The sequence below is a fragment of the Passer domesticus genome, chromosome 16 (assembly GCF_036417665.1).
Source record: "Passer domesticus isolate bPasDom1 chromosome 16, bPasDom1.hap1, whole genome shotgun sequence".
In the NCBI taxonomy this organism is placed as follows: Eukaryota; Metazoa; Chordata; class Aves; order Passeriformes; family Passeridae; genus Passer; species Passer domesticus.
The window spans coordinates 2267392-2391989 of NC_087489.1; the positions used below are offsets into that span (position 1 = coordinate 2267392).

General features: G+C 52.5%; 6 protein-coding genes and 2 long non-coding RNA genes across 11 annotated transcripts; 1 reads left to right on the forward strand and 7 right to left on the reverse strand.

Moving 5' to 3' along the window:
* Window positions 1–11705: 11705 nt before the first annotated feature.
* LOC135282176 (uncharacterized) lies at window positions 11706–13799 on the reverse strand. The gene is made up of 3 exons (XR_010348470.1): window positions 12846–13799; window positions 12280–12454; window positions 11706–11969 (listed from the first exon to the last, which is right to left on the reverse strand). It is a non-coding gene; the product is annotated as an uncharacterized LOC135282176 (long non-coding RNA).
* A 239-nt stretch (window positions 13800–14038) lies between these two features.
* LOC135282262 (EF-hand calcium-binding domain-containing protein 4B-like) lies at window positions 14039–16217 on the reverse strand. Its single transcript, XM_064391881.1, has 3 exons — window positions 16088–16217; window positions 15220–15523; window positions 14039–14801 (listed from the first exon to the last, which is right to left on the reverse strand). Exons 1-3 carry the CDS (start codon window positions 16187–16189, stop codon window positions 14557–14559), a joined length of 651 nt encoding a protein of 216 aa, XP_064247951.1. The 5' UTR covers window positions 16190–16217; the 3' UTR covers window positions 14039–14556.
* A 3616-nt stretch (window positions 16218–19833) lies between these two features.
* LOC135282049 (uncharacterized) lies at window positions 19834–23566 on the reverse strand. 2 transcript variants are annotated; one of them, XR_010348396.1, is made up of 5 exons: window positions 23158–23566; window positions 22193–22240; window positions 21815–22047; window positions 21207–21360; window positions 19834–19885 (listed from the first exon to the last, which is right to left on the reverse strand). It is a non-coding gene; the product is annotated as an uncharacterized LOC135282049 (long non-coding RNA). The 2 variants fall into 2 exon arrangements; XR_010348397.1 differs by lacking the exon at window positions 22193–22240 and having other exon boundaries at window positions 23158–23499.
* Window positions 23567–38069: 14503 nt separating this feature from the next.
* On the reverse strand, window positions 38070–42905 carry LOC135282129 (EF-hand calcium-binding domain-containing protein 4B-like). Of its 2 annotated transcripts, XM_064391643.1 has the most exons (6): window positions 42758–42905; window positions 41889–42192; window positions 41315–41469; window positions 39535–39675; window positions 38969–39143; window positions 38070–38658 (listed from the first exon to the last, which is right to left on the reverse strand). In XM_064391643.1, the coding sequence occupies exons 1-5, from the start codon at window positions 42857–42859 to the stop codon at window positions 39006–39008; spliced, it is 840 nt and encodes a 279-aa protein (XP_064247713.1). In that variant the 5' UTR covers window positions 42860–42905; the 3' UTR covers window positions 38070–38658; window positions 38969–39005. The 2 variants fall into 2 exon arrangements, with proteins under 2 accessions (XP_064247713.1, XP_064247712.1); XM_064391642.1 differs by lacking the exon at window positions 38070–38658 and having other exon boundaries at window positions 38871–39143.
* Window positions 42906–44100: 1195 nt separating this feature from the next.
* Window positions 44101–50282, reverse strand: LOC135282299 (rootletin-like). The gene is made up of 7 exons (XM_064391929.1): window positions 49818–50282; window positions 48853–48900; window positions 48475–48707; window positions 47867–48020; window positions 46355–46545; window positions 44838–45057; window positions 44101–44385 (listed from the first exon to the last, which is right to left on the reverse strand). Exons 1-7 carry the CDS (start codon window positions 50235–50237, stop codon window positions 44101–44103), a joined length of 1551 nt encoding a protein of 516 aa, XP_064247999.1. The 5' UTR covers window positions 50238–50282.
* Window positions 50283–70217: 19935 nt separating this feature from the next.
* Window positions 70218–78232, reverse strand: LOC135282300 (myosin-10-like). The gene is made up of 9 exons (XM_064391930.1): window positions 78221–78232; window positions 77777–77967; window positions 76260–76479; window positions 75523–75803; window positions 74177–74336; window positions 73318–73621; window positions 72744–72898; window positions 70964–71104; window positions 70218–70572 (listed from the first exon to the last, which is right to left on the reverse strand). The coding sequence occupies exons 1-9, from the start codon at window positions 78230–78232 to the stop codon at window positions 70435–70437; spliced, it is 1602 nt and encodes a 533-aa protein (XP_064248000.1). The 3' UTR covers window positions 70218–70434.
* A 306-nt stretch (window positions 78233–78538) lies between these two features.
* Window positions 78539–81542, reverse strand: LOC135282124 (uncharacterized). Of its 2 annotated transcripts, XM_064391632.1 has the most exons (4): window positions 81223–81542; window positions 80258–80305; window positions 79880–80112; window positions 78539–79425 (listed from the first exon to the last, which is right to left on the reverse strand). In XM_064391632.1, the coding sequence occupies exons 1-4, from the start codon at window positions 81235–81237 to the stop codon at window positions 79092–79094; spliced, it is 630 nt and encodes a 209-aa protein (XP_064247702.1). In that variant the 5' UTR covers window positions 81238–81542; the 3' UTR covers window positions 78539–79091. The 2 variants fall into 2 exon arrangements, 1 of the variants encoding a protein (XP_064247702.1); XR_010348442.1 differs by lacking the exon at window positions 80258–80305 and having other exon boundaries at window positions 81223–81522.
* A 13562-nt stretch (window positions 81543–95104) lies between these two features.
* On the forward strand, window positions 95105–119030 carry AHCY (adenosylhomocysteinase). The gene is made up of 10 exons (XM_064391303.1): window positions 95105–95261; window positions 96877–97067; window positions 99727–99802; window positions 101556–101708; window positions 106178–106290; window positions 108916–109123; window positions 109888–109975; window positions 110819–110936; window positions 115159–115353; window positions 118328–119030. The coding sequence occupies exons 1-10, from the start codon at window positions 95234–95236 to the stop codon at window positions 118457–118459; spliced, it is 1302 nt and encodes a 433-aa protein (XP_064247373.1). The 5' UTR covers window positions 95105–95233; the 3' UTR covers window positions 118460–119030.
* Window positions 119031–124598: the final 5568 nt, after the last annotated feature.

Consider the following 124598-nt stretch of genomic DNA (forward strand, 5'->3'; position numbering starts at 1 on the left):
CAGGGAGGTCCCCAGTGAACATCAAGGCAGACACGTGGGGAAGTGCAGAGGACAGGGATAGCTCTGGGAGGAGAAACTCTTCTGTGTCTCTGATGATGGTGCCAGCCCCCTGAAGGAGTGGCCATGACAAGTGCTGGAAGCAGCCATGTCCTGCTCTTTTCTGCTGTCACACACGCAGGACAGACTTGTTGCCCACAGGTTCACCAGACTTGAGCCATTGAGGAACAATGGAAGGCCATGCATTGTGGCCTCCAGCAAGAGCAACGCAGGATCGTCTAGCAGGAAAGCCTGAGCTCGTGAAGCGGGTCATGTCCTCAGCAGATAACAAAGTGCTTCCCTCCAGCCCTGAATGTCGGCCTCAAGTGCCTGCTTTTCTTCAGTGCCTGCTGCTGCTTCCTTTATTCCAAGCCAGTCCACGATTTGCTTTGGAAGTTCATGCATGTGTTTTGTAGGTGCCTGAATGAAGTAGGGGGATGGCAGCTGCAGAGCAGCCTTGTGTCCCTCTCATGATGGCATCAAAGCCACTGCCTTGGGACGCCTGCCTGTGGAAGGCAACTCTGCCCACGAGCACATCCATTGTAGTCAGTCAGAGGCAGAGGTTGTAGCTGTAGCTGCCCAGCATTGCTGTGAGGCTGGCAAGCCAAGAGGAAGTCCTTGTGACTGATCCTGCTGAAGCCTTCTGCTAAACCATGTGCAATGCTGCCCACAGTATCCCCCATTTTGGCATGGCGGCTGGTGCAGACGCCTCGCTGGGCAGGTGCCGGCGTTCAGGGTGCTGCTGTTCCTGTGTGCTCTGGTGCTGTTTCTGTGGCTTCCAGAGCCACTTTGGCAGCAGCGACTCAGCAGCCCTGCTCGAGGAGACATCGCTGCCCCTGCCACGGAGGCAGAAGCTCTGCGGGCCCAGAGCTCTCTGTCAGGAGGGCCTCATCCTCAGCACCATGGCCTGGGCAGCCGCAGGGGCCCAGGCTGCCTGCCAGCCCTGCTCTGCCCACTGCCCTGGCAGCACCCAGTGACTGTGCCCTGGCAGGGCCCCTTGCCCTCCTTGTGCCCAGCCAGTGCAGTCTGGGCACCTCGGCAGTGTCCCCACACTCCTGCTGAGGCCCAGCCTCCAGGGCTTCTGCCCCTGGCCTGGGAGATTCTCTGGGCAAGCACCAGAGCAGCCGGCTGTCAGAAACAAGGCAGCAGCCTGGGGGCTGCTTATGGCCTCTGACACCCAATTCCTCAGGGCTTCCCAAAAGCCCAGCCCCCCAGGGGCCTCCTGTCCCCTCGGAGTCTCCTGCCACCCACTCCCTCCCACAGGGCCCTCCTGCCTTCCCATCGCCTTGCCCCGTCAGGGCCTCTGCAGCACCTCATCCCTTCACAGCCTGCCACTGCCCCGTCATCCCCTCAGGGTCTGCCCCAGCCCAGCCAACCTGCCTGGCAGCAGCACAGCCCCGAGGCAGCTCCAGAGGAGCCGGATCGAGAGGCACCTCGGAGCCCTCAGCAATCCAGACAGCAGCACACGGGCAGGAGGACACAGGTGGTGTTGCCTGGCTGGGCAGGAGGGCTTGTGGCCATCTCCAGGCACCAGTCTGGCAGAAATCCCCACAGCTCCGTCCGCTGCCCAGCTGCCCTGTCCTCAGCAGAAAGGCATCAGCAGAACCACCAAAGGCCAAGGGGCTTCTGGCCATTTCCCTTCCCCACTGCACACCTGGCAGCTTGCTTGCCACAAGGACCCGTTTTCCCCTCTTCCCCCGTGCCCTGCAGACGCTAGTCACCAAAGAAAGCTCCTGGGAGTCTGGCTATTAGAACACATTCTATATTTAAATTTCTAAAGAAGAACAAAAAAGAAGGTATAAAACAATCTGAAAGAATACAAATATCCCCCCTGGCTCACATGGCCCCAGCAGACAGAGTGCCTCTCAAATCAGCTCTCCTTAGACCTCCAGCAGCACAGCCAGCTGTGGCCCCTGAGACAATGCCATTTCTTGCATGCCCTGCAGAATTATCTTGCAGCTTCTGCAAGATGAAGCCTGGAGCTCTCTCCACAGCCTGGAGGACAAAGGCTGTTTCGAGAGCCAGGCTTCTGGTGGAAGGGCTGATGTTCTCTGCCTTGTCTTCAAGGGCTGCGAGAGAGGGTAACAGAGCCACGGTCAGATCCCAGATCTGCGGTGACCCGAGGAGACCCCTGTGCCAGGGCCATGCCAGCCGGCTCTGGCCATGGCCAGGAGGGAACAGGGAGCAAGGGGATCGGTCCGAAGCTACCGGACACTATTGCCCAACATGGGCCTGAAATCAGAGCGTGTGCTCTGGCCACACCAGCCCTGCTCCGCACAGGGAGCAGAGCCCTCGGCACCGGGGCAGGGATTGCAGCTCCCCCCGGCAGCCGGGGCTGGCAGCCCTCTGCCCTCACTCACCCGGACAGATGTGCCGGAGCTGTGGCTTGTGGCCCCTGACGTGCCGCCCGGCCACCCCTGTGAACACAGAGCCTGTCACGGCGCCAGCGGCACAGCTGCCTGCCAGCGGCGCTGCCAGCCCTGTGGCCACACGCCCTGCTGGCCCCGCAGGGCTCGGGCCGGGCCCTTGCCGCATGCTGCCGCCCAAGGGCACGGCTGCCTGAGCGCGGCAGCAGCGCTGATGGCAGGCAGGGCTCCGCATTGTGCTGGAGCAGAATGGCACTGCTGGGGCAGCAGCCGGGGCTGGGGCCGAGCTGCAGCGGGGCGGGGAAGGGGAGCCCAGGCTCATGGCTCACTGATGAACCTGATGGCTGCCTGTCGCAGGGACTCCTGTGGGCTGGCCAGGTACTGCAGGGCATGGCGCAGGGTCTCGGCCGCTCGGCTCCTGTCCTCTGCCAGCTGGAGAGAGCGCCGGGAGGGTGCCGGTGGTGCAGACTCAGCCCCTGTGCCGGGCGCTCTCTGTGCCGCCAGCACTGGCCTCCCCTGCCCGCACAGCCCTGCGAGGCGGCCAGCAGCCGCTGGCGCCGGGCTCGGGAGGGGGCAGCGGGCCGGCTGCTGCCCGGGGAGCCGCGGTGCCACCCCACTCCACAGCCCAGCTGGGCCGGGGCTCCATCGGCACCCGGCTCGGTGCCACAGGAGCCTGGAGCAGAGCCCGCGCGGCTTAGGGACGGCAGCGGCGTGTGGGGCGCAGGCTGGGGCCCCTGGCTGCAGCCCTGGGCTGGGGCATAGCTGCCAGCCGCACACACTGAGCAGCGCGGTCAGGGGGCTTCTCCAGCCCGAGCCTGGGGCTTGCAGGCCGTCCTTACCAGGCCCTCACCGAACCTCCAGGTCTGATCCACCCACAGCATCTGTTGGAGATCCTTCCTGTGCAGGAATGTGGGTGAACAATGGAGCGTTTCCCGGTAGGCCTGGAGAGCAGCAGAGACCCAGAGATGGCACCACAGCCCAGGGCACAGGACCCGCACACGTCCCTGTACCAAGGCCAGGAGGAGGCTGCAGCCTGCGAGGCACCAGAGCAGGAGGCGGCTGAGCCCCCTGCCAGGGGCCAGCAGCAGCCGCTGAGTCCTCACCTCTGCCACACACTGGTTCTCATCATGGCAGTGGAAGGAGAGTGGGAGCAGGCTCTGGTGCACGTGTGACTTCAGGGCCTTTTTTTCCTCTTCTGGTAAAAAATGCAGAGTCTCTCAGAAGACATACATGGAGCACAGCTGCACCTGGCTATCAGCCTCTGTGACAGGAAGGAAGACCTCAGCATCGGCTGCTTCAGAGCCACCTAAGCACAGGCCTGAAAATGCACAGGACACAAAGTGTGTGGGCAGCAGCCGGTGGCCGTGGCAGGAGGCACAGAGCCTTACATTGTCAAAGAGTGGCAGGAGCGCCTCAGCCAGCTGCAGGGCAAGGGGGCTGGCTGTCAGGGCACCATTGCACAGGAACAAAGTGCTGAGGAGAACCATGGTCATCCTAAGCATGTCGCTGTCATTTTCCTGCAGGAGCTCCACGAGCCTTTCATGCAGACTCCACATTCTCATGGCCTGTGTGGAACACAAGTGTGGGAAACGCCACCCTGCTGCCACAGGGCCCAGAGGCCAGAGGCCTGTGCCAAAGCATTTGGGCAGCTGGAGCGGGAGGCGGGAGAGCTGGGAGCAGGTGCCCCAGCACCCAAAGGCCAGCCAAGTCCAAGAGACTGCCTTCCCCAGCCCCACGGCAGCAGCACGGCTTCAGCCGCTGCCCTCTTCTCACCGAGACACTGGTGCCGAGCACCACGAGGCCTCTGAGTGCCAAGCAACGCATCTCCCTGCACTCGCTCTGCAGGTTCTTGGACATGAGCTCCAGGACGCTGTCACGGCATTCACTCAAGGTGAGGCACTCCAGGGTCTGAAAGGCACAAGGCCGGTGACGGGGCAGCCGGCCGGCAGGAGCCCAGAGCCGCACAGGACCGGGCCCAGGCAGCAGCACCGGGCGCGGGCACCGTCCCAGGCAGCTGCGGCCACGAGAGTGCAGAGAGCCGGGAGGCAGCTCAGAGAGGCAGCGCTGGCCTTCAGGCTCACCTCCCCGAGGAACGCCATGGTGGCCAAATCCCGGGATGGCGTGTCTTTGCTGAGCAGCCCGAGCAGGTGGAACGCAATTGTGGAACACAAGGCTTCAGATGCGTGGTGTATTTCTCTGTCAGGAGGAAATAGGAAGTAAAACCCTGAGCCAGCAGAGACAAACCTCTCCAGACTCACAGAGGTCTGGCCTTTCTCCACCATCTGCAAAGGGGAGCTGGGCCCTCTGGGAGGTGGCTGCTCTTGGGCACGCTCCTCTCCCAGACTTTTGCAGTCTCCTTGGCCATCACTTGGTGGCAAGGCTTTCTGGTCCACAACCACGGGGACTGTGTGGGGCACCCCGGGCACAGGGCACAAAAGCCAGGGGCAGCTGGGGAGCAGCGGGTCTCAGCTGGCCAGCATACCCACAGCACAGGGGTGGGTGTCAGCACAGAGCAGTGTGTCCCAGCCACGCTTGTCTTCCATTGCCACCACCACATCCTCATAGTGCAGTTGGCAGAGCAGGGCCTTCAGGGTCTGCTCTGTAAAGCTGTGTGCAGAGCAAAGCCCAGGTGACGCTGGGAGCACTGGCTCCTGCCCTGGGCACATGGCAGGGACAGGAGGACTGGCATGGAGCACCTGTTGGGGTTGGTGGCAAAGCCGTGTTGCTGCTGGCATCCCTTCCAGAAGGTATCGACTGCCTCTGGCATATCCAACGTGCTGAAGAGCACTTGGAAAAGCAGATGCACAAAGAGGCAGGGGAAATACACAGTCACTACATGGGGGACACAGGGCATCTGGAGGATCTTCCACATCACCACAGTTGCCTGCAAAGGACAGAGCAGTCCGAGACAGTGCTCAGTGCCGAGGTGTCCCTGTGGCAGGGCCCGAGTGTGGGAGGGAGAGGCCAGCAGAGACTCAGGGGGAGCAGGAGGCCTGGTGGCCCTGAAGCTGCCCCTAGGGCAGGTTTCAGGCCAGCAGGGAGAGGCAGTGAGACACTGTGCTAGAGGGGGGATGGAGAAGTGAGCTTGTGATGTGGTCAGTTCATTTTTATTTGGAGTTGGTTTGTTCTGTTACCCCTATTTGTAATGATGGTTCAGTCTGGAATTCCCCTCCTTCCCCGGGTTTGCCCCTCCCCAGCATAAGAGTTCTATCAATCTATTGTCTCCTCCCCTGTTCCCCTGGAAACCCTCTGTAAATCCCTCCCTGATGAGTTCCTGTCTGTCACCCACTGGCCCCTCCCTTTGTTCCAGAAAATTCTTCCCTTGTCAGTGGGTGATTGGATCAGGAACAAGAGTCCCTCCTTCCTATCCTCCCTATTCGCTAGCTGGCATGTCTGTTATAAGTTTGCTCCCTCCTAAGTTTTCTCTTATTGGTTATTGTGTAATCGCCACCCGAGTGTTCCACCCCCTTTCTGAAACTCAAAATGGTTCCCAGTCCCCAGAGAGCCAGGAAAAATGGAGGAAGCCTCGTGCTGCCATGCACTGTCTGGGCTTCTTATTCCCATGATTCCACTCACCTTCCCAAAAATCCTCCCTTACCCCTCACCCACCCTTCCCTTCCCCCATGCTACCTGCCACTCCCTCAGCTCCGCCCCTCTGCCCCGCCCTAGGGGCACCTGCCGACGTGATGTCACCAGGCGTCCCCGCCCCTGTCCCCGCGGTACCCCTGCCCCCTGTTCCCACGGTGGGGGCACCCCCCTGCTCATCCCTATAGCTGTACCACTGATCCCAATGCTTCCAGTTCAAAAGATGAGGAGCAGGGAACCACACAGCCAGTACAGGCTCCCACTTTCTCATTCGCCCCTGTTGCGTATCAGCGTGCAGGGCAAGGGGGAGGAGCCCCAACTGCTACTTGGAAAGCTTTTGGTGGAGAAATGATAAAAGAGATCTGCAAAGCCCACAAAGAGCATGGCCCGCATAGCCCATACTTCCGTGGCCTTTTAAATGCAGAACTGAGTAAAACTGTAGTAGTGCCACATGATTTAAAACAGCTTTTTTCATGCCTCATGACTTCTACAGAATTCAAATTATGGGAAATGGCACGGAAACAACTACTGAAAGAAGCTCTCCCAGAATTGCATGCAGATCCAAACACAGCAAAGGATACCAGTGGTATGCCAATTACCATTGAGCATCTCTCTGGGGAGGGTCAATGGTCTTTGGCCCCAACCCAAGCTGCAGCAATTCCTCTTGAAGCCCTCAAGAGAGTATTAAAAAAAAACCAAAAACAGAAGGGTAAAGAAGGCTGAAAAAGCCTTCTTTACCCTTCCTCCTGAAGGCCCTCTCAAGCCATACAGTAAAATCAAACAGCCACCATCAGAGCCTTTTTTGAAATTTGTGGAAAGGTTAACTAGAGTTATCAAAATCCAAGTTAAGAAAGAGAATGCAAGAGAAGATATTTTAGAGGAAATGGCATTTATAAATGCAAATGAGCGGTGTTGAGCGGCAATTCTAAGCTTACCTTTAGAACCCCCCCATTACACTGAAGGATATGCTTCTAGTTTGTAACAGGAGAGTGCCTCTGATGAGTGTGGCTCAGGACACCAGACCAAAGCTGCTGCCAAGATCACCACAGGGAGTCGCCGTTGCCAGCCCAGCGCCCTTTCCTTCGGCACAGCGACACACTAGGCAGCAGCAAAGACCAGCAATGCTTCCATCTTTGATTGGTCTCATGTGAATTGTTTTTACTTAGTGACCAGTCATGGTTGGACTCTCTATCTGTCACGAGATTTTATTATTCATTCCACTCCTTTCCTAGCTTTCTGATGTATCCTTTCTCGCTATAGTTTAGTAGAGATTTAGTATAGAATTTTTAATGTAATATAATATCATAATATAATAAATCAGCCTTCTAAGAAATATGGAGTCAGATTCACCTCTTCCCTCATTCTGGGAGCCGTGAACACAACTACAGGGGTGGATGTTTAAAGGAAAGCTTCCCTCTAGCCACCATACCACCAATGCCACATGGAGCAAATTATTGCCTTCATCACACAGCACGCCAGTAATACACAAACTGCTCTGGCATCTTGGAGATAATTATGAATTGGCCTGAAGGTGAGAACTTTGGTCTACTGGAAAAAAAGGAGCAGGAACAGGTGTTGAGGAAGCTCCACCTTACAGCCAACTACCACAAGGAGAAACAAGCCACGCTCTTTCCACTGACAGTTCCTGTCGCATTGTAAGGATGAACTGAAAGTGCAAAGCAGCTGAATGGAGCCCCCCGTGACAGCTTGCAGAAGCTGCTGAAGGAGAAGGTGGATCGAGCCAACTTGCTGAACTCAAAGCCATCCAGTTGGCCCTGAACATTGCTGAGGGAGAGAAGTGGCCAGAACTCTCTCTCTACCCTGACTCATGGATGGTAGACAATGGTCTGTGGAGGCCTTTCCTGGCTGGAAAGGTGGAAAAAGGCCAAATGGCAGCATAAGGGAAAAGCAATTTGGGCTACAGACAAATGGCAAGACATTGCCACTCGGGAAGATAAGCTGCCTGTGCAAGCCTGTCATGTGGGTGCCCACATGCCCAAGAGTTGGGCTCATGAGGAGCACTGAAAGAACGAACAGGTGGATGAGGCTGCAGAAATCCAGGTGTTACAGATAGGTTTGGATTGGCAACACAAGGGACAGTTGCTCACAGCTCCATGGGCCCATGATGCCTCAGGCCATCAGGGCAGAGACACCTGCTATAGGTGGGCACGAGACCCAGGGGTGGATCTAAGCATGGACAGCATCTCCCAGGTTACCCAGGATTGTGAGACGTGAGCTGCCATCAAACAAGCTGAGCGGGTGAAGCCTCTGTGGTGTGGGGGGCCATGGGTCAAGCAGAAATATGGTGAGGCCTGGCAGATTGACTACATGACACTGCCTCAAACCCACCAAGGCAAGTGTTCCATGCTCCCCATGGTAGAAGCCACCACTGGATGGTTGGAGTCCTAGCCTGTGTCTCATGCCACTGCCCAGAACTGCATCCTGGGCATTGAAAAGCAGGTCCTTTGGAGGCATGGTGCCTGCGAGAGAATTGAGTCTAACTAATGGGCCTCATCTCAAGGACAGCCTTATAAACACCTGGGCTGGAGAACCTGGCATGGAGTGGGTATATCACATTCCCTACCATGCACCAGCTGCCAGGAAAGCAGGGTGGTGCAATGAACTCTTCAAAAAAACATTGAATGCAATGGGGGGATGGGACCCTGAAGCAGTGGGAGCTGCATTTAGCAAGGGCTACATGGTTAGTTAATAGCAGAGATTCCACCAACCAAGCTGATGCCCAGTGCAAACCCCTGTGCACAGCAGGTGGTGACAAGGTTCTGGTGGTGCACATGAGAGGTATGCTAGGAAAGATGGTTTGGATTAATTCTGCCTCAAGAAAAGACAAACCCATCCGTGGGGCTGTCTTTGCTCAGGGACCGGGTTGCACTTGGTGGTTGATGCAGAAAGATGGGTAAATGCAATGGATGTGTCCAGGGGACCATTATTTTGGGGTGAACTGGCCAAGACACTGTGCCTGCTTCCATATCTGCATGTATGTATGGATGTATATAATTAGGATAATATGTGGATGTATATAGTTTAAAAGTCAAAGTTTGATGTAACATGTTGGTATGGGAAAAAATTTAGGGTGGAAGATGTTGTGTGTTTGGGGTGGTTATTTTGGTGAATTTTCTGCCATTTGTTTCCTGAAAAGGGAGATGTGGCGAGGAGAGGGCAGCTGACGCCCATGGGGAATGAATTGCCCATGGGGCAATTGAGATGCAAAAGAACTGACCAATGACCCTCTCATTCCACTGGAAACTTCCAAGGAGGGAGGGCTGGGTTGGGCACTGGCTTGTTGAGGGAAGAACCAGCTGGCCATGCTAGGAGCAGGGCAGTTTGGGCAGTTTTTGGTGCTGGACACGGCACTGCTTCAGAATTCTCCTTACCACCCTTAGGTGAGCCCGTTGCTTGCAGCAGCTGCTGGCTGATGGAACTTTTCAACACTCGCCATGGCCAAGAAGACCCTCACCATCTGCGTGGGTGCTTCATGGGAAACGGGACCACCCCAGCTATTCGCTGTCTCTCTGCAGAGAGGGAGCCCCAGGTGCTGTTTGGCTGAGCCACAGCAGAGCTGCCATGGCCAGGATAGTGCAAGAGAGCAGTGAGAAGCTGGGAAAAGCAGCCCCCCAGCTCCTCTGTGTCCCCGAGGCTGCCGTTAACCCCTGGGGCGGCTCAGGGCTCGCAGCCGCGGGGCCAGCAGCACCCCCTGGAGCCAGGGCAGAGTCACTGCAGCCACTCTGCCTGGCCGGGAGCGCAGCGCGCTCGCTGCCGGCTGAGGCCATAACTACAGCAAAGGCAGAGCTGCTGAGCGGCTGGGAAGAGTCTGGGGCTGCTTTGGGGGTGCTGCTGGTTTCTCTCTCTTCTTCACACACACACATATGTATATATTCTAGTAAAGAACTGTTATTCCTCTTCCTATATCTTTGCCTGGAAGCCCTGTAATTTCAAGTTACACTAATTTGGAAGGAGGGGGCTATCTCTCCATTCCAGGAAGATTCCTAGCTTTCTTGGCATCTGTCTTTTAAACCAGAACAATCTGCTATCATTAATGGAAAAATTGACCTAGGAGGTAAAAGAACTCAAAGAATTTCAGCTTCAGCCCTTGCCTAGGAGTTGTTCCTGATCTTCACAAAACAGGGGCTTCTATGGTTTGAAGAATAGTCTTTGAATGATCTCTACAGACCAGCTTTTACCTCCCTCAGAGTGCTCCTTCCCACTGTATGTCACTCCAGTCTGGCACAGTTCCTGTGCAGGTGACATCCACTGCCACCAACAACAGGATCACTTTACCCACCACCAGTGAGAGGGAGCGTGGATCATTCCATTTTTTCCCACATAAGATATGGAGCTGAAATCCCTGTTGTAAATCCTGCCAATTCTTTCTGAATCTGTACGTAGAAGCAAAGACTCCTTGCACAGAATCTACCTTCTTGGAACCCTGGTGATCAGTGGCACAAAGTCTAGCGGTGGACCCTGGAAGGACAATGCTGAGTGCAGTCCTTTCTGACACCTTTGTTAGTAAACTGGGTGATGGGGCCAGGCTGTGCCCTCCCACAAACCAGGAGGAGAGGCTGATCTGCCAGAGAGGAGTGCTGCCATCCAGAGGGACAGTTCAACAAGGGTGGCAGTTCAATGACAAGTGCCGAGTCCTGTCCTTGGGAAGGAAGAACCACAGGCACCGGTATCTGCTGGGGGCCACCCAGTTGGAAAACTGAGGTTTGGCAGGGTTCTGCTGGGCACCAGGATGCCCATGGGCCAGCAGTGTGCTCCTGCAGCAGTGCAGAACAGCGTCCTGGGCTGCACTGGGAGCTGTGTCTCAGCTGGCAGAGGAAGGGGATCCTTTCCCTCTGCTCCACTGCAGAGAGGCCAGCCCTGGAGTGCTGGGCCCAGAGCTGGGCTGCCCAGTACAGGAGACAGGGACAGGCTGGACAGAGTCCAGCACAGGGCCGTGAAGGCAATGGAGGGACTGGAGCATCTGTGCCATGAGGAGAGGCTGAGAGAGCTGGCACTGGCCAGCCTGGAGCAGAGCAGGCTCAGGGCATCTCATCCCTGGGGATAAAAACCTGGGGAGAGGCTGCAGAGGAGACAGGGCCAGGGACAGCTCCAGGGGCCTTGGGCACAAAGTGACACACAGGAGGGGCCCTGCGAGCTCAGGAGTCACTTGTGCACTGGGAGGGTGGCCGAGCACTGGTGCAGGTGCCTGGGGAGGTGGGGGAGTCTCCATCCCTGGAGAGACTGAAAAGCCACCTGGACACATCCTGGGCAGCCGGCTCTGGGTGGCCCTGATGGAGCAGGGGCTGGGCAAGGTGACCTCCAGAGGTGCCTCCAGCCTCCCCCAGCCTGAGATTCTGTGACTCTGAGAAAAAACAGGCTGCAGTTTCCTAAGGGCAAATGAACAAGCTCCTCACATGGCAGGATTCTCCTGCCCTCACAAAAGTGGTGCATGGCACATGTGTCCCTTCTGCAGGTTCCTTCCTGGAGTGAGGATGCTCCTCAAGGTCACGCCTTGAGACTGAGAGAAAGGTTTGCCCATGGTCATGGGTTTGGGTGAGTAGCATCAATCTTTAAGAATTGGTTTTTGCTGACTTGACTGGAATTGCTTCAATGTTGTTTCAGATATAGTGCACTATACTGGAAGTTACAGGTCTCTGTACTGGCCAGTAAATAAGCCTGAAAAAGATCTTTTAGTTTAATTGTGATCAGAATCAACTCTTTATTTCTCTATCAATACATCCTTCATCCTACAGAACACAGTTGTATAAAGGTTCAATTACTATTACCTATACTATCCTATACTATACCACCTTTAAACATAAATTATTGACTACGTCTAAAACTGCATCCAGCTGGCTCCTCTCTGAGATGTTCAGGAAGCAAGGAGGTCCCTTCTGCACCTTGTGTCTCCTGCCTGCTCCCTGCACAGCTCTCCAGGTGGTGCTGTCGGTCTCGGGCCAGCTGTGACTGCAGCAGGGACACCTGAAAGAGGCACAAGGCCCGGCTCAGACAAGCCCACGCTGCCAGGAGCACCTGCAGCCCCACGGTACCGGCTCTTGGGGCACACACAGCCTCCAACTCCAGCCCTCAGCAACACTCTGCCCTTGGGCAAGGGGAAAGGAACAGGCTCCCAGACACAACAGAGCTCAGAAGATCAACAAGTCCAGTTCAAGGCTGGCAAACCCTTCCCACCTCCATCCACCCCTCAGCCATCACGGGTCTATTGGAGAGACTTCCAACAGCATTTAGAAACCCAGCTCTGATTTCCAAAGCACACATTTGGGCCACTGACCCTCTTCTCCACAGGCTGTGCATCAGCACGAGGGCTGCTACTCTCCTGAGCTACTGGAGGACTCTTCTGTTTCAAAAGTCGACCAATTTTGATGGGTAGACTTGTGCACAGGGAACATGAAGTAGTCTGGGAGGAAGAGTCTCCTAAAATCTGTGATTCTCCTGTCAGGTTCCACCTGCAATTTGGATGGGAGAGAGGGTCAGAGAAAACTCTCAGCAAACACGGAGCAAAATGACCTCTGGATATCAAGGCAAGGAGATCCCTACTCTGAGACCCTGAACTGCACCAGACAACCCTGGGGGCAAAAAGCTCTCACTGGGGGCTGTGCAAGAGAGGCCAGTGTGTGTGTGCAGGGACACGGGGCCAGGGAGGGAGGCAGTGGAGTGAAGGTGCCCTTGTGAAAGCCATGGGCTGCCACAAGAGAGAGAAGAAACAAAGGGGTGTGCCACAGCAGGGACAGGGAGAGGCAAGGGAACAAGCAGAGGTCTCCAAAGCGCTGCCTGGGCTAACGTGCCATGTTCCAGAGGAGCCTGAGGCTCTGCAGAGGCAGCGAAAGCCCAATTTACCTGCTCGCCACTTCTCCTGGGCACAGTGGATAATTCAGGCCTCTCTCTCTTCTCCTCCTCTGCTGATGTAACTGGCTCCTTAGGGTCCAGGCTGGTCCCTGAGCCACAAAACAGCTGCTCCTCTTGTGCTCCAAGAGCCTGCTGGGTATTCAGAGAGGAGATGATGCCCTTATTTTAAACACCAAAAAAGCTGTCCCTCAGAAATATCCATCTTGGGAAGTGTCCTCAGAGCACCAGCAGTGCAGCTGCTGTTCAGCCCTCTTGGGCTAAATTCAGCTCAGTTTACTCCATCACTCTGCTCATCTACTCTATTATTTCCCACACCCAATCCAAACCCCCATGCGTTTCCTCCCCTTGCACTGGCACAGGAGAAGCAGCTGCCCATGCCCAGCTTTTGGCCTGGAGCTGATTTGAACAGCAAGCTCCAGAGCTGGAGCAGCCATTCCAGGTGTAGCAGGAAACAATCAGGCCTACACTGACAGGGGTATAGAGTCCCACCTCTTGATGAGAAATATCTCTGGAATAATTCAGGCATGTTGCAGTGGACTGAAGATCAATGCCAGTGCCTGCCTGGATACAAGTCTTTCCCTTCAGGAATGCCAAGCGACTCTTCAGAGCCCCTTTGGCAATTTTACACTTGGTCAGTGCAGCACTCAGAGTGCTCCCTCTTCCTTCCTTCAAAGCAGCGGACCCATGCTCCAAATCTTCTTGCTTGGATACCTTTTCATTGTCCAATTGTTGTGTTATTTTCTCCAGATTTAGCATGTCAAGTTCATGTATTTCATTCTCCTTTTCCGGATGTCTCATGTGCTGCTGGTACAATTGCCGTTCATGCTCCCAAACAAGGAGAAAAAGGGTCACTCATTCCCTCTCTCAGTTTGCTTTTCATACCAGATCTGGACTCCTGCTGCAGGGGCAGGCACAGGCTGCCTCTCTCTCTCTCTCTCTCTCTCTCTCTCTCTCTCTGGCCGTCGGGATGCTGCAGACCTTTGCTGGGCCCCCTGGTGATGCTGCATCTTTCCCAGCTGGCTCAGCCCGTCCCAGCTTCCTTTCTGCCCTTCCCTGACCTCTTGCAGCTCCACTCCAGTGCTCCTTTGGGGAGGAGCTGCCAGAACTGCAGCCAGGATTTCAAGTCCACACTAAGCAGGATTCAGGCAGTGCCAGGAGGATGTGCTCTCCATCAGGGAGGAAGGAAAGAGCAAACAGACCCAGCCTTTCATTCCCTGGGGCTGGGCTGACAGGAGTGGTTTTCCACCTCTCCTGTGCAGAGTTTCCATGGCTCCATCCCCGAGAGCCCCACTGCCCTCTCTGGGAGCAGCAAGGGCCAGATCAGTCAGTCATTCTCTGCTGCCACTCAGGACGAGTTGTCCCCTTGCAGGCACACGTCCTGATGTGGGATCAGCACTTGGCTTTCCTCTCTTCTCTCCCCACTGGCTGCTCTCAGATGGCCAAGGCCAAACATCTCTCTATCAACAGCAAACATGGGACTCTCCCTTCTCTTTCCCGATATTTAGAAATCCAAACATGGGCTTGGACACCAGCAATTCCCCAAACCATGCAATGTCAACAGAGACAGTGAGGACATTGAGAACTAAAGCTTCTTAGGCACAGAAGCCCAGCATGGAGGAAAATCAGCAGCCTCAGCATTAACTGCCTTTGCCATGACTACAACATCTTTCCCTTCTTATTCAGAAGAATGCAATTATAAAAGTTAAAGGGGAAAAAGGTGCCCCTTAGAACTATTAACACAAGGTCCAAACATAGCCAGGAAATTGCCCATTGTAGCATCTGCCAATCTCACCAGCACATCCTTCCTTTCCTTCTCCAGGTTTTCCAATTTCTTCTTCAGAAATGCCACCTCCTGACGAAGAGTCACAGCCTCTTCCTGCCTTTCCGTGGCCTCTTTGTCCAGGAGAATTTGGCGAGAGATGTGCATGGCTTCTGCCTGCACCCACTCTGCAGCAGGGAAGGGGAGAGGAGAAGGGGACAAACAAAGCAAAGGCAAACTGATGTGCATCCTGCAGAGACAACAGCACTGTCTTCTCTACCTGCCTGTGTTTGCCAGGCTCTAAGCCCACAAAGGCTCCAAAGCTGACAGAAATGAAGGCAATGTCCCCCCAGAGAAAAAAGCAGGAATGAAAGAGACAAGGTTCACAGGGATAGGAAAGTGTGTTTGCTCTTGGCCTTGTGCAGAGTGAGCAACCCAAGAGAGACAAAGGAGAGGGGATGCCTGTCCAGTCCTGCTCCAGAGAGGCCAATAGCCTGGAGGCTCTGGCAGGGCCTGGAGATTGGGGCAATTGGGCTGAGCCATCAGCTACAGCTCCTCAGCTGGTGAGACAGTGTGGGACAGTGAGTGGGAGAGGAGAAGCTGTACCTTGCTCAGTTTTCTCCAACTCCTTCTGCAGCTCCATGTTGCAGGCTCTGAGGTTGTCTCTCTCAGTCTGTGTCTTCCTCAGCTCCAGCTCCAGAGCCTTACACTGTATGGCCAAGGCAAGAGCTTTGTCATCAGAGCTCTGGAGCTTCACACGCAGCTCAGACACCTCAGCCTCCAGCACATGCACAGAGTCCCTCAAGCAGCGTTCTCCTGCTCGAGACTCCTCCAGCTCCTTCAGCAGCTGCTTCTCTCGAGTTGCCTGGGAAGCCTCCATCTGCAGCACTGCGTCCTGCAGGGCCCGGATCTGGAAGATGGATGCACAGAGCCTCAGGGACAGGGCTGCTCCTGAGGCAGCAGAGTGGGCAAGAGGGGACGCAATGAGGGAGAATTGAGTTCAAGCAAACAAACAAAAGGCACAGAAGCAAGGATTCCAATGGAGAGCAATGGAGAGAAAACAGGGAAAGGGAGGCAATGGGCATCCTTGGGCTGCAGCTCTGAACTGGCTGTGCTGGCTGTGCTGGGAGTGCCCTGCCCAGCCTGCCACAGCCACGGCTGTGTCCCCACATTGCTCAGAGCCCTGCACAGGCACCAACTCTGTGTGGGACAACACTGCTAAGAGAGGGACAGAGAAGCTCCAGAGGAGTCTGCTGCTGCTTCTCCTGCCAGATCTCCTGATGGGACCCAGGAGAGGATGGGGGAAATCTTCTGCAGCAGACACCAGATCCAGCCTTGGCCACAGGGTGCAGCAGCAGCCCCGGGCAGAACAGGGCAGCTGTGGATGCTGCTGGGAGGGGAAACAGGTTGGGGCCTCCAAGGCAAAGGTGATGCTGTGTGTCCCTGGAAGAGAGGATGCCACTGCACAGCTTACCTGCGTGTTGAGCTCCCGCAGTTGTCCAGCGCGGTTTGAAGAGAGCTGGTTGGCCTTCTGAAGAGCAGATTGACACTGAGACACATGATTGTTCAGTGCCATCTTCTGTTTTTCCAGGGTTCTGAGACACAGGTTCTTTTCCTCCACAGTCAGAATCAGCCTAGAAGGGAAGCAAGCAACTCATTACTATATGATATCACATTTTATAAACTCTTAGGACTGGCACCACCTCAGGGAAAAACTGCTCTGTCTGATGAGGTTTGTCTAAACATCTTGGCTGTTTGTTTCCCCTGCAGTCCCAGCCCAGCATGTGCCTACTCTGCTTTTGTCCCTGAAAGAACAGGCAGTTCCTGCCTACATGCCCTACCTTCCTATTGAGATGGGAATGTGAATACAAACCTAACAAAGTCTTGCAATGAAGACATTAGGGGAGAGCAACAATTTTCTTCTGACTAACCAGGCTCCAAGGCAGGGAGCTTTGGTCAGCATGGAAGAGACATTTCCTTCCCCCATCTTACACATCCACGTAGGAGGAGCAGCACCCTACAGCCAGGGGATCGCTGGCAAGTTCCCTAAGATTTACCAGCACCCATCCTACTTTCAGCTGGAGAAAGAAAAGCCAAAGTGGCAACAGAGGCTTGGAGCACAACCTGATGGAAGATGCAGAAGGTTCAAGGCAAGCAGGAGCAGCCTGCCTTTCCTCTGTTTACTTCTTGGAAGAAGAATCCTGTGGCACTGAAGCCAGGCAAGACTTGATCAGCTGGAGGAGCCCCCCATACCTTGCTCCTGTTTCTTGCATTCTTTGCACAGTCAGAAATGCCTGGGACTGTGCAGGGTGGCAGGGACCCTGCTTGACTCCCTTCAGGCACCGGGGCACATTTGATGAGGAATGATGCAGCAGAGACATTCTTGTTTCTGGGCTGCCTCCGAGGGCAGTCTGGCCTAGATCAGCAATCAGGGCCTTAAGATGGTTCTGCCCAGAAACAGCATCAGATGCCAGGCTGATCCAGATCCCAAAGGCTTCAAGTTACAGGACCCAAGGTGGAGCTGATGGATGCATCCAACTCCTTCCAATGCAGCTCGGGCAGTGTCAACACACCCACCTATATAACACAATACCCCTAGAGGGAAAGGGCTACCGCAAAAGCCTTTGACTTCAGAAAAACTCTAACTGAACGCTTAGAAAAAAATAAAATGAAAGACAACATCCAGGCAATGGGACGTGTCTGCATGGAGAGTTCAGAATCTGCCACTTGGGAAATGCTGCCAGAGCCCCTGGCAGGTGTAAAGATGGCAAAGAGGGAATCCATTCACCACAATTCAGAGTCCCACAGGTTTTCATTTACCTGGCTTTTTCCCTCTCTAGGGCATTGACGGAAGCCTGCAATTCTGAATTCTGCTGTGCCACTTCTTCCCAATGGATCCATTCCCTCTCCAAGTCCTGCAGATGTGCTTGCAGCTGCTTCTTATGATGTTCTGCCTCCTCCAGCAGCTTCTGGACATGCTCAACCTCCGAGAGCTTCTGCCTGGACTCTTCCTGGGCCTCCCTCACATCTTGCTGGGCTCTCTGCACAGTCTTTTCCTGGCACTCTCGGGAGGCTGCCAGCTGAGATGTCAACTCTGCCACCTCCAGTCAAACAGAAGAAAGCAGTCAGAGGCCACGGCCACAGCTTGTCACTGTCAGCCACAGCACAGGCTGTGAGCAAAGGTAAAGGACAACTCTGCATTTCCCCCTGTCCTGAGAGCCCCAGATTCACAAAGGATATGGCCAACTTGTTCCAGTCTCTAAGTGGCCCACCACCAAGGGCACCGGAAAAAGCACCTGCCAAACCAAGGCTAGCAAGAAGAGGCCAGCAGGAATCCATGCTGATGGTTGCTTGCCAACAGGGCAAAGGACGAGCCCAGCTGTCCAGAGCAGCAGCTGACATTCAGCAGAGCACTGAGTGTCCTTCAGAGCAGCTGCCATGGAGCCCCCAGAGCACGAGACAGCCCCAGGGCTCCCCCCTGCAGCCGCTGCTCCGCCGTGGAAAAGCAAGAGGGCCACAGACCCCTCAGTGCATGTCTGCAGTGCCACTGCTCTTTCACTCACCTGCTTTTGTAGAGCCTCCCTCTGCTCAAGGAGAAGATTCATTTCCTCTTTGAGGCCCTGCTGCTCTTGCTCATGCCTCCTCTCTGCTGCCTGGACTTCTCTGCGAGCTTTCTGCAGCTCAGCTTGCAGCTCTGCCTCCACACGCTTCCTGCTCATCTCCAGCTGAGCTATCTGCTGCTGAGCAGCAAGCAGCCTGGATTCCAGGCTCTCCTTTGCTGACCTACAAGTTGCAAATACGGAGAGACATGAGTTGCTTGCTCCAGACACCCACAGCTGGATATTCCAGGATGACATGGTTCAAGATGCCCACACCTGAGTATGGAAAATGGGTCACCTGGAAACTGGTCCAGAGAAGGCACATCTGTGCCATTTCAAGAGAGAGCAGGGCCCTCTGAGGGACTGCCCAGGCCTTCCTTATGGCCTGGCACCGCACAGACTGCCCAGCCCAACTTGGCTTCCACAGCCAAACCTTCCGTTGCTGTTCCTGACCTATGACACTGGCTAGCTGTGCCCAAACAGGCTGGAGCGACAAGCAAATGCCCAGCCCCTGCTCACAGCCCTTCTCCCATCAGCACTTCCAAGCTGCTCTGCTGGGGGACACAACAGACTCTTGTCCTGGCTGAATCCTGACTTTTTACTGCTCTTGATAATGGACATGAAGGCACATCATCTTCCAGACACCCGGTATTTAAGAGGCTTCAGAACTACATTTCAGACACAGTAAAATCTCATGGTCATGGCAGCACTTGTAAAAAATCGGCAAATATCTTTGTCTCAATGACAACTTGCTGAATGCAGAGATTGCAGTTTCAACTCCTGCAAGGTCATGGAGTAGACTTGCTGCCTTTATTTTAGTGTTGCTGGCCATGTAGGCAGTAGCCCAAGGGACTTGTCCTTCCTGACAGAGTGAGAGGGACCATCCAAAGGGACCTTGGCCACGTTGGCAGCTGGCTGCCCATCAACAATCAGCAAGAATCCCCAGAAGCTGTTGAGAATTCCAAAGAGCTTTCCCTGCTGTTCTCTAACCAGCTCCAGATCCTGTCCCATGCTTCTCAAGAGTGTGCTTGGAAGCAGAAATGGCTCAAGATTTTCAGCAGGAGCCTCTGGCTTCACCCTGAATGGCAGCGTGCTACTCCCAGCGTGCCAAGGGAAGAGCCTGGAATGCTGAAGGTGAAGCTTCAGTTCTGAAGATCAGGATCATGTCAAGCTACTCAGAAAGGAACAAGGGATGCCCAGAATGCCCAGAAGAAGCGGCCAAACCCAAGAGAAACTTGAGGTTTCACTCAGCATATGCATGGTTTAACTACTACTCAATTCAGGGCTGGGTGGATTGCTTTTGACTTCCCACAGGAGTTGCTCAGCAGCACAAACAGGAGCCCAAGGCTCACAAGAGCTTTGCTGGCTTTAGGTGACAGGAAAATAACCTTCAAATTGTGGCTTTTTTCTTCTTGAGACTCTTCCATATTCCATGTCCACGGAATGTGAAATCATCTGAAAGGCTCAGCTCCCTGCCTTTACCTGGTGTCTGCCAGCTGCCTGGAAAGGTCTTGTTGGAGCCACTCTGTGGCTGCCAGTCGGCCCTCAAGCTCAGCCTTCTGGCCCAGCAGCTCCTCCTCTCTGCATGCCTGGGCTGCTGCGTGCCCTTGGTCAGAGGATTCCCAGCTCAGCTGCTCCAGAGACCAGCTCAATGGCTCTTCCTCCTGGGAAACCTGCAAGTGGGACAAGGTACAGCTGGAGCCCTTCCTCGGGAGCCCTGTGCAGAGCCAGCCAGCGCCACCTCGCAGGCAGCCAGAGGACAAGGAGCACCTGTGCTCTGGGCTCCAAGTTTCACAGCATCTGCCCTATGCAGCTCTGATAGCCTGGGCTGCCAGAAGCCTCTGGCACTGTTACCTTGGAAGTGCTGTGTCAGGCCCTGCTGCCTTGCCTGGGCCCAGACAGCTCCCTCCCAACAAACATCCCTATTCCAGTCTCTGTGTTGTCACCCAAAAACACTGCATATTCCACAACTGCCACTTGGCTAACAAAATTTCTCTGTGGATCTATTTTCCGGAAGGATATTTCTGGATATTTTCAGGATGGTTGGGGACAACAATTTTTCTTTCTGAATCAAGGGAAAATATACGGCATTTCCTCTTTCAAGAACAAAACCCACATCTAAGTACAACCGCCTCACATATTCAAAGCCACTCTCTGCAAGGAGAGGATGCTTGGAAGGGAAACAGCTCTTGTGCTGGGCAGACATTTAGTGACTGATGGACGTCTGGCTGATGTGGCCAAAGCACAACCTCTGCTGTGCATTTGCCACACCTACCACATTGCCCAGACCTGAGACTGCCTGACAGAGACCGTCAGAAACAAAGCCTTCTCTTGCAGCTATCTTGTAACACCCAATCCAAACCTGCTCTGGCACAGCTTGGGGCTGTTTCCTCTTCTCCCGGCCCTTGTTCCCTGGAAGCAGAGCCTGACCCTCACCTCACTGCAGCTTCCTGTCACAGGGAGTTGTAGAGAGCAAGAAGGTGCCCCCTGAGCCTCCTTTTCTCCAGGCTGAGCCCACCAGCTCCCTCAGTCACTCCTGGTCACACCTGTGCTCCAGACCCTTCCCCTGCTCTCTTCCCTGTTTTAGAGGCTCTGTGGCTGCCCAAAGCAACACAATTTGCCAAATCATGCAACACTTTGCTGATGAACATGCATATCCCTGGCTAAGGAATGTGTGTGCCATCTTGAGCCAGGTGTGCACAGCAGTGTGCCTGTCTTCTACTGCCAGGAACAGCATCTGGGCTGATCTGGCTGCCGCAACTACCACTCTCACAGGAGCTGCCTAGCAATAAGGTGTTCAGAGCCGTGCTAACATCATCCCTCTTGCTCCAGCAGATCCCTCTGAAGCTGCAAGTCCTCCAACGTCTGCCTCTTGACTTCCAGCTGGCTCTGCAATGATGGCTCTTCTCCCTTGAGTGCAGCCAAGTCCTCCACTGCACAAGAAGGGGCAAGAGAAGTTTCCAAGGGAAAACCAGTGTCATTTCCAAAACCAACCTCCATCCAGTCCTGCTGCTCTGCCTTTTCCTCCTGGGCTGACGGTTCTTTCCGCTGTTTGGTGTTCTGCTGGTGCAGACGCAAGGCTCCTGGCTCCGGGATTCCAGTGCATTGCAGCAGCATTTCCCTGGACTTCTCAAGGTTTGCACAGTCACTGCGGAGACAAGGCTCAGTCAGAAGAACCAAGAGGCCTGAAGAGTCAGCAATGCCATTCTCAGCACTCCAGGATGGAGCTGGGAGCAGTGGGCTAAGGAAGACCTTGCTCTTTCCCTCCCAAGGAAATCCTCCAGGGGCAAAGGGAAAGGAAGGCAGGATTTTGCCTTCCTTCAGTGAGAAGCAGGGGCTGGGCAGGGGTGCACAAAGAACAGAATTCAGGGAAGCAAGACAGCGAGAAGAAGGAGTCTTCTCTTTCAACATGGCTCTGCATCTCCCAGACAGCCTAGGGAGTCACAGTAGAGCATGAAAAACCCAGACAGGATGAGGCTCAAGGGACACACTGCGGCCTACACATGGTAGGCAGGTGATTCTTCACCTAGGACACCTCTGACCTCCCAGACCTGGAAGCAGATTGCCTCTGGAACACGGGAGGGAGAGGAGGAAATGCTCACCTTCTGATTTCTTCTAGCAGAGAGTCTATGAGCTGGTACTGGCTTCTGATCCTCTGGGTTCTCTTCTCCCTTTGATGGAAACGTTGCCACACACGCACACAATTCTCTGCAGCTTCCCAAACAAATTCACAGGGATGTGGTTTGTCAGTGGATGTCAGAGTTGAGAGGATGTTCCCAGGATTGTCGGTGCAGATGTTGGAATTGGCCATGCTGTCACGGTTGTCTACCAGCACCTGAAAGCCCACATCCAGCTGTTAGTCAGGTATTCTGTTCCTCTTGCAAAGTAGCACTGAGATGCCTCTTCTGATCCCACAGGAGCCAGTGTCCATTCATGGAGAAGCAGTTTCCAAATGCCAGCCAGCTCAGCACTTTACTCACCTCAGGGGCTCTGGAGGAACGTCCCTGGTGAGAAAGCCCTCGAGCTCCCTGCAAGGGCACAGGGAAGAGCACACTCAGACTGCATGGCTGCCCCTCAGGCAGTTGCCTCTAAGTGCTTCCCAGCCTGGCCCAGAGCACAGCAATTCCAGCTGAGCTCTTCCTCCCCTCCTTGGCAAGATTTTCAGCCCGGTACTTTGACAGCAGCACAAAGAAACATGCTGGAAGGTGTCTCTTTACTTCTAAGAACACCAGAAGGGGAGTTGCCCAGAGCCCAATCCAACCTAGCCATGAACACTCCCAGGATCCAGGGGAAGCCACAGCTTCTCTGGGCAACCTGTGCCAGGGCCTCAGCACCCTCAGAGGGCAGAATTCCCTCCCAACATCCCATCCATCCCTGAGCTGTCTTGCTTAGAATCCTTCTCCTGTCCCTGCAAGCCCCTGGCTTAATTCCCTCTCCAGCTCACTTGCAGCCCTTTCATGCATTGCAAGGGGCTCTAAGGTCACCCTGGAACCTTCTCCAGCCTGGACAACCCCAACTCTTGCATCCGTTTCCCTTGGCACACGTGCTCCAGCCCTTGGAGCATCTTCCCGTCATCCTTGTGGCCTCCTCTGCGCCACTGGGAGATGTCTGGGAGAAACCCATTCTTGACTCTGGGAAGTGCTGAGGACACACTGTAATTTGGGTGAGGGGAAGGCAATGAAAACTGCTCCCTTGTTTGTGCCTGCAGCCTCCAGTGGGACAAGGACAGAGGAGGAGATGTGGCTGTGCTCTGGGATGGCCAGGAGCCCCCCATTCCCTCCCAGGCCTGTCCCCAGGGCAAGCACCAAAGCTGCTGCCAGCTCTGGAACAGCCAACTGTTAATCCCTTGCTATTACCAAAGGGAACTGTTCCCCGAGGCACAGCCCAGGCCCACCCAGGCCCCTGCTGGCCTTGGCACAAGGAGAGCAGTGGCTTTCTCACTCACCCGCCGGGTCTCCATCTGCCCCTTCCACAAGAAGTGAGGAAACAGCAGTGACCAAAGGCCCTTGGTCTTGGCAGGGCTTAAACCCCAGTGACCAAAGGCCCTTGGCCTTGGCAGGGTTAGAAACCCAATATCCAAAGGCCCTTGGCCTTTGCAGGGTTCAAACCCCAATATCCAAAGGCCCTTGGCCTTTGCAAGATGTAAACACCAATATCCAAAGGTTCTTTTCCTTTGCAGGGTCAATAGCACAATATCAATGTGCCGTTGGCCTTTGCAGGGTCCAAGCCCCAATGTACACGAGCTGTTGACAGGTCCAGGGTCAAAACCCCAATAGCCAGGAGCTGCTGATTGTTGCCAGGATCCAAGCCCCAACATTCCATGGCCTTTGTGATTGCTGCCAGGATGCAAGCCCCAACATTCCATGGCTTTTGTGATGGTCCCAAGAGCACCATTCCAGGGGCTGTTGGAGAGGCCGTCCCTGGCTCTCCCCCATCCCAGCTCTCTGCTGGTCCTGGCACTGGCCCTGCCTCCCCTGGGTCCCCAGAGCCCTCCTGGGCAGCTGGGCAGGGACTTGGCTCATAACAGGAGTTCAAAGTTGCTGCTCCAGACAGTTTTAAGGCTCAGCATTCTCAAGGCCTGCAGGCTCTTTAGGGATGCTCTTAGTTCCTGAGTCACGGGAATTCTTCTGTCTTCCCTGACAAAGGGCACATGGAAGAAAAAGCCTAAAAAGATCTTGGCACTTACAAATATTCATAGGAAGTAAAGCTTTGCCTTTAGAACAGCCAGATGAGGAGGAAAAATGGTGTTTCAGGGGCTTCTCAAATTTATACAGATACATGTGAGGAGCTGCAGTGTTTAAGGCTCATAAAATAAATTAAGAACATTGAGACAACCACAAGTGCATTTTGTTCTCTGCTCTGTGTTTCGCAATATATCACCCGGTCTTGTAGGCAGAAGAAAAGCCTTGCTGCTTCTATCAAAGATTCCTCACTAGGAACAGATCTTCAAGAACCAAATGGGTCTGCTTGCAGAAGCTTTGGCAGGTATTTTTTGCCCTCATCTTCCACAGTATTCATCTGTGTACTAGGGAGGATTTTTGTGCCCCAGTTGACAGGAATTGGCTTCTGAGCAGGGCACAAATCCTGCGTGGAAGAGAAGAGCTGCACCTGCCTTCTGTAAGGCCTGTCTCTCCAGAGACAGATGGCCCAAGGATGTCACTGCCAAGTTAAGGTTCAGAGACCAATGCAGCTTCAAGTCTCTGCTTCACAAGAGCAGCTTGGGGCTCCTTCAGCACAGCTGCAAAGGAGCAGGACAGCTCCTGGTGAAGGTGTCACAGCTCCAGCCTGGTCCTTGCACAGCTCTCAGTGTAGTTCTGCTGGTGGTGCTGTCGGTCTCGGGCCAGCTGTGACTGCAGCAGGGACACCTGAAAGAGGCACAAGGCCTGGCTCAGACAAGCCCACGCTGCCAGGAGCACCTGCAGCCCCACGGTACCGGCTCTTGGGGCACACACAGCCTCCAACTCCAGCCCTCAGCAACACTCTGCCCTTGGGCAAGGGGAAAGGAACAGGCTCCCAGACACAACAGAGCTCAGAAGATCAACAAGTCCAGTTCAAGGCTGGCAAACCCTTCCCACCTCCATCCACCTCTCAGCCACCACAGGTCTATTAGAGAGACTTCCAATGGGATTTAGGAACCCAGCTCTGATTTCCAAAGCACACATTTGGGCCACCAACCCTTTTCTCCACAGGCTGTGCATCAGCACGAGGGCTGCTGCTCCCCTGAGCTCCTGGAGGACTCTTCTACTTGAGCTGCTGGACCCCCAGCCCAGGCATGAGGGGAATATGGTGGTTGGGTTCTTTTTGGTGCTCTCATGAGGCATTTGAGCACTCCAAGCCCCATTTTACACATCCCCATTGTGAAAAAGGAGGTTCTCTCTCCTGTAAAATTCTAAAAGTTGAATAAAGAAAAAAGCCCTGTATTCTTATAGCAAAGTTACTCTAACATACATATTGAATCCATCTTAATATTTGCAAAAAGCCAATATTATAATATGTATTCATAACAATATTTTCCCAACAGCACCCACATCTGCACCCCTCAGAGCTGAACAGAGGGGTGGGGGTTTGGTTCCACAGGGGTCTCACAGAAACTTTGGGCACAACCTATGACATCCTAGTGTCCCACATGCCAATGCAAAGTGACTCTGAAAGGCAGAGACATAGTCTGAACAGGACACAGTGACACTGGTGCTAAGCGTGGCCGTGTGACACAGACGAGGAAGGTGTGGGCCAGGGCACGAATACTGCTCTGAGCCCTGGGGCCCGGGGAGCACTGTCATCAGCAGGTGTGCCAGAGTCCCCACTGAAGCAGAGTCCCCCCAAGCCCTGGCAGTGCTGGTGCCCATCTCCTGCCCCAGAGACCTGTGCCTCGAGAGGGCTTCTCTGCCAGAGGGCAGCCAAGGCAAACGTGCATTAGGGGCTGTGCTCCATCCTACAGGGATCTTGGTAGGAGCACCTGGAGCAACTGTTGGCAACACTTGGTATGTGCCAGATGATGTTCTCCTTCCTGGAATGATTTTTTCATGGAAGGGCTTAGCAGTAGCACAGAAACACCAACAGCTACTGAATTTCACAGGAAAAAGAGACTCCACCAAAACACTGTCAGGTTTCCTTGTGCTTTTCTGTCTTTCTTGCACTCTGAAAGAAAAAGAATTGGCCCAGCCTCTGCTATTCAACCTTCCACTTGCTGTGTGTCGTCCTGTGGCAGCTCACGTGTAAACACAACTGGCTGCCGGCTGAGCACGGCAATGGAGGCCATAAACAGGGAGGTCCCCGATGAACATCAAGGCAGACACATGGGGAAGTGCAGAGGATAGGGATAACTCTGGGAGGAGAAGCTGTTCTGTGTCTCTGATGATGGTGCCAGCCCCCTGAAGGAGTGGCCACGACAAGTGCTGGAAGCAGCCATGTCCTGCTCTTTTCTGCTGTCACACTCACACAGGACAGACTTGTTGCCCACAGGTTCACCAGGCTTGAGCCATTGAGGAACAATGGAAGGCCATGCATTGGTAGGAAATGGCTTCCATCAAGAGCAAAGCAGGATCTTCTAGCAGGAAAGCCTGAGCTCGTGAAGCGGGTCATGTCCTCAGCAGATAACAAAGTGCTTCCCTCCAGCCCTGAATGTCGGCCTCAAGTGCCTGCTTGCCTGCTTTTGTTCAGTGCCTGCGGCTGCTTCCTTTATTCCAAGCCAGTCCACAATTTACTTTGGAAGCTCATGCATGTGTCTTGTAGGTGCCTGAATGAAGCACAGGGACGGCAGCTGCAGAGTAGCCTTGTGTCCCTCTCATGATGGCATCAATGCCACTGCCTTGGGATGCCTGCCTGTGGAAGGTGACTCTGCCCACGAGCACGTCCATTGTAATCAGTCAGAGGCACAGGTTGTAGCTGCAGCTGCCCAGCATTGCTGTAAGGCTGGCAAGCCAAGAGAAAGCCCTTGTGGCCAATCCTGCTGAAGCCTTCTGCTAAACCATGTGCAGTGCTGCCCACAGTATCCCCCATTTTGGCATGGCGGCTGGTGCAGACACCTCGCTGGGCAGGTGCAGGCGTTCAGGGTGCTGCTGTTCCTGTGTGCTCTGGTGCTGTTTCTGTGGCTTCCAGAGCCACTTTGGCAGCAGCGACTCAGCAGCCCTGCTCAAGGAGACATCGCTGCCCCTGCCACGGAGGCAGAAGCTCTGCGGGCCCAGAGCTCTCTGTCAGGAGGGCCTCATCCTCAGCACCATGGCCTGGGCAGCCGCAGGGGCCCGGGCTGCCTGCCAGCCCTGCTCTGCCCACTGCCCTGGCAGCACCCAGTGACTGTGCCCTGGCAGGGCCCCTTGCCCTCCTTGTGCCCAGCCAGTGCAGTCTGGGCACCTCGGCAGTGTCCCCACACTCCTGCTGAGGCCCAGCCTCCAGGGCTTCTGCCCCAGGCCTGGGAGATTCTCTGGGCAAGCACCAGAGCAGCCGGCTGTCAGGAACAAGGCAGCAGCCTGGGGGCTGCTTATGGCCTCTGACACCCAATTCCTCAGGGCTTCGCACCAGCCCAGCCCCCCAGGGGCCTCCTGTCCCCTCGGAGTCTCCTGCCACCCACTCCCTCCCACAGGGCCCTCCTGCCTTCCCATCGCCTTGCCCCGTCAGGGCCTCCGCAGCACCTCATCCCTTCACAGCCTGCCACTGCCCCGTCATCCCCTCAGGGTCTGCCCCAGCCCAGCCAACCTGCCTGGCAGCAGCACAGCCCCGAGGCAGCTCCAGAGGAGCCGGATCAAGAGGCACCTCAGAGCCCTCAGCAATCCAGACAGCAACACACGGGCAGGAGGACACAGGTGGTGTTGCCTGGCTGGGCAGGAGGGCTTGTGGCCATCTCCAGGCACCAGTCTGGCAGGAATCCCCACAGCTCCGGCCCCTGCCCAGCTACCCTGTCCTCAGCAGAAAAGCGTCAGCAGAACCACCAAAGGCCAAGGGGCTTCTGGCCATTTCCCTTCCCCCCTGCACACCTGGCAGCTTGCTTGCCACAAGGACCCGTTTTCCCCTCTTCCCCTGAGCCCTGCAGACGCTAGTCACCAAAGAAAGCTCCTGGGAGTCTGGCTATTAGAACACATTCTATATTTAAATTTCTAAAGAAAAAAAAAAAGAAGGTATAAAACAATCTGAAAGAATACAAAAATCCCCCCTGGCTCACATGGCCCCAGCAGACAGAGTGCCTCTCAAATCAGCTCTCCTTAGACCTCCAGCAGCACAGCCAGCTGTGGCCCCAGAGACAATGCCATTTCTTGCATGCCCTGCAGAATTGATCTGGCAGCATCTGCAAGATGAAGCCTGGAGCTCTCTCCACAGCCTGGAGGACAAAGGCTGTTTCGAGAGCCAGGCTTCTGGTGGAAGGGCTGATGTCCTCTGCCTTGTCTTCAAGGGCTGCGAGAGTGGGTAACAGAGCCACGGTCAGATCCCAGATCTGCGGTGACCCGAGGAGACCCCTGTGCCAGGGCCATGCCAGCCGGCTCTGGCCATGGCCAGGAGGGAACAGGGAGCAAGGGGATCGGTCCGAAGCTACCGGACACTATTGCCCAACATGGGCCTGAAATCAGAGCGTGTGCTCTGGCCACACCAGCCCTGCTCCGCACAGGGAGCAGAGCCCTCGGCACCGGGGCAGGGATTGCAGCTCCCCCCGGCAGCCGGGGCTGGCAGCCCTCTGCCCTCACTCACCCTGACAGATGTGCCGGAGCTGTGGCTTGTGGCCCCTGACGTGCCGCCCGGCCACCCCTGTGAACACAGAGCCTGTCACGGCGCCAGCGGCACAGCTGCCTGCCAGCGGCGCTGCCAGCCCTGTGGCCACACGCCCTGCTGGCCCCGCAGGGCTTGGGCCGGGCCCTTGCCGCATGCTGCCGCCCAAGGGCACGGCTGCCAGAGCGCGGCAGCAGCGCTGATGGCAGGCAGGGCTCCGCATTGTGCCGGAGCAAAATGGCACTGCTGGGGCAGCAGCCGGGGCTGGGGCCGAGCTGCAGCGGGCCGGGGAAGGGGAGCCCAGGCTCATGGCTCACTGATGAACCTGATGGCCGCCTGTCGCAGGGACTCCTGTGGGCTGGCCAGGTACTGCAGGGCATGGCGCAGGTGCTCGGCCGCTTGGCTCCTGTCCTCTGCCAGCTGGAGAGAGCGCGGGGAGGGTGGCGGTGGTGCAGGCTCAGCCCCTGTGCCGGGCGCTCTCTGTGCCGGGAGGGTGGCGGTGGTGCAGACTCAGCCCCTGTGCCGGGCGCTCTCTGTGCCGCCAGCACTGGCCTCCCCTGCCCGCACAGCCCTGCGAGGCGGCCAGCAGCCGCTGGCGCCGGGCTCGGGAGGGGGCAGCGGGCCGGCTCCTGCCCGGGGAGCCGCGGTGCCACCCCACTCCACAGCCCAGCTGGGCCGGGGCTCCATCGGCACCCGGCTCGGTGCCACATGTTATGAATAGAAAGTTGTATTTTTTTTAAGTTTCAGAGTTAAAAAAAACCAAGCCAGACCGAGTCAGACTCCTTTAGGTTCCCTGCTGAAGAAACACCCTTAATCACCAGTTAATGGCGGGTGATTAACTGATTGTTTCCCTGATGCTAGCTGTATGCCAAGGAGATACCAAGGGAAACCCTCCAGGGTAAAGAGAATGAACATTGACACCAGAGACAACATGCAAATGAGAAATGCAGTGCAACCTGGGTTTTTACAGTTTTACAGTTTTTATAAGAAAAACCCCTAAAATCACGAGCCAACGAGTGACTTAACGTGACGTCTAAGGATGGGAGCATTGTCCCGTACCTGCTTGAATCTTTTTATTTCTCACCCTAACCTGAAAAGAAACTGATTAAAGAGACCCCCCGGGTTTCTAAACCAACAAACCAAGGACTCAACGACTCTCCCGTGAGGACAGAGTCCCCAGTTCTGTCTGCAGACCAGCGGACAAAACTGCATCATCCTCCTGTTTCGTGCCACGCCTGGGAGCAGCGGCGGCGAGGGCGCAACCCGTCGATTTCTTCCCACCTGAGCTGATTCTTCTTAATAAAGGCATTAAAAAGGAGAAAGATCTCCTGCCCATTTATTTCACCACAGGAGCCTGGAGCAGAGCCCGCGCGGCTTAGGGACGGCAGCGGCGTGTGGGGCGCAGGCTGGGGCCCCTGGCTGCAGCCCTGGCCTGGGGCATAGCTGCCAGCCGCACACACTGAGCAGCGCGGTCAGGGGGCTTCTCCAGCCCGAGCCTGGGGCTTGCAGGCCGTCCTTACCAGGCCCTCACCGAACAGGTCTGATCCACCCACAGTATCTGTTGGAGATCCTTCCTGTGCAGGAATGTGACTGAACAGTGGAGCGTTTCCTGGTAGGCCTGGAGAGCAGCAGAGACCCAGAGATGGCACCACAGCCCAGGGCACAGGACCCGCACACGTCCCTGTACCAAGGCCAGGAGGAGGCTGCAGCCTGCGAGGCACCAGAGCAGGAGGCGGCTGAGCCCCCTGCCAGGGGCCAGCAGCAGCCGCTGAGTCCTCACCTCTGCCACACACTGGTTCTCATCATGGCAGTGGAAGGAGAGTGGGAGCAGGCTCTGGCGCACGTGTGACTTCAGGGCCTTTTTCTCCTCTTCTGGTAAAAAATGCAGAGTCTCTCAGAAGACATACATGGAGCACAACTGCACCTGGCTATCAGCCTGTGTGAAAGGAAGGAAGACCTCAGCATCGGCTGCTTCAGAGCCACCTAAGCACAGGCCTGAAAATGCACAGGACACAAAGTGCGTGCAGTAGCCAGTGGCCATGGCAGGAGGCACAGAGCCTTACATTGTCAAAGAGTGGCAGGAGCGCCTCAGCCAGCTGCAGGGCGAGGGGGCTGGCTGTCAGGGCACCATTGCACAGGAACAAAGTGCTGAGGAGAACCATGGTCATCCTAAGCATGTCGCTGTCATTTTCCTGCAGGAGCTCCACGAGCCTTTCATGCAGACTCCACATTCTCATGGCCTGTGTGGAACACAAGTGTGGGAAACGCCACCCTGCTGCCACAGGGCCCAGAGGCCAGAGGCCTGTGCCAAAGCATTTGGGCAGCTGGAGCGGGAGGCGGGAGAGCTGGGAGCAGGTGCCCCAGCACCCAAAGGCCAGCCAAGTCCAAGCGACTGCCTTCCCCAGCCCCACGGCAGCAGCACGGCTTCAGCCACTGCCCTCTTCTCACCGAGACACTGGTGCCGAGCACCACGAGGCCTCTGAGTGCCAAGCAACGCATCTCCCTGCACTCGCTCTGCAGGTTCTTGGACATGAGCTCCAGGACGCTGTCACGGCATTCACTCAAGGTGAGGCACTCCAGGGTCTGAAAGGCACAAGGCCGGTGATGGGGCAACCGGCCGGCAGGAGCCCAGAGCCGCACAGGGCCGGGCCCAGGCAGCAGCACCGGGTGCGGGCACCGTCCCAGGCAGCTGCGGCCACGAGAGTGCAGAGAGCCGGGAGGCAGCTCAGCGAGGCAGCGCTGGCCTTCAGCTCACCTCCACAAGGAACGCCATGGCAGCCAAATCCCGGGATGGCGTGTCTTTGTTGAGCAGCCCGAGCAGGTGGAACGCAATTGTGGAACACAAGGCTTCAGATGTGTGGTGTATTTCTCTGTCAGGAGGAAATAGGAAGTAAAACCCTGAGCCAGCAGAGACAAACCTCTCCAGACTCACAGAGGTCTGGCCTTTCTCCACCATCCTGCAAAGGGGAGCTGGGCCCTCTGGGAGGTGGCTGCTCTTGGGCACGCTCCTCTCCCAGACTTTTGCAGTCTCCTTGGCCATCACTTGGTGGCAAGGCTTTCTGGTCCACAACCACGGGGACTGTGTGGGGCACCCCGGGCTCAGGGCACAAAAGCCAGGGGCAGCTGGGGAGCAGCGGGTCTCAGCTGGCCAGCACACCCACAGCACAGGGGTGGGTGTCAGCACAGAGCAGCGTGTCCCAGCCACGCTTGTCTTCCATTGCCACCACCACATCCTCATAGTGCAGTCGGCAGAGCAGGGCCTTCAGGGTCTGCTCTGCAAAGCTGTGTGCAGAGCAAAGCCCAGGTGACGCTGGGAGCACTGGCTCCTGCCCTGGGCACATGGCAGGGACAGGAGGACTGGCATGGAGCACCTGTTGGGGTTGGTGGCAAGAGGCAAGACCGTGTTGCTGCTGGCATCCCTTCCAGAAGGTATCGACTGCCTCTGGCATATCCAACGTGCTGAAGAGCACTTGGAAAAGCAGATGCACAAAGAGGCAGGGGAAATACACAGTCACTACATGGGGGACACAGGGCATCTGGAGGATCTTCCACATCACCACAGTTGCCTGCAAAGGACAGAGCAGTCCGAGACAGTGCTCAGTGCCGAGGTGTCCCTGTGGCAGGGCCCGAGTGTGGGAGGGAGAGGCCAGCAGAGACTCAGGGGGAGCAGGAGGCCTGGTGGCCCTGAAGCAGCCCCTAGGGCAGGTTTCAGGCCAGCAGGGAGAGGCAGTGAGACACTGTGCTAGAGGGGGGATGGAGAGGTGAGCTTGTGTTGTGGTCAGTTCATTTTTATTTGGAGTTGGTTTGTTCTGTTACCCCTATTTGTAATGATGGTTCAGTCTGGAATTCTCCTCCTTCCCCGGGTTTGCCCCTCCCCAGCATAAGAGTTCTATCAATCTATTGTCTCCTCCCCTGTTCCCCTGGAAACCCTCTGTAAATCCCTCCCTGATGAGTTCCCGTCCGTCACCCACTGGCCCCTCCCTTTCTTCCAGAAAATTCTTCCCTTGTCAGTGGGTGATTGGATCAGGAACAAGAGTCCCTCCTTCCTATCCTCCCTATTCGCTAGCTGGCATGTCTGTTATAAGTTTGCTCCCTCCTAAGTTTTCCCTTATTGGTTATTGTGTAATCGCCACCCAAGTGTTCCACCCCCTTTCTGAAACTCAAAATGGTTCCCAGTCCCCAGAGAGCCAGGAAAAATGGAGGAAGCCTCGTGCTGCCATGCACTGTCTGGGCTTCTTATTCCCATGATTCCACTCACCTTCCCAAAAATCCTCCCTTACCCCTCACCCACCCTTCCCTTCCCCCATGCTACCTGCCACTCCCTCAGCTCCGCCCCTCTGCCCCGCCCTAGGGGCACCTGCCGACGTGATGTCACCAGGCGTCCCCGCCCCTGTCCCCGCGGTACCCCTGCCCCCTGTTCCCACGGTGGGGGCACCCCCCTGCTCATCCCTATAGCTGTACCACTGATCCCAATGCTTCCAGTTCAAAAGATGAGGAGCAGGGAACCACACAGCCAGTACAGGCTCCCACTTTCTCATTCGCCCCTGTTGCGTATCAGCGTGCAGGGCAAGGGGGAGGAGCCCCAACTGCTACTTGGAAAGCTTTTGGTGGAGAAATGATAAAAGAGATCTGCAAAGCCCACAAAGAGCATGGCCCGCATAGCCCATACTTCCATGGCCTTTTAAATGCAGAACTGAGTAAAACTGTAGTAGTGCCACATGATTTAAAACAGCTTTTTTCATGCCTCATGACTTCTACAGAATTCAAATTATGGGAAATGGCACGGAAACAACTACTGAAAGAAGCTCTCCCAGACTTGCATGCTGATCCAAACACAGCAAAGGATACCAGTGGTATGCCAATTACCATTGAGCATCTCTCTGGGGAGGGTCAATGGTCTTTGGCCCCAACCCAAGCTGCAGCAATTCCTCTTGAAGTCCTCAAGAGAGTAAAAAAAAAACAAACCAAAAACAGAAGGGTAAAGAAGGCTGAAAAAGCCTTCTTTACCCTTCCTCCTGAAGGCCCTCTCAAGCCATACAGTAAAATCAAACAGCCACCATCAGAGCCTTTTTTGAAATTTGTGGAAAGGTTAACTAGAGTTATCAAAATCCAAGTTAAGAACGAGAATGCAAGAGAAGATATTTTAGAGGAAATGGCATTTATAAATGCAAATGAGCGGTGTTGAGCGGCAATTCTAAGCTTACCTTTAGAACCCCCCCGTTACACTGAAGGATATGCTTCTAGTTTGTAACAGGAGAGTGCCTCTGATGAGTGTGGCTCAGGACACCAGACCAAAGCTGCTGCCAAGATCACCACAGGGAGTCGCCGTTGCCAGCCCAGCGCCCTTTCCTTCGGCACAGCGACACACTGGGCAGCAGCAAAGACCAGCAATGCTTCCATCTTTGATTGGTCTCATGTGAATTGTTTTTACTTAGTGACCAGTCATGGTTGGACTCTCTCTCTGTCACGAGATTTTATTATTCATTCCACTCCTTTTTTAGCTTTCTGATGTATCCTTTCTCGCTATAGTTTAGTAGAGATTTAGTATAGAATTTTTAATGTAATATAATATCATAATATAATAAATCAGCCTTCTAAGAAATATGGAGTCAGATTCACCTCTTCCCTCATTCTGGGAGCCGTGAACACAACTACAGGGGTGGATGTTTAAAGGAAAGCTTCCCCCTAGCCACCATACCACCAATGCCACATGGAGCAAATGGATTGCCCTCATCACACAGCACGCCAGTAATACACAAACTGCTCTGGCATCTTGGAGATAATTATGAATTGGCCTGAAGGTGAGAACTTTGGTCTACTGGAAAAAAAGGAGCAGGAACAGGTGTTGAGGAAGCTCCACCTTACAGCCAACTACCACAAGGAGAAACAAGCTACACTCTTTCCACTCACAGTTCCTGTCGCATTGTAAGGATGAACTGAAAGTGCAAAGCAGCTGAATGGAGCCCCCCGTGACAGCTTGCAGAAGCTGCTGAAGGAGAAGGTGGATCGAGCCAACTTGCTGAACTCAAAGCCATCCAGTTGGCCCTGAACATTGCTGAGGGAGAGAAGTGGCCAGAACTCTCTCTCTACCCTGACTCATGGATGGTAGACAATGGTCTGTGGAGGCCTTTCCTGGCTGGAAAGGTGGAAAAAGGCCAAATGGCAGCATAAGGGAAAAGCAATTTGGGCTACAGACAAATGGCAAGACATTGCCACTCGGGAAGATAAGCTGCCTGTGCAAGCCTGTCATGTGGGTGCCCACATGCCCAAGAGTTGGGCTCATGAGGAGCACTGAAAGAATGAACAGGTGGATGAGGCTGCAGAAATCCAGGTGTTACAGATAGGTTTGGATTGGCAACACAAGGGACGGTTGCTCACAGCTCCATGGGCCCATGATGCCTCAGGCCATCAGGGCAGAGACACCTGCTATAGGTGGGCACGAGACCCAGGGGTGGATCTAAGCATGGACAGCATCTCCCAGGTTACCCAGGATTGTGAGACGTGAGCTGCCATCAAACAAGCTGAGCGGGTGAAGCCTCTGTGGTGTGGGGGGCCATGGGTCAAGCAGAAATATGGCGAGGCCTGGCAGATTGAATACATGACACTGCCTCAAACCCAGCAAGGCAAGTGTTCCATGCTCCCCATGGTAGAAGCCACCACTGGATGGTTGGAGTCCTAGCCTGTGTCTCATGCCACTGCCCAGAACTGCATCCTGGGCCTTGAAAAGCAGGTCCTTTGGAGGCATGGTGCCTGCGAGAGAATTGAGTCTAACTAATGGGCCTCATCTCAAGGACAGCCTTATAAACACCTGGGCTGGAGAACCTGGCATGGAGTGGGTATATCACATTCCCTACCATGCACCAGCTGCCAGGAAAGCAGGGTGGTGCAATGAACTCTTCAAAAAAACATTGAATGCAATGGGGGGATGGGACCCTGAAGCAGTGGGAGCTGCATTTAGCAAGGGCTACATGGTTAGTTAATAGCAGAGATTCCACCAACCAAGCTGATGCCCAGTGCAAACCCCTGTGCACAGCAGGTGGTGACAAGGTTCTGGTGGTGCACATGAGAGGTATGCTAGGAAAGATGGTTTGGATTAATTCTGCCTCAAGAAAAGACAAACCCATCCGTGGGGCTGTCTTTGCTCAGGGACCGGGTTGCACTTGGTGGTTGATGCAGAAAGATGGGTAAATGCAATGGATGTGTCCAGGGGACCATTATTTTGGGGTGAACTGGCCAAGACACTGTGCCTGCTTCCATATCTGCATGTATGTATGGATGTATATAATTAGGATAATATGTGGATGTATATAGTTTAAAAGTCAAAGTTTGATGTAACATGTTGGTATGGGAAAAAATTCAGGGTGGAAGATGTTGTGTGTTTGGGGTGGTTATTTTGGTGAATTTTCTGCCATTTGTTTCCTGAAAAGGGAGATGTGGCGAGGAGAGGGCAGCTGACGCCCATGGGGAATGAATTGCCCATGGGGCAATTGAGATGCAAAAGAACTGACCAATGACCCTCTCATTCCACTGGAAACTTCCAAGGAGGGAGGGCTGGGTTGGGCACCGGCTTGTTGAGGGAAGAACCAGCTGGCCATGCTAGGAGCAGGGCAGTTTGGGCAGTTTTTGGTGCTGGACACGGCACTGCTTCAGAATTCTCCTTACCACCCTTAGGTGAGCCCGTTGCTTGCAGCAGCTGCTGGCTGATGGAACTTTTCAACACTCTCCATGGCCAAGAAGACCCTCACCATCTGCGTGGGTGCTTCATGGGAAACGGGACCACCCCAGCTATTCGCTGTCTCTCTGCAGAGAGGGAGCCCCAGGTGCTGTTTGGCTGAGCCACAGCAGAGCTGCCATGGCCAGGATAGTGCAAGAGAGCAGTGAGAAGCTGGGAAAAGCAGCCCCCCAGCTCCTCTGTGTCCCCGAGGCTGCCGTTAACCCCTGGGGCGGCTCAGGGCTCGCAGCCGCGGGGCCAGCAGCACCCCCTGGAGCCAGGGCAGAGTCACTGCAGCCACTCTGCCTGGCCGGGAGCGCAGCGCGCTCGCTGCCGGCTGAGGCCATAACTACAGCAAAGGCAGAGCTGCTGAGCGGCTGGGAAGAGTCTGGGGCTGCTTTGGGGGTGCTGCTGGTTTCTCTCTCTTCTTCACACACACACATATGTATATATTCTAGTAAAGAACTGTTATTCCTCTTCCTATATCTTTGCCTGGAAGCCCTGTAATTTCAAGTTACAATAATTTGGAAGGAGGGGGCTATCTCTCCATTCCTGGGAGATTCCCAGCTTTCTTGGCATCTGTCTTTTAAACCAGAACAATCTGCTATCATTAATGGAAAAATTGACCTAGGAGGTAAAAGAACTCAAAGAATTTCAGCTTCAGCCCTTGCCTAGGAGTTGTTCCTGATCTTCACAAAACAGGGGCTTCTATGGTTTGAAGAATAGTCTTTGAATGATCTCTACAGACCAGCTTTTACCTCCCTCAGAGTGCTCCTTCCCACTGTATGTCACTCCAGTCTGGCACAGTTCCTGTGCAGGTGACATCCACTGCCACCAACAACAGGATCACTTTACCCATCACCAGTGAGAGGGAGCGTGGATCATTCCATTTTTTCCCACATAAGATATGGAGCTGAAATCCCTGTTGTAAATCCTGCCAATTCTTTCTGAATCTGTACGTAGAAGCAAAGACTCCTTGCACAGAATCTACCTTCTTGGAACCCTGGTGATCAGTGGCACAAAGTCTAGCGGTGGACCCTGGAAGGACAATGCTGAGTGCAGTCCTTTCTGACACCTTTGTTAGTAAATTGGGTGATGGGGCCAGGCTGTGCCCTCCCACAAACCAGGAGGAGAGGCTGATCTGCCAGAGAGGAGTGCTGCCATCCAGAGGGACAGTTCAACAAGGGTGGCAGTTCAATGACAAGTGCTGAGTCCTGTCCTTGGGAAGGAAGAACCACAGGCACCGGTATCTGCTGGGGGCCACCCAGTTGGAAAACTGAGGTTTGGCAGGGTTCTGCTGGGCACCAGGATGCCCATGGGCCAGCAGTGTGCTCCTGCAGCAGTGCAGAACAGCGTCCTGGGCTGCACTGGGAGCTGTGTCTCAGCTGGCAGAGGAAGGGGATCCTTTCCCTCTGCTCCACTGCAGAGAGGCCAGCCCTGGAGTGCTGGGCCCAGAGCTGGGCTGCCCAGTACAGGAGACAGGGACAGGCTGGACAGAGTCCAGCACAGGGCCGTGAAGGCAATGGAGGGACTGGAGCATCTGTGCCATGAGGAGAGGCTGAGAGAGCTGGCACTGGCCAGCCTGGAGCAGAGCAGGCTCAGGGCATCTCATCCCTGGGGATAAAAACCTGGGGAGAGGCTGCAGAGGAGACAGGGCCAGGGACAGCTCCAGGGGCCTCGGGCACAAAGTGACACACAGGAGGGGCCCTGCGAGCTCAGGAGTCACTTGTGCACTGGGAGGGTGGCCGAGCACTGGTGCAGGTGCCTGGGGAGGTGGGGGAGTCTCCATCCCTGGAGAGACTGAAAAGCCACCTGGATACATCCTGGGCAGCCGGCTCTGGGTGGCCCTGATGGAGCAGGGGCTGGGCAAGGTGACCTCCAGAGGTGCCTCCAGCCTCCCCCAGCCTGAGATTCTGTGACTCCGAGAAAAAACAGGCTGCAGTTTCCTAAGGGCAAATGAACAAGCTCCTCACATGGCAGGATTCTCCTGCCCTCACAAAAGTGGTGCATGGCACATGTGTCCCTTCTGCAGGTTCCTTCCTGGAGTGAGGATGCTCCTCAAGGTCACGCCTTGAGACTGAGAGAAAGGTTTGCCCATGGTCATGGGTTTGGGTGAGTAGCATCAATCTTTAAGAATTGGTTTTTGCTGACTTGACTGGAATTGCTTCAATGTTGCTTCAGATATAGTGCACTATACTGGAAGTTACAGGTCTCTGTACTGGCCAGTAAATAAGCCTGAAAAAGATCTTTTAGTTTAATTGTGATCAGAATCAACTCTTTATTTCTCTATCAATACATCCTTCATCCTACAGAACACAGTTGTATAAAGGTTCAATTACTATTACCTATACTATCCTATACTATACCACCTTTAAACATAAATTATTGACTACGTCTAAAACTGCATCCAGCTGGCTCCTCTCTGAGATGTTCAGGAAGCAAGGAGGTCCCTTCTGCACCTTGTGTCTCCTGCCTGCTCCCTGCACAGCTCTCCAGGTGGTGCTGTCGGTCTTGGGCCAGCTGTGACTGCAGCAGGGACACCTGAAAGAGGCACAAGGCCCGGCTCAGACAAGCCCACGCTGCCAGGAGCACCTGCAGCCCCACGGTACCGGCTCTTGGGGCACACACAGCCTCCAACTCCAGCCCTCAGCAACACTCTGCCCTTGGGCAAGGGGAAAGGAACAGGCTCCCAGACACAACAGAGCTCAGATGATCAACAAGTCCAGTTCAAGGCTGGCAAACCCTTCCCACGTCCATCCACCCCTCAGCCACCACGGGTCTATTGGAGAGACTTCCAACAGCATTTAGAAACCCAGCTCTGATTTCCAAAGCACACATTTGGGCCACTGACCCTCTTCTCCACAGGCTGTGCATCAGCACGAGGGCTGCTACTCCCCTGAGCTACTGGAGGAGTCTTCTGTTTCAAAAGTCGACCAATTTTGATGGGTAGACTTGTGCACAGGGAACATGAAGTAGTCTGGGAGGAAGAGTCTCCTAAAATCTGTGATTCTCCTGTCAGGTTCCACCTGCAATTTGGATGGGAGAGAGGGTCACAGAAACCTGTCAGCAAACACGTAGCAAAATGACCTCTGGATATCAAGGCAAGGAGATCCCTACTCTGAGACCCTGAACTGCACCAGACAACCCTGGGGGCAAAAAGCTCTCACTGGGGGCTGTGCAAGAGAGGCCAGTGTGTGTGTGCAGGGACATGGGGCCAGGTAGGGAGGCAGTGGAGTGAAGGTGCCCTTGTGAAAGCCCTGGGCTGCCACAAGAGAGAGAAGAAACAAAGGGGTGTGCCACAGCTGGGACAGGGAGAGGCAAGGGAACAAGCAGAGGTCTCCAAAGCGCTGCCTGGGCTAACGTGCCATGTTCCAGAGGAGCCTGAGGCTCTGCAGAGGCAGCGAAAGTCCAATTTACCTGCTCGCCACTTCTCCTGGGCACAGTGGATAATTCAGGCCTCTCTCTCTTCTCCTCCTCTGCTGATGTAACTGGCTCCTTAGGGTCCAGGCTGCTCCCTGAGCCACAAAACAGCTGCTCCTCTTGTGCTCCAAGAGCCTGCTGGGTATTCAGAGAGGAGATGATGCCCTTATTTTAAACACCACAAAAGCTGTCCCTCAGAAATATCCATCTTGGGAAGTGTCCTCGGAGCACCAGCAGTGCAGCTGCTGTTCAGCCCTCTTGGGCTAAATTCAGATGGGTTTACTCCATCACTCTGCTCATCTACTCTATTACTTCCCACACCCAATCCAAACCCCCATGCGTTTCCTCCCCTTGCACTGGCACAGGGGAAGCAGCTGCCCATGCCCAGCTTTTGGCCTGGAGCTGATTTGAACAGCAAGCTCCAGAGCTAGAGCAGCCATTCCAGGTGTAGCAGGAAACAATCAGGCCTACACTGACAGGGGTATAGAGTCCCACCTCTTGATGAGAAATATCTCTGGAATAATTCAGGCATGTTGCAGGGGACTGAAGATCAATGCCAGTGCCTGCCTGGATACAAGTCTTTCCCTTCAGGAATGCCAAGCAACTCTTCAGAGCCCCTTTGGCAATTTTACACTTGGTCAGTGCAGCACTCAGTGTTCCCCCTCTTCCTTCCTTCAAAGCAGCGGACCCATGCTCCAAATCTTCTTGCTTGGATACCTTTTCATTGTCCAATTGTTGTGTTATTTTCTCCAGATTTAGCATGTCAAGTTCATGTATTTCATTCTCCTTTTCCGGATGTCTCATGTGCTGCTGGTACAATTGCCGTTCATGCTCCCAAACAGGGAGAAAAAGGGTCACTCATTCCCTCTCTCAGTTTGCTTTTCATACCAGATCTGGACTCCTGCTGCAGGGGCAGGCACAGGCTGCCCCTCTCTCTTTCTCTGGCCCTCGGGATGCTGCAGACCTTTGCTGGGCCCCCTGGTGATGCTGCATCTTTCCCAGCTGGCTCAGCTCGTCCCAGCTTCCTTTCTGCCCTTCCCTGACCTCTTGCAGCTCCACTCCAGTGCTCCTTTGGGGAGGAGCTGCCAGAACTGCAGCCAGGATTTCAAGTCCACGCTAAGCAGGATTCAGGCAGTGCCAGGAGGATGTGCTCTCCATCAGGGAGGAAGGGAAGAGCAAACAGCCCCAGCCTTTCATTCCCTGGGGCTGGGCTGACAGGAGTGGTTTTCCACCTCTCCTGTGCAGAGTTTCCGTGGCTCCATCCCCGAGAGCCCCACTGCCCTCTCTGGGAGCAGCAATGGCCACATCAGTCTGTCATTCACTGCTGCCACTCAGGACGAGTTGTGCCCTTGCAGGCACACGTCCTGATGTGGATCAGCACTTGGCTTTCCTCTCTTCTCTCCCCACTGGCTGCTCTCAGATGGCCAAGGCCAAACACCTCTCTATCAACAGCAAACCTGGGACTCTCCCCGCTCTTTCCAGATATTTAGAAATCCAAACATGGGTTTGGACACCAGCAATTCCCCAAACCATGCAATGTCAACAGAGACAGTGAGGACATTGAGAACTAAAGCTTCTAGGGCACAGAAGCCCAGCATGGAGGAAAATCAGCAGCCTCAGCATTAACTGCCTTTGCCATGACTACGAAGTCTTTCCCTTCTTATTTAGAAGAATGCAATTAGAAAAGTTAAAGGGGAAAAAGGTGCCCCTTAGAACTATTAACACAAGGTCCAAACATAGCCAGGAAATTGCCCATTGTAGCATCTGCCAATCTCACCAGCACATCCTTCCTTTCCTTCTCCAGGTTTTCCAATTTCTTCTTCAGAGATGCCACCTCCTGACGAAGAGTCACAGCCTCTTCCTGCCTTTCCGTGGCCTCTTTGTCCAGGAGAATTTGGCGAGAGATGTGCATGGCTTCTGCCTGCACCCACCCTGCAGCAGGGAAGGGGAGAGGAGAAGGGGACAAGCAAAGCAAAGGCAAACTGATGTGCATCCTGCAGAGACAACAGCACTGTCTTCTCTACCTGCCTGCGTTTGCCAGGCTCTAAGCCCACAAAGGCTCCAAAGCTGACAGAAATGAAGGCAATGTCCCCCCAGAGAAAAAAGCAGGAATGAAAGAGACAAGGTTCACAGGGATAGGAAAGTGTGTTTGCTCTTGGCCTTGTGCAGAGTGAGCAACCCAAGAGAGACAAAGGAGAGGGGATGCCTCTGCAGTCCTGCTCCAGAGAGCCCAATAGCCTGGAGGCTCTGGCAGGGCCTGGAGGTTGGGGCAATCGGGCTGAGGCATCCAGCTACAGCTCCTCAGCTGGTGAGACAGTGTGGGACAGTGAGTGGGAGAGGAGAAGCTGTACCTTGCTCAGTTTTCTCCAACTCCTTCTGCAGCTCCATGTTGCAGGCTCTGAGGTTGCCTCTCTCAGTCTGTGTCTTCCTCAGCTCCAGCTCCAGAGCCTTACACTGTATGGCCAAGGCAAGAGCTTTGTCATCACTGCTCTGGAGCTTCACACGCAGCTCTGACACCTCAGCCTCCAGCACATGCACAGAGTCCCTCAAGCAGCGTTCTCCTGCTCGAGACTCCTCCAGCTCCTTCAGCAGCTGCTTCTCTCGAGTTGCCTGGGAAGCCTCCATCTGCAGCACTGCGTCCTGCAGGGCCCGGATCTGGAAGATGGATGCACAGAGCCTCAGGGACAGGGCTGCTCCTGAGGCAGCAGAGTGGGCAAGAGGGGACGCAATGAGGGAGAATTGAGTTCAAGCAAAAAAACAAAAGGCACAGAAGCAAGGATTCCAATGGAGAGCAATGGAGAGAAAACAGGGAAAGGGGAGGCAATGGGCATCCTTGGGCTGCAGCTCTGAACTGGCTGTGCTGGCTGGGCTGGGAGTGCCCTGCCCAGCCTGCCACAGCCACGGCTGTGTCCCCACATTGCTCAGAGCCCTGCACAGGCACCAACTCTGTGTGGGACAACACTGCTAAGAGAGCGACAGAGAAGCTCCAGAGGAGTCTGCTGCTGCTTCTCCTGCCAGATCTCCTGATGGGACCCAGGAGAGGATGGGGGAAATCTTCCGCAGCAGACACCAGATCCAGCCTTGGCCACAGGGTGCAGCAGCAGCCCCGGGCAGAACAGGGCAGCTGTGGATGCTGCTGGGAGGGGAAAGAGGTTGGGGCCTCCAAGGCAAAGGTGATGCTGTGTGTCCCTGGAAGAGAGGATGCCACTGCACAGCTTACCTGCGTGTTGAGCTCCCGCAGTTGTCCAGCGCGGTTTGAAGAGAGCTGGTTGGCCTTCTGAAGAGCAGATTGACACTGAGACACATGATTGTTCAGTGCCATCTTCTGTTTTTCCAGGGTTCTGAGACACAGGTTCTTTTCCTCCAGAGTCAGAATCAGCCTAGAAGGGAAGCAAGCAACTCATTACTATATGATATCACATTTTATAAACTCTTAGGACTGGCACCACCTCAGGGAAAAACTGCTCTGTCTGATGAGGTTTGTCTAAACATCTTGGCTGTTTGTTTCCCCTGCAGTCCCAGCCCAGCATGTGCCTACTCTGCTTTTGTCCCTGAAAGAACAGGCAGTTCCTGCCTACATGCCCTACCTTCCTATTGAGATGGGAATGTGAATACAAACCTAACAAAGTCTTGCAATGAAGACATTAGGGGAGAGCAACAATTTTCTTCTGACTAACCAGGCTCCAAGGCAGGGAGCTTTGGTCAGCATGGAAGAGACATTTCCTTCCCCCATCTTACACATCCACGTAGGAGGAGCAGCACCCTACAGCCAGGGGATCTCTGGCAAGTTCCCTAAGATTTACCAGCACCCATCCTACTTTCAGCTGGAGAAAGAAAAGCCAAAGTGGCAACAGAGGCTTGGAGCACAACCTGATGGAAGATGCAGAAGGTTCCAGGCAAGCAGGAGCAGCCTGTCTTTCCTTTGTCTTCTTCTTGGAAGAAGAATCCTGTGGCACTGAAGCCAGGCAGGACTTGATGAGCTGGAGGAGCCCCCCATACCTTGCTCCTGTTTCTTGCATTCTTTGCACAGTCAGACATGCCTGGGACTGTGCAGGGTGGCAGGGACTCTGCTTGACTCCCTCCAGGCACCGGGGCACATTTGATGAGGAATGATGCAGCAGAGACATTCTTGTTTCTGGGCTGCCTCCGAGGGCAGTCTGGCCTAGATCAGCAATCAGGGCCTTATGATGGTTCTGCCCAGAAACAGCATCAGATGCCAGGCTGATCCAGATCCCAAAGGCTTCAAGTTACAGGACCCAAGGTGGAGCTGATGGATGCATCCAACTCCTTCCAATGCAGCTCAGGCAGTGTCAACACACCCACCTATATAACACATTTACGACTAGAGGGAATGGGCTACCCCAAAAGCCTTTGACTTCAGAAAAACTCTAACTGAACGCTTAGAAAAAAATAAAATGAAAGACAACATCCAGGCAATGGGACATGTCTGCATGGAGAGTTCAGAATCTGCCACATGGGAAATGCTGCCAGAGCCCCTGGCAGGTGCAAAGATGGCAAAGAGGGAATCCATTCACCACAATTCAGAGTCCCACAGGCTTTCATTTACCTGGCTTTTTCCCTCTCTAGGGCATTGACGGAAGCCTGCAATTCTGAATTCTGCTGTGCCACTTCTTCCCACTGGATCCATTCCCTCTCCATGTCCTGCAGATGTGCTTGCAGCTCCTTCTTCTGATGTTCTGCCTCCTCCAGCAGCTTCTGGACATGCTCAACCTCCGAGAGCTTCTGCCTAGACTCTTCCTGGGCCTCCCTCACATCCTGCTGGGCTCTCTGCACAGTCTTTTCCTGGCACTCTCGGGAGGCTGCCAGCTGAGATGTCAACTCTGCCACCTCCAAACAGAACAAAGCAGTCAGAGGCCACGGCCACAGCTTGTCACTGTCAGCCACAGCACAGGCTGTGAGCAAAGGTAAAGGACAACTCTGCATTTCTCCCTGTCCTGAGAGCCCCACATTCACAAAGGATATGGCCAACTTGTTCCAGTCTCTAAGTGGCCCACCACCAAGGGCACCAGAAAAAGCACCTGCCAAACCAAGGCTAGCAAGAAGAGGCCAACAGGAATCCATGCTGATGGTTGCTTGCCAACAGTGCAGAGGACGAGCCCAGCTTTCCAGAGCAGCAGCTGACATTCAGCAGAGCCCTGAGTGTCCTTCAGAGCAGCTGCCATGGAGCCCCCAGAGCACGAGACAGCCCCAGGGCTCCCCCCTGCAGCCGCTGCTCCACCGTGGAAAAGCAAGAAGGCCACAGACACCTCACTGCATGTCTGCACTGCTCTTTCACTCACCTGCTTTTGTAGAGCCTCCCTCTGCTCAAGGAGAAGATTCATTTCCTCTTTGAGGCCTTGCTGCTCTTGCTCGTGCCTCCTCTGTGCTTCCTGGACTTCACTGCGAGCTTTCTGCAGCTCAGCTTGCAGCTCTGCCTCCACACGCTTCCTGCTCATCTCCAGCTGAGCTATCTGCTGCTGAGCAGCAAGCAGCCTGGATTCCAGGCTCTCCTTTGCTGACCTACAAGTTGCAAATACGGAGAGACATGAGTTGCTTGCTCCAGACACCCACTGCTGGATATTCCAAGATGACGTGGTTCAAGATCCCCACACCTGAGTATGGAAAATGGGTCACCTGGAAACTGGTCCAGAGAAGGCACATCTGTGCCATTTCAAGAGAGAGCAGGGCCCTCTGAGGGACTGCCCAGGCCTCCCTTATGGCCTGGCACAGCACAGACTGCCCAGCCCAACTTGGCCTCCACAGCCAAACCTTCAGTTGCTGTTCCTGACCTATGACACTGGCTAGCTGTGCCCAAACAGGCTGGAGTGACGAGCAAAAGCCCAGCCCCTGCTCACAGCCCTTCTCCCATCAGCACTTCCAAGCTGCTCTGCTGGGCGACACAACAGACCCTTGTCCTGGCTGAATCCTGACTTTTTACTGCTCTTAATAATGGACATGAAGGCACATCATCTTCCAGACACCCGGTATTTAAGAGGCTTCAGAACTACTTTGCATGACAGTAAAATCTCATGGTCATGGCAGCACTTGTAAAAAATCGGCAAATATTTTTGTCTCAATGACAACTTGCTGAATGCAGAGATTGCAGTTTCAACTCCTGCAAGGTCATGGAGCAGACTTGCTGCCTTTATTTTAGTGTTGCTGGCCACGCAGGCAGTAGCCCAAGGGACTTGTCCTTCCTGGCAGAGTGAGAGGGACCATCCAAAGGGACCTTGGCCGGTTTGGCAGCTGGCTGCCCATCAACAATCAGCAAGAATCCCCAGAGGCTGTTGAGAATTCCAAAGAGCTTTCCCTGCTGTTCTCTAACCAGCTCCAGGTCCTGTCCCATGCTTCTCAAGAGTGTGCTGGGAAGCAGAAATGGCTCAAGATTTTCAGCAGGAGCCTCTGGCTTCACCCTGAATGGCAGCGTGCTACTCCCAGCGTGCCAAGAGAAGAGCCTGGAATGCTGAAGGTGAAGCTTCAGTTCTGAAGATCAGGATCATGTCACGCTACTCAGAAAGGAACAAGGGATGCCCAGAATGCCCAGAAGAAGCAGCCAAACCCAAGAGAAACTTGAGGTTTCACTCAGCATCTGCATGGTTTAACTACTGCTCAGTTCAGGGCTGGGTGGATTGCTTTTGACTTCCCACAGGAGTTGCTCAGCAGCACAAAGAGGAGCCCAAGGCTCACAAGAGCTTTGCTGGCTTTAGGTGGCCGAAAACTAACCTTCACATTGTGGCTTTTGTCTTCTTGAGACTCTTCCATATTCCATGTCCACAGAATGTGAAAACATCTGAAAGGCTCAGCTCCCTGCCTTTACCTGGTCTCTGCCAGCTGCCTGGAAAGGTCTTGTTGGAGCCACTCTGTGGCTGCCAGTCGGCCCTCAAGCTCAGCCTTCTGGCCCAGCAGCTCCTCCTCTCTGCATGCCTGGGCTGCTGCGTGCCCTTGGTCAGAGGATTCCCAGCTCAGCTGCTCCAGAGTCCAGCTTGATGGCTCTTCCTCTTGGGAAACCTGCAAGTGGGACAAGGTACAGCTGGAGCCCTTCCTCGGGAGCCCTGTGCAGAGCCAGCCAGCGCCACCTCGCAGGCAGCCAGAGGACAAGGAGCACCTGTGCTCTGGGCTCCAAGTTTCACAGCATCTGCCCTATGCCGCTCTGATAGCCTGGGCTGCCAGAAGCCTCTGGCACTGTTACCTTGGAAGTGCTGTGTCAGGCCCTGCTGCCTTGCCTGGGCCCAGACAGCTCCCTCCCAACAAACATCCCTACTCCAATCTCTGTGTTGTCACCCAAAAACACTGCATATTCCACAACTGCCACTTGGCTAACAAAATTTCTCTCTGGATCTATTTTCAGGAAGGATATTTCTGGATATTTTCAGGAAGGTTGGGGACAACAATTTTTCTTTCTGAATCAAGGGAAAATATACGGCATTTCCTCTTTCAAGAACAAAACCCACATCTAAGTACAACCGCCTCACATATTCATAACCACTCTCTGCAAGGAGAGGATGCTTGGAAGGGAAACAGCTCTTGTGCTGGGCAGACATCTAGTGACTGATGGACGTCTGGCTGATGTGGCCAAAGCACAACCTCTGCTGTGCATTTGCCACACCTACCACATTGCCCAGACCTGAGACTGCCTGACAGAGACCGTCAGAAACAAAGCCTTCTCTTGCAGCTATCCAGTAACACCCAATCCAAACCTGCTCTGGCACAGCTTGGGGCTGTTTCCTCTTCTCCCGGCCCTTGTTCCCTGGAAGCAGAGCCTGACCCTCACCTGGCTGCAGCTTCCTGTCACAGGGAGTTGTAGAGAGCAAGAAGGTGCCCCCTGAGCCTCCTTTTCTCCAGGCTAGGCCCACCAGCTCCCTCAGTCACTCCTGGTCACACCTGTGCTCCAGACCCTTCCACTGCTCTCTTCCCTGTATTAGAGGCTCTGTGGCTGCCCAAAGCAACACAATTTGCCAAATCATGCAACACTTTGCTGATGAACATGCATATCCCTGGCTAAGGAATGTATGTGCCATCTTGAGCCAGGTGTGCACAGCAGTGTGCCTGTCTTCTACTGCCAGGAACAGCATCTGGGCTGATCTGGCTGCCGCAACTCGCGCTCCCACAGGTGCTGCCTAGCAATAAGGTGTTCAGAGCCGTGCTAACATCATCCCTCTTGCTCCAGCAGATCCCTCTGAAGCTGCAAGTCCTCCAACGTCTGCCTCTTGACTTCCAGCTGGCTCTGCAATGATGGCTCTTCTCCCTTGAGTGCAGCCAAGTCCTCCACTGCACAAGAAGGGGCAAGAGAAGTTTCCAAGGGAAAACCAGTGTCATTTCCAAAACCAACCTCCATCCAGTCCTGCTGCTCTGCCTTTTCCTCCTGGGCTGACGCTTCCTTCCGCTGTTTGGTGTTCTGCTGGTGCAGACGCAAGGCTCCTGGCTCCGGGATTCCAGTGCATTGCAGCAGCATTTCCCTGAACTTCTCAAGGTTTGCACAGTCACTGCAGAGACAAGGCTCAGTCAGAAGAACCAAGAGGCCTGAAGAGTCAGCAATGCCATTCTCAGCACTCCAGGATGGAGCTGGGAGCAGTGGGCTAAGGAAGACCTTGCTCTTTCCCTCCCAAGGAAATCCTCCAGGGGCAAAAGGAAAGGAAGGCAGGATTTTGCCTTCCTTCAGTGAGAAGCAGGGGCTGGGCAGGGGCGCAGAAAGAACAGAATTCAGGGAAGCAAGACAGCGAGAAGAAGGAGTCTTCTCTTTCAACATGCCTCTGGATCTCCCAGACAGCCTAGGGAGTCACAGTAGAGCATGAAAAACCCAGACAGGATGAGGCTCAAGGGCCACACTGAGGCCTATACATGGTAGGAAGGTCATTCTTCACCTAGGACACCTCTGACCTCCCAGACCTGGAAGCAGATTGCCTCTGGAACACAGGAGGGAGAGGAGGAAATGCTCACCTTCTGATTTCTTCTAGCAGAGAGTCTATGAGCTGGTACTGGCTTCTGATCCTCTGGGTTCTCTTCTCCCTTTGATGGAAATGTTGCCACACACGCACACAATTCTCTGCAGCTTCCCAAACAAATTCACAGGGATGTGGTTTGTCAGTGGATGTCAGAGTTGAGAGGATGTTCCCAGGATTGTCGGTGCAGATGTTGGAATTGGCCATGCTGTCACGGTTGTCTACCAGCACCTGAAAGCCCACATCCAGCTGTTAGTCAGGTATTCTGTTCCTCTTGCAAAGTAGCACTGAGATGCCTCTTCTGATCCCACAGGAGCCAGTGTCCATTCATGGAGAAGCAGTTTCCAAATGCCAGCCAGCTCAGCACTTTACTCACCTCAGGGGCTCTGGAGGAACGTCCCTGGTGAGAAAGCCCTCGAGCTCCCTGCAAGGGCACAGGGAAGAGCACACTCAGACTGCATGGCTGCCCCTCAGGCAGTTGCCTCTAAGTGCTTCCCAGCCTGGCCCAGAGCACAGCAATTCCAGCTGAGCTCTTCCTCCTCTCCTTGGCAAGATTTTCAGCCCGGTACTTTGACAGCAGCACAAAGAAACATGCTGGAAGGTGTCTCTTTACTTCTAAGAACACCAGAAGGGGAGTTGCCCAGAGCCCAATCCAACCTAGCCATGAACACTCCCAGGATCCAGGGGAAGCCACAGCTTCTCTGGGCAACCTGTGCCAGGGCCTCAGCACCCTCAGAGGGCAGAATTCCCTCCCAACATCCCATCCATCCCTGAGCTGTCTTGCTTAGAATCCTTCTCCTGTCCCTGCAAGCCCCTGGCTTAATTCCCTCTCCAGCTCACTTGCAGCCCTTTCATGCATTGCAAGGGGCTCTAAGGTCACCCTGGAACCTTCTCCAGCCTGGACAACCCCAACTCTTGCATCCGTTTCCCTTGGCACACGTGCTCCAGCCCTTGGAGCATCTTCCCGTCATCCTTGTGGCCTCCTCTGCGCCACTGGGAGATGTCTGGGAGAAACCCATTCTTGACTCTGGGAAGTGCTGAGGACACACTGTAATTTGGGTGAGGGGAAGGCAATGAAAACTGCTCCCTTGTTTGTGCCTGCAGCCTCCAGTGGGACAAGGACAGAGGAGGAGATGTGGCTGTGCTCTGGGATGGCCAGGAGCCCCCCATTCCCTCCCAGGCCTGTCCCCAGGGCAAGCACCAAAGCTGCTGCCAGCTCTGGAACAGCCAACTGTTAATCCCTTGCTATTGCCAAAGGGAACTGTTCCCCGAGGCACAGCCCAGGCCCACCCAGGCCCCTGCTGGCCTTGGCACAAGGAGAGCAGTGGCTTTCTCACTCACCCGCCGGGTCTCCATCTGCCCCTTCCACAAGAAGTGAGGAAACAGCAGTGACCAAAGGCCCTTGGTCTTGGCAGGGCTTAAACCCCAGTGACCAAAGGCCCTTGGCCTTGGCAGGGTTAGAAACCCAATATCCAAAGGCCCTTGGCCTTTGCAGGGTTCAAACCCCAATATCCAAAGGCCCTTGGCCTTTGCAAGATGTAAACACCAATATCCAAAGGTTCTTGGCCTTTGCAGGGTCAATAGCACAATATCAATGTGCCGTTGGCCTTTGCAGGGTCCAAGCCCCAATGTACACGAGCTGTTGACAGCTCCAGGGTCAAAATCCCAATAGCCAGGAGCTGCTGATTGTTGCCAGGATCCAAGCCCCAACATTCCATGGCCTTTGTGATTGCTGCCAGGATGCAAGCCCCAACATTCCATGGCTTTTGTGATGGTCCCAAGAGCACCATTCCAGGGGCTGTTGGAGAGGCCGTCCCTGGCTCTCCCCCATCCCAGCTCTCTGCTGGTCCTGGCACTGGCCCTGCCTCCCCTGGGTCCCCAGAGCCCTCCTGGGCAGCTGGGCAGGGACTTGGCTCATAACAGGAGTTCAAAGTTGCTGCTCCAGACAGTTTTAAGGCTCAGCATTCTCAAGGCCTGCAGGCTCTTTAGGGATGCTCTTAGTTCCTGAGTCACGGGAATTCTTCTGTCTTCCCTGACAAAGGGCACATGGAAGAAAAAGCCTAAAAAGATCTTGGCACTTACAAATATTCATAGGAAGTAAAGCTTTGCCTTTAGAACAGCCAGATGAGGAGGAAAAATGGTGTTTCAGGGGCTTTTCATATTTATACAGATACATGTGAGGAGCTGCAGTGTTTAAGGCTCATAAAATAAATTAAGAACATTGAGACAACCACAAGTGCATTTTGTTCTCTGCTCTGTGTTTCGCAATATATCACCAGGTCTTGTAGGCAGATGAAAAGCCTTGCTGCTTCTATCAAAGATTCCTCACTAGGAACAGATCTTCAAGAACCAAATGGGTCTGCTTGCAGAAGCTTTGGCAGGTATTTTTTGCCCTCATCTTCCACAGTATTCATCTGTGTACTGGGGAGGATTTTTGTGCCCCAGTTGACAGGAATTGGCTTCTGAGCAGGGCACAAATCCTGCGTGGAAGAGAAGAGCTGCACCTGCCTTCTGTAAGGCCTGTCTCTCCAGAGACAGATGGCCCAAGGATGTCACTGCCAAGTTAAGGTTCAGAGACCAATGCAGCTTCAAGTCTCTGCTTCACAAGAGCAGCTTGGGGCTCCTTCAGCACAGCTGCAAAGGAGCAGGACAGCTCCTGGTGAAGGTGTCACAGCTCCAGCCTGGTCCTTGCACAGCTCTCAGTGTAGTTCTGCTGGTGGTGCTGTCGGTCTCGGGCCAGCTGTGACTGCAGCAGGGACACCTGAAAGAGGCACAAGGCCTGGCTCAGACAAGCCCACGCTGCCAGGAGCACCTGCAGCCCCACGGTACCGGCTCTTGGGGCACACACAGCCTCCAACTCCAGCCCTCAGCAACACTCTGCCCTTGGGCAAGGGGAAAGGAACAGGCTCCCAGACACAACAGAGCTCAGAAGATCAACAAGTCCAGTTCAAGGCTGGCAAACCCTTCCCACGTCCATCCACCTCTCAGCCACCACAGGTCTATTAGAGAGACTTCCAATGGGATTTAGGAACCCAGCTCTGATTTCCAAAGCACACATTTGGGCCACCAACCCCTTTCTCCAAAGGCTGTGCATCAGCACGAGGGCTGCTGCTCCCCTGAGCTCCTGGAGGACTCTTCTACTTGAGCTGCTGGACCCCCAGTCCAGGCATGAGGGGAATGTGGTGGTTGGGTTCTTTTTGGTGCTCTCATGAGGCATTTGAGCACTCCAAGCCCCATTTTACACATCCCCATTGTGAAAAAGGAGGTTCTCTCTCCTGTAAAATTCTAAAAGTTGAATAAAGAAAAAAGCCCTGTATTCTTATAGCAAAGTTACTCTAACATACATATAGAATCCATCTTAATATTTGCAAAAAGCCAATATTATAATATGTATTCATAACAATATTTTCCCAACAGCACCCACATCTGCACCCCTCAGAGCTGAACAGAGGGGTGGGGGTTTGGTTCCACAGGGGTCTCACAGAAACTTTGGACACAACGTATGACATCTTAGTGTCCCACATGCCAATGCAAAGTGACTCTGAAAGGCAGAGACATAGTCTGAACAGGACACAGTGACACTGGTGCTAAGCGTGGCCGTGTGACACAGACGAGGAAGGTGTGGGCCAGGGCACGAATGCTGCTCTGAGCCCTGGGGCCCGGGGAGCACTGTCATCAGCAGGTGTGCCAGAGTCCCCACTGAAGCAGAGTCCCCCCGAGCCCTGGCAGTGCTGGTGCCCATCTCCTGCCCCAGAGACCTGTGCCTCGAGAGGGCTTCTCTGCTAGAGGGCAGCCAAGGCCAACGTGCATTGGGGGCTGTGCTCCATCCTACAGGGCTCTTGGTAGGAGCACCTGGAGCAACTGGTGCCAACACTTGGTATGTGCCAGATGATGTTGCTTCTTCCTAGAATGATTTTTTCACAGAAGGGCTCAGCAGTAGCACAGAAACACCAACAGCTACTGAATTTCACAGGACAAAGAGACTCCACCAAAACACTGTCAGGTTTCCTTGTGCTTTTCTGTCTTTCTTGTACTCTGAAAGAAAAAGAATTGGCCCAGCCTCTGCTATTCAACCCTCCACTTGCTGTGTGTCTTCCTGTGGCAGCTGACACGCAAACACAACTGGCTGCCAGCTGACCATGGCAATGGAGGCCATAAACAGGGAGGTCCCCAATGAACATCAAGGCAGACACGTGGGGAAGTGCAGAGGATAGGGATAACTCTGGGAGGAGAAGCTGTTCTGTGTCTCTGATGATGGTGCCAGCCACCTGAAGGAGTGGCCACAACAAGTGCTGGAAGCAGCCATGTCCTGCTCTTTTCTGCTGTCACACTCACACAGGACAGACTTGTTGCCCACAGGTTCACCAGACTTGATCCAAGAACAATGGAAGGCCATGCATTGGTAGGAAATGGCTTCCATCAAGAGCAAAGCAGGATCTTCTAGCAGGAAAGCCTGAGCTCGTGAAGCAGGTCATGTCCTCAGCAGATAACAAAGTGCTTCCCTCCAGCCCTGAATGTCGGCCTCAAGTGCCTGCTTGCCTGCTTTTGTTCAGTGCCTGCGGCTGCTTCCTTTATTCCAAGCCAGTCCACAATTTACTTTGGAAGCTCATGCATGTGTCTTGTAGGTGCCTGAATGAAGCACAGGGACGGCAGCTGCAGAGCAGCCTCGTGTCCCTCTCATGATGGCATCAAAGCCACTGCCTTGGGATGCCTGCCTGTGGAAGGTGACTCTGCCCACGAGTACATCCATTGTAGTCAGTCAGAGGCACAGGTTGTAGCTGCAGCTGCCCAGCATTGCTGTGAGGCTGGCAAGCCAAGAGGAAGCCCTTGTGGCCAATCCTGCTGAAGCCTTCTGCTAAACCATGTGCAATGCTGCCCACAGTATCCCCCATTTTGGCATGGCGGCTGGTGCAGACACCTCGCTGGGCAGGTGCAGGCGTTCAGGGTGCTGCTGTTCCTGTGTGCTCTGGTGCTGTTTCTGTGGCTTCCAGAGCCACTTTGGCAGCAGCGACTCAGCAGCCCTGCTCGAGGAGACATTGCTGCCCCTGCCATGGAGGCAGAAGCTCTGCGGGCCCAGAGCTCTCTGTCAGGAGGGCCTCATCCTCAGCACCATGGCCTGGGCAGCCGCAGGGGCCCGGGCTGTCTGCCAGCCCTGCTCTGCCCACTGCCCTGGCAGCACCCAGTGACTGTGCCCTGGCAGGGCCCCTTGCCCTCCTTGTGCCCAGCCAGTGCAGTCTGGGCACCTCAGCAGTGTCCCCACACTCCTGCTGAGGCCCAGCCTCCAGGGCTTCTGCCCCAGGCCTGGGAGATTCTCTGGGCAAGCACCAGAGCAGCCGGCTGTCAGGAACAAGGCAGCAGCCTGGGGGCTGCTTATGGCCTCTGACACCCAATTCCTCAGGGCTTTCCACCAGCCCAGCCCCCCAGGGGCCTCCTGTCCCCTCGGAGTCTCCTGCCACCCACTCCCTCCCACAGGGCCCTCCTGCCTTCCCATCGCCTTGCCAGGGCCTCCGCAGCACCTCATCCCTTCACAGCCTGCCACAGCCCTGTCATCCCCTCAGGGTCTGCCCCAGCCCAGCCAACCTGCCTGGCAGCAGCACAGCCCCGAGGCAGCTCCAGAGGAGCCGGATCAAGAGGCACCTCGGAGCCCTCAGCAATCCAGACAGCAGCACACGGGCAGGAGGACACAGGTGGTGTTGCCTGGCTGGGCAGGAGGGCTTGTGGCCATCTCCAGGCACCAGTCTGGCAGGAATCCCCACAGCTCCGGCCCCTGCCCAGCTACCCTGTCCTCAGCAGAAAAGCGTCAGCAGAACCACCAAAGGCCAAGGGGCTTCTGGCCATTTCCCTTCCCCCCTGCACACCTGGCAGCTTGCTTGCCACAAGGACCCGTTTTCCCCTCTTCCCCTGTGCCCTGCAGACGCTAGTCACCAAAGAAAGCTCCTGGGAGTCTGGCTATTAGAACACATTCTCTATTTAAATTTCTAAAGAAGAAAAAAAAAAAAAAAAAAAAAAAAAAAAAAAAAAAAAAAAAAAAAAAAGAAGGTATAAAAGAATCTGAAAGAATACAAAAATCCCCCCTGGCTCACATGGCCCCAGCAGACAGAGTGCCTCTCAAATCAGCTCTCCTTAGACCTCCAGCAGCACAGCCAGCTGTGGCCCCAGAGACAATGCCATTTCTTGCATGCCCTGCAGAATTGATCTGGCAGCTTCTGCAAGATGAAGCCTGGAGCTCTCTCCACAGCCTGGAGGACAAAGGCTGTTTCGAGAGCCAGGCTTCTGGTGGAAAGGCTGATGTTCTCTGCCTTGTCTTCAATGGCTGCGAGAGAGGGTAACGGAGCCACGGTCAGATCCCAGATCTGCGGTGACCCGAGGAGACCCCTGTGCCAGGGCCATGCCAGCCGGCTCTGGCCATGGCCAGGAGGGAGCAGGGAGCAAGGGGATCGGTCCGAAGCTACCGAACACTATTGCCCCACGAGGGTCTGAAATCAGAGCGTGTGCTCTGGCCACCCCAGCCCTGCTCCGCACAGGGAGCAGAGCCCTCGGCACCGGGGCAGGGATTGCAGCTCCCCACAGCAGCCAGGGCTGGCAGCCCTCTCCCTCACTCACCCTGACAGATGTGCCGGAGCTGTGGCTTGTGGCCCCTGAGGTGCCGCCCGGCCATCCCTGTGAACACAGAGCCTGTCACGGCGCCAGCGGCACAGCTGCCTGCCAGCGGCACTGCCAGCCCTGTGGCCACACGCCCTGCTGGCCCCGCAGGGCTCGGGCTCGGGCCGGGCCCTTGCCGCATGCTGCCGCCCAAGGGCACGGCTGCCAGAGTGCGGCAGCAGCGCTGATGGCAGGCAGGGCTCCGCATTGTGCCGGAGCAGAATGGCACTGCTGGGGCAGCAGCCGGGGCTGGGGCCGAGCTGCAGCGCGGCGGGGAAGGGGAGCCCAGGCTCGTGGCTCAGCGATGAACCTGATGGCCGCCTGTCGCAGGGACTCCTGTGGGCTGGCCAGGTACTGCAGGGCATGGCGCAGGTGCTCGGCCGCTCGGCTCCTGTCCTCTGCCAGCTGGAGAGAGCGCCGGGAGGGTGCCGGTGGTGCAGACTCAGCCCCTGTGCCGGGCGCTCTCTGTGCCGCCAGCACTGGCCTCCCCTGCCCGCACAGCCCTGCGAGGTGGCCAGCAGCCGCTGGCGCCGGGCTCGGGAGGGGGCAGCGGGCCGGCTGCTGCCCGGGGAGCCGCGGTGCCACCCCACTCCACAGCCCAGCTGGGCCGGGGCTCCATCGGCACCCGGCTCGGTGCCACAGGAGCCTGGAGCAGAGCCCGCGCGGCTTAGGGATGGCAGCGGCGTGTGGGGCGCAGGCTGGGGCCCCTGGCTGCAGCCCTGGCCTGGGGCATAGCTGCCAGCCGCACACACTGAGCAGCGCGGTCAGGGGGCTTCTCCAGCCCGAGCCTGGGGCTTGCAGGCCGTCCTTACCAGGCCCTCACCGAACCTCCAGGTCTGATCCACCCATAGCATCTGTTGGAGATCCTTCCTTTGCAGGAATGTGGGTGAACAATGGAGCGTTTCCCGGTAGGCCTGGAGAGCAGCAGAGACCCAGAGATGGCACCACAGCCCAGGGCACAGGACCCGCACACGTCCCTGTACCAAGGCCAGGAGGAGGCTGCAGCCTGCGAGGCACCAGAGCAGGAGGCGGCTGAGCCCCCTGCCAGGGGCCAGCAGCAGCCGCTGAGTCCTCACCTCTGACACACACTGGTTCTCATCATGGCAGTGGAAGTGAAATAAATGGGCAGGAGATCTTTCTCCTTTTTAATGCCTTTATTAAGAAGAATCAGCTCAGGTGGGGAGAAATCGACGGGTTGCGCCCTCGCCGCCGCTGCTCCCAGGCGTGGCACGAAGCAGGAGGATGATGCAGTTTTGTCCGCTGGTCTGCAGACAGAACTGGGGACTCTGTCCTCACGGGAGAGTCGTTGAGTCCTTGGTTTGTTGGTTTAGAAACCCGGGGGGTCTCTTTAATCAGTTTCTTTTCAGGTTAGGGTGAGAAATAAAAAGGATTCAAGCAGGTACGGGACAATGCTCCCATCCTTAGACGTCACTTTAAGTCACTAGTTGGCTCGTGATTTTAGGGGTTTTTCTTATAAAAACTGTAAAACTGTAAAAACCCAGGTTGCACTGCATTTCTCATTTGCATGTTGTCTCTGGTGTCACTGCCCATCTCTTTACCCTGGAGGGTTTCCCTTGGTATCTCCTTGGCATACAGCTAGCATCAGGGAAACAATCAGTTAATCACCTGCCATTAACGAGTGATTAAGGGCTTTTCTTGGCAGGGAACCTAAAGGAGTCTGACTCGGTCTGGCTTGGTTTTTTTAACTCTGAAACTTAAAAAAAATACAACTTTCTATTCATAACAGCTCCCCCTTATTTTTCTTTGATCAAGCTTAAGCTTGCATCAACTTATAATTTTTGGCTTATTAACATAGAATTTCCTATATTTTTTGTATTGATCATACATTTCCTCAGCACTTGGGTGATCATATTTACTAAACTTCATTACCCTTTTTGGTTTTTTCAAGTTAATTCCTTTAGAGATCTTTAGGTTATTCTGTACAGCAGATGTCACTATTTTTGTTAAACATGGAAATAAGAACAGACTAACAAGTGTACCCACAGTGAAAGTTATAGTTTTCCATTTTTTTGAAAATCCATAGATTATCCCACCAACTGGAATCAAGTGTAAGAGTCTTTTGATTTCTTAAATATGCTAGTTTTTTTATTTCATTTAAAGTGTTTCTAATGACTGCCACAATTAATTTTATTTGATAAACTACTGTTTTGGTTTGGTTGAGTTGGTCATTAATATGATTAAGAGCCAATGCGGTCTGATTAGATATTACTTCCAATTCTGATTGTAGTTTCAAAATTTTGTTTAACATATCTTGTTTCTTCAGTTTTGTTTTTCTCAAATCCTCATATATAGGAACTCTTAAACTTGATCCAGATTCTTTGTGTATTATAAAGACAGTTTGTTTTATAATTTTAATGATGCTGCTACTAGACCAGCTTCTTGGCAATTCAGTGGATGTTGTGGTACTATTGACCCAAAACAGGCGTTTAGGGGTTTCCTGAAAGAGATTAATTTTTGTCGTGCCCTCCCAATATTTACAAATACTTTTTCCTTTTACCAGATTTACCAGGTTTGCTTCAGTAGCATCACGTTCAAAGCACCACCAGGTTTCTCCTACAGGGTGCTCTCCCAGGAGTGGCTGCCTAAAGGTGGCGGTGTTCCGGGTTATCCAATATATTTTCTTATTTTCTTGATAAAAGATCAATTGGGAGAGGTTAACACAATTGTTGTGGACTCTCAGCAAGGAGCTTACTTCTTTCTCATAGAAAGGTTGGTAGTACTCATTGCACAGCTCTCCTGGGCTCCCCAGAGCACCACCAGCAATCAGAGCTAGCACTACTACCCTTCCCAAGAGTCCGGTATGGGTCATCCTGCACAGCCTGCCCACCCGGCCTTGCCTCTTGAGGATTTTACTGAGAAAAAGTCTCTAAGTTCTTTAGAGTCTCTTGTTCCTCTGGTCAAACCTCTCTTGATCTGTCCCTGCTAATTTGGTCCCTCCTAGGGGAGCACTCTGGAGAAGATTAACTTGGGGTCTTTGGTACCAAGTTGGGACGACTTAACCAGAATTACTTATTAACAATTTTTAACTTTTACAAATTTCTTAAAACACTTCAAGACATGTTATGATTCTAAACTTTTTTCTTACGCAGTTTATCAGTCTTTTTGAATGTCAATTTTAAGTCATTTGGTCCTTTTATAATAGTATACTCAGCTGAATTAACTCCCGATGCAGTTGAATCTTGTCCTGAGTTAGAGTGTGAGGGTGGTGTGGAATCTGGTCCAATACCAGAAGGAGACACTGACGAATCTTGTCCAAAGCCCGGGGGTGAGAGTGGTGTGGAATCTGGTCCAATACCAGACACTGAAGAATCTTGTCCAATGCTCGGGGGTGGGACTGGTCCTTTAATTCTCGTAATGTGAGTCCAACCTTTTTCTCTGGTTCGCACGGCCGAATTAGCGATGAGGAGTACCTGAAAGGGGCCTTCAAATTTAGGTATTAATGGTCTATAATTCCAAGATTTTATTAAAACCCAATCTCCTGGGTTGATGTCGTGTGTTTTTGTATCCAGAGGGGAGGTTTGGGGGAGGTATCCTCTTTTTCTAAGTCCTTCTAGAGTTCTTCCAATTACTTCTAAATATTTCCTTGTAGCTTCTTCTCCTTCCAGGTAGTCTCCTGTGCTATAGGGTGTTAACAAGAATGGCAATCCGAACATCATTTCATAAGGTGAAATCCCTATATCAGACCGGAGTCTTGTCCTGATGCGCAAGAGCGCTAGGGGTAAACACTTTAGCCAATTCATTTTTGTTTCTTCGATCAATTTAGTTAATACATTTTTGAGAGTTTTGTTCATTTGTTCCACCCTCCCAGAACTCTGGGGGTGCCACAGAATATGCAATCTCCACTTTATTCCTGAAGCTTCAATTATAATTTGCAATGCTTGGGCCACAAAATGTGGACCTCGGTCTGAGTCTATGGTATTCACCATTTCATTCTGGTTCACTTTTTGGCAAGTTAAACACTCTTTTATAATTGTTTTTGCTAGGTCATATACGCTTATGCACAGGTTATTTCTTAGGAAATAATCACATAGTCTTTGGACTCCCCAGTGGGTTAATTTCTGCAGTTCTGTTAGCACCATCTCAGCAAGTGCTTTGTTTAGCAACACCCGTCTATCAAATATTAACCACTCGATATCCTTTGATGTAACTTTAAATTTCACAAAATATGAGTTTTTTCTTTTTCTTTTTCCTTACTCGGGTGTGGATTTTGCTTAAAAAAACTTTTTACCAGATCTTCTGGTCTTAAAGCTGCTTCCTTTGCTATCTTGATCAGCTAGCAAAGGTTTTACAACTTTAGGCTAAACAGTCTGGGGGGGGGTCCAGTTGCTCCACAGTAATAGCAGCAGCTTTCACTCAAAGGGACTCGAGGCCTCTCCATGCCTCCTGTCCCTGACAGTACTGCCGTATTCTTGCCTGCTCCTGGTGGTGTACTCCCCCACTCTTTTGTGGCCTTGTAATGTAGGAAAGGGTTGTTTGCTCCCACACTTTCTCTGGCTATAGCAAGCATGATCTTGGCTTTGGCTATTGCTTTTTCTTCTTCCCTCCTTAAATACACTTTCAATGCTTCCCTCAATAATTCATTAATATCTTTTCCTTGCCAATCCTCAATCTTTTCCAATTTTCTTCGTATCCAATTGGGATCCACTAGTGGCAATTTTTCTTCTCCTGATGGCACTTGGGGCCCTGGACGGTTATAAGGTGGAGGGGCATCAGGAGGCAAGTAGTCTAGGGGGTCCCACCTTTTACCAATTTCCTTAATTCTAGCATCTCCTCTTTCATTCCCTTCTTTCTTGCTCTGCACTTTACAAATTTGCACTCCTTCTTTCTGTATAGCATTCAACCAACAAGCTATATACAATAATTCCCCAGCATCAGTATTTTCTCTAGCCGTCAGATAATTACTCAGCTGTTGACACACCCACTTGTCTTTCGTCCCACACCATGGCCATCCTCCTTGCACTTCTAAGTCTGGCCACACTTCTGAACAGTAATGAATCATCTTAACTTTATCTAATCCTTCTGTGCCTTCTATAAAGTCCCATTTCTCTAACAGTTCACCTAGGGGACTGTGGGGAGGTATATTCTTCAATCTTTGGCCACTCTTCTTACTACCGCACCCTCCCATATTCTTCTGCCTCTAAACAAATCACAAAGATGTCTTTTTTCTCTAAAGGAAATATATCTTATTTAAGAAGTCTCGGCCTCCTGCCAAAACTCCAATTTCACTGACCCTTTTCGTCAGGACTTTGTTGAGACCTTTGCCTTCCCTTGCTAAGACTCAACAAACAACCAAAATACAAAAAAACATCCTCGAGGTCTTGACCTCTGAGGTTCGCCTGACCTCCTTCGTCAGGACTTAGAGAGACCTTGGCCTTCCCTTGCCAAGGCTCAAACAGTCAAACCTCGAAACCCTGGCTTCTGAGGCGCCCGACCTCCTTTGTCTGGGCCAAACTGCCTGATACCCTAACTTCTTTCGTTAGGACCTGTATCAGGGCCTTTGGGGTGCGTGCCACTCACACAGCTATTTCCTCCGCACGCCCGGAGGGGGGTCCTGTGGGGTGCGTGCCACTCACACAGCTATTTCCTCCGCACGCCCGGAGGGGGGTCCTGTGGGGTGCGTGCCACTCACACAATTTTTTCCTCCGCACGCCCGGAGGGGGGTCCTCTTTACCCCTCTGGAGGCGCCTCAATCACCAGTTCTACTCGCTTCCCCCTGTTCCCGGCCGGCCCCCTCGCGGGGGTGCGGAACCGCGGTACTGAGGGGTCCTCACTCGCTTCGAGGGGCCGAGCTGCTGGCCCTCGTCTCACGCACACACACTCGCTCGCCACCCTCTCTCGCCGCCGGATATTCTCACCTATCCGACGCTGCTCCGTGTCACTGTCCCAAGCCGATCTTCTCTGGTCCTGATAGCCAGCTGTCCTGCAGGTCCAGGGTGAGCGGCCGTCCCAGTCCTGGTGTCCTCTTCAGGCGTGGCTATCCCGGACGAGTCCCCAAGCTGAAATAAATGGGCAGGAGATCTTTCTCCTTTTTAATGCCTTTATTAAGAAGAATCAGCTCAGGTGGGGAGAAATCGACGGGTTGCGCCCTCGCCGCCGCTGCTCCCAGGCGTGGCACGAAGCAGGAGGATGATGCAGTTTTGTCCGCTGGTCTGCAGACAGAACTGGGGACTCTGTCCTCACGGGAGAGTCGTTGAGTCCTTGGTTTGTTGGTTTAGAAACCCGGGGGGTCTCTTTAATCAGTTTCTTTTCAGGTTAGGGTGAGAAATAAAAAGGATTCAAGCAGGTACGGGACAATGCTCCCATCCTTAGACGTCACTTTAAGTCACTAGTTGGCTCGTGATTTTAGGGGTTTTTCTTATAAAAACTGTAAAACTGTAAAAACCCAGGTTGCACTGCATTTCTCATTTGCATGTTGTCTCTGGTGTCACTGCCCATCTCTTTACCCTGGAGGGTTTCCCTTGGTATCTCCTTGGCATACAGCTAGCATCAGGGAAACAATCAGTTAATCACCTGCCATTAACGAGTGATTAAGGGCTTTTCTTGGCAGGGAACCTAAAGGAGTCTGACTCGGTCTGGCTGGGTTTTTTTAACTCTGAAACTTAAAAAAAATACAACTTTCTATTCATAACAGAAGGAGAGTGGGAGCAGGCTCTGGCGCACGTGTGACTTCAGGGCCTTTTTTTCCTCTTCTGGTAAAAAATGCTGAGTCTCTCAGAAGACATACATGGAGCACAACTGCACCTGCTATCAGCCTGTGTGAAAGGAAGGAAGACCTCAGCATCGGCTGCTTCAGAGCCACCTAAGCACAGGCCTGAAAATGCACAGGACACAAAGTGCGTGCAGCAGCCGGTGGCCATGGCAGGAGGCACAGAGCCTTACATTGTCAAAGAGTGGCAGGAGCGCCTCAGCCAGCTGCAGGGCAAGGGGGCTGGCTATCAGGGCACCATTTCACAGGAACAAAGTGCTGAGGAGAACCATGGTCATCCTAAGCATGTCGCTGTCATTTTCCTGCAGGAGCTCCACGAGCCTTTCATGCAGACTCCACATTCTCATGGCCTGTGTGGAACACAAGTGTGGGAAACGCCGCCCTGCTGCCACAGGGCCCAGAGGCCAGAGGCCTGTGCCAAGGCATTTGGGCAGCTGGAGGCAGGAGAGCTGGGAGCAGGTGCCCCAGCACCCAAAGGCCAGCCAAGTCCAAGCGACTGCCTTCCCCAGCCCCACGGCAGCAGCACGGCTTCAGCCGCTGCCCTGTTCTCAGCGAGACACTGGTGCTGAGCACCACGAGGCCTCTGAGTGCCAAGCAACGCATCTCCCTGCACTCGCTCTGCAGGTTCTTGGACATGAGCTCCAGGACGCTGTCACGGCATTCACTCAAGGTGAGGCACTCCAGGGTCTGAAAGGCACAAGGCCGGTGATGGGGCAGCGGGCCAGCAGGAGCCCAGAGCCGCACAGGGCCGGGCCCAGGCAGCAGCACCGGGCGCGGGCACCGTCCCAGGCAGCTGCGGCCACGAGAGTGCAGAGAGCCGGGAGGCAGCTCAGCGAGGCAGCGCTGGCCTTCAGGCTCACCTCCCCGAGGAACGCCATGGCGGCCAAATCCCGGGATGGCGTGTCTTTGCTGAGCAGCCCGAGCAGGTGGAACGCAATTGTGGAACACAAGGCTTCAGATGCGTGGTGTATTTCTCTGTCAGGAGGAAATAGGAAGTAAAACCCTGAGCCAGCAGGGGACAAACCTCTCCAGACTCACAGAGATCTGGCCTTTCTCCACCATCTGCAAAGGGGAGCCGGGCCCTCTGGGAGGTGGCTGCTCTTGGGCACGCTCCTCTCCCAGACTTTTGCAGTCTCCTTGGCCATCACTTGGTGGCAAGGCTTTCTGGTCCACAACCACGGGGACGGTGTGTGGCACCCCGGGCACAGGGCACAAACGCCAGGGGCAGCTGGGGAGCAGCGGGTCTCAGCTGGCCAGCACACCCACAGCACAGGGGTGGGTGTCAGCACAGAGCAGTGTGTCCCAGCCACGCTTGTCTTCCATTGCCACCACCACATCCTCATAGTGCAGTCGGCAGAGCAGGGCCTTCAGGGTCTGCTCTGCAAAGCTGTGTGCAGAGCAAAGCCCAGGTGACGCTGGGAGCACTGGCTCCTGCCCTGGGCACATGGCAGGGACAGGAGGACTGGCATGGAGCACCTGTTGGGGTTGGTGGCAAGAGGCAAGACCGTGTTGCTGCTGGCATCCCTTCCAGAAGGTATCGACTGCCTCTGGCATATCCAACGTGCTGAAGAGCACTTGGAAAAGCAGATGCACAAAGAGGCAGGGGAAATACACAGTCACTACATGGGGGACACAGGGCATCTGGAGGATCTTCCACATCACCACAGTTGCCTGCAAAGGACAGAGCAGTCCGAGACAGTGCTCAGTGCCAAGGTGTCCCTGTGGCAGGGCCCGAGTGTGGGAGGGAAAGGCCAGCAGAGACTCAGGGGGAGCAGGAGGCCTGGTGGCCCTGAAGCTGCCCCTAGGGCAGGTTTCAGCCCAGCAGGGAGAGGCAGTGAGACACTGTGCTAGAGGGGGGATGGAGAGGTGAGCTTGTGTTGTGGTCAGTTCATTTTTATTTGGAGTTGGTTTGTTCTGTTACCCCTATTTGTAATGATGGATCAGTCTGGAATTCTCCTCCTTCCCCGGGTTTGCCCCTCCCCAGCATAAGAGTTCTATCAATCTATTGTCTCCTCCCCTGTTCCCCTGGATACCCTCTGTAAATCCCTCCCTGAGTTCCTGTCCGTCACCCACTGGCCCCTCCCTTTGTTCCAGAAAATTCTTCCCTTGTCAGTGGGTGATTGGATCAGGAACAAGAGTCCCTCCTTCCTATCCTCCCTATTCGCTAGCCGCCATGTCTGTTATAAGTTTGCTCCCTCCTAAGTTTTCCCTTATTGGTTATTGTGTAATCGCCACCCGAGTGTTCCACCCCCTTTCTGAAACTCAAAATGGTTCCCAGTCCTCAGAGAGCCAGGAAAAATGGAGGGAGCCTTGTGCTGCCATGCACTGTCTGCGCTTCTTATTCCCATGATTCCACTCACCTTCCCAAAAATCCTCCCTTACCCCTCACCCACCCTTCCCTTCCCCCATGCTACCTGCCACTCCCTCAGCTCCGCCCCTCTGCCCCGCCCTAGGGGCACCTGCCGACGTGATGTCACCAGGCGTCCCCGCCCCTGTCCCCGTGGTACCCCTGCCCCCTGTTCCCACGGTGGGGGCACCCCCCTGCTCATCCCTACAGCTGTACCACTGATCCCAATGCTTCCAGTTCAAAAGATGAGGAGCAGGGAACCACACAGCCAGTACAGGCTCCCACTTTCTCATTCGCCCCTGTTGCGTATCAGCGTGCAGGGCGAGGGGGAGGAGCCCCAACTGCTACTTGGAAAGCTTTTGGTGGAGAAATGATAAAAGAGATCTGCAAAGCCCACAAAGAGCATGGCCCGCATAGCCCATACTTCCGTGGCCTTTTAAATGCAGAACTGAGTAAAACTGTAGTAGTGCCACATGATTTAAAACAGCTTTTTTCATGCCTCATGACTTCTACAGAATTCAAATTATGGGAAATGGCACGGAAACAACAAGCTGCAGCAATTCCTCTTGAAGTCCTCAAGAGAGTAAAAAAAAAACAAACCAAAAACAGAAGGGTAAAGAAGGCTGAAAAAGCCTTCTTTACCCTTCCTCCTGAAGGCCCTCTCAAGCCATACAGTAAAATCAAACAGCCACCATCAGAGCCTTTTTTGAAATTTGTGGAAAGGTTAACTAGAGTTATCAAAATCCAAGTTAAGAAAGAGAATGCAAGAGAAGATATTTTAGCGGAAATGGCATTTATAAATGCAAATGAGCGGTGTTGAGCGGCAATTCTAAGCTTACCTTTAGAACCCCCCCGTTACACTGAAGGATATGCTTCTAGTTTGTAACAGGAGAGTGCCTCTGATGAGTGTGGCTCAGGACACCAGACCAAAGCTGCTGCCAAGATCACCACAGGGAGTCGCCGTTGCCAGCCCAGCGCCCTTTCCTTCGGCACAGCGACACACTGGGCAGCAGCAAAGACCAGCAATGCTTCCATCTTTGATTGGTCTCATGTGAATTGTTTTTACTTAGTGACCAGTCATGGTTGGACTCTCTCTCTGTCACGAGATTTTATTATTCATTCCACTCCTTTCCTAGCTTTCTGATGTATCCTTTCTCGCTATAGTTTAGTAGAGATTTAGTATAGAATTTTTAATGTAATATAATATCATAATATAATAAATCAGCCTTCTAAGAAATATGGAGTCAGATTCACCTCTTCCCTCATTCTGGGAGCCGTGAACACAACTACAGGGGTGGATGTTTAAAGGAAAGCTTCCCTCTAGCCACCATACCACCAATGCCACATGGAGCAAATGGATTGCCCTCATCACACAGCACGCCAGTAATACACAAACTGCTCTGGCATCTTGGAGATAATTATGAATTGGCCTGAAGGTGAGAACTTTGGTCTACTGGAAAAAAAGGAGCAGGAACAGGTGTTGAGGAAGCTCCACCTTACAGCCAACTACCACAAGGAGAAACAAGCCACGCTCTTTCCACTGACAGTTCCTGTCGCATTGTAAGGATGAACTGAAAGTGCAAAGCAGCTGAATGGAGCCCCCGTGACAGCTTGCAGAAGCTGCTGAAGGAGAAGGTGGATCGAGCCAACTTGCTGAACTCAAAGCCATCCAGTTGGCCCTGAACATTGCTGAGGGAGAGAAGTGGCCAGAACTCTCTCTCTACCCTGACTCATGGATGGTAGACAATGGTCTGTGGAGGCCTTTCCTGGCTGGAAAGGTGGAAAAAGGCCAATTGGCAGCATAAGGGAAAAGCAATTTGGGCTACAGACAAATGGCAAGACATTGCCACTCGGGAAGAGAAGCTGCCTGTGCAAGCCTGTCATGTGGGTGCCCACATGCCCAAGAGTTGGGCTCATGAGGAGCACTGAAAGAATGAACAGGTGGATGAGGCTGCAGAAATCCAGGTGTTACAGATAGGTTTGGATTGGCAACACAAGGGACAGTTGCTCACAGCTCCATGGGCCCATGATGCCTCAGGCCATCAGGGCAGAGACACCTGCTATAGGTGGGCACGATACCCAGGGGTGGATCTAAGCATGGACAGCATCTCCCAGGTTACCCAGGATTGTGAGACGTGAGCTGCCATCAAACAAGCTGAGCGGGTGAAGCCTCTGTGGTGTGGGGGGCCATGGGTCAAGCAGAAATATGGCGAGGCCTGGCAGATTGACTACATGACACTGCCTCAAACCCAGCAAGGCAAGTGTTCCATGCTCCCCATGGTAGAAGCCACCACTGGATGGTTGGAGTCCTACCCTGTGTCTCATGCCACTGCCCAGAACTGCATCCTGGGCCTTGAAAAGCAGGTCCTTTGGAGGCATAGTGCCTGCGAGAGAATTGAGTCTAACTAATGGGCCTCATCTCAAGGACAGCCTTATAAACACCTGGGCTGGAGAACCTGGCATGGAGTGGGTATATCACATTCCCTACCATGCACCAGCTGCCAGGAAAGCAGGGTGGTGCAATGAACTCTTCAAAAAAACATTGAATGCAATGGGGGGATGGGACCCTGAAGCAGTGGGAGCTGCATTTAGCAAGGGCTACATGGTTAGTTAATAGCAGAGATTCCACCAACCAAGCTGATACCCAATGAAAACCCCTGTGCACAGCAGGTGGAGACAAGGTTCTGGTGGTGCACATGAGAGGTATGCTAGGAAAGATGGTTTGGATTAATTCTGCCTCAAGAGAAGACAAACCCATCCGTGGGGCTGTCTTTGCTCAGGGACCAGGTTGCACTTGGTGGTTGATGCAGAAAGATGGGTAAATGCAATGGATGTGTCCAGGGGACCATTATTTTGGGGTGAACTGGCCAAGACACTGTGCCTGCTTCCATATCTGCATGTATGTATGGATGTATATAATTAGGATAATATATGGATGTATATAGTTTAAAAGTCAGAGTTTGATGTAACATGTTGGTATGGGAAAAAATTTAGGGTGGAAGATGTTGTGTGTTTGGGGTGGTTATTTTGGTGAATTTTCTGCCATTTGTTTCCTGAAAAGGGAGATGTGGCGAGGAGAGGGCAGCTGACGCCCATGGGGAATGAATTGCCCATGGGGCAATTGAGATGCAAAAGAACTGACCAATGACCCTCTCATTCCACTGGAAACTTCCAAGGAGGGAGGGCTGGGTTGGGCACCGGCTTGTTGAGGGAAGAACCAGCTGGCCATGCTAGGAGCAGGGCAGTTTGGGCAGTTTTTGGTGCTGGACACGGCACTGCTTCAGAATTCTCCTTACCACCCTTAGGTGAGCCCGTTGCTTGCAGCAGCTGTTGGCTGATGGAACTTTTCAACACTCGCCATGGCCAAGAAGACCCTCACCATCTGCGTGGGTGCTTCATGGGAAACGGGACCACCCCAGCTATTCGCTGTCTCTCTGCAGAGAGGGAGCCCCAGGTGCTGTTTGGCTGAGCCACAGCAGAGCTGCCATGGCCAGGATAGTGCAAGAGAGCAGTGAGAAGCTGGGAAAAGCAGCCCCCCAGCTCCTCTGTGTCCCCGAGGCTGCCGTTAACCCCTGGGGCGGCTCAGGGCTCGCAGCCGCGGGGCCAGCAGCACCCCCTGGAGCCAGGGCAGAGTCACTGCAGCCACTCTGCCTGGCCGGGAGCGCAGCGCGCTCGCTGCCGGCTGAGGCCATAACTACAGCAAAGGCAGAGCTGCTGAGCGGCTGGGAAGAGTCTGGGGCTGCTTTGGGGGTGCTGCTGGTTTCTCTCTCTTCTTCACACACACACATATGTATATATGTATATATTCTAGTAAAGAACTGTTATTCCTCTTCCCATATCATTGCTAGGAAGCCTGGTAATTTCAAGTTATAAAAATTTGGAAGGAGGGGGCTATCTCTCCATTCCTGGGAGATTCCCAGCTTTCTTGGCATCTGTCTTTTAAACCAGAACAATCTGCTATCATTAATGGAAAAATTGACCTAGGAGGTAAAAGAACTCAAAGAATTTCAGCTTCAGCCCTTGCCTAGGAGTTGTTCCTGATCTTCACAAAACAGGGGCTTCTATGGTTTGAAGAATAGTCTTTGAATGATCTCTACAGACCAGCTTTTACCTCCCTCAGAGTGCTCCTTCCCACTGTATGTCACTCCAGTCTGGCACAGTTCCTGTGCAGGTGACATCCACTGCCACCAACAACAGGATCACTTTACCCACCACCAGTGAGAGGGAGCGTGGATCATTCCATTTTTTCCCACATAAGATATGGAGCTGAAATCCCTGTTGTAAATCCTGCCAGTTCTTTCTGAATCTGTACATAGAAGCAAAGACTCCTTGCACAGAATCTACCTTCTTGGAACCCTGGTAATCAGTGGCACAAAGTCTAGCGGTGGACCCTGGAAGGACAATGCTGAGTGCAGTCCTTTCTGACACCTTTGTTAGTAAATTGGGTGATGGGGCCAGGCTGTGCCCTCCCACAAACCAGGAGGAGTGGCTGATCTGCCAGAGAGGAGTGCTGCCATCCAGAGGGACAGTTCAACAAGGGTGGCAGTTCAATAACAAGTGCCGAGTCCTGTCCTTGGGAAGGAAGAACCACAGGCACCTGTATCTGCTGGGGGCCACCCAGTTGGAAAACTGAGGCTTGGCAGGGTTCTGCTGGACACCAGGATGCCCATGGGCCAGCAGTGTGCTCCTGCAGCAGTGCAGAACAGCGTCCTGGGCTGCACTGGGAGCTGTGTCTCAGCTGGCAGAGGGAGGGGATCCTTTCCCTCTGCTCCACAGCAGAGAGGCCAGCCCTGGAGTGCTGGGCCCAGAGCTGGGCTGCCCAGTACAGGAGACAGGGACAGGCTGGACAGAGTCCAGCACAGGGCCGTGAAGGCAATGGAGGGACTGGAGCATCTGTGCCATGAGGAGAGGCTGAGAGAGCTGGCACTGGCCAGCCTGGAGCAGAGCAGGCTCAGGGCATCTCATCCCTGGGGATAAAAACCTGGGGAGAGGCTGCAGAGGAGACAGGGCCAGGGACAGCTCCAGGGGCCTCGGGCACAAAGTGACACACAGGAGGGGCCCTGCGAGCTCAGGAGACACTTGTGCACTGGGAGGGTGGCTGAGCACTGGTGCAGGTGCCTGGGGAGGTGGGGGGAGTCTCCATCCCTGGAGAGACTGAAAAGCCACCTGGACACATCCTGGGCAGCCGGCTCTGGGTGGCCCTGATGGAGCAGGGGCTGGGCAAGGTGACCTCCAGAGGTGCCTCCAGCCTCCCCCAGCCTGAGATTCTGTGACTCCGAGAAAAAACAGGCTGCAGTTTCCTAAGGGCAAATGAACAAGCTCCTCACATGGCAGGATTCTCCTGCCCTCACCAAAGTGGTGCATGGCACATGTGTCCCTTCTGCAGGTTCCTTCCTGGAGTGAGGATGCTCCTCAAGGTCACGCCTTGAGACTGAGAGAAAGGTTTGCCCATGGTCATGGGTTTGGGTGAGTAGCATCAATCTTTAAGAATTGGTTTTTGCTGACTTGACTGGAATTGCTTCAATGTTGTTTCAGATATAATGCACTATACTGGAAGTTACAGGTCTCTGTACTGAGCAGTAAATAAGCCTGAGAAAAATCTTTTAGTTTAATTGTGATCAGAATAAACTCTTTATTTCTCTATCAATACATCCTTCATCCTACAGAACACAGTTGTATAAAGGTTCAATTACTATTACCTATACTATCCTATACTATACCACCTTTAAACATAAACTACTGACTACGTCTAAAACTGCATCCAGCTGGCTCCTCTCTGAGATGTTCAGGAAGCAAGGAGGTCCCTTCTGCACCTTGTGTCTCCTGCCTGCTCCCTGCACAGCTCTCCAGGTGGTGCTGTCGGTCTCGGGCCAGCTGTGACTGCAGCAGGGACACCTGAAAGAGGCACAAGGCCCGGCTCAGACAAGCCCACGCTGCCAGGAGCACCTGCAGCCCCACGGTACCGGCTCTTGGGGCACACACAGCCTCCAACTCCAGCCCTCAGCAACACTCTGCCCTTGGGCAAGGGGAAAGGAACAGGCTCCCAGACACAACAGAGCTCAGAAGATCAACAAGTCCAGTTCAAGGCTGGCAAACCCTTCCCACCTCCATCCACCCCTCAGCCACCACGGGTCTATTGGAGAGACTTCCAACAGCATTTAGAAACCCAGCTCTGCTTTCCAAAGCACACGTTTGGGCCACTGACCCTCTTCTCCACAGGCTGTGCATCAGCACGAGGGCTGCTACTCCCCTGAGCTACTGGAGGAGTCTTCTGTTTCAAAAGTCGACCAATTTTGATGGGTAGACTTGTGTACAGGGAACATGAAGTAGTCTGGGAGGAAGAGTCTCCTAAAATCTGTGATTCTCCTGTCAGGTTCCACCTGCAGATTGGATGGGAGAGAGGGTCACAGAAAACTCTCAGCAAACACAGAGCAAAAGGACCTCTGGACATCAAGGCAAGGAGATCCCTACTCTGAGACCCTGAACTGCACCAGACAACACTGGGGGCAAAAAGCTCTCGCTGGGGGCTGTGCAAGAGAGGCCAGTGTGTGTGTGCAGGGACACGGGGCCAGGGAGGGAGGCAGTGGAGTGAAGGTGCCCTTGTGAAAGCCATGGGCTGCCACAAGAGAGAGAAGAAACAAAGGGGTGTGCCACAGCAGGGACAGGGAGAGGCAAGGGAACAAGCAGAGGTCTCCAAAGCGCTGCCTGGGCTAACGTGCCATGTTCCAGAGGAGCCTGAGGCTCTGCAGAGGCAGCGAAAGCCCAATTTACCTGCTCGCCACTTCTCCAGGGCACAGTGGATAATTCAGGCCTCTCTCTCTTCTCCTCCTCTGCTGATGCAACTGGCTCCTTAGGGTCCAGGCTGGTCCCTGAGCCACAAAACAGCTGCTCCTCTTGTGCTCCAAGAGCCTGCTGGGTATTCAGAGAGGAGATGATGCCCTTATTTTAAACACCACAAAAGCTGTCCCTCAGAAATATCCATCTTGGGAAGTGTCCTCGGAGCACCAGCAGTGCAGCTGCTGTTCAGCCCTCTTGGGCTAAATTCAGCTCAGTTTACTCCATCACTCTGCTCATCTACTCTATTACTTCCCACACCCAATCCAAGCCCCCATGCGTTTCCTCCCCTTGCACTGGCACAGGAGAAGCAGCTGCCCATGCCCAGCTTTTGGCCTGGAGCTTATTTGAACAGCAAGCTCCAGAGCTGGAGCAGCCATTCCAGGTGTAGCAGGAAACAATCAGGCCTACACTGACAGGGGTATAGAGTCCCACCTCTTGATGGGAAATATCTCTGGAATAATTCAGGCATGTTGCAGTGGACTGAAGATCAATGCCAGTGCCTGCCTGGATACAAGTCTTTCCCTTCAGGAATGCCAAGCAACTCTTCAGAGCCCCTTTGGCAATTTTACACTTGGTCAGTGCAGCACTCAGAGTGCTCCCTCTTCCTTCCTTCAAAGCAGAAGCCACATGCTCCAAATCTTCTTGCTTGGATACCTTTTCATTGTCCAATTGTTGTGTTATTTTCTCCAGATTTAGCATGTCAAGTTCATGTATTTCATTCTCCTTTTCCGGATGTCTCATGTGCTGCTGGTACAATTGCCGTTCATGCTCCCAAACAGGGAGAAAAAGGGTCACTCATTCCCTCTCTCAGTTTGCTTTTCATACCAGATCTGGACTCCTGCTGCAGGGGCAGGCACAGGCTGCCCCTCTCTCTCTCTCTGCCTCTCGAGATGCTGCAGACCTTTGCTGGGCCCCCTGGTGATGCTGCATCTTTCCCAGCTGGCTCAGCTCGTCCCAGCTTCCTTTCTGCCCTTCCCTGACCTCTTGCAGCTCCACTCCAGTGCGCCATTGGAGAGGAGCTGCCAGAACTGCAGCCAGGATTTCAAGTCCACGCTAAGCAGGATTCAGGCAGTGCCAGGAGGATGTGCTCTCCATCAGGGAGGAAGGGAAGAGCAAACAGCCCCAGCCTTTCATTCCCTGGGGCTGGGCTGACAGGAGTGGTTTTCCACCTCTCCTGTGCAGAGTTTCCATGGCTCCATCCTCGAGAGCCCCACTGCCCTCTCTGGGAGCAGCAATGGCCAGATCAGTCTGTCATTCTCTGCTGCCACTCAGGACGAGTTGTGCCCTTGCAGGCACACATCCTGATGTGGATCAGCACTTGGCTTTCCTCTCTTCTCTTCCCACTGGCTGCTCTCAGATGGCCAAGGCCAAACATCTCTCTATCAACAGCAAACCTGGTACTCTCCCCTCTCTTTCCAGATATTTTGAAATCCAAACATGGGTTTGGACACCAGCAATTCCCCAAACCATGCAATGTCAACAGAGACAGTGAGGACATTGAGAACTAAAGCTTCTAGGGCACAGAAGCCCAGCATGGAGGAAATTTAGCACCCTCAGCATTAACTGGATTTTACATGACTACGAAATCTTTCCCTTCTTATTCAGAAGAATGCAATTAGAAAAGTTAAAGGGGAAAAAGGTGCCCCTTAGAACTATTAACACAAGGTCCAAACATAGCCAGGAAATTGCCCATTGTAGCATCTGCCAATCTCACCAGCACATCCTTCCTTTCCTTCTTCAGGATTTCCAATTTCCTCTTCAGAGATGCCACCTCCTGACGAAGAGTCACAGCCTCTTCCTGCCTTTCTGTGGCCTCTTTGTCCAGGAGAATTTGGCGAGAGATGTGCATGGCTTCTGCCTGCACCCACCCTGCAGCAGGGAAGGGGAGAGGAGAAGGGGACAAGCAAAGCAAAGGCAAACTGATGTGCATCCTGCAGAGACAACAGCACTGTCTTCACTACCTGCCTGTGTTTGCCAGGCTTTAAGCCCACAAAGGCTCCAAAGCTGACAGAAATGAAGGAAACTTCCCCCCAGAGAAAAAAGCAGGAATGAAAGAGACAAGGTTCACAGGGATAGGAAAAGTGTGTTTGCTCTTGGCCTTGTGCAGAGTGAGCAATCCAAGAGAGACAAAGGAGAGGGGATGCCTGTCCAGTCCTGCTCCAGAGAGCCCAATAGCCTGGAGGCTCTGGCAGGGCCTGGAGGTTGGGGCAATCGGGCTGAGCCATCAGCTACAGCTCCTCAGCTGGTGAGACAGTGTGGGACAGTGAGTGGGAGAGGAGGAGCTGTACCTTGCTCAGTTTCCTCCAACTCCTTCTGCAGCTCCATGTTGCAGGCTCTGAGGTTGTCTCTCTCAGTCTGTGTCTTCCTCAGCTTCAGCTCCAGAGCCTTACACTGTATGGCCAAGGCAAGAGCTTTGTCATCAGAGCTCTGCAGCTTCACACGCAGCTCAGACACCTCAGCCTCCAGCACATGCACAGAGTCCCTCAAGCAGCGTTCTCCTGCTCGAGACTCCTCCAGCTCCTTCAGCAGCTGCTTCTCTCGAGTTGCCTGGGAAGCCTCCATCTGCAGCACTGCGTCCTGCAGGGCCCGGATCTGGAAGATGGATGCACAGAGCCTCAGGGACAGGGCTGCTCCTGAGGCAGCAGAGTGGGCAAGAGGGGACACAATGAGGGAGAATTGAGTTCAAGCAAAAAAACAAAAGGCACAGAAGCAAGGATTGCAATGGAGACCAATGGGGACAAAACAGGGAAGGGGAGGCAATGGGCATCCTTGGGCTGCAGCTCTCAACTGGCTGTCCTGGAAGTGCCCTGCCCAGCCTGCCACAGCCATGGCTGTGTCCCCACATTGCTCAGTGCCCGGCACAGGCACCAACTCTGTGTGGGACAACACTGCTAAGAGAGCGACAGAGAAGCTCCAGAGGAGTCTGCTGCTGCTTCTCCTGCCAGATCTCCTGATGGGACCCAGGAGAGGATGGGGGAAATCTTCTGCAGCAGACACCAGATCCAGCCTTGGCCTCAGGGTGCAGCAGCAGCCCCGGGCAGAACAGGGCAGCTGTGGATGCTGCTGGGAGGGGAAAGAGGTTGGGGCCTCCAAGGCAAAGGTGATGCTGTGTGTCTCTGGAGGAGAGGATGCCACTGCACAGCTTACCTGGGTGTTGAGCTCCCGCAGTTGTCCAGCGCGGTTTGAAGAGAGCTGGTTGGCCTTCTGAAGAGCAGATTGACACTGAGACACATGATTGTTCAGTGCCATCTTCTGTTTTTCCAGGGTTCTGAGACACAGGTTCTTTTCCGCCAGAGTCAGAATCAGCCTAGAAGGGAAGCAAGCAACTCATTACTATATGATATCACATTTTATAAACTCTTAGGACTGGCACCACCTCAGGGAAAAACTGCTCTGTCTGATGAGGTTTGTCTAAACATCTTGGCTGTTTGTTTCCCCTGCAGTCCCAGCCCAGCATGTGCCTACTCTGCTTTTGTCCCTGAAAGAACAGGCAGTTCCTGCCTACATGCCCTACCTTCCTATTGAGATGGGAATGTGAATACAAACCTAACAAAGTCTTGCAATGAAGACATTAGGGGAGAGCAACAATTTTCTTCTCACTAACCAGGCTCCAAGGCAGGGAGCTTTGGTCAGCATGGAAGAGACATTTCCTTCCCCCATCTTACACATCCACGTAGGAGGAGCAGCACCCTACAGCCAGGGGATCGCTGGCAAGTTCCCTAAGATTTACCAGCACCCATCCTACTTTCAGCTGGAGAAAGAAAAGCCAAAGTGGCAACAGAGGCTTGGAGCACAACCTGGTGGAAGATGCAGAAGGTTCGAGGCAAGCAGGAGCAGCCTGCCTTTCCTCTGTTTACTTCTTGGAAGAAGAATCCTGTGGCACTGAAGCCAGGCAGGACTTGATGAGCTGGAGGAGCCCCCCATACCTTGCTCCTGTTTCTTGCATTCTTTGCACAGTCAGAAATGCCTGGGACTGTGCAGGGTGGCAGGGACCCTGCTTGACTCCCTCCAGGCACCGGGGCACATTTGATGAGGAATGATGCAGCAGAGACATTCTTGTTTCTGGGCTGCCTCCGAGGGCAGTCTGGCCTAGATCAGCAATCAGGGCCTTAAGATGGTTCTGCCCAGAAACAGCATCAGATGCCAGGCTGATCCAGATCCCAAAGGCTTCAAGTTACAGGACCCAAGGTGGAGCTGATGGATGCATCCAACTCCTTCCAATGCAGCTCGGGCAGTGTCAACACACCCACCTATATAACACAATACCCCTAGAGGGAAAGGGCTACCGCAAAAGCCTTTGACTTCAGAAAAACTCTAACGGAACGCTTAGAAAAAAATAAAATGAAAGACAACATCCAGGCAATGGGACGTGTCTGCATGGAGAGTTCAGAATCTGCCACTTGGGAAATGCTGCCAGAGCCCCTGGCAGGTGCAAAGATGGCAAAGAGGGAATCCATTCACCACAATTCAGAGTCCCACAGGCTTTCATTTACCTGGCTTTTTCCCTCTCTAGGGCATTGACGGAAGCCTGCAATTCTGAATTCTGCTGTGCCACTTCTTCCCAATGGATCCATTCCCTCTCCAAGTCCTGCAGATGTGCTTGCAGCTCTTTCTTCTGATGTTCTGCCTCCTCCAGCAGCTTCTGGACATGCTCAACCTCCGAGGGCTTCTGCCTGGACTCTTCCTGGGCCTCCCTCACATCTTGCTGGGCTCTCTGCACAGTCTTTTCCTGGCACTCTCGGGAGGCTGCCAGCTGAGATGTCAACTCTGCCACCTCCAGTCAAACAGAAGAAAGCAGTCAGAGGCCACGGCCACAGCTTGTCACTGTCAGCCACAGCACAGGCTGTGAGCAAAGGTAAAGGACAACTCTGCATTTCTCCCTGTCCTGACAGCCCCAGATTCACAAAGGATATGGCCAACTTGTTCCAGTCTCTAAGTGGCCCACCACCAAGGGCACCGGAAAAAGCACCTGCCAAACCAAGGCTAGCAAGAAGAGGCCAGCAGGAATCCATGCTGATGGTTGCTGGCCAACAGTGCAGAGGACGAGCCCAGCTGTCCAGAGCAGCAGCTGACATTCAGCAGAGCACTGAGTGTCCTTCAGAGCAGCTGCCATGGAGCCCCTAGAGCACGAGACAGCCCCAGGGCTCCCCCCTGCAGCCGCTGCTCCGCCGTGGAAAAGCAAGAGGGCCACAGACCCCTCATTGCATGACTGCACTGCTCTTTCACTCACCTGCTTTTGTAGAGCCTCCCTCTGCTCAAGGAGGAGATTAATTTCCTGTTTGAGGCCTTGCAGCTCTTCCTTGTGCCTCCTCTGTGCTGCCTGGACTTCACTGCGAGCTTCCTGCAGCTCAGCTTGCAGCTCTGCCTCCACACGCTTCCTGCTCATCTCCAGCTGAGCTATCTGCTGCTGAGCAGCAAGCAGCCTGGATTCCAGGCTCTCCTTTGCTGACCTACAAGTTGCAAATACGGAGAGACATGAGTTGCTTGCTCCAGACACCCACAGCTGGATATTCCAGGATGACATGGTTCAAGATCCCCACACCTGAGTATGGAAAATGGGTCACCTGGAAACTGGTCCAGAGAAGGCACATCTGTGCCATTTCAAGAGAGAGCAGGGCCCTCTGAGGGACTGCCCAGGCCTCCCTTATGGCCTGGCACAGCACAGACTGCCCAGCCCAACTTGGCTTCCACAGCCAAACCTTCCGTTGCTGTTCCTGACCTATGACACTGGCTAGCTGTGCCTAAACAGGCTGGAGTGACGAGCAAATGCCCAGCCCTAGCTCACAGCCCTTCTCCCATCAGCACTTCCAAGCTGCTCTGCTGGGGGACACAACAGACTCTTGTCCTGGCTGAATCCTGACTTTTCACTGCTCTTGATAATGGACATGAAGGCACATCATCTTCGAGACACCCGGTATTTAAGAGGCTTCAGAACTACTTTGCATGACAGTAAAATCTCATGGTCATGGCAGCACTTGTAAAAAATCGGCAAATATCTTTGTCTCAATGAGAACTTGCTGAATGCAGAGATTGCAGTTTCAACTCCTGCAAGGTCATGGAGTAGACTTGCTGCCTTTATTTTAGTGTTGCTGGCCAAGCAGGCAGTAGCCCAAGGGACTTGTCCTTCCTGACAGAGTGAGAGGGACCATCCAAAGGGACCTTGGCCGGTTTGGCAGCTGGCTGCCCATCAACAATCAGCAAGAATCCCCAGAGGCTGTTGAGAATTCCAAAGAGCTTTCCCTGCTGTTCTCTAACCAGCTCCAGGTCCTGTCCCATGCTTCTCAAGAGTGTGCTTGGAAGCAGAAATGGCTCAAGATTTTCAGCAGGAGCCTCTGGCTTCACCCTGAATGGCAGCGTGCTACTCCCAGCGTGCCAAGAGAAGAGCCTGGAATGCTGAAGGTGAAGCTTCAGTTCTGAAGATCAGGATCATGTCAAGCTACTCAGAAAGGAACAAGGGATGCCCAGAATGCCCAGAAGAAGCAGCCAAACCCAAGAGAAACTTGAGGTTTCACTCAGCATCTGCATGGTTTAACTACTACTCAATTCAGGGCTGGGTGGATTGCTTTTGACTTCCCACAGGAGTTGCTCAGCAGCACAAACAGGAGCCCAAGGCTCACAAGAGCTTTGCTGGCTTTAGGTGACAGGAAAATAACCTTCAAATTGTGGCTTTTTTCTTCTTGAGACTCTTCCATATTCCATGTCCACGGAATGTGAAATCATCTGAAAGGCTCAGCTCCCTGCCTTTACCTGGTCTCTGCCAGCTGCCTGGAAAGGTCTTGTTGGAGCCACTCTGTGGCTGCCAGTCGGCCCTCAAGCTCAGCCTTCTGGCCCAGCAGCTCCTCCTCTCTGCATGCCTGGGCTGCTGCGTGCCCTTGGTCAGAGGATTCCCAGCTCAGCTGCTCCAGAGACCAGCTCGATGACTCCTCCTCCTGGGAAACCTGCAAGTGGGACAAGGTACAGCTGGAGCCCTTCCTCGGGAGCCCTGTGCAGAGCCAGCCAGCGCCACCTTGCAGGCAGCCAGAGGACAAGGAGCACCTGTGCTCTGGGCTCCAAGTTTCACAGCATCTGCCCTATGCAGCTCTGATAGCCTGGGCTGCCAGAAGCCCCTGGCACTGTTACCTTGGAAGTGCTGTGTCAGGCCCTGCTGCCTTGCCTGGGCCCAGACTGCTCCTTCCCAACAAACATCCCTACTCCAAACTCCATGTTTTCTTACAAAAACATCTGCCACAACTGCCACTTGGCTAACAAAATTTCCCTCTGGATCTATTTCAGTGATGGACATTTTCAGGGAGACTGGGGAAGACAATTTTCGTTTGTGAGTGAAGGGAGAATATGCAGCATTTCCTCTTTCAAGAACAAAACCCACATCCAAGCGTCACCTCCTCGCATATTCAATGCCTCTCTGCAAGGAGAGGATGCTTGGAAGGGAAACAGCTCTTGTGCTGGGCAGACATCTAGTGACTGATGGACGTCTGGCTGATGTGGCCAAAGCACAACCTCTGCTGTGCATTTGCCACACCTACCACATTGCCCAGACCTGAGACTGCCTGACAGAGACCGTCAGAAACAAAGCCTTCTCTTGCAGCTATCCTGCAATACCCAATCCAAACCTGCTCTGGCACAGCTTGGGGCTCTTTCCCCTTCTCCTGGCCCTTGTTCCCTGGAAGCAGAGCCTGACCCTCACCTCACTGCAGCTTCCTGTCACAGGGAGTTGTAGAGAGCAAGAAGGTGCCCCCTGAGCCTCCTTTTCTCCAGGCTGAGCCCACCAGCTCCCTCAGTCACTCCTGGTCACACCTGTGCTCCAGACCCTTCCCCTGCTCTCTTCCCTGTTTTAGAGGCTCTGTAGCTGCCCAAAGCAACACAATTTGCCAAATCATGCAACACTTTGCTGATGAACATGCATATCCCTGGCTAAGGAATGCGTGTGCCATCTTGAGCCAGGTGTGCACAGCAGTGTGCCTGTCTTCTACTGCCAGGAACAGCATCTGGGCTGATCTGGCTGCCGCAACTCCCACTCTCACAGGAGCTGCCTAGCAATAAGGTGTTCAGAGCCGTGCTAACATCATCCCTCTTGCTCCAGCAGATCCCTCTGAAGCTGCAAGTCCTCCAACGTCTGCCTCTTGACTTCCAGCTGGCTCTGCAATGATGGCTCTTCTCCCTTGAGTGCAGCCAAGTCCTCCACTGCACAAGAAGGGGCAAGAGAAGTTTCCAAGGGAAAACCAGTGTCATTTCCAAAACCAACCTCCATCCAGTCCTGCTGCTCTGCCTTTTCCTCCTGGGCTGACGGTTCTTTCCGCTGTTTGGTGTTCTGCTGGTGCAGACGCAAGGCTCCTGGCTCCGGGATTCCAGTGCATTGCAGCAGCATTTCCCTGGACTTCTCAAGGTTTGCACAGTCACTGCAGAGACAAGGCTCAGTCAGAAGAACCAAGAGGCCTGAAGAGTCAGCAATGCCATTCTCAGCACTCCAGGATGGAGCTGGGAGCAGTGGGCTAAGGAAGACCTTGCTCTTTCCCTCCCAAGGAAATCCTCCAGGGGCAAAGGGAAAGGAAGGCAGGATTTTGCCTTCCTTCAGTGAGAAGCAGGGGCTGGGCAGGGGTGCACAAAGAACAGAATTCAGGGAAGCAAGACAGCGAGAAGAAGGAGTCTTCTCTTTCAACATGGCTCTGCATCTCCCAGACAGCCTAGGGAGTCACAGTAGAGCATGAAAAACCCAGACAGGATGAGGCTCAAGGGACACACTGAGGCCTACACATGGTAGGCAGGTGATTCTTCACCTAGGACACCTCTGACCTCCCAGACCTGGAAGCAGATTGCCTCTGGAACACAGGAGGGAGAGGAGGAAATGCTCACCTTCTGATTTCTTCTAGCAGAGAGTCTATGAGCTGGTACTGGCTTCTGATCCTCTGGGTTCTCTTCTCCCTTTGATGGAAATGTTGCCACACACGCACACAATTCTCTGCAGCTTCCCAAACAAATTCACAGGGATGTGGTTTGTCAGTGGATGTCAGAGTTGAGAGGATGTTCCCAGGATTGTCGGTGCAGATGTTGGAATTGGCCATGCTGTCACGGTTGTCTACCAGCACCTGAAAGCCCACATCCAGCTGTTAGTCAGGAATTCTGTTCCTCTTGCAAAGTAGCACTGAGATGCCTCTTCTGATCCCACAGGAGCCAGTGTCCATTCATGGAGAAGCAGTTTCCAAATGCCAGCCAGCTCAGCACTTTACTCACCTCAGGGGCTCTGGAGGAACGTCCCTGGTGAGAAAGCCCTCGAGCTCCCTTCAAGGGCACAGGGAAGAGCACACTCAGACTGCATGGCTGCCCCTCAGGCAGTTGCCTCTAAGTGCTTCCCAGCCTGGCCCAGAGCACAGCAATTCCAGCTGAGCTCTTCCTCCCCTCCTTGGCAATATCTTCAGCCCAGTACTTTGACAGCAGCACAAACAAACATGCTGGAAGGTGTCTCTTTACTTCTAAGAACACCAGAAGGGGAGTTGCCCAGAGCCCAATCCAACCTAGCCATGAACACTCCCAGGATCCAGGGGAAGCCACAGCTTCTCTGGGCAACCTGTGCCAGGGCCTCAGCACCCTCAGAGGGCAGAATTCCCTCCCAACATCCCATCCATCCCTGAGCTGTCTTGCTTAGAATCCTTCTCCTGTCCCTGCAAGCCCCTGGCTTAATTCCCTCTCCAGCTCACTTGCAGCCCTTTCATGCATTGCAAGGGGCTCTAAGGTCACCCTGGAACCTTCTCCAGCCTGGACAACCCCAACTCTTGCATCCGTTTCCCTTGGCACACGTGCTCCAGCCCTTGGAGCATCTTCCCGTCATCCTTGTGGCCTCCTCTGCGCCACTGGGAGATGTCTGGGAGAAACCCATTCTTGACTCTGGGAAGTGCTGAGGACACACTGTAATTTGGGTGAGGGGAAGGCAATGAAAACTGCTCCCTTGTTTGTGCCTGCAGCCTCCAGTGGGACAAGGACAGAGGAGGAGATGTGGCTGTGCTCTGGGATGGCCAGGAGCCCCCCATTCCCTCCCAGGCCTGTCCCCAGGGCAAGCACCAAAGCTGCTGCCAGCTCTGGAACAGCCAACCGTTAATCCCTTGCTATTGCCAAAGGGAACTGTTCCCCGAGGCACAGCCCAGGCCCACCCAGGCCCCTGCTGGCCTTGGCACAAGGAGAGCAGTGGCTTTCTCACTCACCCGCCGGGTCTCCATCTGCCCCTTCCACAAGAAGTGAGGAAACAGCAGTGACCAAAGGCCCTTGGTCTTGGCAGGGCTTAAACCCCAGTGACCAAAGGCCCTTGGCCTTGGCAGGGTTCAAACCCCAAGATCCAAAGGCCCTTGGCCTTTGCAAGGTGTAAACACCAATATCCAAAGGTTCTTTTCCTTTGCAGGGTCAATAGCACAATATCAATGTGCCGTTGGCCTTTGCAGGGTCCAAGCCCCAATGTACACGAGCTGTTGACAGCTCCAGGGTCAAAACCCCAATAGCCAGGAGCTGCTGCTTGTTGCCAGGATGCAAGCCCCAACATTCCATGGCCTTTGTGATGGCTGCCAGGATGCAAGCCCCAACATTCCATGGCTTTTGTGATGGTCCCAAGAGCACCATTCCAGGGGCTGTTGGAGAGGCCCTCCCTGGCTCTCCCCCCATCCCAGCTCTCTGCTGGTCCTGGCACTGGCCCTGCCTCCCCTGGGTCCCCAGAGCCCTCCTGGGCAGCTGGGCAGGGACCTGGCTCATAACAGGAGTTCAAAGTTGCTGCTCCAGACAGTTTTAAGGCTCAGCATTCTCAAGGCCTGCAGGCTCTTTAGGGATGCTCTTAGTTCCTGAGTCACGGGAATTCTTCTGTCTTCCCTGACAAAGGGCACATGGAAGAAAAAGCCTAAAAAGATCTTGGCACTTACAAATATTCATAGGAAGTAAAGCTTTGCCTTTAGAACAGCCAGATGAGGAGGAAAAATGGTGTTTCAGGGGCTTCTCAAATTTATACAGATACATGTGAGGAGCTGCAGTGTTTAAGGCTCATAAAATAAATTAAGAACACTGAGACAACCACAAGTGCATTTTGTTCTCTGCTCTGTGTTTCGCAATATATCACTAGGTCTTGTAGGCAGAAGAAAAGCCTTGCTGTTTACATCAAAGATTCCTCACTAGGAACAGATCTTCAAGAACCAAATGGGTCTGCTTGCAGAAGCTTTGGCAGGTATTTTTTGCCCTCATCTTCCACAGTATTCATCTGTGTACTAGGGAGGATTTTTGTGCCCCAGTTGACAGGAATTGGCTTCTGAGCAGGGCACAAATCCTTCGTGGAAGAGAAGAGCTGCACCTGCCTTCTGTAAGGCCTGTCTCTCCAGAGACAGATGGCCCAAGGATGTCACTGCCAAGTTAAGATTCAGAGACCAATGCAGCTTCAAGTCTCTGCTTCACAAGAGCAGCTTTGGGCTCCTTCAGCACAGCTGCAAAGGAGCAGGACAGCTCCTGGTGAAGGTGTCACAGCTCCAGCCTGGTCCTTGCACAGCTCTCAGTGTAGTTCTGCTGGTGCTGTCGGTCTCGGGCCAGCTGTGTCTGCAGCAGGGACACCTGAAAGAGGCACAAGGCCCGGCTCAGACAAGCCCACGCTGCCAGGAGCACCTGCAGCCCCACGGTACCGGCTCTTGGGGCACACACAGCCTCCAACTCCAGCCCTCAGCAACACTCTGCCCTTGGGCAAGGGGAAAGGAACAGGCTCCCAGACACAACAGAGCTCAGAAGATCAACAAGTCCAGTTCAAGGCTGGCAAACCCTTCCCACGTCCATCCACCTCTCAGCCACCACAGGTCTATTAGAGAGACTTCCAATGGGATTTAGGAACCCAGCTCTGATTTCCAAAGCACACATTTGGGCCACCAACCCCTTTCTCCAAAGGCTGTGCATCAGCACGAGGGCTGCTGCTCCCCTGAGCTCCTGGAGGACTCTTCTACTTGAGCTGCTGGACCCCCAGCCCAGGCATGAGGGGAATGTGGTGGTTGGGTTCTTTTTGGTGCTCTCATGAGGCATTTGAGCACTCCAAGCCCCATTTTACACATCCCCATTGTGAAAAAGGAGGTTCTCTCTCCTGTAAAATTCTAAAAGTTGAATAAAGAAAAAAGCCCTGTATTCTTATAGCAAAGTTACTCTAACATACATATAGAATCCATCTTAATATTTGCAAAAAGCCAATATTATAATATGTATTCATAACAATATTTTCCCAACAGCACCCACATCTGCACCCCTCAGAGCTGAACAGAGGGGTGGGGGTTTGGTTCCACAGGGGTCTCACAGAAACTTTGGACACAACGTATGACATCTTAGTGTCCCACATGCCAATGCAAAGTGACTCTGAAAGGCAGAGACATAGTCTGAACAGGACACAGTGACACTGGTGCTAAGCGTGGCTGTGTGACACAGACGAGGAAGGTGTGGGCCAGGGCACGAATGCTGCTCTGAGCCCTGGGGCCCGGGGAGCACTGTCATCAGCAGGTGTGCCAGAGTCCCCACTGAAGCAGAGTCCCCCTGAGCCCTGGCAGTGCTGGTGCCCATCTCCTGCCCCAGAGACCTGTGCCTCGAGAGGGCTTCTCTGCCAGAGGGCAGCCAAGGCCAACGTGCATTGGGGGCTGTGCTCCATCCTACAGGGATCTTGGTAGGAGCACCTGGAGGAACTGGTGCCAACACTTGGTATGTGCCAGATGATGTTGCTTCTTCCTAGAATGATTTTTTCACAGAAGGGCTCAGCAGTAGCACAGAAACACCAACAGCTACTGAATTTCACAGGACAAAGAGACTCCACCAAAACACTGTCACGTTTCCTTGTGCTTTTCTGTCTTTCTTGCACTCTGAAAGAAAAAGAATTGGCCCAGCCTCTGCTATTCAACCCTCCACTTGCTGTGTGTCTTCCTGTGGCAGCTCACGTGTAAACACAACTGGCTGCCGGCTGACCATGGCAATGGAGGCCATAAACAGGGAGGTCCCTGATGAACATCAAGGCAGACACATGGGGAAGTGCAGAGGATAGGGATAACTCTGGGAGGAGAAGCTGTTCTGTGTCTCTGATGATGGTGCCAGCCACCTGAAGGAGTGGCCACGACAAGTGCTGGAAGAAGCCATGTCCTGCTCTTTTCTGCTGTCACACTCACACAGGACAGACTTGTTGCCCACAGGTTCACCAGGCTTGAGCCATTGAGGAACAATGGAAGGCCATGCATTGGTAGGAAATGGCTTCCATCAAGAGCAAAGCAGGAGCTTCTAGCAGGAAAGCCAGAGCTCGTGAAGCGGGTCATGTCCTCAGCAGATACCAAAGTGCTTCCCTCCAGCCCTGAATGTCGGCCTCAAGTGCCTGCTTGCCTGCTTTTGTTCAGTGCCTGCGGCTGCTTCCTTTATTCCAAGCCAGTCCACGATTTACTTTGGAAGCTCATGCATGTGTCTTGTAGGTGCCTGAATGAAGCACAGGGACGGCAGCTGCAGAGCAGCCTTGTGTCCCTCTCATGATGGCATCAAAGCCACTGCCTTGGGACGCCTGCCTGTGGAAGGTGACTCTGCCCACGAGCACGTCCATTGTAATCAGTCAGAGGCACAGGTTGTAGCTGCAGCTGCCCAGCATTGCTGTGAGGCTGGCAAGCCAAGAGAAAGCCCTTGTGGCCAATCCTGCTGAAGCCTTCTGCTAAACCATGTGCAATGCTGCCCACAGTATCCCCCATTTTGGCATGGCGGCTGGTGCAGACACCTTGCTGGGCAGGTGCAGGCGTTCAGGGTGCTGCTGTTCCTGTGTGCTCTGGTGCTGTTTCTGTGGCTTCCAGAGCCACTTTGGCAGCAGCGACTCAGCAGCCCTGCTCGAGGAGACATCGCTGCCCCTGCCATGGAGGCAGAAGCTCTGCGGGCCCAGAGCTCTCATTCAGGAGGGCCTCATCCTCAGCACCATGGCCTGGGCAGCCGCAGGGGCCCGGGCTGCCTGCCAGCCCTGCTCTGCCCACTGCCCTGGCAGCACCCAGTGACTGTGCCCTGGCAGGGCCCCTTGCCCTCCTTGTGCCCAGCCAGTGCAGTCTGGGCACCTCAGCAGTGTCCCCACACTCCTGCTGAGGCCCAGCCTCCAGGGCTTCTGCCCCTGGCCTGGGAGATTCTCTGGGCAAGCACCAGAGCAGCCGGCTGTCAGGAACAAGGCAGCAGCCTGGGGGCTGCTTATGGCCTCTGACACCCAATTCCTCAGGGCTTCGCACCAGCCCAGCCCCCCAGGGGCCTCCTGTCCCCTCGGAGTCTCCTGCCACCCACTCCCTCCCACAGGGCCCTCCTGCCTTCCCATCGCCTTGCCCCGTCAGGGCCTCTGCAGCACCTCATCCCTTCACAGCCTGCCACTGCCCCGTCATCCCCTCAGGGTCTGCCCCAGCCCAGCCAACCTGCCTGGCAGCAGCACAGCCCCGAGGCAGCTCCAGAGGAGCTGGATCAAGAGGCACCTCGGAGCCCTCAGCAATCCAGACAGCAACACACGGGCAGGAGGACACAGGTGGTGTTGCCTGGCTGGGCAGGAGGGCTTGTGGCCATCTCCAGGCACCAGTCTGGCAGGAATCCCCACAGCTCCAGCCCCTGCCCAGCTACCCTGTCCTCAGCAGAAAAGCATCAGCAGAACCACCAAAGGCCAAGGGGCTTCTGGCCATTTCCCTTCCCCCCTGCACACCTGGCAGCTTGCTTGCCACAAGGACCCGTTTTCCCCTCTTCCCCCGTGCCCTGCAGACGCTAGTCACCAAAGAAAGCTCCTGGGAGTCTGGCTATTAGAACACATTCTATATTTAAATTTCTAAAGAAAAAAAAAAAGAAGGTATAAAACAATCTGAAAGAATACAAATATCCCCCCTGGCTCACATGGCCCCAGCAGACAGAGTGCCTCTCAAATCAGCTCTCCTTAGACCTCCAGCAGTACAGCCAGCTGTGGCCCCTGAGACAATGCCATTTCTTGCATGCCCTGCAGAATTATCTTGCAGCTTCTGCAATATGAAGCCTGGAGCTCTCTCCACAGCCTGGAGGACAAAGGCTGTTTAGAGAGCCAGGCTTCTGGTGGAAAGGCTGATGTCCTCTGCCTTGTCTTCAAGGGCTGCGAGAGAGGGTAACAGAGCCACGGTCAGATCCCAGATCTGCGGTGACCCGAGGAGACCCCTGTGCCAGGGCCATGCCAGCCGGCTCTGGCCATGGCCAGGAGGGAACAGGGAGCAAGGGGATCGGTCCGAAGCTACCGGACACTATTGCCCCACGACGGCCTGAAATCAGAGCGTGTGCTCTGGCCACCCCAGCCCTGCTCCGCACAGGGAGCAGAGCCCTCGGCACCGGGGCAGGGATTGCAGCTCCCCCCGGCAGCCGGGGCTGGCAGCCCTCTGCCCTCACTCACCCTGACAGATGTGCCGGAGCTGTGGCTTGTGGCCCCTGAGGTGCCGCCCGGCCACCCCTGTGAACACAGAGCCTGTCACGGCGCCAGCGGCACAGCTGCCTGCCAGCGGCGCTGCCAGCCCTGTGGCCACACGCCCTGCTGGCCCCGCAGGGCTCGGGCCGGGCCCTTGCCGCATGCTGCCGCCCAAGGGCACGGCTGCCAGAGCGCGGCAGCAGCGCTGATGGCAGGCAGGGCTCCGCATTGTGCCGGAGCAGAATGGCACTGCTGGGGCAGCAGCCGGGGCTGGGGCCGAGCTGCAGCGAGCCGGGGAAGGGGAGCCCAGGCTCATGGCTCACTGATGAACGTGATGGCCGCCTGTCGCAGGGACTCCTGTGGGCTGGCCAGGTACTGCAGGGCATGGCGCAGGGTCTCGGCCGCTCGGCTCCTGTCCTCTGCCAGCTGGAGAGAGCGCCGGGAGGGTGCCGGTGGTGCAGACTCAGCCCCTGTGCCGGGCGCTCTCTGTGCCGCCAGCACTGGCCTCCCCTGCCCGCACAGCCCTGCGAGGCGGCCAGCAGCCGCTGGCGCCGGGCTCGGGAGGGGGCAGCGGGCCGGCTGCTGCCCGGGGAGCCGCGGTGCCACCCCACTCCACAGCCCAGCTGGGCCGGGGCTCCATCGGCACCCGGCTCGGTGCCACAGGAGCCTGGAGCAGAGCCCGCGCGGCTTAGGGACGGCAGCGGCGTGTGGGGCGCAGGCTGGGGCCCCTGGCTGCAGCCCTGGCCTGGGGCATAGCTGCCAGCCGCACACACTGAGCAGCGCGGTCAGGGGGCTTCTCCAGCCCGAGCCTGGGGCTTGCAGGCCGTCCTTACCAGGCCCTCACCGAACCTCCAGGTCTGATCCACTCACAGTATCTGTTGGAGATCCTTCCTGTGCAGGAATGTGACTGAACAGTGGAGCGTTTCCTGGTAGGCCTGGAGAGCAGCAGAGACCCAGAGATGGCACCACAGCCCAGGGCACAGGACCCGCACACGTCCCTGTACCAAGGCCAGGAGGAGGCTGCAGCCTGCGAGGCACCAGAGCAGGAGGCGGCTGAGCCCCCTGCCAGGGGCCAGCAGCAGCCGCTGAGTCCTCACCTCTGACACACACTGGTTCTCATCATGGCAGTGGAAGGAGAGTGGGAGCAGGCTCTGGTGCACGTGTGACTTCAGGGCCTTTTTTTCCTCTTCTGGTAAAAAATGCAGAGTCTCTCAGAAGACATACATGGAGCACAACTGCACCTGGCTATCAGCCTGTGTGAAAGGAAGGAAGACCTCAGCATCGGCTGCTTCAGAGCCACCTAAGCACAGGCCTGAAAATGCACAGGACACAAAGTGTGTGGGCAGCAGCCGGTGGCCGTGGCAGGAGGCACAGAGCCTTACATTGTCAAAGAGTGGCAGGAGCGCCTCAGCCAGCTGCAGGGCGAGGGGGCTGGCTATCAGGGCACCATTGCACAGGAACAAAGTGCTGAGGAGAACCATGGTCATCCTAAGCATGTCGCTGTCATTTTCCTGCAGGAGCTCCACGAGCCTTTCATGCAGACTCCACATTCTCATGGCCTGTGTGGAACACAAGTGTGGGAAACGCCGCCCTGCTGCCACAGGGCCCAGAGGCCAGAGGCCTGTGCCAAAGCATTTGGGCAGCTGGAGCGGGAGGCGGGAGAGCTGGGAGCAGGTGCCCCAGCACCCAAAGGCCAGCCAAGTCCAAGCGACTGCCTTCCCCAGCCCCACGGCAGCAGCACGGCTTCAGCCGCTGCCCTCTTCTCACCGAGACACTGGTGCCGAGCACCACGAGGCCTCTGAGTGCCAAGCACGCATCTCCCTGCACTCGCTCTGCAGGTTCTTGGACATGAGCTCCAGGACGCTGTCACGGCATTCACTCAAGGTGAGGCACTCCAGGGTCTGAAAGGCACAAGGCCGGTGACGGGGCAGCCGGCCGGCAGGAGCCCAGAGCCGCACAGGGCCAGGCCCAGGCAGCAGCACCGGGCGCGGGCACCGTCCCAGGCAGCTGCGGCCACGAGAGTGCAGAGAGCCGGGAGGCAGCTCAGCGAGGCAGCGCTGGCCTTCAGGCTCACCTCCACAAGGAACGCCATGGCGGCCAAATCCCGGGATGGCGTGTCTTTGCTGAGCAGCCCGAGCAGGTGGAACGCAATTGTGGAACACAAGGCTTCAGATGCGTGGTGTATTTCTCTGTCAGGAGGAAATAGGAAGTAAAACCCTGAGCCAGCAGGGGACAAACCTCTCCAGACTCACAGAGATCTGGCCTTTCTCCACCATCTGCAAAGGGGAGCCGGGCCCTCTGGGAGGTGGCTGCTCTTGGGCACGCTCCTCTCCCAGCCTTTTGCAGTCTCCTTGGCCATCCCTTGGTGACAAGGCTTTCTGGTCCACAACCACGGGGACTGTGTGGGGCACCCTGCGCACAGGGCACAAAAGCCGGGGGCAGCTGGGGAGCAGCGGGTCTCAGCTGGCCAGCACACCCACAGCACAGGGGTGGGTGTCAGCACAGAGCAGCGTGTCCCAGCCACGCTTGTCTTCCATTGCCACCACCACATCCTCATAGTGCAGTCGGCAGAGCAGGGCCTTCAGGGTCTGCTCTGCAAAGCTGTGTGCAGAGCAAAGCCCAGGTGACGCTGGGAGCACTGGCTCCTGCCCTGGGCACATGGCAGGGACAGGAGGACTGGCATGGAGCACCTGTTGGGGTTGGTGGCAAGAGGCAAGACCGTGTTGCTGCTGGCATCCCTTCCAGAAGGTATCGACTGCCTCTGGCATATCCAACGTGCTGAAGAGCACTTGGAAAAGCAGATGCACAAAGAGGCAGGGGAAATACACAGTCACTACATGGGGGACACAGGGCATCTGGAGGATCTTCCACATCACCACAGTTGCCTGCAAAGGACAGAGCAGTCCGAGACAGTGCTCAGTGCCGAGGTGTCCCTGTGGCAGGGCCCGAGTGTGGGAGGGAGAGGCCAGCAGAGACTCAGGGGGAGCAGGAGGCCTGGTGGCCCTGAAGCTGCCCCTAGGGCAGGTTTCAGCCCAGCAGGGAGAGGCAGTGAGACACTGTGCTGGAGGGGGGATGGAGAGGTGAGCTTGGGGTGAGCAAAGGCCAGTTGCAGAAACTCACAGCCAGGGCAAGGACAGCCGTGTGGTAAATTGGAGGCCAGCACGTCAAGGAGTATGAGCATGGCTGGCTTTGCAGTCCTGCACAAGCACATGATGGTTTGTGGCAGCACGGCAGGAGCTGCCGAAACCACCGCCTTCCCGAGAGTATCTCTATGAGGAAGGGACAGCTCAGCGTGCATCAGATGCTCATGTCACACAATGCTACTCAGTGGTCAACAGAGAAAGACGAGCAGGAGGGGTTCTACGTATGGTATTCCAGTGGTGTTTATTAACACACACTGAAGGAAACCAGGGACAAAGAACCAAGAACAAAGGAGGGTCCAGGGTTATGTACAAGACAAGGGAGGTAGAGCATCAGGTCTGAGGACAATGGGTAAAGGGGATAGGGGCGGTACAAAGGCATGACTAAAGGGCAACAACCAGCTGGGATCCAGGGGAGGAGCCGTAGGGAACAGAGACCAATGGGGAAAGCAGGAGCGAGGAAGCTTCTAGAACTGGGCTGGGGAAAAGGGATGATGTGACTTTGATCATTAACATAAAGGTGTAAAGAACTGTAGGAGAACATCTTGGGTCACCCTAACTTAAAGGTCTGTTTCTTACCTGGGCATCCTTGCTTCAGCATCCCCTTCTATGTCTTGGGATGCAACAAAGGTCTTCCACATGGTGGTAGCAGCTCTGTGGGGTCAGAGCTCTGTCTCAGAGGAGTCTGGGACACAGCACCGTGGCCTGGTCTGCAGTGGGGAGCTGAGCTGGTTGCCAGCCCTGCCTCTGCCCACTGCCCCTCACTGGCAGGCAACCCAGCCCAGTGAGGACTGGCCCCTGAGGAGCAGGGAGGGAGTGTGGCAGCACACTGGAGGCTGACATGCCAGGGCTGGCAAAAGGAAGAACCAGAGGGCCCTGGCATTCTCTGTCTGTCAGACACCTGGGGCAGACTGTACAGGGGTGATGGGCGGCTGAGCCCGGAGCCTTGTGGGCACGTGGGCCCTGTACCTGTCACATGATGGGGCCACACGCAGGAGAGCCATCACCACATCAGCGGGCTGTGTCTCTGTCAGATCCAGAAGGGGCCTGTAGAGATTGTACTCAGGAAACTCATTGGCCACGAGCCACTGGTGGATGTACCTCACCATGGCGGGCACCTGGAGAAGGCATGGGGAGACTTGGAAAGCTGCCGGAGGGAGGAATGTTCCCAGCTGCCCCAGAAAAGTGCTTCCCTTGCCCCCACAATGCCATGGCCTCAAGGTTTACAGTGAGCAGCAGGCACGGCTTGGGAGGCCAAGCAATTGCTGGGAGGATCAAAGCCAGGCCCCAGGCTGCTTACTTGCTTTGGACTGGAGGGAGCCTCCTCCACAGGCATATCCAGCAGGGCAGCAGTGGTCTTGGTTTTGAAGATGGAAGAGTATGCTCTGACCACAGTGCCCATGACGCTGGTCTCTTCCTCCTGAATTCTCTTCATGAATTTGCCAACCACCTGTAGCAGAAGGGCAAGAAGCGAGGGATGTTCCATGCAGTGCTCCGAGCACGGTGCTGGGCTGAGCAGTGACAACAGGCGCAGCCCAGCTGGGGATGGCTGCCAGTACCTGTGTTGTTCTGCGGAAGAGGCCACAGGTGCGTTCCTGCTCCTGTGTGCGCTCCACGGCTGCACCTGGCAAAGAGCGAGCGCAGCCAGAGCTGAGGGGCTGCGGGAGAGGCCGAAGAACACAAGGCCAGCCCCGTGCTCGCCATGCAGGGACAGCCCTGCGACACCCCAGGGCATGGAGCACGGCTGCGGGGTGTCTGCCCTGGCCCCTGTTCTGTCCTGTCCATGGGTATGTCCTCAGGGGATGGGATGGGATGGGATGGGATGGGATGGGATGGGATGGGATGGGATGGGATGGGATGGGATGGGATGGGATGGGATGGGATGGGATGGGATGGGATGGGATGGGGCCAAGCTGGCTGCAGGCACCAGCCCTGAGGCCCAGCTCTGCCACTCACCTTATGCAGTGGCTGGAACTGCTCCACCTCTTCAGGCTGCTGTGCTGGAGCAGTTCCAGGGCCTTCTTTCTCCTCCTTTCCCCAGGCCCGCTTGGGCATGCTCACGGGTCTCTGCTCTACGTCACTGCGTGGGTTCATGGCTATTTGCAGGAGAAGATGGCTCAGAAAAGGTCTGTGTCAGCAAGTGCTGCAGTTGTGCCTTGAAGGCACCTGCAAGAGTGAAGTCTTGGCCAGGTTATAGGACAGCAAGTCCTGCACTCTGGTCTCGAGGGCTCCAGCCACAAGGACAGGAGACTCCTCATCAAGGACTGTGCTCAGCTAATGCCACGGTCTGCCCTTGAAGATGCCTGTAGAAGAGAAGCCTTGGGAAGGCCAGAGGTCACCAAATCCTGTGGTCTGGCCACAACGTCACCATCAGGAGTAACACCTCGGGAAAGCTCCAGATCAGCAAGGAACCAGTGTGCTGTGTGGGCGCTCCTCCAAGCCTTTAACAATGGCCCCTGCAGCTGCAAAAGCTGCCCCCCACATCTGGCTCCAGCAACTTTCGAGGCTGGCATGACCTTCAGAGCGTGCATGTGGATTTTGTATCCCTGTGGCCTGATGCTGGCTTGACCCAGGAGTCCCTGTGGCTCCAGCAGAAAGGGTGGCCAAAGGTTTCCTGCCTGTTTTGGTGACATCACTGCAGGGGCCGCTGCTGTCAGAGCCCCCTCTCTGCTGGTGACAGCTTTGCTCTTGGGGACACCGCTCTGCAGCAGCCCAGAAACACGAGCAGTGCCCAGTTCTGGGAGCAGCATCAGTGGGACCCCCTGGGCACAGGGACCCCCAGCCCTGGGGTGCCCGTGCCAGCACCCTCAGGGACCTCCAGCCCCAGGAATCCAGAGTAAGTGGAAACTATAACTCTGCAAACACTACTTATGCCCAAAGCAAATGCAAAGAGAGCTGGGCTGTGACAAACAAGGACAATGTATTTACAGAAGAGCAGAAACAACAACAAACTATGGAACATATACAATATAAGAATTCTTATAACAACAGCAATCTATAAAAAGTGTGTACAGTATAGAAGATCTATCTAAAACAATAACATAGCAAACATATTTACAATCTAAAGGACATCTATAAAAACAACAATCTTAAAAATGTATTTACAGTATAGGGGACCTATAGAACACCTAGAATCTAATAAACATATTTACAGAAGAACCAAACAATTTAGATAACTAAATACAGAAGGGACTGTGTTCATCATCTCTGTTGTTCCTGTATGTCTATGCAGGGCTCCAGCCTGCCTGAGCAGTCAGGGGGTGCCCCCCTCCCTGGAATGGCACTGTGCTTTCACTGGAAGAGGACTGCCCATCTTGGTGGGATTGGTGCTGAGATCCAGGCATCAGGAAAAGTTCAGGACTGATGCCAATAGCAAGGAGCAGCTGAGGACAGTCTGATGCAATCAGTGAGAAGGGTGGTCTCCAAGCAGACTTAAGGCTCTGCTGGCTACAAGGGCAATGGTTGCGTTGTGCTCATCAAGAGATGCTGGAAGTTTCACATGGAACATTGGCTGTCACACAATGAATCTATGAGCTGTTATGTGACTGGAGTTCCAGAGCCCCTCCAGATTGGGTACTTTTTGTTTTAAAATTATTGAATCCCTGAATGGGTTGGCTTGGGTAGGTCTCTGAATGTCATCTTGTTCCAATCTGATCAACCTCCCACCAGTCCAGGTTGTTTAGAGCCTCTTCCAGCATGGCCTTGAATGTTCCCATGGATGGGGCTTCACAGCCTCTGCACAGCCTGTTCTAGGGACTCACCACCCTTTTGGGAGAAAAACATCTTCCTCAGATCAAAGCTAAATTGAGCTCCTGCAGTTTCCATCCATTCCCCCTTCTCCTCTGACCACAGGCCTTGCTGAACACTCTGTCCCCATCCTTCCCCAGGGCCCCCCAAGTCCTGCTTGACCACAGTGAGGCCTCCCCTGGGCCTTCTCTCCTCCCGGCTGAGCAACCCCAACTCTCTCAGCCTTTCCTCAGAGCAGAGGGGTTCCAGCCCCTGAAACATCTCTGGGGCCTCCTCTGCACTCCCTCCAATAGCTCCAGATGCTTCCCATGCTCAGGACCCCAGAGCAGGGGCAGGGATGAGCCCAGGAGGGGCTGCAGCTTCATGGGCACCAGTGGGGAATTTTGTGTTATCCCCGGAGAGGAACTAAGCACACTTGGATGATGAGGGATAAAACGAAAGGAATGAAGCTTGCACTTCAGGCTTACGTTTCTGTAAATCAACCTTTTGATTTACAGAACTCCTTTGTATGGTATCAGGTGTGCCAGTGCACCTGCAGCACCCTGAGTACTATACAGAAATCCTGCCATTTCCACATGTACTGATTGTCTGTCCAGGCGTTCTACTGGGATTTCTGTGGTCTGTTCACTGTAGGACAGTCACTAAAGATCAGTTGCTGCTCACCTGTTACCCTCATAATTACCCTCCCAGGGTGGACTGGGAACTGGGGTCTCAGGATAAACTCTGCACTGAGATCTATTTCAAACTTTTCAAAAGAATTCAATGAGAATTTCTGTGTAATTATAAGGAAATCCTCACTCTTGTGTATTTCACAGGTTAAAGGGGACATGTATAACAGTGTGGCTGGAAAGTTCATTCCAGTTCCTGACTGAGGCTTACTAAAAACATGTTTCAGATGTTAGAACAGAAGCAGATGTGTGCATGACCCGCAGGCAAGGCCGAAGCCGGGCTGTGCCTCTTGTGCACAGCAGGCATTGGCTGTGCATGGGGGCCGGCAGCCCTGCCCAGCACCTGGCAGAGGGCTGCAGGCTGAGGAGGGCAACTGCCTGCAGCCAAGTCCAAGGTCCAGGGTGAGAGAGTTGCTCACACCTTGGCTCCAGCTCTGCCTGGAATCTCACCAGTTGTATCCTGCCTATTGCTTTGGGGCCTGCTGCAGTGAGGGGTCTGTGTGCCCCAGGATCCCACTGAACATGGGATCCTCTTTGGGAAGTGAGACAGGGAGTGTCTGTGCGCTGAGGCCTGGTATTGGGAATCAGGGCTGTCCCTGGCTCCTGCTGTGGCTGCATGTGGCTCTGGGTTACAGAATCCCACAACGGGTGAGGCTGGAAGGGACCAGAGTGGGGCTTCTGGTCCCACATGCTGGGTCAAACAGAGCCATCCCACAGCATGGATCTGAAATATCTCCAGTGAAGGAGACTCCACAGCCTCTCTAGCAATGTGTTCCAGTGAGTGGTCACTTGCAAAATAAATAGTTCTTCCTCATGTTCAGGTGGAACTTCCTTCAGCTTCTGCTCATTGCCTCTTATCCCACCGCTGGGTCCCACAGAGCACAGCCTGGTCCATGCTCTGAGCCATCCCTGCAGATATTCATACACCAGCTCCTGTGCTGGCACCGGCAGCTGTGGGTGCAGCGGCCGCCGGAGCCTACTCGGGCACGGGTCTGGAGCTGCGGCAGAGGCCGTACCGGGGGGCAGGTTCTGGGCGGGGGGCAGGTTCTGCGGGCAGCCCAGCCCCGCGGACTCCGTGCCCTCGCTGCTCGCAGAGGAGGCGGGCCCGCGGCCGGCCCACCCCGGAGGAAGCGCCGGCCGGGCCCGGCGCCCGAGCGCAGCCCGGCCCCGCCTCACGCAAGCGGCACCGCCTCTACTTAAAGCGCGCCCGGAGCGGCTGCTGCCTCCTCCTGCCCGCCGGCCACGCAGCTCCACCATGTCGGACCGGCTGCCCTACAAAGTGGGTGAGTGCGAGCCGCGGTCCGGCTCCGCTGTGCTCGGCACCTTCCCCGGGCCGCGGCGAGCGCCGTGCGGGAAGCGCGGCCTCGGCGGCTGCGGCGCCGCGCTGGATGCGGCCGCGGGGGGAGGGTGGCGGGTCCTGCCCGCGGCGAAGCCGGGCCTGAGCCCCCCGTGCGCTGGGGGAGCCACCGCGGGGGAAGGGGCTCGGGGCTCGGCGCCGCCGCTTCCCACGCGCGGTTGTGCCGCTCTCCCGGCCCGGCTGCCCCGTCCCTCCCCCGCCGCTCAGAGCCCTTGGCGGGAATAGGCTTAGCTCCGAAGGTGAAAGTATTTCCCATCCTGGGACCTTTGACTCATGTGCCCTGAAGGTTTTGGCGGGTATTTCTGTAGACCTGAAACTTAACGAAGAGCCCCAGTTTTTATAAAGAATTGCGTGTTCCTTAGAGGCTTCCTTCAGAGTACGTTAGTGTGTAAGGCTCAGATTCATAAATAATTTACCCTAGAGGCTCTGAACCTAAAATACTGCAGGATATTTTTAAAGCAGCCCTGGTAAAGCTACCAAGCTCTTAACAGGGGTAAGATTAAACCTCCTCCTGTTGATATATTTGTTTCTGTGGTCCTTTCCTTGCCTGTTTTCAGGGAGATTTCAGTCCCAGTGGTGTACAGGCTGTGCTCCAGTCAGCTCTAGCACGTGCAATAACTTCAGTGGCCCCAGGCTTCGTCCTGCAGGAAAAAGCAATTAGCATGTCTGTATTAAACCCAGCAGTCTGACTCTTGAGTTCTGGTGTTCCCCAGTGTCTAAACAATTTGTGTTCACGAGGTAGGTGACAAAAAAAAGCCTCTGACTATGGTCTAAATGGAATGGTGAACTTCTGAAATCTCTCAAAGAATCTCAAACCAAGTAAGAAGGACACTCTGTGTTGGCTGGTGCTGCAGAGTTGATGCAGCTGGGCATTACCTGCTTGACCCTTGTATTTTTAAGGCTGGGGTTGGATATCCATGGTGAACGCAGTAATCCTGTAAGAAATCTCTCTTACTCATTTTTTGCTGGACTTTTCTGCTATAGATACTTTTTACAAAAGTAGAACTAGAGTGGTAACTAAGATAATTACAGTCATTTAAAATAATTTTTGTGGATCCAAGGGGGAAGGACCTGCAGCTTTGCTGTGAGCAGGGGGAGCTAAGCGGGGTTCAGCTCCTGGTGCACTCTTAGGGAGCATTCTCAGTGTGGGAAGCCACTGCCCTGCAGTCATCCTCTCCCCACATGCAGGTCAATACTGTGGAAGTCAGTCCCTATAGGAAGTTTTGGACTCTTAGGGAGAGTCTGTAAAAAGTGTTTAAGGCTGTGCCTTACTGAATTAATGGACCTCGGAATGTATGTGCACTAGATCACAGTAGCATGCTTGTTTTTTAGAGGGCTGTTAGGTTTTGTCTAAACTTGTGTACCATAGCAAAGAACCAGGAAGTAACTAGAATAGGGTCTGGTTTTCCTGCAGCTCTGTCTCCCAGCTGTTGCTGGACCTTCAGTTCAGCTGTTGCAGCCAGTGCCTCTCCACAAGTGTGTCAACAGATACCAAGGTCTCAGCTATTCAAACTCTGACACCTGTCCTGCTTCTCTTGCAGCTGACATCAGCCTTGCAGACTGGGGTCGCAAGGCCATTGAGATTGCGGAGAATGAGATGCCAGGGCTGATGAAGATGAGGGAGATGTACTCTGCATCCAAGCCCCTGAAAGGCGCCCGCATCGCTGGCTGCCTCCACATGACTGTGCAGACAGCAGTGCTCATAGAGACCCTCATTGTGCTGGGGGCTGAGGTAATGTGGCTCTGAGTTTCTCCCTCAGCTCTTGGGTAACGCTCTGCCAGGTCACTGCTCCTGCTTATGTAACACCTTACGGAATCCTGGCAAATGTCTGTGCTTTTTGGATGAGGCTGTGAGTCTCCACATGGATGGATTGTCTTCTCTCCTCGAGCAAGAAACTTGTTGCTTACCCTTAGCACCTCTGGGGCGTGGGGTGTGTGTTTCCTGTGGACAAGCTGCAGCTTTGAGTGTCTGTTGTGCCCTGTGTGCAGTGCCCTGGGCAGTGCTCACAGCTGCTCCCACGCAGCAATGCTTTGCTTGGGCTTGCAGTGCTTTGGTTGCTCATGCTGCAGCTCTAGGGACTGCCTCCAGCACAGATTAGCCTGTATTAAGAACCCCACACTGCCCTGGTAAAGTCAGCAAAATCTAATGAAGTTTACTGAGAGCTCATGCTGGCCCTTCAGCTGTGCAGGAAAAGAACAGGGATGCACTGTGGCTCAGGGACCAAGGGCTGGGATCTCCACTGAATTTTTTGTGTGACTATGGACCAGTTATTCTCATCCATTTTAAACTCTGAGATACTTAGAAGCCATTTACTGCCTTGTGTCCCATGTCTGACTTGCTGAATGAAGTCCAGACCTCACAGCTCAGTGTTTGCTGTACAGGGCATGAGGAGAGCCAGGTATCTGAGCACAATCTGCATTGCTTGTGTGCTGAGCAGGGAGTTGACTGGAATTTTGATGGTTTGTTAAGTATGTCTATGATCTGAAGTTCCTTCTTCCTGCAGTTTGGCTGCTCAGAGGTGCCCTATGTGGGATGCCTCTCTGGGAACAGTTAAGAATTGAGCAGTGTCGTGCTGATTGAAAGGCACTGGGAGAAGGAGGAGTTTCCTCCATAGCAGTGAAGGTGTTTCCTCAAAAAGAGGAGGAGGTAGGAATGGACACTTTGCCAGGTCAGCCTGGGCAAGGTACATGCTGCTGTGCAGGTGTTCCCCAGCCTGTTCAGAGTTGTCCTGTGGTTGCAAATGGTGCAGTGCTGAAGGAGAGCCTTGATGTGAGGTACAGTCCTGGCTGTGTTCCAGCCACTCCATATTGGAACTCCTGTGCCTCTGCAGGATTTAAAATGAAGCAGTAGCCATTGAAATTTGGGAAAGCTCCTTGCTGCTCCTCTTGGTTGCTGCATCCCAATATGGCTGGCCGAGGAGGCAGTTGTGTGCTTAGTTAAATATTGCCAAGCTGCTTTAAGCTGAGCATAACCCCAGAGCAGTGTTATATGGGATTCATCCAAGTCACTCAGGGAGGTACCTGCAGAGACTTGTTTTCACTTAGATGTGGTTGTACTTTAAAAGGCTTGTGTTGCTGTGTTAACTCCTTGTCCTGATGCCTGTGGATTAGTTTAGGCTTTGATTTGAGTTTGGATTCAGCCCTGGTTCACCTGTTCTGTCAGAACTTTGGTGCCAGGGAGGGAGGAATGAAACTGATAAAATCATGTCCCATGTAATGAGGATGTAGATCACTGCAGCATAGTGACCTTGGTGTCCATTTTTTGGCTGGGTTAATAAGGCTAGAATAAATACTCTGTGCTTTGAAATTTGTAACAAATAATAATCCTTTCCATAACCAGTGATGTAATTACTAGGGTCTGAGCCCATCAAGTGTTCCAGTTATTCTAGGCTCTATGTCACTACCACAAGTCTGAAGTGTAAACAATATATAGGTATTCTGTATACTTTGAATGTCATGACACCTCCTGATGTTACTCACTTCTGCTGGTATGGGGGGAACTTGCGAAAACGCAGGTGAGGAGGTGCAGCTTTAGGTTATGGATTCTGTTTTCCTGTGCTCCTTCCAGGTGTGTTTTCATGACAAGTGTAGGTAGTGTAGGCTGCTTCCTACTCCACCCTTTACTTCAAAATGTCACTTTTTGATCAGGTGGGATGAGTATCTGGAAACAGGCTGAATGATTGTGCCTTATTGTGCTCTGTAACCAGTGACCATGCAGATAGCTGCCAGTCAGCCCTGTGGGGAGCAGAGGGTATGTGGCTCTGGGATGTGGTGCTGTGTGCTGCAGTAGGTGTGCAGATCCTTTTCAGTGCAACTCCGCAACATGCTGTTGCTTTTCTAGGTGCCTGAGCCTAGTTATGAAATCTGAGGAAAACACTTAGCTCAGCTGGAAAAGCTTTAATGACTGGAATACAGAGTGGGAGGTGGATGAGCATAATCTTAGAGAATGCCTGGATTGAGTGTAATGTTTCAGCTGCCTTTCTGAAGCAGGTGTATTGCTGCATGTCCATAACCTCAGTGGACACTTGCTGTAGGGCTGTTCTGAAAATCTGACCTTTTTTCACCAAAACTTCCCAAACCCACCCTGTGCCTGTTGGGCACCCCTGAAGATCCTGGAGTATGCTCAGGCTGTCTGGGAGAAGTGCTTGTGAGCACTTGTGAGATGACTGAATATATGGCACAACTAAAGCTCATTCACATATTTTTCCATGTGACATTATTTTCCCTTAGTCAGACACCTGGTTCTCACCTTATCTTTGTAGAGCTACTGAAAGAGGCAGAAATCTGCACTAGTTTCTTTCTGCTCTTGCTCCCTTTTTAAGTCCTGTGTTTGATAGAGTCCCTGATATCTCAGAACTTTGTTCAGCAAACAAAACTTGGTTGTTTTCCAGGTACAGTGGTCAAGTTGCAACATTTTCTCCACTCAGGACCATGCTGCAGCTGCTATTGCAAAAGCTGGTATCCCTGGTAAGTTTTCCATGTTCTGGTTTGGCTGAGTTTTGGCTGTACTGCCTGTTCCTCCTAAATCAAACTGTACACATCAAGATCTTCTGAGCAAGCTTGAGGATAGAAACAGCCCATCAGAAGCAGTGGTTTTTACAAACCAGGACATCTGATTCAGGCTGTGTTGCATCAGCCTGTGCACAGGTCTCCCAGCAAAGGCTGCTGTTGGGCTCTGTTAGATCTCATTAAGATGATGGAATGGGCTGGGTGATGAAATGGAGTAGTGTGTAGGTGTGTACAGCTGGATGTGTTTGGTGCTTTCCAGCAAGCTCTGTGCTAAACAGGGATTGGGAAAGGTAATGGAACTGCCATGTACCTTGTCACAGTGGCAGGGTCAATACCCAAGATACTTTTAGGCTAGAATTAGCTCAGATGTGTTCCTGCCTAATATTCCTTTGGTGCTGTATCAGGATGCTGCTGTCTTGTTACTGTCAGGTTCCAATAAGGAGCAATTCCTCATGGATCAGTATAAATACCTGAAGCTGTCTGCTGTGTAACTCAGCTGAAGGAAATTTAATCCTCAGTGCCGGGAACTGAGCCCAGCTGTTGGCAGAGGCTAAATTTGGTTTCTGGCAGTCTGCTTTGGGAGGGATCTCTCATTTCTGTTATAATTAATTATTGCCATAGGTCTTTCCCTAACTGTGGCACATTCTATGGCAACAAAGTGATCCCTTCATCAGCTCCTTTGGCACTACCAGCTTCAGGCATTGCCTCTGGTGTGGGATGTCAGAGGGCCACATGGGATTCTTAAGACATTGGGTTGTCTTCCTCACTGCTTTCAACACCCAAAACTCAACTGAAGAGCCATTTACAGGTTGAGTGTTTGTCAAAGTGTGTGACCATTGCCCTTTGTATCCTTATTTTTGAAACTTGCTCTTTTTGTTAATATTATATCTCACATACTGAATTTATGAGACCCTGGAGGAATATGGGTCCTTTGGCTTCAGTATGAGATCCTGACACACATGACTTCAGAATAGGCAATTGCATGATTGGTTCTTCACAGCTCAAGCAGTTTTCTGTGTAAACAATGAAAACATGACAATTTAGCCAAATGTTGGGATGTGTAAATAATGTGCCCAATACATTGTTTGAGTGGCTGAGTACTTCTGAGGATTAAGTATACATAAAGACAGTAGAGATGCCTGGAAAGAAACAAATCCTAGTGGATGCAACATACCAGTGGTGGCAGCCTGTTGCTGGGGCTGTTCTGACATAGAAATACACCCTGATGAGCAGATGAGGCACCTCAGCTTGGATTTTAGTGCTGAGTTAGAGACTAGAGTTTAAACTGGAGTTGGTGAAGAGTTTATATCCTGCTGCTCAGCTCATGCTGAAGTCTGATCCCTCTTTTCTGCTGTGCTAGAAAATGCTGTGATTGTGTTTTCATTTATCTGTATAATTATATCCAGTGGCTATTTCTAACGAGTGGGGTGCTGTGGATGTGAGTCTGCTTTAGTTTGCTTTGTCTTCTCTTTAACATGGAAGAAGAATAAGGTGAACAATGAAGTCTCAAAATTTTGACCATGTTTGTGGCCTGGAACAGTGATTATTCTGAGGTCTGTTTTTCAGTGCAAATGTCCTTGCTGGCCTGCAGGCACAGATAGTCATCTGTCTGTCAGCTGCTACTGGGAGCTGCTGATGAAATCTTCCTTTGGCTGCTTCCCTACATGCTGAGTAAGAAACTGGCTGATGGTTTGTGTTTGTTCCCGTGCAGTGTTTGCCTGGAAAGGGGAGACAGACGAGGAATACTTGTGGTGCATTGAGCAGACCCTGTACTTCAAGGATGGGCAGCCCCTCAACATGATTCTGGATGATGGTGGAGATCTTACCAACCTAGTGCATACCAAATACCCACAGCTGCTGAAAGGTGACTTGTATTTTGTTTTGGCTGGCACAGTTCTGCTTGGGAGGCTGTTTGGGTGGTGGGTGTGTAAAAAGGGGTGGGGGAAGAGGGACAGGCATATGCAAACAGGCTGTGAAAATTCCTTACAGTTCAAGAGCAGAATATTTTACCTGCAGGAGCTGTTTCCACCCCTGCTCTGTAGCTGCAATGACCTGTCCTAGCCATACTTCACTGTGCCCGTTACCTAAGAATGGGCTAACTAACCACTAGTGAGTTCTGCTGTCATGCCAAAAGCTTCCTGGAAGAAGGCTGTGTTCTAGAACTGCTCAGTGTTTGCAATTAGCAATTTTACATTAATGCATTTCTTATCCATCGTCTTAGTGCTGTTCTGAATGAAGTCATCACCACCTGTAGCCTTCTGTGGAAAATGAACAGTTTTCTACCTTAAATGCTCTTTCAGTTTGTCAGTGAAGATGCTGATGAAGTCAGGAACTCTTGCTTTGATTTGCCTTCAGTGCAAGTTAGTAAAACTGATCAGTGTAGTGTTGCTAGCATGTGTTTATGTAAAAGATTTATGTGGAGAGAATTTGACAGGACTAGGCTGATCTGTGCCTGGTGAGTATGACAGACTCCCCTTAGCTCTGCCAGTGCCCATCAGTTGTGCTGCAGCAAGATGTTTGCCCAGGGTTAAGGGGCATGTTTGATCTGAGATGTGAAGGAAATTGGGTGATACAGTGGGGTGTGTTGGTGCTTTTGTAGAGGGGAGGTTGCTGTAGAAGCCTGCTGGATCAGCTCTCCTCTGACTTGTGCTCTGCTATAGTAAGAAGATAGGAAAAAATCTGAAGGTGGCAGGCTGTGAATAGAGCTGTTTGTGGGGAGTTTGGGGCTCTGCCCTTCATCCATGTGCTGCTGCATGTAGGGGCACCAGGAAGAGGGAAACCTTCTCTGTGACAAGCCTCACTTTGTCCTTCATCCTCAGCCTGATGTCACTCATAATCTGACACTCAACATCTTTGTGTTATTGAAACTGTGATGAAAGGTTTTCATTGGTCTTTGCTCAGCCACTCTTCCATCAAAGGTCTGGTGCTTCCGGGGTTGCCTCTTTGTGACATGCATGACCTCTTGCTTTTCCCATGTTTGATGCCCAGGAATACAACTGGTTATCCCTCTTTGTCTTCCTGGTGTTGCCAGAGGCCAAAGAAAGTATTTCCCATGTTCATTCTCTGTTTTGCAGGGTTGTTTCCCTATCATGTACACCTTGGTTGGTGTCGGTTTCCAGAGGTACCTGAGCTGAGCTCCTTTCATGCTTTCAGCCCTCCTGTTGTACTTCTTTCTCCTCTCCAGCCCTTTTCACTCTCTTTCAGGTCTTGTGCTCCTGGTAGAGAAGGGACGAGTATAATACAGTGCAGTAGGACAATGGGTCTTGAACTGTCTCATATTTTGACATATATGTGTAGCCTGCTTCTGGCAAAAAAACATCCCTGTCTGGGTTTGCTTCCTAAATTCATAGAAATTACTCTTCTTCCGGGGTTTTAGAAAGTCTAGGGAGGATGCAGTGTGCCCGTGTTTCCCTTCCCAAAATGCGTGGCTGTCTGCATTGGCTGCAGTTTAAAAGCTTCTTGCAGCAGTTCAGTAAACCAAGACTGATCCTTGTAGAGGATGACAAACTTGATCTGTTTTACCTTCCAGTCCATTGCCCCTTGGAAACAGAAAAACTTTCAGAATGGGACTCATGGAGTAGAATCTTGATCTCCTTAGTCTGAGATCTGTGCTTAGCCTTTTGCTGCAAAGTCTGTTTACATGAAGAAGTGTAGCATCCAATTCTGGTATCTTACAGCTAACAGAGGCTAATATATCCTAAGGGCTTCTGTGGAAATCTGACCTCTGTGGAGGTGGAATGAGAGTGACCTTGGCAGAGCATGCAGTGTGTGGATTGTGAACATGGGAGACATTTTGACATGAGGCAGCTGAAAATGCTATTTGCCATTTAAAGGCTGCATAAGTTTTCTGGGTTAATTTCAGAGGGAATTTTCTTCCATGCCTCAGCTGCTTCTAATTTAAATAGTTCAGTCCAAGTGTGCAGCTAACAGTTGAAAGTAGTATTCCTTCAACTAGGAGATGAGTTAAATGTGTATGTGGAGCTGCTAGTAAGCTTCCTCTCTCCTTAAGTGTGCTTGCAGTTAGAGGGCAGGATGGCCTTTGTACTATTGGCTTATTCCATTAAGCCAAAAGCCCTTAATACCAAGATAAATAAAGGAAGAAAGGGGGGAAACGAGAACTGACCAATGGGGAAAGCCATCTGTGCAAAAGACCTGTGTGGGGAAGACTGTCTTGTTTGTGATTCATTGATCAGACTTGCTCGTTGCTCAGGTGACAAATACAGGTCAGAGCATTTAGCAATGCTGTGTCAGTTTCATTCAAACCTGTCCTTGGTGCACGCCCTTCTCTGCTCTCCAGTCAGTCAGGCATTGCCCATGAGTGGTGTAGGCAGCACTTGGGGCAGCTGCAGAGTGGTTTAGTCCAGCTGTGAATGGCTCCTGGGGCAGCGCTGGGGTGCCTCCAGGGAGGGGAAGCTGTTGGCATACAGGATGTGAGGTCTGCTTAGTGCTGTGGAAAGACAATCTGCTAAGCTCAAGACTCTCACCTGGAGAGCCTTTGAAGGATGAGGAGTCTGTCTCTTGTTTGCCAGATGCACAAGAATAGGGAGGGCAGGTTTGAACTGGAGATTCCTGCTGTGACCTCCAAAAGCTGTTCTTCAAGGGGATGACTGTCCATGATCCAGGCAGTTGTTCTGGAAACTGATACTTTTGGGAGACTGTCTACAGATCCTCCATTTCATGGTGCACAAGACTACACTGTGAACTTTAAACTCTCCTTTCTCCTCTAAGCAATCTGTAAATATGCCAAAGCCTGAATGCATTCCCTCAGCAGGTGACCATCAGGGGAGTGGGGCTGTCGAGGGCTCTGTGGTGAGATAGGACTAGTGGGGATCAGCCAGCCTAATCACAGAATGGTTTGGGTTGGGAGGGACCTTTTAAAGGGTATCTAGTCCAACCTGCTTGCAATGGGCAGGACATCTCCAGCTCAGGTTGCTCAAGGCCCTTTGAACATTCCCAGGGATGGGACCTAGAGCACTTCTCAGAGCAGCCTAGTCCACCCTCATTGTAAAAAAAAAAAAAAAAAAGGTAGCTTATATCTAGTCTGAATCATCCTCTTTGAATTTAAAACCATTCTCCCTTGTCCTGTTGCAACAGGACACAGTTGCTAAACAGTGTGTCCACATCTTGTAAGCCCACTTAAAGTATTAAAAAGCTGCAGTGAGCTCTCTGGAGCCTTCTCCAGTTAATCAGCCTTTTCCCTTCTAGTGCTGTTGGTCTCATTTCCTTCATGTGGTACAGAGTGATCTGGGGAGCAACAGGAAGGTCTCATGGCTCAGTCTCAGGCTTCACTGGGGTGTCAGAGTTCTGTTGTGAAAACCATGTTAAATTGCTCTCAGTGTTTCCTGCCTGGGCTTTGACCAGCTCACAGCTGGATTTTTTGAGGAGTGAGGATAGATTGGGACCAGACATGGCATCTATGAGTAAGCAGTACTCTGGAGCCAGGAGGACCAGTTGTGTCATGGGTGGCATCACCAGTTGGTATGGGGAGGGGATTGGCCTGCCCTGCTCTGAGCTTGGCAGCCTCACCTTGAATATTGTGTGATTTTGGTCACCACAATATAACAAGAATGTTAAACTATTAGAGAGTGTCCAAAGGCAGGACATAAGGATCGTGAAGGACCTTGAGGGGAAGCCATATGAGTACGTGAGGTGTTCAGCTGAAGGAGACTGAGGGGAGAGCTCATTGCAGTTACAACTCCCTTGTGATGGGAAGAGGAAAACAATGATCTCTTCTCTGTGACCCAGTGACAGGATTTCAGGGAATGGGCACGGCCCCGAGGCTGCCAGAGCTCCAGGAGCGTTGGGACAGCGCTGCCAGGGGTGCCCAGGGTGGGGTTGTTGGGGGGTCTGGGCAGGGCTGGTGATCCTGGGGGTCCCTCCCAGCTCAGGGCGCTCCGTGCGGGCTGGGCTGAGCGGCGCCCCGGGCTGCCCGCAGAGGGCGCTGCGGCACCGCGAGCGCGGCCGGGCCGGGGCTGAGGCCGATCCCGTCCCCGCTCCCCGGGCCGCGATCCCGTCCCCGCTCCCCGGGCCGCGATCCCATCTGTCTCCACCCTCCTCCCCGGTCCCCGATTCTCTTCCCCCCGGGTAAGCAACCCCGAGGGGCTGCGGCAAAGCTCCTGCCTGCTGTCCCCGACTTCAGAGCCACACAGGTGCGGAGGTGTGTGGCTCTGAAGCGCGTCTTCTGGTGTTCCTGCAGGTTGAGGGTTTTCATCTCTTCCCTGCTCTCTGCCAAGGGATTGTTTGACTTAGGCCTCTGGGGGATGCTCCCAGCAGCTGGATGGCCTGATTTGCAAGTGTTGACTTTTAAGGTGATTACTTTTACTCTTCCCACAGGAATTAGAGGTATTTCAGAAGAGACAACCACTGGGGTTCACAACCTGTACAAGATGAAGGCCAATGGGACCCTGAAAGTGCCAGCTATCAATGTGAATGACTCTGTCACCAAGGTAGTACAGACAGAGCCCTTCTACAGTGTTCTGCTTTCTGACCAGCTTGGTGTTGGGATGTTGTCATTAGCATGAAAGTGTTCCCTCTCTTGCTGAGCTTCTCCTGATCTGGTTCTGAACAGAGATTTCCACCATATCCTAAAAGTGAGCTCTTGATGTTGTTGTAAATGCTCTGTTGTCAGAACATCGAGGGGCTTTTTGTATGTAAGGACATCCATTCTTCTGCTGTTTTATAATGTGAACACACTTTTGGAGATGACTCCTGGGCACAGTCAGTACCTGTGGCAAGGAGGCTGTCCTCACTCTGAGTAGCTTAAAGCTGTCAGGCAAGTGTCAGATACCAGCTGGAAAAGAGTGTGACCTTGAGCTTGTGCTGGTAGAGGTTGGTTGGTCAGCCTGTGGCTGATCTCTGTGAGCAGCAGATGCAAAGGAGAGGGCAGGAGGGAGATATTTATCCCTTGCTTAGCTTTAGTACTGCTTTCAAGATAAACCCTGGTGAACTGAGAATGAAGTGGAATAGTTTTTAAAGGGTGGTGGTGCTCTTTGGCTGCAGATGAGTTAGTGGGAATTAAAGGTGTACTGAAGGTTTATGCATCTTGATGTTTTTAAATCTAGTTACTGACTCTATTTCAAGTTCTCATACAGACATCATCGTGTTGGGTTGGCAGTTCTCATGTTTGGCCTGCCTTCTCTGCAGTTTGCTGTCTCCTTTCTGCTCACTAAGTTGCACCTGACACTTCATAGGTAGTGGGCTGGAATCCAGTTAATGTTGAAAGAAGTTCTTCACATCCTTTTCACCCAGATTTGTGCTGCTTGCATAATAATTATTAATACTGTTTAGTAGACTTGGAAATTCAGCTGTTTCTAACAAAGCCTCTTGAGGTGATTTGGGATTCTAATGCCAAGCAAGTGCTTGTTTTCAAGTACTCTTTGGTATTTATACAGTACAAGATTTGTACTAACCACAATTACAGATCTCTGGGAAAATGTGCAACTGAGCTGACAAATTCTGCTCTCCCAGTTTGATATTTCCAGTTGGTGCCAGGTTCCTGTGCTAACATTTGGAGAGAGAAGGCAGGCACAGCAGCCAGCTCTGTTCTTCCCCTCTGCCACTCAGATGTGTTTTGGGTGGGGCAGGTGTCTGCATCCAACACTCTGCTCTCTTACCTGCATGGGGATGTGCAGGCACCTGGAAGGCTTTGACTGCAGTTGGGAGATTTGGTGATGAGGAATCAAATGCTGTTTTACTCCATGCTGCAAGGAAAACCTGCAGGACTAGGAAAGAGAGATACCAACTGGCACTAGCTCTAGAATTTGAAGGATTGGTAACACAATTTTCTGATCTATTAATGGCAGCTGTGCCTCTGGTAATGGTTACAGGCACGGAGTCAGGAACTTCTGGATCTGAGGTGTAATTTGTTAGACTTTGGCCAGTTTCTGCCATGGGCAGTTTATCCCATTTCTGTTCATACTTGCAAGAACTGCAGGTGCTGTGGGTGTGCCTTCCACTAGACCAGATTGCTGCCTCTGGGAATTTAATCTTAGGATTGCATGTAGCAGACAGTGCTGTGTTAAGGAAAAGCAAGAAGAATTGGTGCCCTAAGGCTGTAGAAAGCCAGAACAGGCTTTGAAACCAGAATTTTGCTGTGAATAGAGATATTTTTTTTTTAGTACTGCTTCCTTGGGAAGCACAGCACAACAGTAGTAGCCAGCTTCTTTAAAAATTCTTGGTCTCCGTAACTTCCCAAATAATCAAATCTGTTTGTACAGCCCCTCCTCCTGGTCAAAACAAAACGCTTCAGAAGAAGAAAGAGCATTACAAAAATCAGCACAACAAGGTGTGTTTGAGTTTAGGAAAGTGTTCAAGGGGTGAGGTAGTACTTGATGGCTGACCTAACTGGACCCTTTTGATTGGAGGGTCTGGCTGTTAATGTCAGTGTTACAGTAGGAGGATGTTGTGTGATGGGGTATTAGGAGATGAAATCCAGGGGGTCCTGGTTGCAGTGGCCATTATTTTGAATGGTTGCTTGCTGAATTTTTCCAAGTCTGAGCAGTAGTGAGTGACAGTGTTAAGGTAACCAGACAGGGTTAGAGTAACTCTTCATGGGGACAGATGTAATTTGGATCTTCTGGGGGTGCAAGAACCAGTTGCTCCTGGTTGGTGTGGACAGCTTGCTGCTCTGCAGGCTGGATGTGTCCTGGAGAGATAAGATGATATGCTGCTGGTCTGTTTTGCCTTCCTGTAGCACTTGATTCAGTTCATTGTCTGATAAACAGCAGCAGGGAACTGGTGAACAGCTGGTTTAGGAACTCAGACCTACGTTGGTGTGAAAGACACTCAGGTTACCTCTAACAAGTTTTTAGCCAGTCCAAGCCTGGGTCAGTTGATACAGTGTATTTATGAAATGCTTCTCACCATGTTGAAGCCTGTGTCTGATATAATTCCATGGATTGAAACTAGGTAAATAAAAACTTCAAACCAGAATGTCTGCTTTCTGTCCCTCATGGTGGTAAAAGTATTTAAGTGACTCTCAGTACTTGCACATAAGTCCATTTTCTTTCTTTAAGGAAATTTCATTTGAGTGGCTTTCATCTGTTCTGAAACTGCTCTGTTTTCTCCCTCAGAGCAAGTTTGATAACCTTTATGGCTGCAGAGAGTCCCTCATCGATGGCATCAAGCGTGCCACAGATGTCATGATTGCTGGGAAGGTGGCAGTGGTGGCAGGATACGGGGACGTGGGCAAGGGCTGCGCCCAGGCCCTGCGGAGCTTCGGAGCCAGAGTCATCATCACGGAAATTGATCCCATCAACGCGCTCCAGGCAGCCATGGAAGGTGGGAGCTGAGCAGGAACTGGGGCATCTGGCAGGGGCTGCATGTCAGTGTAGAGCAGTAAATGAGAGCTGGCCAAGAAAGGTTCAGTGGTTTCAGCCCTGTCCCTGCTGAGGGACAGTTGAATCCAGTTTAACTGTAGGAATTCTTTCCTTGCAGTTAGGGAAAGAGTTTGTTACTAGAGGCCTTGAATGTGTGTTTAGAAGACCATTGGGGGGGAATTGTCTGAGGGATTGTCTTTGAGTTGTGCAGTTCTAATGTCCAGTGTGGGATAAGGCTTGACTGGAATTAAAAAATACCAGGCCTTACCCTCGATGGGTCTTTTTGAAGAGCAGTGCCATGCTCTGTCTTTACAGCTGAGCTCAGGGCATGCTCTGGAACTGTTCTCCTCTGCTGGTGCCTCATGTAACTGTGCCTCTTGGTACCAGTTTATCCCATTTCTGTTCATACCTACCAAGAACTGCAGGTGTTGTGGGGACACTTTTTTTGCAAATTTGACCCCCTGAATCCAGTCTGAGTGCTGTGCCAGACTGCACAGATTGAATGCACACATCCACAGATTTGGAAAGGGTGAGGGATGGATGGGTTTTGTGCCATATTGGTGTTTAGCAAGACCAATATCCCACTACCTTGCATCATTTCTAGGCCAGATGTGGGCAGAAACATTTGACTCATTCTTTCTCTGTGCTTTTCTACTTCTAGTATCGTGTCCCACTTGTTAATAAGTGTTGGTAGTTGTGTAGAGAAGTAACATTTTCTCTTTTCAGGTTATGAAGTTACAACCATGGAGGAGGCCTGCAAAGAGGGCAACATCTTTGTCACCACCACTGGCTGCACTGACATTGTGCAGGGCAGGTATGGCCAAGACACTTGCTTTAGTGAAAGCATATCTGTACAGTTAGATTTCTTCTTTAAAATACAGTTATAACCTGTCAGCAGTGTGGTTAGGGTTAGCACACAGTCTGACTTCTGGATATCAGAATTTATAATGAATTTAGTGAGAAATTATGTCTTTAGTCAGTTTGGTTGCCACATTGCACTTGTTCCTGGCTTATGGAATGTAATGATGGAGAAACAGAAGGTATAGATTGACTTCTGGAGAATGAAGCCATCAGGGCTGAATTCTGTGTTAGGCCAGACAAATGTGAACAGGAGAGGAGGCAGGTAAAGGTTGAAAGTGATTCCATCTGTGAGTGCATATCAGCAGCTGAAACCAGCCTGTTCTCAGTGTGCTGCCCTGCAGTGTTTGCTTACTGCTTCTTAGATCTCACTTTATAGCCCCAGCTCCACATAGACTCCTTCCTTTCTTTGCCGTGATGACTGTACATGTTGTAATGCAAGCACAGATTAGGTGGGAGGAGATGTAAAACTGCTGGGAACTTTAAAGTCATGAACAAAATTATTTCTTCTGTGTAAGAAGGAGAATAACTGCAGGTATTTGTTTTGACCAATCAAACAAAAGGTTATTACTTTCCATACTTCCTCTCCAGTAAGTTTTTATGTCTTTGGGAAATGTTCTTCCCTAGAAGCTTGAAAGTCTTTTCCAGTAGACTTGCCATGCCTGGAGGGGTTACCAGCCCCATACACCTTGTGAGAGTCAATGCAATTACTGAGCTGGGCACTTGTCAGGGCTGTGGATCTGCTGAGGGAGAAAACTATGTGGATTAACTTTTGATACAACTTTTTTTTCTTTTTCAGGCACTTTGAACAGATGAAGGATGATGCCATAGTGTGTAATATTGGCCATTTTGATGTGGAGGTTGATGCCAAGTGGCTGAATGACAATGCAGTGGAGGCAGTGAATGTCAAACCTCAGGTGAGGCAGCCTTTCCACAGGCTCTCATGCTGGAAAAAAAACAGTAGCTACTCAGTGTCCATTTCTAGAGAGTATTTCTCTTCAGGTTCTTTGGTGTTTCTAGCTTTGTTGGAAGCCACTGTTGCTCTGGTCAGAATGCAGATTCTGCTAACCTGGAACAAGCTGCACATGATAGTCTTGGGCTGGCATTGTTCCCAGCCAGTGCCCAAGGCCCTCTTGGTGATCTCTGGGGAGGGGTGCCTGGTATGTGCACATTTTTCTCCATGTGTTCCCACTTCCTTGAGAGGCAGGAGCCTACCCTTAGTGCTGGTTGTAGAGACAATTAATTGCATCAAGTCCCTTCCTTTGATGTTTAGGGCATGGGCAGGGGGTATGCAAATGTACTTGCTTTGATAGCCCTGAGCTGAAAACAATGCCATAGCTCAGCTTCCAAAAGCAGGGTAGATGAGCAATACAGAGCAGGCCATTAGACACCCTATAAAACTTAAGAGCAGAGCCCATAAATTGCCTGGTGCCTGATCTGAATATCCTCTTGTGGAACTCATGTAGCTCATGAGCTTGTTTGCTCAGGTACTGCTCTGCAGCAGAACAATCATGGTCCTAAGGGAATCTCAATGAAATGACTTTTGGCATTCTGTCAGGGTTTGAAAAAACTCACACCTCTTTTTCTTCAAAGTGTGGTGTGTTTTTTTAATCTACTCTGCAATTGAAGACTCAGGAAAGCCTACCTGGTGCTCTGCCAAACTTTAGTTTATCTTCCAGGCTTGGTGGCTTCGTTTTAGAAACCTGTGTGGGCAGACCAAGCAGGATGTTTTACCCTTGCTCAGCTTGCATGCCTGACATGTATTTGCTTTAAGCTATGGCTGTAGCTCCAAGACACAGAGAAACAAAACTGAGCTAGATCAAAACTGTTTTGTCACACCAGCATTGAGTGAGAACCATAAAGCAAACCAAGCTTTATCTGACTTGGTGAGGGACTTCTGGTTACGTTTTGAAGAGGGAGTGTCCTTGCTAATAGGAGGATTTTGGGACAGGTTTTGTACTTATTAATAACACCACACTCAAATGTGCTTCTCAGATCTCTATCTGCTCTTCCAATTTTCATAACTCCCCTGGGGCTTATTGGCCACCTACATCAAAGTCTTACTAAGCACTTGGGAAAGGTATGTTGGGTCATTTTGCATGGCCTTAACCAGGTCTGGAGTTATACCTTCAAGTTCTCACTGTGTTCAGGTTTGTTCTTGCTTATGGCCTTAGTGGAGCTGACTGCTCAGCTGCTCTTCTCCTAGAGGAGCCCACAGGTACCTGCCTGCTTTCTGCTAGCTCAGGTTGTTTTAAAACTAAACCTTGGACTGATTGAAGAATAAACACTGTTGAAGATTTAATTGGGTGTTAATATGGCACCATACAAACTCCCTGCACAGAGGCACTAAATCCCTTTTTAAATGTTTTGTTTTGTGGTGCCAGTTTGGCATTGATGACAAAATGCAGTAAGGTGTGGTCCCAGGTATGATAATTGTAACAAGTTTCTGGTTAAAAAAAACCAAGCAAACAAAAAAAAAACCACCAAAAAACCTTTTGAAAAGGATGGAATTGGGGTCAGGGTTGTCCATTATGGATTAATGCTGAAGAAATCTAACTTTCTAAATATTCAGATTTTTAATAAAACTCGGCAGCTTCGTTTCTGTGTCCTGAACCAGAGAGGGGAACATAGTATAAGAGCAAAAAATCCTGACTTTCTGTGAGGAACATCTCTCTTGATGAGAGGATTAATGCCAGGGCTGAGGGTGGTTAACTTCAGCTGGAGGTACAAAGTTACTGGGACTGTGTGCAGTTTCAATACCAGTGCTGGGCTGATTTAAGAGATCTTTAATACTTTAATAAGAAAAACATCTTACTGTACCATTGTGACTATGTGTTGCTTTCAGAGGACAGGTAAGGACAAGATAGGCTTATTACTGAAAAGTTGGCAGGTTGGTTTGGCTCTGGGTTTTCACTGCAGCCCTGCTCAGGCAGTGTCTGAGTATCAGAGACTGACCTGCAGCACAAACTCAACTCGAGAGGGCAAGGAAAGGTCAATGTCGATGAACTTTGACTTGTAAGTTATTCCCATATAATGTGAAGGGAGGTGCAAAGCAGCCAGAAAGTCCAGAGCCATGTAAATTCCAATGGGAAAAAGGAGGAGGCATTTCTCTAAGTGTGGAGAAGAGCTTATTGCTTGGATAAATTGAATTCTACTTCTGGAGCAATTTATTGAGTTTACAAATCAGCTTGTTTTATCTGCCTGTATATGAGATGTGTTTCCACAGTACTGACTTAAGCCTCTGCTAGTACCATTACTATTTTGTATTTATTTCTGTGCATTAGTTTTACATTTTCTTTGTTCCCCCTGTGTGTTGAATGGCTCCTGTTAAGTTGCTGAAGGTATGGGGTTCTATGCACAAGCCAGCAGCTGTCCAGGGGCAAGTTGTATGGATATTATATAAGGATATAAGATTTTGACACCTAAATCACCCAATTCAGACGTAAAACTGAAATGGTACTTTTAACTGCTCATCTATCTTTCAGTAGTTCAGTCTGTAAATGCAGTCTCTGTTATAAGCAATACTGTAGCTGTTCTCAGGATTTTTCATGTTCTGCTTCCCATCCGCTTCCTTCTTTTGTTACTTCCTCCCATAGTCTCGTGATGGCCCATATGGCGTTTTTAGGTGGACTGAGCACTGTCACTGATGGTCCACAATGGAGAATTGGCATCCAAAATAACAACTGCAGCTGCTCAGGGGGGATCATTCTTATCCCACCTGCTGAGTGCTTTTGGGCAGGAGAAATCAAGGCTGATTTAGGGCTGCTCTTTGAGGTGGTTACTGCCTGCATGTGTTGTGCTGAAATCATAATAATCTGTCATGTGAACCTGAGGAGCAGAAAATGGTGCTGTGATTGAAGCATTGTTGGGGCAGGCAGGTGGAGGCACACACCTCCACCTGCCTGAAGGCAAAATACCTGTTCTAGAAAACATGGTTTGTATTGGTTTGCTCTTGGCATCTCTGCTGAAGTCCTGCACAAGGATGTTTTTTCAGAAGAGGGTATTGTTACAATTACAGCTTCATCACATGGGGCTTTTAACTTACAGGCTAAAGCTTTAAGAACAAAATTGCAAATTGTGTTTTACTTAAATAACTTTTAGTTTCTGAAGTTTAAATACAGCTGTGAGGAAGGACCCTTTTAGGTCTGTCACAGTTGCTCTGCTGTGCAGAAGATAAATGGTCTGAAGCAGTAGGCTTTGTCAAAGTTGGTTGCTGATTATGTTTTAAGTATTTCCAAAGTGCTGTACTCCCAAATGCTTGGTATGAAGTGAGCAATAAATACCAGTTAATACTGAATATTTTTGTGACTTACAGGCCATGTTGGTGTTTCATTATTGCTTTAATTTTGTAACCTCCTCTAGGAGGAAGGCAGGGCAGAGAGGAGCTAATGAGAGGTGGAAAGGAGAAGCAGATTTAAGTGTAACATTGCAGGAGTCCAGTCTGGCCCAGGCCCCATTTGGGGCACATGCTAAGTGGCATTATCTCCTGAGTTGTGTGGGACAGTGGCATTGTCTGTCTCCTGAGTTTTGTGGGACTCCCACAGCTGGGGCCCTCTCTCCTTAGCCCATCTGAGCCTGGATTCTGTGTGCAGTTCTGCTGTCCCTAGGGTGGACTGGGGAGGATCATGCCTGTGGTCCTCCAAGAGCAAAGCAGGGTACACCAGGAGCCAGGACAGCTGTTTATTGTATGTACTGGCCTTGTAGAGGTGGGAACAGTTCCAGGGGACTTTCAGCAGGCTGAGGGCTCCAGCTGTTTCCCGTGTTAGATGCCAAGGCTCTGGACTGCTGCATGCCGAGGTGTTCCCTCTTCCCTGTCACCACACACCAGTTGTGACCAGTGGGTGTAGGTGAACTGGGATTTACTGCTAGCAGCACATTCCCATCACAGCTGGCTGGGACTACACTGGCCTGTGGAAAAGCCAGGAGACTTGGAGAGCTGGTTGAACGAATTGGAGAGGTGGTGAAGTATGAAGCAGATGCCAAGATACGTGTGCTGTGAAGCCCAGGGTTGCTGCAGGCTCTGCAAGCACCAGGGATAGAGAGGGGCGTCTCTGTTACACCTGAGTTGCTGAGGGGCAGGGAGGCCCCCCAAGCCCCCAGGTTTGCCCCGTGGCTGACGTGGCCCTGCTGCTCCCACAGGTGGATCGCTACACCCTGCGCAACGGGCGCCACATCATCCTGCTGGCCGAGGGCCGCCTGGTCAACCTGGGCTGTGCCATGGGCCACCCCAGCTTCGTCATGAGCAACTCCTTCACCAACCAGGTCCTGGCACAGATCGAGCTCTGGACCCACAGTGACAGATATGCCGTGGGGGTCCACTTCCTGCCAAAGAAGGTGAGTGACAGCCACACAGCGGTGCTGGTAGGGAAGGCAACTTCAGGTGTGGCTTTTTTGGTGCTTGAACTCATTTTCCTTTTTGTTGCAAAGTGGTTCTCTCCTTCAGAGGATGTTTGGCTTTGGATGTGCTGGCTGTGAATGGGCTGTTCTTTTGTGTGCAGAACTGTGACAGAGCATCCAGGCACTTCTTGACTTCTCTGAGGTGCTGGGAAGCCCTGTGCTGCCTCAGCACCTCAGCTGGAGAGCTTCTATAGCCAGCTTGTTCCTTTTACAAACATGCCCACAGCAAAGTGTAGTGGGCAAAGTTGAAGCTGGAGTGAAACTGAATCCCTTTTACTGTGGTTGATAGAGTCCTGATCCCATTTGCACCTGAGAGAGCTTATCACAATCTGGTCCTAATAACTTCACAAAATATTGACATATTTCCTCAGATTTCCCTTTAAACTTATCACTGCATTCTTTGTTCTTGGAAAAGTCTGGATCATGTCACAGCTTGCACATTCATTTTAGAAAACTGACATGGTTTTAATTTTCCAAAACAAGCCTGAGAATTTGAGATGGTTCATGGAAAAAGATGCTGGAGTTAAATCCCACTGCTTTTGGAGCACAACCAGGTGTGAGAGTAAATGTGAAAATACTTTCCATTTGGAAAGCAGAATGTGTATGTTTGGGCTTACTAATGAGGTGTTTCCTGAAGAACTTAAATTTACAAACTCATTAGTTAAGGATCAAGCAAAGCATAACAGAAATGCAGTGTAGGAGTGGATCAGCAAACTGCCACAATTTTGTCTTCAAAGGAACAGTCTTATTGACAGTTCTATTGAAAATAGAGCCCAGTGTTGCTGATAAAATGTGACTTCATCCTCTCACTGAATAACAATTTTTAGTAAGCATATTTGAACTGGAAATACATAAAAATTAGAAGTAATGCCCAGAGCAGTTAAATATGAATTTGCCTGTTAGGGGAGCATACGGCAGTGATCTCCTCAGGTTCATCCACTGTGACAAAACACTTTTTGACCTTTTGTGCCTCACAGAGGGCTTTATTCAAAGAATAAAGCAGTTACCTTGTCAGAACCAACAAAAGAGCTTTCTGTGATAATTTTCTGGGTTAATGCCTTTCCTTGTTCCTCAAAGCAATTGCTTTGAGGTCCAAATGCAAGACTTAACAATTACCAAGTACCTTACACTGCAGTTTCTTTGACTGCAAGACTATTGCTTTGATTGGCCATTACAAATGTGCACACATTTCTGCAACATGTGTTCCTGGAAATCCAGGAAAACTCTTGTCTCTATGTTCTTGGCACCAAATCTGTCCTGCTTAGCTTTGATTTTAAGGCGAGAATGTCTGCTTACCTTTGTTTAAATTTGTGTGTCTCTGTCTAAGTCTTAAAGTCCCCAAGCTGAAGCAGCTGTGAAACAATTGATCCCTGCTGCTGCTGCTTGAAAACCTCATCTGGGAATTGTCAGGGAGTCAGTTCCTTTTCAAGTGGGTGGAATCTGTCTTAAATTCACTGGAAATACACCTGTGATAGCTTCACACCTCAGTCTAATCAACCAGATGAGAATACAATTTCTGACCCCCCTTTTTTTTGTTTCATGGCATCCTGACAGGATGTAGTAGGCTTAAATACTTGTTTCACTTCTAAACACGGACCTTCCCCTTAGGTTTTCTTTCTTTCACAGTTTACCTGACTCTTTGGTGGATTTCATGGTTCACTGCCACCATTTCAACCATTTTCCCTTGGGTTTCTGATTTTGTCCTGTCACCTTTGGCTGTACTGGTTCCCAAGAGGCAGGTCCACCCTGGTCACTGGGAGCAGGCTGAGCTGCAGTGAATTACCCTCTGTGCAGATGGAGCTTTTTATCTGGTTCATGGCATGGCATTACTTCACAGTAGTGGCTTTGTTACCACAGCCCCTTGGAGGGGGAAATCCAGGAGCAGTTTTTGAATCATTTAGGTGCCCTGCTGGTTCACAAGCTGCAGGTTTGGCCCTTGATTGTTTTGTTGATCTACTGCCCTTCAGTTATATTGCAGCCTTTCATGTCTACTTAACTAGTATGAGGGAAATATTGTTGGTCCCCTCTGTGCTGCTGGGATTTAGTCTTACCTCATATCTGTTCCCTCTGCGATGATTGCCTGGTTTTTGCAGAAGTTACAAGTGGTCAGACTTGTCCTTGATCCCTGCTTGCGCTGTCCTTTCTACCTCTTAATATCCCCTGTGGCTGTACATCCCCCTCTGACACAGCAGCTTGGTCAGCATCCTCCTGTTTGTTTTCTGATTCTCCTTGATCTACTCCTGGAGCACTTAACTGCCTTCTAACTTTATAAATTTTTCCATTTCTTGAGTTTACACATCTGCCTGACACCTCTGGGATAGAGAAATTTTATTTATCTTTCTATGCTTGTGTCCTACAGCCCACCTTGGTTTTAGTCTTCATGAAGACAGTGCCAGTGGATACAAATAGTCTTGCTGAACTGGAGATTGCAATGAATTTCATTATTCATGTGCCCCTAAGATGGGATATCTGGAGAGGGCAGGAATTTTTTTCCAGTGTTAGGACTTGCATAATATCAGAGGATGACAGTGTAGTATGTCCAGGTGTCTTTGTAGTGGAAGCTGGGGCTTTATCATTTTACCAAATGGGATATTCTTTTATCTGAAGAGTTTGGTCTTTGGTCTTTGCTTGCTGAATGGATGTGAATATGTAAATGAGATTGAAACAGTTTGATTATATAAAATTTTGTCTCAATTAACCTGACTCCCTCAAAAGCACAAGGCTCTTCCATGTGAGTGCAGGTTTGTGCTCAGACAGGTGAGAGATGTTGGCAGGAAAAAAAAAACTGTGTCAGTGTAAGTCCTTGTTGCTGCTGTTGATTTCCACATATTCATTTCTCCCTCTGGACTCTGACTTCCTGAACTAATAGAACTCTGTTCTAATGTTCTTATCTCAATGTTTTGTTTTCCAGCTGGATGAAGCTGTGGCTGCTGCTCATCTGGACAAGCTGAGTGTGAAGCTGACGAAGCTGAGTGACAAACAGGCCAAATACCTGGGCTTGTCCAGAGATGGGCCCTTCAAGCCAGACCACTACAGATACTGAGCAGGTGGCACTACCCAAAGACCAAAGTGCAGGGATACAACCTTCCAAAGCTCTTGTGTGTGCTGGGCTTCTGAGGACAAGCCTTTTGCCATTTCCCTCTCAGTGCTGCACAACCCCTCCCCTTCCCAGGGAGCTTTTAGGGCCCTGTCAGTGGATGAGGATCACTGACTCCTGGAATTAGAATTGGTTACTTAGCTAATGTCACAGTGAAAAGGATCCTGTGCACCTTTTGTTGGTTTGTAATGCTCCAGTAAGGGGAGCAGGACAGAAGGTGGCTAAATGAGAATGTGGACTCTTGCCACACAAGTGGCTGACAGCTTTGAACAGGCTCACCGTGAGGTGGGGAACGGTTTCTGCAGGGAGATGATTTTGCCATTCCCTGCTCCAATCAGGTGAATGCCAGTAGGAGACTGGCAGTGTCAGGCCCTCTCCACAACAGTGCCCTGGTAAAATGCATATTGTGAAACTGGAGGAAATAGGGAGGATATGGGTTGCTTGGTCTCCTCACTGTAAAAGCAACTCAGCCTCCTGTTCAGAGATTAGAGCTGGAGCTTTTTCCTGGGTTAAATTACTCCATTGGTTTTGGTCAGAACCAAGACCATTTTGTGCTTCTGCCATATCAGCTTGAGGAGAGGTGAGGCAAGAGACTTTTAGCAGCCTTCAAGAGTGTTGTGAGCAGCTGAGGAGCCACTGAGGGGACCATTTGGTTTAGGGGCCTTGTTCAGTCCTCTGCAGACACCAGCAGCACACTGCTACCCCCAACTTGATGTCTCTGACTTGTCATGTCTGCTGTATCATGTTTGTCACTGACTTCAAGTGCTTTTATTAAAGATCTGACTGTGGCCTGACTTGTTTTGTGCAGTGAGATGTTTTGGGATTTGCTATGGGTTTGTTTACCTTTGTGTAATCTTTAAGCTACTGAAAATATTTGATGTATCCACATGGGGTGTCCTGAAGGCAAAAGCCCTTGCTGTGGCTGCTCTGCATCTTGTGCTGGGGCTGGGAAAAGCTGCTTCAAAGGAAATATTTGAAGGGCTGAATCTTACAGGATGGTCACTCTGCCCACACAGAATTAGCTCCATATGCTATGGGAGTTCTTTCTTGCCACTGTCCTCTTCAGCCAGCATTGCACTGCAGACCACCTCTGTTTCTGGATGCGAGAAGATGAAAGGTTTGGAATGATGTTACAAAGTGCTTGAAATTCTCAGATTCATGCCCAAACCTCAGTGATCAGTTGGATGGTGTGGAGTGTGAAGTGTTGGAGGAGGAAACAAAAGAGATGAGTAAATGAGATGTTGCTCAGTGTTGAGCTTTTTTCATGGTTTTGTTTTGCATTGACCTCTAAAAAACACCAATTTGAACTGAATTAGGGTCCCATGGGGCCCCATAAATGACTCCATAATCATTAATGGTGATTATCCTTCAAGAGACACACAGCAGTTGAGTACACATCTAAATGTCGGTGATGTGCACCTTGTGCTTATGGCACAGAGTAATTAATAATGGTGGAAAATGTCACTGTGGTAGAACAAATGCAGCAGGAAAATAAGGACTGCTGGTACTCTTATTCCTTAGTTTCCACTACTTGGACTTTGGCTTCTCAGCCCATTTCACAGCTGAAATCTGCTATGCTGAAGTGCAAGGCTGTAATTCTGCTCTTGGATCATGGGTTCCTAAAATTCAATTAGGAAGGGCCACCTGGAGGTCTGGTTCATCCCTGTCCTCATACCAGGGCCATGCTGAGATGAACTTGCCCAGAAGAGTTTCAGTTGTCTTGGGACAATCACATAATCTCCTTAGGCTTCCCTCCCAGAATGTGACCACCCTCTGGTGAAAGTATTTTTCTATACATTTAACTGGAATTTCCTGTGTTACAGCCTGTGCTGGCTGCTTCATTTTCTCCCTCTGTGCCTCTGGGCAGGGGCTAGTTCCATCTTCACGACCTTCATGATTCCATAGACAAATCAGAAGTGTCCAGACCACCTCTAAAAAGATCTCATCTGCTTTGCAAGGCCCTGGGTCAGGGCATTAAAGTACCCCTGTGAGAGCAAGAATGTTCAGTGACTTCCTAGCACCGTGCATTCATTAACCAAACTAATGAAAATCTGATTTGCTGCTGAAAATCCACTATTGTGAGCAAGTTACCAATGTGGGCTTATGTTAGTTTGATAAAATGCAGAATTTATATTTAGAATATATTTATTAGGTATTGTATTTATTTTTTGCTTATTTTTTGTTATTAATATTATCTTTTTGTATTATTTGTTGAAGAGGATTAGATCAAACACAGGCCCTATAAAATCGCTGGCAGAATTTCTGTGCCTCTCTCCCAGTGCAGTTGTGGTTTGGTAGCTGCAGTCCTGCTGTGGTCAGTACCTGTCAGCAGAGTGGTTTGGAAACTGATACTGCAACCCAGGAGCATGTTGAATATTTTTGTTCAGCCTTTTTTGTGCACTTCGCATTCTTTAGGTACAGCTGCTCAGCCTCAGTGGGGTCATCTTAGTTCTTATGATATGAGCTGCTTGAACTCTTTCTCAAGGGCAATTTTGAATAATCTGCAATAAAATACACGGATTATTCTTCCATTTCAGAAGCTTTCCAGGATGAATTGAAGACTGAAACCTGACCTTTGGTGTAGCAGCTGATTTCCTTTAAAAAATACATGCTGTTGTTCCACGTTGTGACTCCCTGCTGGTTTCTTAACGTGTACAATCCATGTTTCAGCCGAAGTGTGGGCAGGGAGGCCGGGGCAGCTGGGCTGTCCCAGGCATGGTGTGTCCAGCAGGAGCAGGACACTGGCTGCCTCCTGTGCTGGCACTGCTGAGGCACCACCTCAAATCCTGGGGGCAGTTTTGGGGCCCCTCTCAAGGAAGATATTGAGGGGCTGGAGTGTGTCCAGGGAAAGGAACAGAGCTGGGAAGGAGCTGAAGCCCCAGGAGAGGCTGAGGGAGCTGGGAAGGGGCTCAGCCTGGAGAAGAGGAGGCTCAAGGGGAATCCTGTAGCCCTGCACAACTCCTGACAGGAGGGGACAGCCGGGGAGCCGAGCTCTGCTCCAGGGAAATGGGATGGGACAAGAACAAATGGCCTTGATAGTGCCAGGGGAGGGTCAGGGTGGATATTGGAGGAAATTTCACAGAAAATGTGGCCAGGCACTGGCACGGCTGCCCAGGGCAGTGGTGGAGTGTCTCTGGGTTCCCCCCAGGAACCCCGGCCACCCCGACTCGGCAGACAGCAGGGGACACTCCTGTGCCCGAGGGGACAAAGGCAGCTCAGCTAGTGGCCTCTGCAGCAGAGGAGACGCCAGAGAGGCCAGCAGAGCATAAAGGGGCCGACTCTTAGCAGGGGTCAATCCAAGGTTTTATTCCAAACTCCAGGGTGCTACCACACCTCAGGGGGCCTCCTGCTCAGGGTCCCAGGAGAGGTGCCAAGGTTACCTTTAAAGGGAGGGTGGAAACCAAAGGTAGATGCATTTGCTGACCAGTAAAGAAACTTCAGGGATGAACGCTTAGGGAATGGACATTTGGGATAGTGTATGGGGCAGCACTTGGGGGGCTGACCCCTGGCCTCGGACTAATCACTCGACGACCTGGAAATAAAGTTCTAGACAGAGAGGATGGGATGCTGAGTGACTGACAGAGAGCCAGGGCGGGGATTTGGGGATGATTTCAATAAAGGAGGGGGAATACACAGGTAGAGGGAGGGAGTACAATCTGGGGTAAACCCTTTGGGAAAAAAAGGGGATAAAAACACAAAACCATTACAAAGTATAAAAGCACACTACAACAGTGGAGTCTCCATACCTGGAAGGATTCAAAAGTTGCATGGGTTAGTGGCAAACTTGGAGGTCCTGTGGGAATGGTTGGACTCCATGGTCTCAAAGAGTTTTCCAACCTCAGAGACACTGGAATCACTCAGCCCTATTGCTTGTTTGCTCTTTATGGGCAAGAACACAGCTGATAGCAGAGTTTTGCTAAATCGTTCACAACTGATTTTTCCCCTCCTTTCTCTTTGTTTCAAATCCACATGCTATTAATTCAAGAGTTCACTCTAGCCTGAGGTTGAGCATCTAGACCACCTAACTACGGATTGCCAGACCCATTGTGGCTGCTTTACAGTGGTTTTAGCAGGAGCTAATGAATGAAGAATAGCACTGAGGAGAGCCTGACCTCTCGAGGTGCCCAGACTGGGTAGTGTCCCCTCCCCAGCACCAAAACCCCCCAGATGGGCTCCTCTGGCATCCCACATCTGGCTGCTGAGTCAGAGGACATTGACAGGCTCCAGCTTTTCTCACTTCTGGGCCTCTGCACAGCAGATGTTGCGGCACTGGGCGAGATGAGAGCCACGGGCCCCTGGGTCTGCCGGGGGATCTGGAGAGGGGGAGCTGGGTCACTGCGAGCACAGGCAGGGCTGGCAGGGGCAGGGGGCAGCCAAGGTGAGATGCAGTCTCAGCCTGGTGAAGCTCAGCAGGTCTGGTGTCTGGGTGAGCAGGGATGGATGCACAGAGCAGTGTTTGCTCCCTGTGGGAGGTGTGGGGAGAGGCTGTCCCAGAGCAGCCCTCAGGCCCCTGTCCCAGCCAAGCTGGGCAAATGTAGAAAGTCCCAAAGTAGCTCTACCTTCAGTTCAGCAGCCTCTTCCCCCAGCCTTGTTTGCAGGCTCATTATGAGGGGCAAAAATGCAAGAAGTGAGATTTCCATGTGTGCCCAAAGGAGGTGCAGTTTGGGAAAGTGTGGGCATGGGTGAGCAATAGGTGGAGCTCTGTGTGCTCTCTTTCAGACAACAGCAACTGGCTCAGATTTGCAGCTTTCTCCCACCCTTATCTCCCCAATACCAGCCACCACAGGCTGAGAACTGAAATAGCAAGTCCACTCTAGTTAATAGCTGTTCCTTAAATTTAGCCATTCCTGGCCTTTAATTTAGAAGGGCTTTTCCTGCTGTTTCTTTCTACTTGAACAGGAAAAAACCCTCAGTAGTAAAGTAGTGCTAAACCTGATTTGTTTCCACACTGGAAGAAGTTATTGTTTTATGCTGTGTTCAATTTCAGGTTGTTATTTAGCACCTTCAAGTGGTTTTCACTGTCCCATTGCCTTCAGTGAGGTTGGGTTGTTCTGGGTGGTAACAAGCACTGTCATCCTGGCAAATCTGTCCCTGCAAATTGATGGAATCTGGTGATCAAATGAAATTAATTATGAAAGATTGTACTCATGCTACAATCAGACAACTCTAATTTGGCCAAAAGTAATCAAGTATTTCTCAAATGTCTGTCAGACTAACATTCTGTTAATGCCTTCCTTATTGTTACCAGAGAAAATAACCCTTCTCTTATAAATAAGGCACCTCCTGCTTCTGTTTTCCCTCCATGGTTGAGTCAGAAGTGATAAGAGAGCACAGGCTGTACATTTTTCTCCATTTATCTCAAGCAGAAATGCCAGACTCTGAGATTTTTTAAATTTGCAATATCGTCTTCTTAGGTCTTGCTCTTTATTTTTCTGCGAGGGTGGAGCTCTATGAAATGGAGATTGATGGAGGTGCACAGGATGCCTTGGGAAATACAGATCAGTGCAGAGGGGAACAAGGCATGGCTGAATGGATGCTGCACTGATGACTCTGAGATTCATGACTGAGATTGTTTTCATAGCAGTGGTTCTTCCTGCAGATGATATGAAGCTTCTTGGAAGCTAATTGTGGGTTTTTTTAGCCTGTGGGGCTTTTTGCTAAGACAAATCAAATGTAGTCTGGGAAGCCTCAACAGGGTTTGCAGTAGCATAGTTTGTCACTGGACAGCTTTGCACCATTGTAACAATTACAATTATTTTTCTTCTCTTTTAAAATCCCCTTCATGCCTGTGGTTTGCATGCCAGCTTAGGGAAAGCAAAAACAAACAATAGACTGACAGAAAAATAATAAACAAAACCCCAACCCTGTGAAAAAATACTTCCAGAAATGAGTGGGATTAAAAAAAGGGTTTAAGGTTCTGCAGCATCCTTTTTATGGGACACCCCAAATTCTTGTCTAATTCCCCAAAACTGCACAACAGAAAGATTAAATTATTTAGGATACTTAGAAAGTTTGTAGTAAAGTTTTTACTTCTTGTTCCATTTGCAAAGTCCAGAGACAAATTTCAGCAAACCTGGTACTTTCC

Bases quoted from the DNA above. Each gene is read 5' to 3' on its own strand.
- LOC135282124 (XM_064391632.1), bottom strand. The intron at 80,113-80,257 runs GTGAGTAAAGTG...GTGGGCTTTCAG, and splicing joins GTTCCTCCAGAGCCCCTGAG to GTGCTGGTAGACAACCGTGA. The intron at 79,426-79,879 runs GTGAGCATTTCC...TTGTCTCTGCAG, and splicing joins CTGCTAGAAGAAATCAGAAG to TGACTGTGCAAACCTTGAGA.
- LOC135282300 (XM_064391930.1), bottom strand. The intron at 73,622-74,176 runs GTAAGCTGTGCA...TCCATCTTCCAG, and splicing joins TGCGGGAGCTCAACACCCAG to ATCCGGGCCCTGCAGGACGC. The intron at 72,899-73,317 runs GTACAGCTCCTC...TCCCTGCTGCAG, and splicing joins GTTGGAGGAAACTGAGCAAG to GGTGGGTGCAGGCAGAAGCC.
- AHCY (XM_064391303.1), top strand. From the start codon at position 95,234: ATGTCGGACCGGCTGCCCTACAAAGTGG. The intron at 95,262-96,876 runs GTGAGTGCGAGC...CTTCTCTTGCAG, and splicing joins CCGGCTGCCCTACAAAGTGG to CTGACATCAGCCTTGCAGAC. The intron at 109,976-110,818 runs GTATGGCCAAGA...TTTCTTTTTCAG, and splicing joins ACTGACATTGTGCAGGGCAG to GCACTTTGAACAGATGAAGG.
- LOC135282299 (XM_064391929.1), bottom strand. From the start codon at position 50,237: ATGGAATGTTGGGGCTTGCATCCTGGCAGCAATCACAAAGGCCATGGA. The intron at 48,901-49,817 runs GTGAGTGAGAAA...GTGCCCTTGCAG, and splicing joins GGCAGATGGAGACCCGGCGG to GGAGCTCGAGGGCTTTCTCA. The intron at 48,021-48,474 runs GTGAGCATTTCC...TTGTCTCTGCAG, and splicing joins CTGCTAGAAGAAATCAGAAG to TGACTGTGCAAACCTTGAGA.
- LOC135282262 (XM_064391881.1), bottom strand. From the start codon at position 16,189: ATGGCACTGAACAATCATGTGTCTCAGTGTCAATCTGCTCTTCAGAAG. The intron at 15,524-16,087 runs GTAAGCTGTGCA...TCCATCTTCCAG, and splicing joins TGCGGGAGCTCAACACGCAG to ATCCGGGCCCTGCAGGACGC. The intron at 14,802-15,219 runs GTACAGCTTCTC...TCCCTGCTGCAG, and splicing joins GTTGGAGAAAACTGAGCAAG to AGTGGGTGCAGGCAGAAGCC.
- LOC135282129 (XM_064391643.1), bottom strand. From the start codon at position 42,859: ATGGCACTGAACAATCATGTGTCTCAGTGTCAATCTGCTCTTCAGAAG. The intron at 41,470-41,888 runs GTACAGCTTCTC...TCCCTGCTGCAG, and splicing joins GTTGGAGAAAACTGAGCAAG to GGTGGGTGCAGGCAGAAGCC. The intron at 39,676-41,314 runs GTGAGATTGGCA...CTGAATACCCAG, and splicing joins AGGAAAGGAAGGATGTGCTG to CAGGCTCTTGGAGCACAAGA.